The sequence below is a fragment of the Saccoglossus kowalevskii genome, chromosome 9 (genome assembly GCF_978046115.1).
Source record: "Saccoglossus kowalevskii chromosome 9, keSacKowa6.1, whole genome shotgun sequence".
NCBI classification, from domain to species: Eukaryota; Metazoa; Hemichordata; class Enteropneusta; family Harrimaniidae; genus Saccoglossus; species Saccoglossus kowalevskii.
Window position 1 is genome coordinate 10,087,675 of NC_140649.1, and position 144,179 is coordinate 10,231,853.

The 144,179-nt window shown below is 36.5% G+C and overlaps 5 protein-coding genes and 2 long non-coding RNA genes across 7 annotated transcripts; 4 read left to right on the top strand and 3 right to left on the bottom strand.

The window, feature by feature from the left end:
- Positions 1–1,455: 1,455 nt before the first annotated feature.
- Positions 1,456–5,233, bottom strand: LOC102804626 (uncharacterized). Its single transcript, XM_085503726.1, has 2 exons — positions 5,054–5,233; positions 1,456–3,583 (listed from the first exon to the last, which is right to left on the bottom strand). Exons 1-2 carry the CDS (start codon positions 5,227–5,229, stop codon positions 3,094–3,096), a joined length of 666 nt encoding a protein of 221 aa, XP_085359852.1. The 5' UTR covers positions 5,230–5,233; the 3' UTR covers positions 1,456–3,093.
- Positions 5,234–16,378: 11,145 nt separating this feature from the next.
- On the top strand, positions 16,379–34,776 carry LOC100367977 (uncharacterized). The gene is made up of 3 exons (XM_002734485.4): positions 16,379–16,541; positions 29,791–29,984; positions 34,322–34,776. The coding sequence occupies exons 1-3, from the start codon at positions 16,467–16,469 to the stop codon at positions 34,395–34,397; spliced, it is 345 nt and encodes a 114-aa protein (XP_002734531.1). The 5' UTR covers positions 16,379–16,466; the 3' UTR covers positions 34,398–34,776.
- Positions 34,777–46,000: 11,224 nt separating this feature from the next.
- Positions 46,001–47,994, top strand: LOC144351310 (uncharacterized). Its single transcript, XR_013420413.1, has 3 exons — positions 46,001–46,141; positions 46,964–47,176; positions 47,828–47,994. It is a non-coding gene; the product is annotated as an uncharacterized LOC144351310 (long non-coding RNA).
- Positions 47,995–55,382: 7,388 nt separating this feature from the next.
- LOC144351301 (uncharacterized) lies at positions 55,383–60,143 on the top strand. Its single transcript, XM_078009013.2, has 2 exons — positions 55,383–55,777; positions 59,351–60,143. Exons 1-2 carry the CDS (start codon positions 55,433–55,435, stop codon positions 59,876–59,878), a joined length of 873 nt encoding a protein of 290 aa, XP_077865139.1. The 5' UTR covers positions 55,383–55,432; the 3' UTR covers positions 59,879–60,143.
- A 9,797-nt stretch (positions 60,144–69,940) lies between these two features.
- On the bottom strand, positions 69,941–76,673 carry LOC144351302 (uncharacterized). The gene is made up of 2 exons (XM_078009014.1): positions 76,274–76,673; positions 69,941–72,047 (listed from the first exon to the last, which is right to left on the bottom strand). The coding sequence occupies exons 1-2, from the start codon at positions 76,671–76,673 to the stop codon at positions 70,267–70,269; spliced, it is 2,181 nt and encodes a 726-aa protein (XP_077865140.1). The 3' UTR covers positions 69,941–70,266.
- Positions 76,674–98,018: 21,345 nt separating this feature from the next.
- On the bottom strand, positions 98,019–103,767 carry LOC100368420 (NXPE family member 3-like). The gene is made up of 5 exons (XM_002734488.4): positions 103,657–103,767; positions 102,178–102,419; positions 100,201–100,743; positions 99,201–99,247; positions 98,019–98,743 (listed from the first exon to the last, which is right to left on the bottom strand). Exons 1-5 carry the CDS (start codon positions 103,765–103,767, stop codon positions 98,019–98,021), a joined length of 1,668 nt encoding a protein of 555 aa, XP_002734534.1.
- A 19,623-nt stretch (positions 103,768–123,390) lies between these two features.
- On the top strand, positions 123,391–129,408 carry LOC146738302 (uncharacterized). Its single transcript, XR_014930339.1, has 2 exons — positions 123,391–123,588; positions 129,248–129,408. It is a non-coding gene; the product is annotated as an uncharacterized LOC146738302 (long non-coding RNA).
- The last annotated feature ends 14,771 nt before the right edge of the window (positions 129,409–144,179 follow it).

Below are 144,179 nucleotides of genomic sequence, written 5' to 3' on the forward strand. Positions count from 1 at the left end.
CTCTCGCGCGACCACTTAACGTATATTCATTTTGTTTGTACACCCCGGGATAATATAATCCAAATAAAGGACTCCGCATTAACTATGATTAGTATTATAAATCACCACTATTAGAATTAGAAGCTTTAATGACGTCGTAGTTTTACATTATTACATGATAATGTAAACCTCAGTTTGTAAGTAAATTCATTTCAACAAGGAGCTCCGAAATTTAGCTATTTTTTCTCAATTCTAGTGGTGGTGATTAGTAACTATAATGAATTCCCTACATCGACATATTTGGTTCGGGGATGAGTACGATTATGTGTTCGGCTGCGCCTCATGATGTTTGAATACAATCGTTCAAAGCACCCGTAATAATATCAATGTCTTATCAATTACAAACTTGCATTGTGATTTGCATGCCTAGCAAGCAACTATACCCACGCGTTATCCTACAAAACTATTTTCCTGTAACATATCGTAATCGGGCGAAATCGTGGCCATGGTCGTTCAAAGTGACATCTTTAATTTGTTGTGTGGTCGTACGTCATTTAGATTTTTGCAACAGTAACTATGTTTTATTTAACTGTATTATCAACAATTATGTGGCCTTCTTTTCACTCATTTACATCACGAAACTGTCACATGGGGCGACGCCCTCACTGGCGGAGTCCACATGCCGTCATGACAACGCATGCAAAATATTTAGACTATTGGTTGAACGATTAACACTGTCGTTTATAAAAATGGGGGGTTCCAGCGTATTAAGGGAGAAGAGGACAGGGGGCGTATGGTGACGATTGTAGTGGTAATAAATATCTGGCTGTACTATACTGCTGATGTCTTAATGATTGAATGGTGCGTATAAGTGTCGAGCGATCCTAGTGTACCACTCACTGCCTTGCGAGTTACCCATTCCCCGTTACAACCACTTCCCGTATATTCAACCTGACGAACCACCCACCCTTAACAACCCCTGATAGACGAAACCCGCACTGTTTACAAAACCCTTTATCACTAGAGGGCGCGACCTATGGGAAAGCTGTATTGTTATTATACTCGTGGCATCACGAATTATTTAATCCACTCTCATTTGGCTATACTTTTCTTCCCAGAAGTCCTAGCGCATATGAGCTATAAATAGCGTGCGAGTTAAGACCTCTGTAAATCAGAGTGTTTTGGTTCGTGCTAATACTAGCGCGTGACATCATTTATATCAACCGACTCTAAAAAAACAAGTGACATAATTTAGATATTGTTATGGATACTTATCACTTTGGCTTCACGTACCAGAACACTCACAAATATAAATTTTGATAATGATTCCCCAAAACACGCATCAACTTCAAGAACAGCTGCATCAATATCAACTGACCTACAATTGTTAACGAAACATCACATGTAATTTCTTCACATTTAGCGTTAAAACTCGATTACAGATTGTTAATTGTATGTATGGTTAAAATGAAAATATTATATTGTAACTTATACATTCTTTATTAATGATAGTAAAATAACATGTAAAAAAAATATACTAACGCGTCTATGTATCGTCTGTAGCTATGTGTCGACAATAATATTTATTGCAATGATAGTGTTAAATGACATGTCAAAGGTCAAGATGATAAAACAAACATTCTATAGATTAAAAGAGGCGATAAGATAACACACCAAAGGAGATCTACAACATAAGTTGCACGTACCATAAACTGTTGTCATTTATTGATGAGCATGCGCAGTCGTATACACGTGCAGATATGATGGACTAGAGTCCAGACACCGGGGGCAATGTCATCGCCGCGAGCACGCCCATTGGTGTACGCTCATCGTGGCAATGAACACACAAACATTCTCCCTTCGGCGATGACTGTCATGGTGACATTGGGTGCATTCGATTTGCAACGACGATTTGATTAATTTGACTTTACTAAAATGGAGACTCTTATTAAAAAAAACACTAAACATAATGGTGTTTTTTTTTGTTTGGACATTTACATAATTTTTTTGAAAAAAAGAAAAATATTAGTTAGAAATCGTAAGAAAAAAAACAGACATTATTTTATCAGAATATACATGTTTGCATGTTGTCAGCTGAATGCTCAATACTTGTTTTATTGCCCTAGAATCGCATTTCCGCCATCTTCAATCACAGTATCACGTCCAGGGCATGATTACCAAAAAATTAGCGTAGTAAAAGTTTTGTGGTTTTTGCCACAAAATGGCGCTGTGTGGTGGCAGAAATACTTTCGGTGTTCTGGCCGAAAGGATCTCTGGGAAGGAGAATGGACGTACATGCCATTCTATGAAACGGCCTAATTTAGTCGTTCGCCATTTAGAAAACAGTAAATCTCTCAAAATCTTATTTTTTTTTATCTGACGGACGACTGCAGATCAAAACGATATCAACGCTGTTAACAGTTTTCAATTCACCAATTAAAACCCACCTATTACTTCTCAACCAATCATAATGCTCTATCGCAGTACTTTATATACAATACACGATCTGTTTCCGAGTCTGACTCATTTCAAATATCGTTGTTCTCAAACACTGACCACGTTTTACACAAAGGTGAGCTTTCCCAAAAACACATATCTTTAAAAATGATTTGGGGTGGCGGGTTTAAAGTCGGATAAAGCCCTCAAATTCGTTGTATTCTGTATATAAAATTCCCGACCTGCGGCCTCTTCAAATGTCATCTTAGATTGGAATTTCTACACACAAGAGTCCGAATACCCTGGTTATACCCTATACATAAACGTCCCAAAAGCGCCACGTCATTAAAAAGCTGGAGAATTGTCATAACTAAGTGTTGCGCCCTCTAAGGCGAATGTAGAACACGAACAGTGGCGACTTCTACCTACTAGTATATTGCACAATATGTAATGGACCGATACAATTATTCTGTAATTACTAATTCTCACAATATAAGAATTTTTAATATTTAGTACATTATATTATGTTTATACCCCGCAAATTGTTACTAATTTCATGACATAATTGATTGCAAATGCGCATGTGCGGTGAATTAATTACTGCTACGTACTGTTAATTGCCAACTACGTTTTTGACAGTATTTCGAATAGTGTATATAGCGGAGTGTTGAAACAACTTTACAGCTTCGAGATGTACTCATCTTCCGTTTCTATGGTTACACAATAGTCTTTACTTTTTACGTGTATCTGCAATATTGAAACATTCCCGCGATTCAGTTCGTATAAAATTTGATATTCATTTGCCACGATAGTGAACTGTTTGTTATAATGAGTTGTACTGTCGCTGATATTTCGAATGTTAACGTGGAAATTCTGACCATCTTTATTGTCACACAGAACACGTGTCAACTGATGCTGATCCACTACTAGTACGGGTTCCGGTTCCGGTTGCGACTGCGTTGCTATACCATGCGTTGGAGGGACAAGTTTTGACCAGTGATGATCATCTTCCTCTTTAGTATGTTCGTTATGGTTAGTGCCTCTCGTTTCAGGTTCTTTTGTCGTTCCTGTAGACACCTCATCTATGACGATTGCGGGAATTACGAAAGGTATTTTGTTGTGGCACGGTAACGGCATTTCCGGTTCTTTCCTCAGTGGGTCATTGAAACTGAAATGAAATGCGTACATTAACCCTTATAGTCCTTTTTCTGGGGTCTACGGTTAAGTCACAGGGTATTGAAATGAATAATGTGAATTTTTATTAAACAATTAAAAAAATATATTTCATTAGGGTTGAATGTATCCATCCTTAAAATTTAATTCCCAGATTATAAGATCTGTAGAAACCCTCTCACTGACCAGAATAGCGCATTAAATTGCCAGAAGGCCGCACAGCCCTGTCATGTATTTGTAAACATGAATATTAGTTTAAGCATCATAAGAGTTCATGAGAAATCTTATCAAGTAGAAAGCCGAATTTGGAAGGTCCGCCTAAAATAAATTTACCAAGCAAATATGGCCTTGAGTGATCTCAATGATGATAATTACGTCTAATTTGGTGATAAAAAAAAACAGTTTTCAGAGCAGACTAGTTTATTACTCCAACATTTCACGATTTGTTTGCCATACCAACTGATTCTATAATTTTCCATGGTAATTACAAAAATCGGTGTTCTGCGTGTACTTACTAACCGAGAGACGGTGGTATAAAGTCAGGGTTTTTATCACCATGGCAACGAAAGCCCTTTTACATGATTATTTTTCCTGTAGAAGGAAATCAACGCGTTGTTATAACTTCACTTTGTAAATAGAATACTAGAGTATGCTTCAGACTCAACATGTAGGTAGTTTGTTTCTGTCAACTCATTCATTGATAACACCATGGATGTACTAAGAATTCTTAGTACATCCATGATAACACTGAACAATGCATTCCGTGACGTCACACGGACTGTTTTAATGAAAGGTCAATAACCTTGTGTGATTAGCCACGCAGACGTTACGTAACTTTGACCGTAGATGGTTGTAAACAATGTAGAGCCACGTAAGATCAAGGTCAAATGAACACGTGTTACGCTTGACTTCTAGGCGTTTACTGTGAAATATTTTATTTTAGCTGGATTTAATTTTTGCTGAAAAGGCTTTTTGGGCATTTTATATGGAATTTATTTTCACTGATTTTTGATGAGTTGAATGTGAAATATAAGGAAAGAAGTATATTCGCTATTTTTTATTTTCACGGAATCATTCTTTCAGCGAAAATAAAGTATAGTATTTCATCTGATCAGTATACCCACGATAACAGGGCAACAGAACATTTGTTGTTGGAACTAAGAAGAGAAAACTATGGAGTAACATACGAATAAACAAGTATAGAAATGAGTAAATCAACCAGTCACAACACAACCTGACAAAGACTTCTGTCGTCTGGAAATTTAAGTTACACCACGATTTCGTTATACTATGCACGGTGTAACCGTGTACTATGGATAAAAACAAAGCACCATGATTATACTTAAGGACGGCCTGTGGTTTAACCTCAGACTAGTAATACAGTCTGAGGTTTAACCCATGGACGTACAGGGGCACATGTACCTCCGCACACTATTACGTAATAGGGAAAGCAATTCCTACTTACCATTCAAAATAACATGTATGGATTAGAAAGAATGCGCAGAAAAGTAAAAAAAGTCCCAACAAACAAATAACGATCATCGCCCATGTTTCTATGTGGCCTTCCTGTATAAATTCACCATGCATGTACGTATATTGAGCAGTGTCGAACAAATTCCTTAAAGACATGTCGACAGACATGCGTGCGACTCTTCAATCTAAGCACACTGTAATAGTTGGGAAAGTCTCGCGAGATTTAACAGATCTCGGGTTTTACGAGATACTTAGAAACGTGCTATTGCAAAACTGATCGGGATTTGAGATAGAGAATTATACACAACAAGCTCTGTACTTGTATGATGAGTAATTTATATTAATAACATTAATTTCTTTCATAGTGGTAGGTAATGGAGACCTATTACTTTACTTGCGAATGGTGAAAAGCATGGACGTAAGAGTACCGTGGATATAGTGTCATGAATTTGTTTTTGCGTATCTGTTAACCGACTTAATTAGATGATTATTAGCGAATTGCTGTGTTATGTCTGTCATCGTGTAGGCCTATTTGAAGTTTTGGACGGAACTTGGCTCAGTGGTTTGGAACTAATTACAAGATACCGTCGCTATTCTGACATCCGTAGTTATTAATGTAGTGAACGATTAATCAAAAGATATGACGTATTCAGTACTTAGTGTGATTGGCTTTATGATTGAAGGTTACGCCCTAGAGTCTTTTTACTGCATTGTAATTGGTCAGAGTTTGGAAAATGAATAAAGAGAGTTTGAGTTGGTCTTGGCGAAGACTCCACGACAGACGCAGTCCGAGAGAGTCCAGGGGCGAGCCTTGAGGCAGTCCAGTCTTGGGCTAGTCTTGGGTCAGCCTTGGATAGTCTTGGGGACTTTTCCCCAGGGCGCTGTGTCTTATAGAGTGCTCCAAAAGACCGACTAAGACGAGAGCTGAAACGTATTTCGTTGTGTGTGTCTTATTTGACTGTAAAGTTAAAGTGACTTTCCCGATCCCGTACCTCGAGGGGACGAGATAGAGAGACGAGACGAGATTCCCCCCTGACAAGTGTGGAGAACCCCAGAGAGAAGAGATTTCCCCCTGATAATAGTATAGTTTGCAATCAAAGAGACGAGGCTTTTGCATACTAGTATATTGCACCTTAGAAAGCAGAGTTATACAACTATGGACATTCTTTTCATGTAACTCCCCGGTATCATCTAGCGGCATCTGGTGGCTACCACGCTATTTAAAGCTGTGGTAGAATATGCCTACATTTATGCGATTAGTAGCACCAATCAGCGTTGTCCCCACCCATTACAGGAGGTGAAATAATAGTTTGGAACGTTTTACAAAATGGCGGACGAACTTCTTGATGCAGAAATTGAACCCTTTAGCATCAATGTATTTACGAACATCAAAACAAATATTTTGAGTGTGCCGACAAAATACAATCTGTCAGACAAAAATGAGTACACTGATAAAATGAATCGAGACGAAAACAAATCATATTCTAGTCTCGATGTCAGAAATCGGATCGACGTAGTCTAGGTAGGCGCCCTCGCGAGGGCGGCGACGCAGCATGGTGAGGTCACGAATTTGCCAGACTCCCAGACTCCCAGGTCTTGCAACCAGGCTACAAAACAACTAGCCTGTCAAATCACCCCAGAATTAAATAACATGTATGTAATCTGAATACAGCAGTTACAAATATCGATTGGAGAAGCCATTTAGTGTCTATATACATTATATGACAACTGATGACACGTGATGAATTTCACCCAAATAACAAATACCAGCCATTAAATTCAGATTTCAGCCTACTTCTGAATGTAATAAAATCACAGAACAAAACATTTATACACACCACTCAATTAATTCATGGTTTTCTATATTAAGAATTGATGATATATAATGACAAAAAAACAAATGAGAATGTTAGTGTATCCATGACCGCTGGAAGCATAATGGTTCATCTGAACAGGATATTGCCAGGCTAGAAAAAAATAACAAGATTACAACCCTTTACATTGGCACTGGAAAGCTGAAATGTACACATTGTCAGATGAGAATATTGGGGAGTTACTTAAATGTAAACTTCACATTGACACATAACTCAAAAATGTACAAATCTAAGGATGAAAATCACATAAACTAAAAACAACAAAAACACGTAGTCGTTAAATAAAACTATAAATATAAAAAAGACTATAAAAAATACTAATCAAATGATTTAACCAATCAGAACATCGAGATCCGAGGAAAATACTTTGAACAAAACTGTCGATCTGGGAAAACTTTGGCAGAAATCTGAAGCCGGCGCATTGTCAAATGCACTCAACGTCAAGGGAGTGACTCGTGTAGTGTAACACCACATCTGTGACCCTCACCAAATTATAATTTAAGAGTTTTCGCTTTTACTTTTTCATTTTCTGTTTACTATGATATTGTCATTCCAATTGTCTGTACTTATTGTTTATGTTTTTGGCGAAATTAATATTCACATTCAACAGACACATAAGTAAAAATAAAACGCTTAAACACGTGAGTGAGTGAGTAAATTTCCATGCGGTTTGATGATTAAATTGAGAAGTAATTATTTTCAAAAGTTGAGCTGTAACTATCAATTTGGTTGAATCTGTTATAATAGATTTTGTGATATTATGATAACTTGAAACAACGATTAGGACTTATGGGTTGCTTTTGCATGCTAGCAACACAATATTCAATGGAGCTGATCCTAATAAAATGCGATCTACAAAACGCTATCAATCTGCTTTAAAGTGTGTCTTGGCTAGAGATATAATTTATTTCTCTGTTTATATTACTCCCGAGTATTCAACGACATATAACATATTACCTGTTGATAAGGCTATTAACCTCCTAGAATCGACTCGAATTTTTAACAGCCATTACGAGGAGAACGTTACAGTGTTAGAATTGCAAAGAAACATTTTATTGATTTCATTGTGGGTAGAATCTGTTTGCATTGCATGTGCATTGAATCAAAAGTCATAAAGGTGATAATACTTTAAACTACTTTCGGGCCGTAAAGTTGGTACGTTCAGTTTTGAACCCAAGTAAAGTATTGCCTTACATTCACGCATTGCAAATATTCAAGCATTGCAATGAAATGTGGGAAACTTGGCTAAAAAAATAAATATTAAAAGTGGATACCCAGCCATGAACTTGTACACATTTCATTTCACACCTAAAACGTAAATGACAAATAAAGGACGAACAAGACCTTATATCTAAGTGAATGTACTTTTGCTACGTTCACGTTATGGGATCTCGGTACATGCCGAAATTTGCAATCTTTTGTGTTTGCAGAAGAATTACAGCAGTTGCTTCACGTTAGTCGGGACCCACTTGGGACTCACACGGCCCGTGCAGAAATCATGCCTTCATTCGTCGATCTGTTATTTAGCCCAAACATGGAAAATATCCATTTGATGTTAAGGTATTTATTACGAGTCATCCGCACATGGACGGTAAAGAAGATTCGAAAAACAATTATATTTCTTTTTATCACACGAGAATTTTAAGTTGGTTCGAAGCGTTGTGCAGTGTGCAAATGTTCTCAAAATTTCTTAAGCGTAACTTAACCTTTACCAAATTCATGTAAACGCGTTATGCAAGTATTTTATCATGAATAAAATTATATAGCAGCGTGAACATGCATCACATGATTACAAGCCACAGTTTTTACCACAGGTTTTACGCAAGAGTTACACGTAATACGTGATACGTAGTTACGACTTAACTTTCGGGCTCTTGACAACTGAATAACATATAACTTGAATATTGTAGTTCGTGTACGTGTCTCCCGGTTTCTCCGTAATAACTATAATGGTAACACTGGACACGCACCGTGTGCTGACTAGTTGATACCGCATTTTCTTTCACTTGTTTGACATAGTCGTCACGGTTATTGCTTCCCATTTCATTCTCATCCGTCGTCCGTAAGACACACGTGTCATCGATGTCGATTACTGTGATTACAAATTATTGTCAAAAGGTACATTGTGATGGTACGCTAACGACACTCCCGAGCCTTTCAGCTATGAAGTAGCAGAACCTATAATTTAGAGAAAGTTCGATCACGATACGTGACGTAATACGAGGCAGTAAGCCTCGATTTCAAATTCGTGATTACAAGGGTGTCCCAGCTAGATGCATGTATCTTACCGTTGATGGCAGCATATAATAACTACAAGGCGAAAATATAAACCATAGACGAAAACAGTAGCTTACGGACTTAGAATCGAGTCTATGTTCATAATTTTTTAGTACAAATGATATTTTCTTCTTAGAAATTATTGAATATCGGGCCCGACTCAGGTTGCTATGGTCAGACGTGTATAGTTCGCGTCCAGGGATAGAATGCTCCACGTGATCTTTATAATGACGTCATGGGATTCATAGTAATCCACCACTATCCAGGAACACTATGAAAATGTCACAAAAATGACAACAATACTGAAAAATACTGACTCGTTTCGTAGGCATTGAACTCTGACCTCTCGTATCCGGTATCAGAGACTATCACGATTTAGTAGCAGTTTCAATTTTAGAACCCTGACTGAAACGAGTACAATGCGATCGACGTCCATATAATTGTTAATAAGTTCATGGTAGAACAAAGTTATACAAATGTTCATCCCAACCTCCGGCAACTAAGGCTGTTTGTTGTTACTCATGATCACAGCAAATGCTGGCATTCACCTTTCACGAATATTCATTCGCATTTAATGTTTTGAGCTGTGGAATAGAAACAAGACAATATCAAAGTCATTACTGACAAATTGAAAAAAATACTTATCGTCTAAATACCCACATAACAAACGGATGGACATAATCTCGACTTCTATACATCCATGATATACGGTAAGAGGTAAAGGGATATTCAGACCACTACAACACATAGAACACATGCAAACATGAGATATAATCATTATCTCACTAGAAAAGTTACGCTGATGTACGTTGAGCCCGACAAAATGATAACGATCTTATAGTCTTGCTTTCGCACCAGCTGTTTTTACAGGCGCGTAAATATGGCACAACAGTGCTGATCCAAGATTAAGCAATTTTTCGGTTGATCATGAATTTCCGTTTGCTTGCGTACTTTTGTTTAGTTTTGGTTATGATTCCAACGACTGTTTGATTTGTAATCTTGATAGAAATACAAATGCCCACAGGTAAATTCAGCAAATACGTTCTCAATTACTGGGTTACAATGCTTTACTGCCATATTTACACGAGACGTTTTGCTGCTTGAAGGTTCATAGCAGGACATAGTTCATAGTTAGCAGAAGAAATTTGATTATCTCTGCTGCATACCGCCAGTCAATCATACAGATGGAAAGCATTCTGGTAATAATCGGAAAACCATATAAGAGCCAGAGAACAATATATTACGACTTATGTCAGTCAGATGAGAAAGACTGGATAAATAAACGATTACAAAGGTAAATATCTGAATCAATTCGCCGCTTAAAATCGCAAAAGTGATATTTGCACTTGTTTTATAGTTACGACATAACGTATAGTTAATTTAAACAAGGATTTTTTTGAAATCTTTTTGAAGTTATTACAAAAGTGCATTATATGTTTCACAAGAATCTAAATGTAAAATATACCAATAGTAAGTACGTAAATAAATCACTCGCGACAAGGACGAGTAATTCGTGATTAGAATATGGATAAAAGCCAGCAACAACTTTCCGGGAGTGAATAGCGCACAAACAGTAAAACTATTCTTGAACACGTTTTGTCATTTTCTGAATTAAAAATTACATAAAATTCACTGATCAGTTGTCTCTCTTTAAGCAATTATCATGCCTAATATAGGTTATCAGGCCTTGTAAGTACACGCGTCATACTATTATGTAAATTAGGCCGTAGTGTTATGCTAATGAATCACCATGCTGTTCAAACAATTCGTGGGAGAACACTTCTGACCAAAATGATAATTGTTACTTCCTGAATTATTACTTTATGTAAGTAACTTGCAATTATGAATCGACACTGTAGATGAAAGTTATTGTAACCAAAAATATACGATATGAATGGATTCAGGAAAAAACATACCACACTCCTAAACAGATGTAGTTGGATGCAATGTTGACACTAGGTGGCAGTGACATCGTAAAATCTGCTGCTCAAACATTTTTATTTTATTTTAAGCTGTTATTTCTCTCAGAGATTTTACACACGTGTTTGTGTAGCTACTTTGCAAGTATGTAAAATCCGGTTTAGTATCGACTTGATATTTGATATAGAAATGTTCAGCTAGTATCGAATTAGCTCGTGACCTATTCACAGAGAGATAATTGGCGGGTTTCGTGTCACGTGGTCGATTTTTTACGAATACGTCATACGATCTACCGTCTTGTTTGTAGCCAACCGTGTAATAATCACTAAAATTGCCCTCCAAATATATATCTATCACACCATTACACGGAAGGTAAATGTTTGAACAAATTACGTTCGTGTGTACGCATGAGAGTGTCGTGAACACGTTTTGAGCAAGCCGCTGATGTAATCAGGTAGAATATCTAGCGCACTAAAACCCAGTAAATGATCTATTTTGGAATGTACAATTATTGTACATTGTGGTTATTAGTATTAGCTTGCCTTGATTGTGAAATTTTGCTTGATTTGCTAATCAGTTGCATTGCTGTACCTTGTCGCTGTTTCATGATCGGTTCTATTGTTATCATTGCTGCCCCCACCAGTCGAGTGTTATCACTGAAAAACAAGTTGTCCATTACCAAAAAAAATTAGTTTTAACACTATAATCAAACTTCAACCTGTAAGAAAATTGTGACAAAGTTTTACCGTGCCGTTTTCGACATGGGTCCCATACGACGTACACAACGCATGTAAAATACATTGTTTATTTAACTGCTTGACGACTGTGGCTTTTTCGAGGGGGGGGGGGTTAATCACAGTTCACGCTGAACTAAACTCAATCGCACGTGTATGCAGATGATTGTCAGAAGTATATGATTGGCATATCTATTTAAGAAGACTGTGTGATCTATTTTGCAGAAGTTGTGTAATCATTTAGTAGGAAGTACGTGATTTGATTACATACTTTGAGAAAAAAAAGTAGCCGATGTGCGCAAGTCGGTTTATGCTTGCGCCGGCAACCTTGCTAAGTGAAAATAAAACGCTTACGTACGAGTTGTTGACACACTCACAGCAGTACCTCGCAAATTATCAGAAGTGCACGTTATAAACTAGGAGTTATGATTATAGCTTTGGGCAAACCAGAGACAGGCTGATTCACACGATGATGTTACCACTAAAAACGTCAATCACTCGATCATTGAATTATTTACAATGAAACTGCAATCTCTGTAATGACACAGTAACAGGAATTATTTGACGGACTTCTTTAATGTTTTGGGGTTACTGATGCCTATGCATACACAAACTTCAGTGTTTAATACAACGCAGTGAAGAAAACGTACTACTCCATTAGATTGGAATACAACGTAATTGTATTTATTTCTTCAAATACTAAACAAAACATTGCTTTGTGTCTACTGCGTCATGAGTGACGTATAGACGTCGCAGCTGGACTAAGTTTAGATAATTAAAAGTAATCTCACTATCACGAATATATCACGTGTCTTCAGGGACATCACGTGTGCGTAATCTAACATCAAGCTGTAATAAGTGTCTCGTGAAATACAGTAGGAAGTCATAGAATATGTAAGATGTTCATCCACACTGTCATCATGGACAGTTGGTGTTCGCGACATTTCTGTTCTGGTTCTAATCGTACTCTGAGAACGTTCGTTTTTTTCTTCAAAACTAGCATGTATTTATAATTAATGCGAGGAGTCGACAGTGTTATATACATCTGCAAGTATTCTGAACCGAGATGCTTTCAAAGACATGTTACTTATTTATGATACAATTCTCCGACCACAGTCAGTATCCAGGACATTTAGGACTCCACTATTTATATAAATGCAGAAAATGTGTAATCACTACAAATTCTTGAAATTTTGCAGAATGAAATGACAATTTAGCACTATTACAGAAAAGTCCTTTGTCAAAAGTGCGTTAGTTTTGATCTTCAATGGAATGTATTCTTGGCAGATGGTGAATTCTTAAATAAATGGCCTTCAATTGAACAAGCGATTAACAGAGAACAAATGAATCAGAGACTTCATAACTTGTTTCAACAACTACAACTATAACCCCTGGTAATCTGCTATATTACCACGAGAACTAAAGTTTTAACTACCAGACCGCCGCCTATCAACCAGCTATCAACTTGGCTTATAACCTATTCTATTGACCAATAGAACACAATTGACCATACATCTATTAACGCTAAACAAATCAGATGCGTAAATCATCGACCATAAATACAATGAGCCAATTAAAAACACACACAAACGGTTATCAGCAAAATATATTAGGAACTATTTATCATATATCTTCAGATGGAAGAAAAAAACTAGAGATTTTTTGTAATATATTATATAAATATCACATATTAATATTAAAGGGGAAGTCAAGCCAAACAACACAATGACCCACCAAGAAAAAGCTCCACAAATGTAGGAGAATGCAATTTACAGTTTTTTAAAATCACTTTTCACTCTCTAGATATTAAACATTTCATTAGTATTATGTAGTCAGCCATCTTGATTCTTCAGCAAAGGATTATGGGTAAAATATGACATCATACAGTCTGTTGTCAGAAATTGAGAAAATGATTTCATCTATAACATGGGAAATAAAGATGCAAATTAGCTCAAATTTTTGTTATGCATATTACTCTTGTATATGATTATAGTAATGTAAATTAGAATGTTACAAATACACATAAAGTGAAGATATTATTTTCGTTGTGAAATACAGAATGACACTTTTTTGTCCGTTTTTTATGGTCAACAAGTAATATATCACCTATATAAAATACTCAAATCGGTAAATTGTATACAATATAAGGAAATTTGAGCATTTGGTAGAAAAACATAAAAATAAATATTTTCAGTTCTGTTTCCATGACAACTATTTTATAAGCATGTTTGTCACCAGTACATGTATGCTACCATGTTCTAAACTTTCAGCCAATATGAAGTTCAACTTTTGAAGTTATAGATGAAATCATTTTCTCAATTTCTCTATGATGTCATACTTTACCCACAATCCTTTGCTGAATAATCAAGATGGTGGTCTACATAAATTGATGAAAAATTGAATATCTAGAGAATGAGAAGTGATATAAAAAAACTGTAAATTGCATGTTCTTACATTTGCCGAGCTCTTCCATCGAGGAGTATTATGTTGTTAGCCTTGACTTCCACTTTAAAAAGGATAATATGATTTAAAACAAAGTAAAAATATTGAGCATGACAAGTGTAACAATTTAAACGCAATAGGAGATTTTAGAGCATTTGTTGTAAGAATGGAAAGAAAAACTAGACTTTCATAATTTACTCAATCACATAATATTTAATTTTATTAAAAAAAAACATATTAAAAATAAAAAAAGAGAATCTTTATAAATCTAACATGTATAAAGTACTTGGCAGTCAGTGTATGTCGCAATGACCTCTATTGCAAACTTATACAGAATTGATTTGATGGCAAATGTACAATATCTTTTAAGATATATTGATAACAAGTACAGAATCAACAGACTGCTACAATAATGCATGTGACTCACAATTACTCAACGAGTCAAAAGTTAAGTGCTTACTTTATGCCGAAGATTTCGTGATACCCCCCCTCACCCACCAAAGAAAATATGTCATGGGTTGCCCAGCATACATACATGGCACTAAGACTGTACTTATTTAACTAAGTGGAAAAACATAATGGTACATATACGTTATTACACCTAGTTCAATTCATTTAGGCCAGTCTTAATACGAGAAAGTAACACCAACTAACCTAAGAATTTCTCATGACTTTTTTTATTGTCATTCTCGTCATTCCTGCTTTATTTTGTTGATGACCTTTTTACAGGATATATTATGAATTAAATAAATGAATGTTAATAAATACAGGCGATACAAGGATTCAAACTACAGACTCTGAATATGCACATACAATAACCGGTAATTTTACATTTTTCGTCGGACGTCGTGTTAACCGATAGGAAAAGTCGATTAACCATATCTAACTACTGAATTATGTGATACACGTAATTGTCACCCATTTAGTCAACAGATCTTAACACTGCTTGCAGACAAATTACTCGATGAATAATGCAATAGGGCGTTCTAATTCAGTACCCTATTGATGTGTATTTTCGGCGACGAATGCCCAAATTGGTTCTAATTGACGTATCTACCACATTTAATTTCCTGATTGAAATGTCGTTTGCTGTGACGTCATACTTGATTCCGGGTAGGAAAGTGCATTGCCGGGACTGGTTTCCGTGTTATGCATTGAAACACGCACCTACATCAATATCTGCGATGTCCTACAAATTGCAGAACCTGCGTTGTGCCATATCTAGTTTTCAGTCAGTCTTGCCTGTGTTAACGAAAACATCGACAATACGCATACGCGCGTCAGGTAAAAATCAAGTATATATATATATATATATAGACTGATTCACACACGTGTCACGTGCACATTACCATCATTGCATTAATATATGTTAATTAGATTAATTTCATTAAATTAATACTGTATGACGTTAAATTATTCAAATGAGTTTCGTGTTGTTTTTTTCTTGAAGTTAATCAACTGTAATATCATTGATGAAAAAAATAATCGTACTTGATCAATATCTATATTATATATATACTGTATTACTTCAGTTATATGTGTAAAGCGTGACATTAGTGTCACGGCGCTGCTTGTTGGAATTCCGTGTATATAAGTAATGCATTTTACACGCGTTGTATACGTTGCATGGGACCCATATGAAACACGAGGCGAAGCGGTTGCTACGGTGATTCAAATTCAATAGATAAGCATCTAATGATGAATACATCCACAATTTCAATAAGTAACGAACTTAATTTCGTTCTGCTTAACTTCCATCGTCTGCAAGTCAAATATTGATCATCGAAATGTACAAGCAGTAAGTGAATACTAACCACCTTGTTACCGACAACCAGTGTAATTTAGAGATAAAATATTATATGCAAATCAATGACGATCGACGTCATACTGGGTCATGAATATTGATCAACGCATTCATCACAGCGGTAAGCGTTAACGTGTTAAAGAAGATTTGAGAAGCTAGCTGCTTATGCAAATTACTTGTTGTTGTTAATTCCGCCTCTTCGTTCTACTTTGAATCCAATCAATACTACGCCTGTCAAGCTACGCAGCCTCCCACGTCTTCCTATTACTTATAAGTAGCGACCGGCTGTGGGGCGGTCTTTTTTTAACTTCTGTTCATTCCTGCCTAGAGTCTTGACGGAACAGTGCAAACATCATGAACTCACTATGCTGCATCGCTTCGATTATCTGTCTGGTTTTCATAGCACGGCATACCGACGCCATGCCATCGGTAAGTATATGCTCATACTTCTAGGACACTGCCCATTGGACTTCTTTATTTTGTATCATTGCAGTGGACGAATTTGCAATTGTTGAAATTGCACGTCACACAACAATATTTCCACTGGTTGAATGTATAATTGTGAGTCAATATTAACCCAATACAGATATATCTTTCGGGATCCTAACAGTCGGGAAATTTTTCGCATATAGACGATGGTGGTTGTGTTAATTCATGTCTATTCCCAGAATTAAATTTCAATTGATAATTGGCGCTACCTTTCCAAAATCACACGGTTTTATTAATATTGCTGATGATTAGGGTCAATGGCATCTTAAATTCATCTCTACATGCAGTTATTCGATTTCTTAACTACTAATGACCATCAAGTATACACTAGTAGATTGACAATAGTACTTAAATCCCTGCCATTCATGCAACATTTTCACACGATAACCAAGAAACAAACTGCGTTCATTTTTGTCTACATTCGCCTTGTAATTATAAAAGACGAAACCACTGTGACAGTTCAGCGATCGCGACCTAAAACTAATGCACGCGACCCCCGGGACGCGACCTCGTATAAAACCGTGCTTTAATATGGTACTAGTTCAAAGTAATATACAGTGTAGCACAGAACTAAAAATGGTATATATTCATAATAGCTCATAGCTCCGTCTGCCAATGAGATTCGCGCTTTTGGCGGTCGTTATATTTGCAAAATGACTTCTTATCGGTCAATGACTTCATAAAATGAGCTTCAGCACTTGCGGAGACGTTATGATAAATCTACAACAGGTTACTTCACCGTTGAGGTTTGTCGCCGTTTTTTGTCGGAGGATCACATCTAATTTGTGAACAAAAGTAAGACTTTATACTCAACAAGGTATCTAGTATCTCTTGGGCCGAGGTAATTCTATATGAATACTTGTGACCGAGAGACGACTATGTTGGTCGGTCCGGTCGTAGTCGCCACACTACTGCAAACAAAACGTTTTTGGGTTCTCTGTTGACGGGTCACTTCCACCCGAAACATTTTATCCCTTGAGTTTGTTTTGCTGTGATTGTTTTGAGTGCTATTTATCCCACATTTGTTGGGCATTTTATTGTTGTGATATATGTATTTAACTTTCCGTAATTAGTTAACTTCGATCTACTATCAGAGTGTGAACGTGTTCTGAATCTGTTCACAACACAGCACACGCTTCTGTATTAATCTTTGTAGAGACAGTTATCGCCACAGAAAGAAAACAAAACGTATGTACAAGTATTGATTAAAAATTGATTGATTAATTATTTTGCCCATTTCATGAAATAAACAATAATATTCATTCACAGATTGGTACAAAAATGAACATGAACAATTATAACACAAAACTGCAATACCTGATATAATTACATATCCATTAAAAAAGAACTGTCAATTTTAATTAAATAAAATGATGTGTTCTAAAAGCATCGATTTAATATTGGACTACATTACTCATTGTATCTTAAAAGGGGCAAAAGGTAATTCCACAATGCGGAGGACAAACAATATGGCCCGTGTACAAATGTATTTAAATTATAACTAAATCAAAATATACAATATTTCACGAGCATTAAATTGGTGATTCATAATACACAATGCAACAGGATATTGGTCAAGCTGAATATGCAGTCTCTGACAACATCACTCAATAAACTTCGCGCTGTAATATTTTCATTTTGTTACGTGACATTCTGTTATGATTTTTTTATTGAATAAAAGTTCATAATTATTAAAAGAAAAACAGACAAAGGATTTTTCTCTACATTGTCTCCATGAAAGGCGAATGCAATCAGCATGAAATTTACGTAATTACAAAAACTATATAGTAGAATTTAAATAATACCCCAACCTTCACGAATATATGTAAATTAATAATTACGTAATCAAACTTGATATTCCCACCCGGATATGGAATTAAACTCGGTGCGGTATTAAACACGCGTAGAACCATATCATAACAAACTGTGACACAAAAACCGTAATAATGTAATATAATCATTGTGAATGAGTTAAACAAGGTAATCCTATGATCACAGAGAGAGAAAAAACGGAGAAACAAAGCAAAACAAAGCTAAACATACGATAAATCGTGGAATGAAAATTCAACTTGGTTAACAACGCGCATTACGAATTCGCTGTTTAATGTGTTGTAATGTTTAATGTGCGTCTGATCATTACAATATACTGTAAAACATGTTGAAAAAACGACATGCAATTTTAGCGAATGGTGGTAAAATTACGGAATAGCGAAATGTTGATTTAGCAGCGAATCTCTCTTGTCATTGTTGATTTCTTTGTTTGGCGGCTATTTTGAATTTATAATAAAGTCATTAGCGACATTATGAATTAGCGAATTAGTTCACTCGTTAAATTCGCGAAAAAGACATGTTTTACAATATATATATATATATATATATATATATATATATATATATATATATATATATATATATATATATATATATATATATATATATATATATATATATATATATATATATCATTTGCACACATGTACAGGAAGGGCGTGTCTCGGTAAATGCGACCTTGATGCAAAGATTTAACTTTTTAAATAAGTAAAAGCAGAGGTACATTACTTGGGGTTTGCAACTCGCATAGTACTGTATGGTGAGATCATGTCAAGATCCCATTCAAGTCTCTTCTCGTAGATAGCGAGACTGAGGCTACGACTTTCTGACATGACGCATATCAATGTTCAAGGTTTGTAATGAAAAAAATAAACTTTTCTTGTCACAATCGTAGTGAAAAATGTAATACATCGAAAATGTACAGAAAATATAGTTCTCGTAATCCGTCATATCGTGGGCAGCTATTGTGATCCACCTGGACATCCCAGTATCCTAGTTACCTCGGGCATGCGCATTCGCATTTTTTCTGAGTGCCACATAGATCCACTAAGTCTGTTACGGACGCTACACGAATTACAAATATAATTTACAGGAATTACAAGCAGCGGAAATATATTCTACATACTACATACATACAGAATTATAACGTCTTTAAAGTAGTAATCAGTTTGAATTTCATGTTGCCAAGCTTACGGATCTTGTTAACAACCTATGTGGTCAGCCAATGGCATATTTAATAACATGCAAAGGTATCCGGAATGCTGAACCCTGAAAAGAAATCTAACTTGTTAATTATGTATCCAAACTTGATAATGTTTTCCTAGTTTGTAACGATGTTATATTAAATCGGGAATAATTTCCAACACTGTCTATTTCACTTTGCTATTCTATGAAATTATACGCACCTAACTTAATTTACTTCGTCTACATAGCTACATAGATTAAAAGTAAAACACGACATGACGCTATGTAACATAGATTTAAACACTCCATGTATTTTCAGAGTGTTTCATCCACCGATCCGTTTTTATTTAAACTGTGATTCAAAATTCCAATTCATGTCGCGGTTTTCCCTGCCACCCAGTTAATTTTAATATACGACGACTGTGAGAAAAAAAAACTGTCACTAAAGGTACATCTTTGTTCACACTGAGAAGCCTCTGACACGCCAGATGTGGCTGTTGCAAATATGGTTGTCAGCTTCTCCTTCTAATTTAATCTTTATCACACCGGGATAATGAAGTGTCGGCCACCTCATGGTGGTTTCAAAAGTGATCTGATTTCCATCGGCGATCAATGGTATCCTTTGTCCTTCACTTAAGACGTTTGTGATTCAATGCTCTTGTTGATTGGCTGACTGCGATTTATTTGCGATGAGATTGATATCATTTGCAAAATGTCACATGCGATATTGAGCTATCTCCTATTAAAATATATTCATCATTAGTCATGTTGAGTCTTTGACATGGTCTTTTTTCAACTTTCGAATTAAATCATGCAGCTATTTTTAGGTTCCCACATCCCACTATATCTTACTGCGAACATCGACTGGTTTAGTAGTACCATGTTTCCGAACTCTGTTGCCCAGTATACGTCCTGTCGAATCCCTCAAGTTAATATAGTTACAACACAGCTCCAAATTGTGTTTCTCTGTAGATTCAAAGGTTACATATCACATCTATTGTGTTTAAACCTGCTAGAAACCAGGCTTTTTTGTTTCGCAATTGTGGATTCGGTACGTGTATTCAGTAGATGTGGATTAGTATTACACTGCAGTTGCTAGAGTCGCTGCTTGTTCCGTCATTCTGACATGTTCACTTGCTCGCTTTATTGTGTAGTGGGATCTTGTTCGGGATGGTCCACTACTGTCAATGTAATTTTTAGAAACACGTTTCGCATATATATTCCTCTAGATGTGATATGATTTCAATTCTTCCAAATTTGCCATAGTTTCTTAATAATATTTCTTCGAGTAGATATGTATCATCATCATCACCAATGTTATGACGAAAATGTGGCCGGTGTTGTAGAAACGAACGTACACACTAGAAAAATTATGTTATGTATTACTGATATTACACTCGTGTCTTTCAACCATTCACAATTGTAGCCTCTGTTATGATATGATATGATACGGGTTTGCTATTGACATCTGAACAGGGTTATATTACACGAGTCGGACGAAACGGGGTCTGATTTTCAAGGTGTGTTACCCGTTCCTTCCTCGGTTATCTCTTCAGTGTTTTTTACTGCTTTACTAATTGTTTATTCATTCACAGGGAATACAAATAGACATAGGGCCGGATGGAAATCAAGAATGTAGATTGCCTATGAGAATTCATGCCCCTCAACACAATGTTAGTTCTGATTGCGAATACGAAATTGCATGTAGACGTGTGTCATTTAAAACTTCAAACATAGTATTAACAATTCCGTACGAATAATCGCCATGTTATATATACAATTCCATATTGGTGCCGGCGCCTATCGGATATTCCATACAGTTTCCAACGTGCTGTAGGTCGTTGGCCTTGTATACAATAAAAAAGTGTACACAAACATAACAATGGTCATCTCATCTTAGGCATCATTGAAAATAATATTGTCTTTTAATTTGAAAACATGAAATCTATCTTAAATGAAGATAAGGGAATGGAAGAATTTATAAGTGAACTAAATTTGATTTTTTCGGTAAATAAATATTTTTTTCCGTATCACGCCAGAGTGAGTACTAGTATTATAATACAAAAGTGTACGATAGTCGACCATTGCGTGAGAATTAGTTTCAGCGTGATATCAACTAGTTATTGGAATCTATTTAATTAAACTAACACATTGATTTGGTTTCAGTAGTTTATCATTACTCCGTTGTATTTCTTGTAGGATTAGCGTAGCGTGATTGAATCTACAACGTCATCATACTAAACGTATAGATTAAACCATGTACCTAATAGGCGGAAAATTAAACAGGTTAATGTGAAAGTCAAATACGTACCCTTCACGCAATTTATAGATTTAATAATCAAGAGGTGATTTGATTGCCTGCTCCTATTAATACCTAATTATTGTAGAATGAAGTCGACGGGGGCAATATGGAAACTAGAGAAGTACATATGTATTTGGGAATTTCACAAATCTGCCGCCGGTGATGATGTCATGATTCAAAGGGAGCTCTGGGAACTGCACATACCGCAGTTTCAATATTGGCAATATAGAAAATACATTGTTGCTATGACTCATAAATATTATATAAAGGAAATGGGATTCGGTAATCTTAAATACCAAGGATTAATAAAATAATGGTATGCAACTTTTATATCTACGTGTGGTAGTACGCAATAAAGATCTCGCGAACGTATCAAACGTAGCTCTAACCAATGGCGTCAGACAACGCAGATTACGCGTGGTTTGATTGCGTGATCAGAAATGAGCGACATTTATGCCGTATCACCGCACGTAATACAAGTTTTTCGTATGAGCAAAGGTATCAAATAAGAGCCCGAGACGAAAACTGACCAGCTTTCCAAGATTAACATTTATTTAGCATTTCTATTTAGGTACTTTTGTCTTGCGATTTGTGATCATTTACATGTCGCGTGACTTCATCGAATTTCACACAAATTGCTTGCACTCATACAATTACAATTAATCCAGACGATTCGAACAATGGTTCATAAATAAAACGAGTCAAAGTCACGCGGGGCATTGGTCCCGTGTTCCACGGGGGCTAACAATTAAAGGGTCGTAATTTATCAACAATGCTGCGAAATACGACATTATATGTGTGCAGAATATATCCGCGCAATGTCGCACGTTGTTTATGACGTCAGAGATTCCAATTGCGCATGTCCATTTAATCACTGTGAGCTTTCTGTTTTGGTGCAGTGCGTTTTAGCGTAATGGGCAGTGTGTCTGCTTGCAGTGGCGAGACGCATTTGCTTGTTGTGTGTGTAAATATTACCTGTAATTAATATAAAATTTATTTATTTTTCCCCTGGTATACAATCTGACTGGCTGAACCGAACCACTGCTGGCAATCAACGGTTTGTTGAGTCAAAAGTTACACCAACTGACAGCGTGACTCGACTGGGAAACGTTCAATATGTCAGACATTGTCCACTACGAAGGAAGGCTACGCTATACTCCCTTGCAAAGCGCTTTTGTGACGCCACGTACAATGATGGGTAGAAATGTCTATTAAATATACAACTCTGTGTTGTTGTGTAGTCGTTCTACCTTTAGAATATTGCAAAACTCAGTAAAATCGATATTTTGACGGACGACCACAGATCCATCGGCGCTATGAACGGGCGCGACTTTTCCGGTGGAGCGGGACTGATGTGCAAGCAGGGCGCCTGCTCTTGCTATGGTGGCACATATACGAACATGTCATTCTCAGAATTGGTAAACGGAAATCTTATATTAGTCAGGTCGATTGGTACATCCACATGTGCATAACCGGTATGCGCGCGCATGCGAAAAGTCTTCGACTTCTGGGGAAGTGGTCTACTGACGTCATTAAACCCCCCTGTGAATTTGTATTACCTATTACCGAGTTATACATAATAAGAAGAGAGAGACAAAAAATATGTAAAAATTTACACGAACATTTTTTGAAGGAAATCGCGTTGGGCGTAGTTATGTGGAGAAGCTTTCAATTTATGGTATCAGGGTGATCGAACAATGTGTGTGGATTCTTGTTTACCACTTCCCCATACCATTTGTATTCCCTACATAACCATAACCGGTTGGATAAATTTCCAGGCAAAGCTAAGCAAGGCGTGCCACTCATTCCGGCCACACTATCGTCGTAAAACGCCGGCATCCACAAGACATTCGTGGTAAAAGTACGCCTGCATTGTAGTATTCCACTGTTTTCAAATGAACCAATCAGCGTGCCACCTTTTCATTAAAGGGAACCAATCAATGTATTGTAGAAGCAGAATATAAAGCATAATTCTGAGATACGCGCTGATTGGTCATTTGTTTTTCGACGTTTACTCATGAATATTTAAATGTAGTTCGCAAATGTCGTGTCGGTGTATTTGGAGTGCAGCGGGGCAAAATACTCGCTCTCCTCAAAACGATCATTTAGTTAATCTGTAGTTTGTATTATATGCGTCACGTCGAGTACAGTGGAATCGTAACACTGGAGTTCACAAACTAAGCGAGTATTGCACATTATGTGATACCAGTTCGTGATGCGTACTTCCAAAATATAATTAAGTTGATTTCCTCAGCACGTAGATGTACCAACTAATTCGGGATGGTTTGTATGGTGAATGAGACATTTCTTTGCAATGCGTTTCCCACATTCAACGTAGATAAACAATATTTTAATTTAGAAAATAATGATTCGTATTCATGTTCCGGAGCCGGTCGAATGACTTTGTAAATCCAAGATAGTTAACTTCATGTCGTTTCCAACAAAGACGCAATTTTAATTGATTTCGTTTTGATATTCATAGCGGTATAGACTAATTCCGCTGATGAGGTGTATTCAATGGGTCAAATAATTCCCCATTTTTACTTTACGTGACGTCATAGATCGCATGATTATGGAGATATTACGCGGTGCATGAATGATATTTCAACCTTTTGTCGACCCCTGTGAGATATTTTGGTTAATTGTCCCGTGAATGTGCGATTTAAATAGCTTGACTTTCACACTGTTCTCCTGAATACCATGTAAAACGCCGGGGGCATTTAGAGGTTAGTCGGTTACCATGGAAACGAATGAGCAATAGTAACTAAATAGGCTTATGATTAAGTTTTGTCACGTTTCATTGAATTCCACATGCCACAAACACGGGAGATGTGTAGAGATAGCAACTGATGTAGCGAAAACTATTCAACAATTCTCTCATTTATTGTAATTGATGTTTTAAATTGGCACCCACCAGCGGTTTTATTACCCTACGTTCTGTCTACGGACAGTGAACATAGAAGCCCCTTTACCGAATAATTTACGCTTGAAAGGCAAATGGATATTTGTTTTATTGAAGCTCCAGGGAAATTATCGATATAGCTAGTGATAAAGTGTAATGACTTTTTAAATAGGTTTCTTTATCAAAGTCAAAAACATGAGTAAGGTCACTTCCGATAATCAGTGTAAAGCAACAGATGGTCAGGCTGGTGAAATGACATCTCACTTTGTCACTGTTAACTACAAGGGAAGTATGTCAACTGTCATTTCCGGACGCACGTGTTAATAAATGGTATGTGCGTTTTACACCGATCTTTGATCTGGCCGGGTGTTTATTAATGAGAACACCATAATCTTTCGAAGTGCGAGTGCAATTTAAAAGACTATAGGCAAAAATGTTGTAATCGGCTGCTTTGCCATTTCACAACGCTGGACGTGGGTTAATTTTGAATTGTACAATTTGTCATTTGCTCATGAATAATGTCACATGATTTTTGAAATGATCTTTCTAATTCCAAATTTTCCTAAAATCTTTGTCGGAAATCGCGATGGTTCATTGTGCTGCAGTTGATGCTGCGAGCCACAATCCCTTCTTCAGCCAATTTGTTTCGATATTTGAGAAAGGACTCCCTCGTCAACTCTAGACGTTGCACCTTAAGAAAAACCGAACAGTCTTAGCCAAGGTGCAAGGTTGGATTTCCAATAGTGGTTTACACAATATGTTTAGAGTTATGTAGCTAAGACAATGCCGGTTAACAAAATATGCTACAATTATCCGTTGCAAACGCACTTAGTACATGAATACAAGTGTGACCGGTTTCAATTTGCATAAGAACTACCAGAACATTGGGTTACAAGACCAACTTGAAGAGTAGTATAATTTCGCTAACTCCATATTCGGTATTTTATAATCAGATACAGTTTTATTATATGCAGATTAGTTGTCATCACAGTTATTTTCATATGCATATTACTAATAACTATAGTTTTGGTTCATGCATATGTAGATTATAATTCGCATACCCGTTCGCGTTAGGCATTTGTGAACTTAAATTTCATGGTTTAGAATTTCAAATGTGATTACGAATTCAATCTCAATTACTGAGTCGGTTTGCTAACCTCGGTTTGAACCATTGAATTTCGTAATGTTAGTCAGTACCTTAAAACAGTGCTTTACGAAGGATTTGGCTAAGATGGCTACAAAAATAGACGTTTCAAGAATATATTCGTCGTCACGTGATGTGTGCGACAATGACGAGTGTCCATGCAAATGTATCGTTTCCTTGACAACAATGGGGCGAATCTGTGTGTACATTTATTTCGCGTTTTTGTCGGATTACCGTCACGGCGGTATAAGCCGTTAATCGCATCTCGTAGCCGCGATGTTTCGAGTGTAACGGCCACGCTTGTGGTCAGCATCTGGCAAACATTACCTGGCTTTCTTAAGTAAGTGTAGTAGATTTCGTTTTCGCTTTCACGCAAGCATCTTGCTTGCCGTTGTTACATATCGGTAACAACGAATCTGATTGGTTGACAACTTTACTATCGCGTCCAATTAAATACGACCTCCAAAATACACGCTTATCAATAGGATTCTTACGACATGGGTTTGTAGGGTAAACAGATACGAAACCGCGCGGTCGAAAAAAATAGCTCAGTTCACAACATTAATATGTGTAAAAGAAATCGCCGTCGATCGAAGAATATTTTTCAGAAAATAATTTCGTTCCAATTTCCCGTCTAAAATCATCGTAAACAATTTTAATTCAGCCAATGTGTGGAGCTCATTGCTGAAATGTATCGTCCGATTAATGCATAATATTTTAAGACAGTGTAGCAATTTCGACCGACTGATTTGTTTATTCAAACCACGTGATCAAGTGAAAACAGATTTCACAGCACGCGTAATTTAGTTGAATGCCTTCATGCATGACGGCTGCCTTTTCATTTCCTTCCGCCATTACGTGTAAGCTGTGACGTAAAACAACCTGTAATATACACGGGGATGATGACTGTCTCTGTGTATCTGTTCCATGTAAAATGTTGTTTGTGCTAAGAGTTTCAAAACCCAATGACGTATGTCTTTAATTTCCCATCCCCACTGAATATCGCATTACCGTACTTTCCACGACTTTCGATTACACCCCACCCTCATCGACGCACTAATAAAATTAAACACGAAGAGACTTATTTCACCTGTTCGGGGATAATATTGATTTCGAACAAATATGATCAATTACAATGGTTTTTAAAATCATTGTCAATTTGTACAGCTGCCGCGGCAATGGTGGGTATATCTGCAATGTCGACAATGAGAATGCTTTTATGGAGATGGTAACAGCATCACTGTGGACGTCAATATTATTTTGCTTTCTTTGTGTATTCTATGATAACATAGCAAATGTATATGCAATTTCCCGCACGACCCTGCTTCTAAAAACATATGTTTAATCATATCTGTACCAGAGTAACACTTCGCACATTTGTATTTTGTGTAAACATTGTATTTTAAACGCGTCGGACCCACACTGAACACGACACGACCGGCAACCGTGGCTTGTTAAGCCTAGGTTTATTTCCTGGACATTCCATTGTAGTTGCAACAAGCATCGGGTGCTGCTCAACTATGCGTGATAAATTATACTACATGTACGTTGTCTTTGGCCATTTTCACAATTGTCGTATTCGTAATTAGTTTCGTGTTCCACGTACGTTTGAATGTTTGATTTTGTTTGGTCATTTCATACCAAACCACCCCTACCCACCTCGGAGTGTTGGCATCCGTAAATCTGTTTCAATCTTAATAATTAGTCCTGCGAAAACTGAAGACGCGGAGAATAAAACATCGAGAGGGGATCTGTTATAATTGAGGCAATTTGGACGCATTGAGGTATAACATGTCCGTCACGGAATGCCTGACTAATTTACAGCATAGAACGAGCCTCTATTAAGGGATAACACAGCCAGTCCCGTTGGAATAGTATCTACATTTTAAATCATGCGGCCGCAATAAATCGATACATCGCTTTCCGCTGTGACAGTTAAATGATTTCGATTTATACTAATGTTTACTTTAAGTTTGTGTTTGCACACTATTGAAATTGCTAAGGATATTATTCCCATTTTATATGCACTGATATTATAAACATAATATTCCACGTACGTCCCTTTTTTTCAATCTGTTCGTCGCTATCAAAACCTATATAATAAGAATGAATGTTACGAATCCAAACTTCGTTATGCGTCTAGACTCAGTCGTGACTGTGTATCAAACGCATGAAGATGTTACCGTTTTACGTCGATGATTGATGAAGCCTTATTCCACGTTCAAATTGGAAATATAAATCACCCACAGTAATCGGGTGATATGTCGTGATGCCTTGAATGTAAACCATTGCGCTGTGAATACAATCATTTCCGTTGTGATCGACTTTAATTCCCTGCATTTAAAGGTTTTTGTTTTTGCTGATGAGTGCGTTGACCAACGACTCGTGTTGGCGCGAGGTAATGTTTATTACATCGTACGTGCAATAATATGACATTTTGATGGTAATTAGAACTTTAACTTTACAGGTAGTATAATATTATAATATTAATTGTATAGTATGTTGTATACGATTTAACTGACTACTCGTTTTGTGGTTTCTCGTAAACAAACATTTGTCTTCATTGTGTTGTTTATTCAAGGAATCTTGTTTCTTATAACATTGTGTATTCTGGGAATTGTTTCGTAGGATGTCGACGACTCTCCTTGGACCGGCGATCAATGTATTATTCATCACCACGTTTACGAACACATTTGTCACGCGCAGTTTCCAACACTTCGTGTTCTAATTGATTCAGAGATTTGCAAAATAAAGAGACAAATCCATATATTGTATATGAGTTGGTCGGTTGTATATTATACGATGTCTGATCCATAATATTCAAGACATTGCTATGGTTACTATCACAACATCTCCATTTTTTTTATTAAATTATTGTATTTACGTATAAGTATTTGCTTATTTCCAACGAATAACATAACACAGCTCAGTTCCTTTACTGCAAATCGATCACGTAATGGTTTATCGATACAGTTTTATTTTGTTTTCAATTTTTCCACATTTTTATAATTGTTTCTATTATATGAGGTGTTGGAGAAAAAAACGGGTTACCGATCTTTCTGAACAATCTGTAGATTTATTTCATTCTCTTTGTTGGACTCTTCAAAAAAGCACATGAATGAATTCAATACTGCAGTATTTCTGGGTATCCGGTATGAGATGCTTTCAACGATTGGCTCCGTACGTCATAAATAAAAAAAACGATTGCATGAATCACTAGAATAAACACTTTTGAGAAAGTACGGCCGTGGCAAAGTTTATTTATTTTTTGATGCTTTCTTTCGACCTTTCAAAAATCTTCTGATTTTTGTTTTATTTTTATAAAAGAAAGATTATACCAGAAAACCGCTGCAATGCTTGTTTCCAATTTATAAATTGTGTTTCCTGCTACAATTGATTTTGGGGGCAAATAAAGGTTGTGACTGAAACAGTGTTCGATGCAGTACGTTAGAGGGCGTACACCTAACGCCTGCACTCAAATCAGAGTATGTTTTGAGTAAAATTGAAGACATAACATAAAAAAGAATATATTACTTCTTGTAACTTCTGGCAGTTTGACCAAAATTCTTCAACATTATAAATTTATTGAATATCGCATAGCTCCAATTTTGATTTTAACTGTTTATAGTAAAGAGTCTGTCAGAGGTAATATAACATACGATAATCAGCAGATATGCCTATGAAGATTTCGAATGTCGCCTAAATGTTTCGATTTTACCCGACTGAGCAGGTCATAGCGAAGAATCGAGCAATGAGGCGGGGGATGGATTGCAATATAACATAACCTTCCCGGACTTGTAAATTCTCAATTTTAATTTCGTTGCAGTATCTGTACAGTATGATGAATAACTGTAAATACAACTGGGATTGTAACTACGGTGAGACCTGTATTGGAATGGTGTGTGAACCGACAATGAAGCTTCATAGCTGTACAAACGACGAGACGTGCAGACCTTACGATAAGACGTGTGTTAACTGGTACTGCCGTGACGTCAACAACTCATACAGGAATTATATGCCGTGAGTTTATTATAGTATTGGTTGTTCTTTCACTGATGTTTCATACATCTTATCGACCCAGTGAGACCCAACGAGATTTTGCTCGTAAACGGTGATCAAACTTATTTGAAAATAGATGAAATGTTGATCACTTGCAATCCCGAACTTTTCATTGACGTTTTTAGTTAATATTTCTGGACATAATAAGTTTTAAACCAGCTCATATTATTTTGGCTCTTCTTCTATCTCGACCCATCTCTCTATTTCATCTGTTTCATTTTTCACACCATATAAGCCAGCATTCTTTAAGTGATGTGTTTCTTAAGTGACTTGCACGAGTTCACTGAAAACAAATCAATTGTTAGGTGCGAACGAAAAGACCTTACTAATAAATCGCGCCATCTAGCGACAAAGCTAAAATTAAAACACTGTCGATGAGGGCGTCTCAACTCACACACATTCATGTCCCAAAAGCGCTTATTCGCTAGAGGGCGCAGCATATGGAGTGGACTGTACATCCTAATGTGGACGTGTGGTAGGTAATCAGGAGTAAACACACGTGCATACATAATCACAGTTACATAATATTACAGAGACTGAAGTAACGAAGTCTAATTTACCATATGAACATTTGTGGGCTAAACGTCCAAATTTGTTCTTAGTTCGGTAATAAAATCCCTTGGTACCAACACAATCAGCAACCCGGAGAGGGAGGACCTAGCGCCCCTAATTGGCCAGTTCTAATTTTGTCACCAAACATCTACAGATTATTGCAGTGAATTTCAATTTTTCCCGAGAAGTTGTGTTTTTACTAGGCTCAGTTGGCGATCTTATTATCAAATAAACTCAGTGGAGTACAAAAGCAGTAGGGGTGATCTGCTGGAGTTCTCAATCTAAAATGGTCATTCTGAATACCAAAAGTAGGAAATAGGGAACTAGCCATATAGAAATGAACCTAAACAGTTAACAAAAGAACAAAAAAAATCTACACACTTGTAAAGCTGGTCTTGTCATCCCGCCCCTCAATCTGTTAATTCACAAGGACTGTCCATATGCTTGCTTAAAGTGCCTGTGAAATGGCTGCTATTTTCACGCCTAAAATTATCCATTGATACATAAATATTATTAATTTTTATGTTTCTAAGCATAAATAATTTGTTTTAAGTGAAAAAATGTGTTTTAAACTCAGTCTACAGAAACTTTATTTTTGTGTATTTTAAAACGAGGCTCCTCATTAGCTTCTCATTTGCATGCATACAGAAATACCCCTTGTGATGTCAGAAGGGGAAGTCGCTGGGCAGCTTGCATTGCCGATACGTGTAAATAAGGCAAATTTCTTGTGCTGTTTTCTCGTCTTTGACTAAATTGCCACTTATGTACTTGTTCGTCGAGGAAGAATGGACCATAATGAACACATAGTATCAAGTTTGTTGCATGGGGTTGAGTCAGATGCGAAATATGTCCGGTCTGGTGTAGCTAGTCACCGTGGTCGTCACCGTCACCGGAGCACGTTTGTACACTGTCGCTGGACTCCGGCATTGGACAAAATCAAATTTGACGGCTGAATCGTCTTGTTATTTAGCAGGTTACGAGACACTATTGATTTATAAAATAGAGAAATAATTTAAAAAAAAAAAAACGACAAAACACAGTTACTAAATAAATGACTGCCGCGTTGTAATGGGTGAACGCGTCGGGTCATGGGGGGGGGGAACAAGTGCGTGAATGGCGGCGTTTAATTGGATAACAAAAATAATTGAGAGCGACTCACATACAGACAAATTCAGAGTGGATTTAGCGTGATTTTCATGATTATGACATCATATTAAAAAAATACATTGACAGCTCAAGCCCGGATTCTTATTCCGTAAATTATTACGCCGATCAAGCTGCAAGTAAAGGCAACACTTTTAGCCTGCGAAAATGAAAACAGCCTGAGGGCTGCGTAATTTCCTGTTTGTCCGACGCTTCGTTTTCGTGTCATTATCAAAATTACTGCTACCTTTTACATAACACGGGTGGTCTCTATAAAGCGATAATCAGGATCGCAAAAAAAAATCAAATCATTTGAAACACGTACTCTACGTCTCTCTCCCTTCTGAAATCCGTCTCGGTGATCATGGGCTGGTCCGGAATCTATTTTTTCGAAAACGTTTTGTATTGTCGGCGTTTCTCGTTAAAACCTAGTTGTTTTGTCAAAGAATCTGAGGTGAAGTGGACACTGCATATGACGCTGTTAGGAAGAAGTCCACCCCAACCTTTTCTCGTTATTTTCATGGCTTTCGTCCACCGCGATTGGAAACGTGTAAATACTTACACTATGACTATACGCATTACTGCAACCGCCCACAACACAACGTTTAACCATCATAAAAGTTTGTTGTGAAAACAACTTCTAAAAATTCGCTCTCTCAAAAATAAAACAAAATAGACAAAAGAAACGCCGATTAAAAAATGTATATCGTTTAAAAGTACAGTTGTACATTGAATGACACAGTGATATAAAAGTACGGCCCAGGGGTATGGCTTCCTCTCATATTTTTGCATTTGGTGGCGCACTTTCGGCGAGAGTCGGAAATCCGGAAACAGTCGACCGTTTCAGGATAGGTGGGCGTGGCTACAGCACGGGAAATATCTCAAATTTACTTGGATACGAGTAATCATTTTCAGCAAAAAAATCAATAATTGCCCATTTCAGTGGGGCACAGATCTAAAATGGGAAACGTGTGGGTGGGCATTGCACAGGCACTTTAATGTGGTTAGTCCCAAGCTTGTGAACTGCTCTTGTAACAAGCGTAATTACAATTTTCTTTGTTTCTGTGTTTGAGGCGGTAACTGTTCAGGATTAGAGTGCAATATCTACTTGCCACCTCTCATAACCCTCCGAGTACTTCAATGTAATAGTTAAAGACAAAGTTGGTAATTTTGTCGACTTTATAGCGGTTTCTGTCGTACCTTGCCTAATGTAACAATCATTGCTAAGGTAAAAGTAGCACAACATTGCTACACTCTTTTGTATATGTAGCAAACACAGTATGTACCACGTGCACCCCAGATGCCCTCAATATTCCCGATGTCTGTAAAACGGCTACAACGGCTAAACCAAGTTCTCTAGAATCTGGATGCTCCCACACATGTGCCCCCACTACTACAGCATCCCCACATTTAACATCATGCTAAGGAGAATCTGAATTACCTGCTTGCAATGATTGAATAGAGTCAGTCCAAGTCTTATTATATCATTTATCTAAATTGCACTGGTTGTTAGAGACAGTATTACCAGCATAATTCATGTAAATTAATGAAGTAGAGCTGTCAACTTAGCCACAAGAAGAAGCAGTTGACCCACGAACTCATCATGCTCAGTAGCCACACTTCGTCATTGGCAGTTTTGCACTGACGCCCTCTTGGTCAAATTCTGACTCAGTGCTGTCTGATAAAACATTTGCCGAAAGTCTGAGCGTAACCCAGAAAAGAATCTGAATAAAATTCGATGTTGGTATGCTGACAAACACTAAAACAAGCATAGTCGAGTAACAATGACACATGGCAAATTATATACAAAGTTCAATAGAAATTGTAGCGAACGAAAAACGTCCAAAATGCAAAATGGCATTGAGATTAAAAGTATATTACACTTATAAAAACAAAAGCAAAATGGCGGCTGACACAATTTGCTGTTATCGATTTTTTTAGAAAACATCATCATCACCGAGACGAATCTAAAAAAAGTACTTATCCAACATTGGCGGCGTAGAAGTAATCTTGATTTGAGTTTGTCATGACATGCTTTCGAAAGTGACAAATTTATACAATAGTGTGAAACAATGTTTTGTGATGTTCAGTATCTGAAAAATTGTTTTACAATATGATATATCTTGGAAAGTTGTAAACCGTGAAAAAATCTGACACTATTAGCGATTCTCCATGGGCCAAATAATCCGTGAACGGTGAAAATTACAACAAAAAATGATTTCGAAAAGTTATGTAAACAACGTTGCGACTAACTCACTGTTGAGTCTATGTAACTAGCATGTTTTAACTTTAAGAGTTGATTTCCAGCATTGGTTATGAAATAATAAACAATCATTGAAACTCAAGGAACTATATTTTAGGTAGGCTTAATGATGATTTTGTGTAACTTAACTATGATACACGCATCTTCTGATTTATATAGCTCTTAAATAATCTATTATCTTAATTTTTCATCAATGGCGACTTTGTTTAGAAAACGTTTGAAAAGGAAATCGAAAACGGAACAGTCGAGTATTTGCCTTATTAGCGCTCAGGGTCGTGCCAAGATGCACAAAATCAAGTTATTTTTGTTCTTTATTGAAATGTTGTGTTTGTTTTTGCAGGGCAAAGAAAGCTGGGCCAGGCCCCTGGTCGAAATATCTCATCAGTCGTTTGAGCAAGAATAAGCAAAGAAACTAGTCAATGAATCCTATATCGCTTTGATTTGTTTTCATGTGTATTCTATACAGCGCCACCTACGTTTGCAAAAAAGTATTGTATATTTTCTCCACTAGAAGTTTGAAATTTGACAATCTGTAATCAATCATCAAATCACTTTGTTGCCATGGATATGTCTTGATATTGGCTAAGTCTTCATTCAATCTTGTGTATGCAACAATGCATGCATAATATTGAATCATAATTTCAAAGAAACCGCCCTCTAGTGTCTACTATATACAATTATTACGATAGTATATCGATCTACACATGCTGTATCATAAATAATAATAATATTAATAAATCAATAATTTTTTAGATTTGCAATGATTGAGATATTTACATGTAGTTGCATGTTCAGTTATATAAATATACATATATTATACACTCGAAATCAATAGACAATACAAACCAGGCAAATATGAAGGTCAATACTTCTCAGTGCTAGACGAAGTATCATGTTATACCAATAGCACAGTAGACAACAATTAAACGTTAGAGTTACAAATTTGACAAAAGTTCTTCTTTATATTCTGTGTGCTTACTTTTTATCACAGTGTGAATTTGATTTTCTTTCTTAATTCGATAATTAATCATGTGTATTTTAGTTTTTGTATTGTTGTGTTCAAATTTGTAAATAAAATTCAACTCATGCTTAGTTTACCTGAATTCAGTGCGTTCAAGTTTATGCGATGGTTTACGTGTGACGGTGGTTTACGTGTGACTCGTACGAGGTATCGCACTGAACTAGAACCTGTTTGTTACGTAGCTCTTCCAGGAAGTAACGAGCACCTTTCTTGAGGGTAAACATCTCCAAAATATTTATGTGACGTTTGGATTTTTGCAGGGTTCACTCCTCCTAACTTTCCTGTCCATGAGGTGTTCGTTACAGACTTACTGCTGGAGTTGATGACTCAATCTGCACTCCTCATTATATACTGGATAAATGCAGTCATCACTTGAAGATCGGTAGATTTTGTTTGATCAAGGCTACCTTTGACCTGCAATTGCTCGACTTGGAGTACTAATGCCTGATCACTCTTCTCAGTACTTCTGTTGGCAATTCTGTCGACTTTAGGGATTGGTCAGTTTACTTCGGCCTAGGGGGGGGTCGGTGGATCAGTAGGGGGGGGGTTACCCAGTTTTTGATTGTGCGAATAGGGGGGTCACCCTGTTTTTGATATCATGTTTTCCACAATTCACACACGCGCTCATGCATATATTTTTTAAAATGCTATTTCAGAACAAACGATAAAAAAGTTAATCGTACGTTCTTAATAATAACTATTACCTATATTGCCTATAAATTTGTTGATGCAAAAAATGTTATAGACTAAATATTTTGAGGTTAAAGTTGCCAAATAACTAACAGATTATGCAATGCGGCTAGAACCCCAATTATACAGTTAAGTTTTAAACACATCCCAAGTCCATGTGCTGCTGATATCAGATTATTTTATTTAAAGTCTGAAGTCACCATTGTATAAAATATTTACTGGATTTATCCAATTATAACAGGAGACGGAAATACAACACCGTGACAACAATTAGTACAAAGAGCAGTGACAGTTTTTGTTCAGCAAATCAAAAAAGTTAAATTTGTGAAAATGCTGATATATAAATTAAAATAAATGACGAAAAAATAAATAAATAGTTTTTTTTGTTTTTTTAACTTTTAAATATGCATATTTTGCTCTGTAAAATACTAAAATCCAACACAAATTTAAGCAAAAATCAAAGTTTCCTTTGTTTTCATAGAGTAAGTACTCCACAGCTTTGCTTTTATTTACTATCATTAGCAGCATAGATTTCCCTCCTTCCTGCAGCCTTTTCTGTAGTTATTTTTTGGCTTTATGCTTCCCCTCCCCTCCTAAGGTCTATTAAATGCAAATGCTAAAAATTATGTCAAAATTATGGCAAACCATGATATTTTCAATGCACATATAATACATTTTGTAATCATATCAGAGCCAAAACTGTTAATGTTTCTTTGTTTTTTTAGGGGGGTCAGCATGTTTTAAGTTTTAAAATATAATGTTGTGGGGTGGGGGTCACCCACTTTTTTTGTTGATAGGGGGTGGGTCAACTGAGATTTACAGCTGGCAAAATGGAATCTGCTGACCCCCCCTAGGCCGAAGTAACTGACCAATCCCTTATTGTGGCCTCTGTTGCACCATGCCTTAAGTAACAATCATAGCTGGAGGTGGCAGTTCACAATAATTCCGACACAGTGTGTATCACTTCAGTTGCCCACATTTAACGTCATTCTATGTAGATTCTGAATTACCTGCCTGCAAGTCAGTTCAAGTCTTATGGTAATATTTACATTGCACTCATTATCAGTATTACGCTTTGATTATGGTTTGTTCGGGTATCTGACTCTACCAGCTAATGATGAGCAGCTGAAAACTTAACTACAGGAAGAAGAAAAGGTTGACCCATAATCTCCTCACCCTCAGCAGCCGCCCCATTAGTCTAAGGCTGAGTTTTGCACTGACGCCCTCTCCTACAAACGCTGACTCAGTCCTGCCTGACGTAAGAGGGAAACTCCCCCAAAAACAATCTGAATAAACTCCGATGTAGGTGTTTTTATTTTACACATTTTTATTTAACTGAGATATGGTATAAGAAAATCTTGCAATCAATTTCCATAACGAGTGAAAAAATGTTTTATGAGTATCTGAAAAATTGTTTTTCAATTTGTGTCTGGATAGGTTGTCAACCGTGAAAATTGTTGTGTCATATTGGACTCTACCAGCTACCACTAACTCACTGTTAAATCAGTGCAATAAGCGTATTTTAATTTTAAAAGTTCATTTCTCAACCTTTGATATATTAGTTGAAAGTCAAGAAATTGTCTCTTAAATAAACTAATACCTTACTTTTTCATCAATAACTTGGCATTCATAATGCACACACGTGTCGATTCACCTATGGCATTGACACTTATTGAGCTTGAGGTTAATGAATGGGATGAACCATTCAACCCTAGGAAACCTGCAAGTCACTGTATGTGACCTCAGGATGTTGCATTGTCTGCACTGCTCTGCCCCTGCCAGGTGATGGGTTCCTAACTTCATTCCATTCTCCTTGCATCAGAGCACTCTTTTGTGACGGGTCACACTACAATTGGTTGTCGAGTCAAACTTGTTTGTTCTGTATTCATCCAGGAAGTAACGAGCACCCTTCTTGAAGGTCAACATTTCCAGAATGTTTATGTGACGTTTGAGTTTTTGCAGGGTTCACTCCTCCTAATTTACCTGTTATTGAGGTGGGCTCCCGATCCTACTTTCTAGGTGTTATAATTGAAGAATAAATATGTTGGATACGTCCATCCACCACATGAAGATGTATACCAGGTAGACTTTGTTTGTTCCATGCTAATATCAGGGGGGGGGTTCTTCTCTCTGGTGTTCTCGACACTGTCAGGGGGGAATCTCGTCTCGTCTCTCTATCGCGTCCCCTTGAGGTGCGGGATCGGGAAAGTCACTTAAGCTTTACAGTCAAATAAGACACACGCAGCAAAATACGTTTCAACTCTCGTCTTAGTCGGTCAATCGAGCACTCTATAAGACACAGCGCCCTGGGGAGAAGTCCCCAAGACTATCGCAAGGCTGACCCAAGACTCGCCCAAGACTCTACAGGACTCTCCAAGAGTGCGTCTCTCGTGGTGTACTCGCCAAGACCAACTCAAACTCTCTTTATTCATTTTCAAAACCTTAACCAATTACAAAGCAGTATTAAGACTCTAAGGCGTGGCCTTCAATCATACAGCCAATCACACTAAGTACTGAACACGTCATATCTTTTGATTAATCGTTCACTACATTAATAACCACGAATACTAACTGTCAGAAATAGTAGTCCGAATAGCGACGGTTATCTCGTAATTAGTTCCAAATCACTGAGTCGAGTTCCGTCCAGGACCTCGCCTGCCTAAACGATGACAGATATAACACAGCCATTCGCTAATAATCAGCTAATTAAGTCGATTAACAGATACGTGAAAACAATTTCATCATACTAACTTTGTCTCCAGCAGCGACCTGTACCACTGGGCTCGGAGTACTAATGCATGAATGTGGTGCACTTTTGCCTATATTAGCAGCTTTATTATCTGCCAGAGCATATGCTGTAAAAGTTCCCTTGTTATCTCCCCTATCGCATGCTACCACGTGACCCTTCTCCTAGAGAATCGTCGGATTTAGCATCATGATAACAAGCTTCAAAAAGTCTGAAGAAACCTCCAAAGAGTAATCTGAATAAAATCCGATGTATGTTTAGGCTCTATTTAAAAAGGACAATCATACGTCTTTATCGACCCAGATACGATATAAAAAAATAAATTCCGGAAAATAATAACAAAAAACTAGTCTTCAATATAAGCAAAATTAACAATAAAAAATAGAGCTGATCTATTTGGACGACTCTTTCTTTTTTCTCAGTATAAATAGTGTTAGAACGCTGTTTCTTACTAGATTTGTTTTAGATTCATGGGGTTTCTTAGGAGGGTCAGGGGTCGCCTGAATCGCCGCTGTTATCGGGAGACAGTGTCCCATACATGTATCATACAAACTAGATCTAATTCCATAGCACATCAAGCTTACGAACAAACACTTAAACAAGCAGAGTTGGATAACAATGACAGATATAGTACAATATTCAATATGAATTGTAGCGAACATAACCTGCCCAATGTTGCGGTTGAAACAGTGTGCTGTTATTGAACCCTTTAGAAAAGTAGTAAGTAGTTTAAAGAAAGTAATTCAGTTCTCGGAAATAATAGACACTTCTTGGGCTTTTTTAACGACCTATTTTCATTGAGACTAGCATACTTGTCGGTAATTATAGAATTGGTTACTTGGTGCAAAGAGGCCGATTTTTGTTGGCGGCTCGATCGTTTTCGATCTTGGGAAAACTCTGACGAATATATCCCACGAGGTCATTCCGTACTCTAATATCGAATGTTGGTAAGGTAAGTAAACTGAGCTAGTAAAATAAAGTATACACTTGAAATCGGCAGGATCTTCCAATCGGTTTTCGTGGCGAACTTGAAACAGAGTTGAGTTTGTTGTGACATGCTTTCGAAAATAAAAAAAATCACACAATAGCGTGAAACTAGTTTCATGGTGTATCGGAACAATTGTTTTATAATATGATATGTCTGGAAAAGTTGTAAACCATATAAATAATCGTGTTATATCTGACAATACCATCGATTCTCCAGAAAAAAGTAGTAGTGTTTTTGTAAGCAGCCTGGGCCAATTAAACCGCAAATGACGAAAATTACGTAAACCTCGATTTCGAAACAATTGTTTTCATCTAACTATGATACACGCTTTCCCTGATATAAATATAGATCCTAAATAAACTATTATCTTAATGTTTCATCAACGGCGATTTTTTTGGGAAAACGTTTGAAAAGGAAATCGTAGAGGAAACAGTAGGGTAGTTGCCTTTCTGGTGCTCAGGCTCGTGGCAATAAAATAAAGGTGTCTTTTTTGTTCTTTATTGAAAAACCAGTAAACCTTTTGTTTGTTTCTGCGGGACAAAGAAAGCTGGGCTGGGCCTTGGTCATCAATCGTTTGTATTCATGTGATAGCGCCACCTACGTTTGAAAAAAGCAAATTATTGTATATTTTTCTCGTTTAGTCTGACATAACTGATTTAAAAAAACTCATTAAAGCGCGGTAGTCGTCGCGCTGCGCATGTGCGAGATATATGGGTCTCATATAAACAAAGATCGCGACTTTGACTGTTGCGCAGATCAACGAGTACGAACTGACACGTGTCCAAGCTTTATTTTTAGGTAATCACATGTGATTGGAAGGTATCGAAGGAGTCACCGGCGGTAATCAGTGCAAGTCGCGCCCAGGTCAAATCTCATACTTGTGATTTCCATTTGAAGAGCGCATTGGATTGTAGGAAAATCAATGTTTATCAACACAAATGTCGAACATGCGCAGCGCGACGACTACCGCGCTTTAAACCAAATGATTCCTTCGGTTACCTGTAGTCCAATTATTCGCAAGTAATATATTTCCGATGATTGGCGCTCTCTAGAGTGACGGAACGCTTATGAAATGGTGACACGAATGCATTGCAAATCACCGATATCGTTTTGATATATAGCGTTTGGGAGAAATTTGATTTCTACATGACAAGTGACTGCACAAGCAAACACAGTTGTCGGTTAGAGCGGCATTTGTTGGAAATCAAAATCACCGAGCTTGGTGACAATTTCGGATGCGACCTTCAATCTCTCACCCAATCACATGTCTCCCTAATAAGACCAATTAATCACAGACGATGACCTCCGGCTTCTCACCAAATCATACATCTCAATTATGTAACCAATCCCATATGACCGGATGTAAAATGTAGCCAGTCATAGCGTTTCTTAACTGCCATTGATATTTATCGATTTATATAATTCGATCACTTTCTTGACTATATTAGTGTTTCAATAAATCTGTTCAACTATCAAATAGCTGTTGTCGCTTCTGTATCCTGTCATCACCCGAGGATTCTTACATTAACAAATTCATCACCGTGACGTCACATAAGCTCCCTATCACTAGCGGGCGCTATTCATAAGAATGGTATATTCGTCACACATCTGTGAGATTAGTACTAGTGAAAATACCATGACACAATACTCTACTTTGACGATATAATTAATAGCTGCAGTTAAAGTTTCAAGCACCTACCCTCCTCTTCTACAAAGGGGGTTCACTCACGACTTTTTTTTCTGGGGTCTGTCAATCTATTAGCCTAATCCGTATTACACGCATATCAAAAACATGAACGACCTAAACATTTTTCAAAAAATTAAAATCAAAAATCTGACTGCCACCCCCACCCCCCTACCAAAATTACCATGTTCAATTAACGGGAGCTTTATTTAGTGTAACTGGAACTTGGAACTTTATTCAGACACGTCTCTAGTGTTCAGTGGATAGTGTAACCAGGATAATCGGTATACTAAATAACATTGGGTATGTAAGGTATGAATAAACTACAATACAAAGGGGCATGTTATGATTAGATCGTATAATTATTCGACCCATTAGAACGCCCATGTTTATTGACGTGGGTGTTCTGAAAATCAGATTTGTCACGATTCTCATCAAGAGACAAATTAAGCTGTTAAAACTATGGGTTACGCATAATGGATGTAATTGGTCAGGACTGTAGCACACAGGCAATTTTGTTGTTGTTGTTTTCGGTTAATAGTACGTCTGCTGTGAATACAGTAAGGAACAATATTTATTCCTATATATTAGGTGAGCAGGATACGATTGGACATGATACTTAGGAGATGGTACGGAACTAAACGCGAGTGAATAAGACGCGGGGAGCTGGATACGAGTGACCAAGATACAAGTCAGCAAGATACGAGTGAGCAGGATATTAATATGCAGGGTACAAGTGAGTGGGATATGGGTATAAGGGTACAAGTGAACGGGATATGATATGAGTATAAGGGTACAAGTGAGTGGGATACGGGTATAATGGTACAAGTGAACGGGATATGAGTATAAGGGTACAAGTGAACGGGATATGAGTATAAGGGTACAAATGAACGGGATATGAGTATGCAGGCTACAAGTGTGGGAGCTATGAGTATGCAGGGTAGGAGTGAGGTGGTATGAGTATGCAGGGTACGAGTGAGGGGATATAAGTATGCAGGGTACGAGTGACCAAGATATGAGTATACAGAATAGGAGTGAGTGGGATATGAGAATGCAGGGTACGAGTGAGAAAGATATGAGTATACAGGATAGGAGTAAGTTGGATATGGGTATAAGGGTACAAGTGAACGGGATATTAGTATAAGGGTACAAGTGAGTGGGATATGGGTATAATGGTACAAGTGAACGGGATATGAGTATAAGGGTACAAGTGAACGGGATATGAGTATGCATGGTACGAGTGAGCGGCTATGAGTATGCAGGGTACGAGTGAGGGGGTATATGAGTATGCAGGGTACGAGTGAGGGGGACACGAGTATGCAGGGTACGAGTGAGGGGGATATGAGTATGCATGGTACGAGTGAGGTGGATATGAGTATGCAGGGTAGGAGTGAGTGAGTGGGATATGAGTATCCAGGGTACGAGTGAGGTGGATATGAGTATGCAGGGTAGGAGTGAGTGAGTGGGATATGAGTATGCAGGGTAAGAGTGAGGTGGATATGAGTATGCAGGGTAGGAGTGAGTGAGGTGGATATGAGTATGCAGGGTAGGAGTGAGTGAGGGGATATAAGTATGCAGGGTACGAGTGAGGTGGATATGAGTATGCAGGGTACGAGTGAGGTGGATATGAGTATGCAGGGTACGAGTGAGGTGGATATGAGTATGCAGGGTACGAGTGAGGTGGATATGAGTATGCAGGGTACGAGTGAGGGGGATATGAGTATGCAGGGTACGAGTGAGGGGGATATGAGTATGCAGGGTACGAGTGAGGGGGATATGAGTATGCAGGGTACGAGTGAGGGAGATATGAGTATGCAGGGTACGAGTGAGGTGGATATGAGTATGCAGGGTACGAGTGAGGTGGATATGAGTATGCAGGGTACGAGTGAGGGGATATGAGTATGCAGGGTACGAGTAAGGGGGATATGAGTATGCAGGGTACGAGTGAGGTAGATATGAGTATGCAGGGTACGAGTGAGGGGATATGAGTATGCAGGGTACGAGTGAGGTGGATATGAGTATGCAGGGTACGAGTGAGGGGATATGAGTATGCAGGGCACGAGTGAGGTGGATATGGTATGCAGGGTACGAGTGAGGTGGTTATGAGTATGCAGGGTACGAGTGAGGGGATATGAGTATGCAGGGTACGAGTGAGGTGGATATGAGTATGCAGGGTACGAGTGAAGGGATATGAGTATGCAGGGTACGAGTGAGGTGGATATGAGTATGCAGGGTACGAGTGAGGTGGATATGAATATGCAGGGTACGAGTGAGGGGGATATGAGTATGCAGAGTACGAGTGAGGTGGATATGAGTATGCAGGGTACGAGTGAGGGGATATGAGTATGCAGGGTACGAGTGAGGTGGATATGAGTATGCAGGGTACGAGTGAGGGGATATGAGTATGCAGGGTACGAGTGAGGTGAATATGAGTATGCAGGGTACGAGTGAGGTGGATATGAGTATGCAGGGTACGAGTGAGGGGGATATGAGTATGCAGGGTACGAGTGAGGTGGATATGAGTATGCAGGGTACGAGTGAGGTGGATATGAGTTTGCAGGGTACGAGTGAGGGGGATATGAGTATGCAGGGTACGAGTGAGGTGGATATGAGTATGCAGTGTACGAGTGAGGGGGATATGAGTATGCAGTGTACGAGTGAGAGGATATGAGTATGCAGGGTACGAGTGAGGTGGATATGAGTATGCAGTGTACGAGTGAGGGGATATGAGTATGCAGTGTACGAGTGAGAGGATATGAGTATGCAGGGTACGAGTGAGGTGGATATGAGTATGCAGTGTACGAGTGAGAGGATATGAGTATGCAGGGTACGAGTGAGGGGGATATGAGTATGCAGGGTACGAGTGAGGTGGATATGAGTATGCAGTGTACGAGTGAGGGGGATATGAGTATGCAGTGTACGAGTGAGAGGATATGAGTATGCAGGGTACGAGTGAGGTGGATATGAGTATGCAGGGTACGAGTGAGGTGGATATGAGTATGCAGTGTACGAGTGAGGGGGATATGAGTATGCAGTGTACGAGTGAGAGGATATGAGTATGCAGGGTACGAGTGAGGTGGATATGAGTTTGCAGGGTACGAGTGAGGGGATATGAGTATGCAGTGTACGAGTGAGAGGATATGAGTATGCAGGGTACGAGTGAGGTGGATATGAGTATGCAGTGTACGAGTGAGAGGATATGAGTATGCAGGGTACGAGTGAGGGGGATATGAGTATGCAGTGTACGAGTGAGAGGATATGAGTTTGCAGGGTACGAGTGAGGGGGATATGAGTATGCAGTGTACGAGTGAGAGGATATGAGTATGCAGGGTACGAGTGAGGGGGATATGAGTATGCAGGGTACGAGTGAGGTGGATATGAGTATGCAGTGTACGAGTGAGGGGGATATGAGTATGCAGTGTACGAGTGAGAGGATATGAGTATGCAGGGTACGAGTGAGGTGGATATGAGTTTGCAGGGTACGAGTGAGGGGATATGAGTATGCAGTGTACGAGTGAGAGGATATGAGTATGCAGGGTACGAGTGAGGTGGATATGAGTATGCAGTGTACGAGTGAGAGGATATGAGTATGCAGGGTACGAGTGAGGGGGATATGAGTATGCAGTGTACGAGTGAGAGGATATGAGTTTGCAGGGTACGAGTGAGGGGGATATGAGTATGCAGTGTACGAGTGAGAGGATATGAGTATGCAGGGTACGAGTGAGGGGGATATGAGTATGCAGGGTACGAGTGAGGTGGATATGAGTATGCAGTGTACGAGTGAGGGGGATATGAGTATGCAGTGTACGAGTGAGAGGATATGAGTATGCAGGGTACGAGTGAGAGGGTATGAGTATGCAGGGTACGAGTGAGGTGGATATGAGTATACATGGCACGAGTGGGCGGAATATGAGTATGCAGGGTGCGAGTGAGAGGGATATGGGTATTCAGGCCACGAGTGAGCAGTGAACAAGAATGATATAAGCAGTCAGAAAAGCTGGATGAGCAGTCTGAATGAACAGGTCACGAACGAGTAAGACATGGGTGATCGGGATATGAGTAAGTACAGGGAGTAAGCAATATACGGGTGAGCGGAACATGACTGAGCAGCGTGAGTTTAATAATTAAGGCATATGGAGGAATAGGGTCAAGCGTAAACAAGTGTGATTGTGTGCATGGTTACAGTGAGTGTGTTTATATAAATGCACACCTGATGTGGGATGTAACGATCAGTGAACGATGCTTTCAATTCAGTGCTATCAAATTGAGTAAGTAATATTCATATCCGTTCAGTATTGCAAAGCAATCATATCACACTGGCGCCGGAAGTATTACGATCACATTTTATAACTCAACCAAGTCCATTCGAAATATACAATCATACTTACACCACCAATTCCATATTCTCTTATAGATATTTATAATTGCATCTATTTAAAAAAATACTTGACTTTAATGAGTTCAGGGACCAAACTCAATATCCCGATGCCTACTTTTCCGTTGCCAGGGCAACACATAGTTGATGTTTGTTGGAAGGAACCATTTCAAGAAAAGCGCAAGAAAGGGGCCTGCGCCGAATGGTTGATAATGAGTGTGAAGCGGGGGGGGGGGGATTACACAAAATGAACGCGTACATTTGAAAAGTCATGTGGCTTTCCTAGTCACATCAAAAAAACTATTTAAATTCACAATAATCCAATAGTCTCATACGCACCGGATATGTCATGCAGGCATTTGGTCATTTTTTCGACATACACCCAGTGTCCCATCATCGCACAGCAACCCCACAACTGAGATGCAATGTAGACTTGACGACTGTGGATTTAAATTGTTTCCTTTGTAGAAATAAAACTACGCTTGGGTGGACCCATCACTGTATTATAAAATAGCGCTCCCAGCATATATTAAGACATAATATTTATAAGAAGTGCAACCGTGTACCGTCGTCATTTATCAATCCAGCACAAGATGCGTCTGTCGATACTCTGCCTTGTTGTCTCCGTGCTAGCCGGTGTCCACGGTTACACATATGTGAGTATTATTCAATTACTAGCTAAACACATACAGTTTGTATTTCTTTATATATTCTTCGTCACGAAGTTATCACATTACTAAAGACGAACTATGTATATATAGAACAGTGTGCGGATTAAAAAAAAAAACATGACACACATACACATATTTATTAAACAAAGTCGCTTATCCCGAGACCATTTAAGAAATTAAAATGTCAGAATTGTACCGACCGTCTTACACGACTGTTCCATTATCTGGATGAAGATGCGAGGATCGATTATTTGCAAGGAACGGGAAAGTGCCGTCATTATGCGTCTCGAGAGATCAACAACGGATAAATAAAAAAAAATACATCTTCAGTAAAACTAGTAATATATATCAAATAATTTTATGCCTTATATTTTAGGTTAAAGCTAGATATAGAGTACTGGTAACTTCAGTTGATATACTCGCTAATATTCGCAGATCACGGTATTTCACTTCGTGGTGCAATGCGTTCAAGTATCAATCGCACTCAGGAGTGGTGTATTCATAAGCTTATAGCGCGGACGCTGTGGGTTTATGTTCTCATAGGCGCAATCGTATATCATCATGACACGACATTAACACCAAATTCTTCGACGGTTACTCGCGCATAGCACCGAGGGATCTGACCATTAAAGATATTACAAATTGGTTCAGAGATGTTAAAAAAACAAGAATCTGTTGCCATCGTTTATTTATGTAATCCGTTTACAATAATTATTATCGACTTCCAATTGCGGTTTTGATACTAAGAATATTTTTTGTTCCAAAAATTTAAATATATTTTAACAAAAAATATTTCCACCTTTTCAGAATCAGCGCACCTATTGCACCTCAGACAAGGACTGTTCGTATCGCTATATGTGCCAAGGTTTTTATTGCGAGGAACCAAAAATTCAACACATGATTTTCTGTTCAGACGACGAAGACTGTCAGAAAGGTTTATACTGCGTCGACTTTTATTGTCGAAGGAGTGCTTTACTCAGCAATATACTGACAAAGAACAGAGGTTGACGTCATGAACAAGTAGGTATTGCTCATATTACGTAAAATAGCGTTGCGTTTAGGTGCGCGTGCGGTACGGTCTTCATAGCGCACCCGTGTTTGCAAATAAATGTAAATCATTACCAGTCAAAGGATTAATTAATACAATGAGTTTTCACAAAAATATATATAAGTGGTTGTTAACGAATTGTGCGTCGGCCAGAGTCCTCGATTCTAAGACGAAGAAAAAAAAGGAAACAAAAATAACGAGGGGTTGATTTGGGCATAGTCAGATAAAACTTCGGAAACTAGCAAACAATCCGGTAAAAGTGCCCCTCTCTCAGCAGCGTAACAACAACGTACGAAATGGTTTACTAGTAATTCGACCATACAAATAAAACGCACTGTAAGCTCATGGGAATGGCACCTTCAATTAAAAAATAATGTACGCTATATATTCAAATCACATCCATGTCAATATCGTGCCCATATATATATATTATATTATTATTACAGAAAATTAGGTAGCTGTCACTACACTGACAGCTTTATTGGTGTAATTAGTCATGTACATGATATCATTAACGAAGATTGTTTTCAATTCAAACATTCATTTTTAGTGAATATATATATTTTCGAATCATGATGATATATTATTAATATACTTATTGTAATTATTATTGCTCATTCCAGATCGGTAATGTGTTCAGAGTGTGATGTGAACGGAGTGAATGTTCTCAGATGACAGGAATATTGATCGTGATGCCAGCAGTCCTCGTTATGCGTTTATTCGTCCCTGTATACTATCAGTTTGCTTGAACGAATATTATAGTGAAATTAAAATTTGGCACAATAATATAGATGACTGTAAAATTGTGTTGAATTTGTTTTCTTCATAAGCTTTTAGTATCTTTGCAAATGTTGCGTGTAATTTTTTGGGACAGAAGGGGGGGGATATTTTATTCAATATGTAGTTTTTATATTGATTCATCAATCATAACTTGTTATTAATTTTAATTTATACCAATAGTATCTGTGTCTGGTATAGGAAGACACATCAATGCACAGTTGTGACACGTTTAACGAGTTGTTCTTGGTGTTAAAATCTTACATTATATTGTTTCGTCGGGAATTGCATGTTGCTTTGTTTCAGGTAACCATAGAGGAAACAGTTTAATCGTAATCAGGTATTCTCTCCACGTGGTATCTAAACAAGTACTTATGGCAACATATTTGATAGCTGAGATATAAAAGATGACAGTTGCGAAATTGTCGTCTTAATACTTGCTTAGAACATTAGGCTGTAGAAGTTCCCAAGAATATCCCAAATGTTGTTTTTTTTGTGTTTTTTTCGCGAGATTGGTAATTTCTTGGCGTTCGTTCAATTGTGAGTTTTCGGTTTCGCCATGCGTTTCTTTGTATTTGACCGCGAATAATCAGCTAAATTATTATTAAATAGATAACATTTCGATAATTTTTTCATAAATATACAAGAATTTTATTCATGAGAACTGTTATTTCGCGATTAAGTGATCACATAAACTAACATAACTTATTATCCGCAATTGAATTTCGACCAACAACAAATAAAAAATGCAATAACATGTTACATAATGAGACATTTATAAAATTTCTTTTCGTTTTCCCCTGTATGTAGCATATTGAACGCAATATTTTTTTCAGTATGAATCACTTGTGTACGGGGATGGATCTTGGAATGCGAAGTTTATAATTTCCTACTATTTTCTGTTGTTATGTTTAACATTTAGAGATTGGTGTATTTCTATGTTATTTATGATCTAAGACTTACTTCACCAGAAAGATTCATTTCTCAAGCAGATTTGGGAGCAGTCACTTCAAATTCCAATAAATTCATTTTGTAGCTTCGTCTTCCAGATTGCATTGAGTGCAACACACTGTCGGTCACTACGAGTATTTGTTGTCGATAATATATGTGATTATTGTCATTTTGTGATAGTGCGTTTTATTGTAATGTGTTCATTACTAGTTCTGTTAGATTAAACATTTACGGTAACTATATAATGTGACACAAAACATTGAGTTACAACTACATTGTGTAGTTGTGTTTATATCACCATATTTGGGTATCCTCGGGGGCGGAGCTACGTCACGGACGTTCTACGTTGCTAAGACGCGCACCACTGTACCACGTATTTCTACGGGCTTTGTGCGCGCTGCTGTGGAACGCCGGTGGAGCCGGTGAAAACTCGAGAAAACAACACAAACTCAACTTTGAAGTAATCCTGAACAACCAAATTCATATATGTTACACACGTAGGGCTAATCTTATTACACTGTTCAGGGGACTCTCAACAACCATCGCAAAGTACCGTTTTCTGCGAGTTTTTTGTCTTTGTTTTCACCGCGAGGGTGCCAGGCGGTAGAAAATGCCCGGATGTCCGCCCCCGAGGATTGAGTGAAACGAGAGTGATGGGTACGGTGAGTGACTTTGATTTTTCAAATACGGAACCATGAAGGTTTACACGTTATGATGGCGGACTTGTTTTAATGTTGAATCTTACTCAAACGAAAATGCGATAAATTGCACTCCCTGTCTATATCTCCAATATTACTCTCTTGAATGTTATGAAATATACGTAACATATATGATTCGTACTATAATTAACAATTCCATTGACGACAACAAACAGAGCTGTTTTACATGCATGTGTCAACTGCTCCAAAATTGAAATCAAATAGTAAATGACATCATCACAAATGTAAAAAGCCCCCGAAATGAACTACACTATTATTGGAAGTGTGAAAATGTCTAAGCTTAGTTTAGTCATTTTCACTCGCCAGAAATAAGAATATTCGTTCTTTTTTCTTCACCTCGCTTTTAAACACTCAAATGCTCGTATTTGTGGCTCTAGATTATCTGATAAACGTGAAGATAAAAAAATGACGTGAGTGCGGGTCAAACTACCGCCCTTTTCTCGCTGTTCATAAACAAACGACTCAATATTAAAATTTACAGACCCACCAAGTTCCAGTTTATTAGTTGACAAATTTGCAATATTAATAAGTGTACTCCTTGTGTTTCAACAAGAAAATCGATAAAACTATTCAATTCAACAGTATTCGTGTCACATAATTTAAAATTCACGGTGATAATAATAAGGTCTCGGATAGTTGACAAATGATTACCTGAAGGCGACGATATTACCCTTGTGGCCTTGAATCATGAAAAACACGACTTATCATTTACTCCCCAGCTACTAGTGCGGGCATGTCTAATTGATCGCATTCATCAGTTATTCAAAAATCAATCTATTTAGCATCCTTTTCGTATGCTGTCAGTACATTCATATTTCACAATAATCACTCACTGGAGTGAGGTAAATTATATTAATTTACTAAGAAGTCGCAGTGTACAATTGTTTTTATACGAACAATTATTTTGCGAAATTATGCAATCTATCATTTGGAATGCAAATGAACCTGGGTATGCGAGAAGTTATCTCTATCATCACTTGGTTGCCTGGCGACTCATAAATTGATAAATGGCATTTATCATTCAAATCACATAATACACTGAGTCATACGATGGTTATACTTTTACTTGATGAGGTCGTTGAACCCATGCAACCCACATATTCCAATAACAATAATTTCGAATGCGGGATCTCGTCGCCGTAACCTTAATTTCATTTCCTCCAAACAAATTGCTCACCGTTATTAGTAATCGCTACCATGTTTTACTCAATTCTAGGTTGCTAGATTTATTATATTACTTTTCTACTGACAGCTACATTGTTTTCAGAGACATAGCGATTCTCTTCGAGGTGAATAGCCATTTATGCTAAATGTATATAAAATGTAGCTCTGTAAAAGAGTTGGTCTTATTCGTCAGCGATTGACATGTATCGACACTGTTCAATATTGCCACGTTCTCCAGAACAAAAAAGTGCCATGCATTTGGTCTCCGCTTCTAAGATGTAATTATTTTTTTAATCAGAGGAACTTAGTCACTCGTGTAAAAGTAATTGATTTGCACACAATCGCTCCGTTCTGTTGAGCGCGGTTAAATAATCAGCAACAAATTCAATCTGCGACATAGTCATTTTTCCGACATCAGTGGATTCCATGCGAAGTATATTAACGGAATGTAAAATTCTTTATTTGTTTACAAAATATCTGAAAGCGGACTGTGCAGAGAGACTGTGACGCCTTGACACAACAAAGTAGGTTAGCTCCACGATATAGCACTGCCAGAGAGTGAATTGTGGTGTATGCAATCACTCGAAGATAAGCATTATGATGACGAAGAATGTCCACTCCCTGCCTTCTGTCGCTGTACTACTGTGACTTGGTCCCGGCCCCGGCCCCAGTCCCAGGTGAGCCTCTATATGTGCCGCATTATAGTAATAATAAACACCGTTGAGGGGCTCGAAATCCAGAGTTATTTTGGGACCAGAATTGTAATTGCATATTACAGAGTATGACATGGAAGGAGTGTGTACAAATATTTTGCTGAGCATGCAATTTTTTTTATTATACTAAACTGGTCACCAAATTTAACAACTGAATGAGCGTAGGCAAGCCTCAATAGGTTTCGATTGTATACAGCGCCACCAGTGGCTGTTCCCGGCTAAATGCGTCTAGTCTAGTGATGTTTACAATGGCTACCAATATAATGATACCGTAACAAGGTTACCAAGCGACCACGCTAGCTATACTAGCACAGGCTGCAGGAAAATACTTTAAGAAATATAAACAATAGGATATATTAAAAGTATATATCGTTCCTTCACTTTCTCGCCCTTTTTATTTTAAGAGTACTGGAGACTCACATACCAACAAAGCCTCCAATTCAATGAGTGTCTAATCTTTACAAATCGAGCTTAACTTAAAGGGTCTGTTTAAATTCATTTTCTGTAGTTCATTTTTCATTAATCATCTGTAATCTCGACATTTAACGGTGTATACATTGCGTTTATGGTCACTAGTAAACACTTAGCAATGGGTATGCGAGGCACCCAAGGGGTTATTCAATGATGTTTGAAAGTGGACATTGGTTAAGTTCTTTTTTGATATTTCCAGGAATTATTGCTATGTTGATATATTGTTTGATATGCGACAATGATATGTCTATTTGGTCTTGATTTTGTACTAGTGTATATATGATAAGATGTGTTTTTTTCTTGTATGTTTGTTTCAAGGTTATTTTTTTCGTTTCAAGGGATGGGTTTTGTGGATAACCGGTCTCCAGGACCATGATTTTCACTAAACGTTTGTGTCTTGCATGCATATCCGTATAAAGAAAGCACTCCGTCGGATATATTGGTTAGGAGAACGAAATCTCACAGATTTGCAAAATGCAACTTTGAGGAAGGTGTTTCCCATTAATTGAGACGCGACGCTGGCCTCGATTTGACTATGTCGGCGGTTGCACTGTTAACTTTGTGCAAGCCACTATAGACTTCGGTCAACACCTAGAAACCGAGTTCAGTATTATCGTGAATGTCGTTATTCGTATGAACTGAGCTAGCAGCAAAAGAAAATTTCCACTTGGGTGATTCTGCACGTTCCAGCCTCATTAAGTAGTTCGAAACACAAAGTTCATGCTCTGACAAAAGCCTCCTATTATAATCCCAGACATAGCATCGGACGCTTATCGCCTCTAATAATGGCGTATTGGTGTAGAGCATATGAAATAACACTCAATTATCTTGTTTACACGGCAGTGTTTTATAGGAAGCGTTGGTCCTTTGATCGAACTAGCAAAAAGGTGTTCAACTACGACAAGTGCTGTCTCATACACCTAGAATTCATACCTAGAGTTAAAACGATTGCGACGTATTCAATGTGTGCAAAATAAATGGATTCGTTACGTTAACTGATATGCACCCAGTTCTTGTCATATAAACGTGCTGTATTCTAAAAACTCCAAATTCTGACGATTTGCGCCCTCATTGTCAGCTAAAACTGAGAATCGGTATACTGGTACACTGCAGTGTTTGAAATTCTGTTTGTCCTCAGTTTCGTGGAGTTCAAAAAAACGATAGCGGTTATAATAAACGGCGCCATTCACGCCAAAACTGCCAAATGCTGCTAGTTTAAATCCACAGATGCCGTGTTTAACTGTCTGACTAGAATGTTTGTACGTAGTCACGTGCAACCGTTTACAAGACGCCAACACAATGACAGCATACAACACCTAACACTTAACGGAGTATAATACTGGTATTAGCTTGACCATTTTCACTCATACAACGTCAAAGGAGCCAAATCTATTGTCATAAACACGAATCGCACAGAATACGTACAACAATGAACTAGATGGTAACCATGCGTAGCTTTGACCTCAAGTTAACCCTTCTTCAATTTCATGGTGGATCTCCTCAAGGTAGATAAGTGTCATTTGAAAACACGGTGACACACGACAAGTGCATGAGTGTGGACGTGGCACGGGTCGACTACAACGAGAATTAATTATATAGTATTTAACCTTATGTTATTACTCAGTACTGCACAACTAAAAAATAAACATATTAGCCATGATGGGGTAGCGTAGTTCTCGAACTACGAATTGCATATCACGATGCGAGAAATCTCACCCGACAACTATACAGTTTAGCTGTCATTCTAAAGATCTCAGAGAACCGTTAAAATTCGATAAAACAAAATACTTATCAAATAACAATAAAGGTGATACTGTTTATTTAATATGATATTGTGATATTGTTATATTGTTTACTATTAATTTAATTTGCTAATAATTGAAAATATGCTATAAAAATTGAGTTGGAAAAAGACAACCAAACACACGCACACGCACACACACGCACACACACACACACACACACACACACACACATCTCAGAATCTCAGAGAGCAACAGAACAACAGTCAAGTAATATTCCCCCTCAGTCTGGTGTTCGAGACGCGCTTCCCCTGGCTGGATACAGTGCATTTTTAGTCCAGTGTAGCTTCGCTGGCTGTCGTTTATATTGTACGTGTTATTTACCATCACGAACTATGTTTGGAGTGACTATCAACATTGTAGATTGTAATACACTGCGTCCCATTGTCTCACCCAATAAAAACACCGTCACCGAGATAAGAACACATTACATTCCGTTTACGTATAGTATCATAGTCAGTAAGTCAAACCGCGCGCGGGTTTTCGGTGCAGAAATGCAAATCCGATGACAATCGAAAACAATTTTCAATTATAAAACTGAAGAAAAAAACAAACATTTCAAAACTGTTCTATTCTATCTAGCTGCGTTTGCACACACGACATTCAAAGGCGCTACGTGATGTCCTAGGTGAAATGGCTTGTTTTCACCGGCCGCCACAAACAGTTTGCTGGTACCATTATCTGTTATTTAGACACTCTCAATTATATAATACTGTATGTTCATGACGTCACGGTCACGGCTCAGGTGCGGCGGTGTACTCATCTGCATTTGGGGCAACAGTGCTTCTCAGGCGGTTAAACAATTTTCGCCAAAAAGGGCCTAAATTTTGCGAAAATTGCCAAAGATCGTGAAAATGGGGTCAAAAGAGCGGTACGCCACTCGCATACTTCAACTATGAGAGTATGAAGCTTATCGATTGGAAGTCCGTAACATGTCATTGTCTATCGCGCATACCTGTGTCATAGATATCGATGCAGTTATTGTCTTACTTGTGTAACTGTCGTCGTGAAAGTCAATTATGGGCGATTAAATGTCCGTAAACAACAATAAAGCGTGTAGATGGCAATGTCAACAGATTCGGTTAAACAAAAGTATACTAGTATTGTGTAGAACCACCACCTTATGGTGTTGATTTTTTTTGTTCAGCTCTTGAATCCTATACATAATCAAATTTACACGACAGAGCGAAATAAGACCCTTTCTTTTATTCAACTGTACCCGGGAGGTTTCATTTGGAGCGAGACTACTAATGCAACCAGCGCATAGTTCACCCACTATCCACAGTGTTGACAGTATATCTGAACCCGTACGCTACCGACTCAGAGCCACCGGCAATTTATTTATTTGTTTAGCGAAAAACAGTTCGAGTTCAAAGTGTGCGTGTAGAGCGTGATTTGGAAACATTATAATCGTCAAAAACATTGTATAGTCAGTCGCTTTCTAGTGCGAGATAACTTGAGCGACGGTAACGACCTTGACTTATGTGCACTGCTGTGGCCACAATTACAGTCAATGCCGATGATATTTCATGAAAGACGTCGACATTGTATAGTTCCTCGGCTGACACCGTCTATTACAATCGCGTGAACGTATTTTGTATATAAGTACGTTTCTGCCGCTGTTTGATACGATGGAGACGTTAGCTACTCGGATCCAGGACATTGAAACGGACAAGTGTTACAAGAACGAACTAATCAAAGAAGTGGAAGAAAAAATAGGCGTCATTCCACCGACCTTACTCAAAGCGTTAAAGGTAGACGATGGTGTACCCGAAGTGAAAGGGTTTGTAATTGGGGGTGATGATGACGATACGCGCGATTTTAAAACTCACGCCACAACGGACTGCTTGGCGACGGCTTATAACGAAAGCGGGGACGAAATTGGTCCGTGTACTATGTTGAATGCAATGAACGAGCAAGTGGACGGAGACAATATGGGCATGGATGGAAAACTTAGAAAGCTGAAGGCAGATATCGTAAGTGATACATTGCGTCAGTTGTTGATATACAATTTTGAACACAGGTATTTTACATGTCAGTGAACTCTTATTAGCGAGTATGTTCATTACAGGAAATACTACGTGATAGAGATGTTAATGAGAGGAAATTGGCAATACACTCAATTTCTGCTGAAAGTTCTATGATAAGAATTTTCAGATTAAATAAATCATTCACGTCTGATTAGAACATATTTCTGAAATATGACTGTTTCGCATATTTCTGTACAGTTTATCCAAATGCATATTTATCCACCCCCTCTCCAGAGGGACTGTACTTCATCAAATTCCATCATTGGTTTAAATAGGAATTAATACTGAACATAGTAATATGAGTAGTCTTGTTCAAACATGGTTATCATTGTTATCCCATAACTCGTCCGGCAAAGCCCCCCCCCCCCAGACCTCACACAAAACACAATTACATAGAAAAACACAAGTGAAATCCGTTGACATATTTTTTTACATACAAAGGAATTCCGACGTGCCGATACACTGGAACGAAATCTAATATTTATATTTATAATTTCTAAAACTATCAAAACAAAAAGTATAGATAAAACAGACAAAATGTTGTAGCACTCAAGAGGTTAATCTAGTCTTACGGAGACTTTAACTAGTTGTTCAATAATAACAACAGTGTCATTCCGCATCGATGAGTACGTAAGTAAAGACATTGTGTATATACGCTGTTCCAGGGGCCAATTTACTTGTTTTTGGTGCACGCCATTCTGCTCCAGGACGACATCTTGTAGGCTCGTTCCACGGAAGCCCAGACTGGTGTTGTGATAGTCTATTTGCTGGAGGTCAAATAAACGAATGAACTTCATTCGTCGATTGTTGGTCTCGTCCTGCAGCAGATAGATTACTAGTATCCCCAAAACGGTAGACATTCGTCCCAATTCGATTCGTCTCATTGGTTGACTCGTCTCAAAATCGTTTTGTTTCACAAGATTATCTGTCCCAAAGTCAGTTCGTCTTATTTATTGGATTAGCCTGACACTAACGTTCAATATGTGCAACAAGATCCGAACAACAAACTGCATCTATTCGTTTGTTTGCACCCCGTGGACTGGATCCCAGTCGATTTTTGTATCACATTCCACCATACGTTAACCAATCAATTGTCAAATCAAGTTATTCATACTTCAAGATTATTAATTAATTAATTAATTAATTAATTAATTAATATGCTGAAAATGGTAAACATTGCCGGTAAAAGTTGTTTATTTATGAATATCGTGAAACACAGTAAATATTGTTGTAAGGACATGTGCTTTCCGATTGTATTTTATATGCATCAAGAATGACCGTCTTGTTATCAATATATAAAGGAAGTTACCCTGTACTAGATATTAAGGCTAACCAAAAAACAATGGGACGAAAGTCCATTAGGATGAATGTGAATTGGGACGAATCGACTTGTGAGACGAATGTGAATTGGAATGAATTGACTGTACACATCCACAAGTTGCACCAACTGACAACGCACTTTTTTTACCAGATTTCGTGTTACAAAAAGTCAATATCTACTATGTGAACGAGGATTACCACAATGGCGTATTTGATAACGTTCTGGGTTAACACCCGCAAATTACCTGTTAGTGTTAGATCAATATCACCCGCCCTACAAAGATATGACACTGGTTGTTGAGAACATTGTCAGCCCATTTACTGTCGATGAACTCCCCCTAGATACCTAAAAAGGAACTCGGTAAAAGAATTTATTTATCTCACCAAATGGCTATTTCTGTGTTTTTTTTAGTTTTAATAGTTCCACATGACTACACATAGCCATGCTTCCTACACGCCACATAATACGGCGCGCTGTGGTACTCCCAAGCTCACTGCTCCATAAATCCAAACACTCACCTTGTGTTAAAGTATGTCTGGATCTAGGGAAGCATATCGAAGGTGATGATACACGCACGTTTGGGCTTCTTGGTGAGCACATCGAAGCTAATACTGATACACATGTCCGGGCATCGGTAAATATATATACGACAATAATAACCTTAGCCTTCAGTCGGCAAACACATCACAGTCAATAACAATACATATTGGCATTGGTTACCATTACGAAACTAAAGCTATTTATATTTCTATCGTGACAATGGTGTAATTGCAACCTTGGTGCGTAGAAATAATAATAACATTTATAAAATAACGATATACTATTTATATTATACTGTAAAATGGATAATTTTCACTGGGTTTAAATTTCGCAGATTTAGCATTTCATACATATTCAGAAGGTTCTAAATTCACGGTTTTACCATTTAAATAATGTGTTCTATGCTAAATTTTACATATTCACTGGGTTTAAATTTAGCGCATTTTGCTGTCAGCGAAATAAGCAAAATTAAAACCCAGTGAATAATACTAAAACCCTTTTACAGTATTTTGTGATGGTTGCGTTCTTGGCGAGGGGAGGGGGTTGTGGTGATATTATACCTATCGTTTATTATTCAGAATATAGCGAATCGATCAAAATAGATTTATTATTGCTGAAAGACAAAAACATCGTAAAATATCAAAACAGCGAACAACATCCCGTCGCTAGAGGGCGTGTCGTACTATAATGGAGTATTTCGCGTCTGATAATTCTTTAGCAGGTAAAATTCATTCTAGGATTATGACACATCTTGCTATCTTTCAACAAAGCGATAATCACCTTCAACCAGTATTTGGTAATACGAGCGTCGTTTTAGGGTGCTTATTTCCGCCATTGGCGTGCGAAACTATGCACACGTCTCGCTTCACAGAAAACGAATTCTTGAATGATTATTGAACCAGTTCATTTCAATACGTTGGTGTTAATTTCAAGTCAACAACAAAGTGTGCAGTTCAAGTTCACATGTGAACATGTAAATGCTTTTCCGCTGTGCGTGTGAGAGACATGCTATGCCTCAAGCAAAGTACAATAGGACGCGAAGTTTTATAAAGTGGCATTGATTGGGGTGTTCGCGTCTAGGTGACAGAACTGGAACATATACGAACGACGTAGCAGCTTCTTTGCATCCATGGCAACATATTTATATATAGTGACTCAAATCTTATAATAAAATCATAACTTTGAATATATTTTTGTGTTTTGTTTTTGTTTATTCAACAAATAAATTTACATAGACAAGTACAAAAAAAATAAACAAAAACAGCCACTGCTGTTCGCCAACAGCTACTTAGAAAATACAAACTAGTCCGCTAAGTATTGCGCTAGTGGTTCCCATCGGTTTCTGAATAGGGCATATTTGTCATTGAATCTGTCAAGACGTTTTTCTAAATTAAACACTTTTTTTTTTTAATTTTACAAATGTCTTGTCTATAATCATATATATTGTTTTGCAATGATTATAATGTAATTCAAAATATTCTGAAGGTTAGAGGATCCAGTAATGATAATATCATTTGTCAACTGTAAATGCATGTTACTAGTTTTGTTCCACCATTCAAAGATATTCAATGATATTACTTGACAACAATAACTTATATATTCCCACAACAACGACGGCAATCATCGCATTCTCAACTTTTTTACATTTCTCTCCGTAGATGGCGCTTCGAGAGATGGATGTCAAACTCATGTACCAACTCCTAGCAATTAACGACGGGATTGAAGAGCTCAAGTGGGTCCACGAGAGTTTCGATATATCGGCGAGCAAGGACTCTGTGTATAGTTCAAGGGACAGAATATACTGCTCACGCGAGATCCTGCACGAGAAGTGGGTGGAGATGCGAAGTCTCGCGTCAATCAGCTCCGAGTCGTTATTTGATACAAGTTTCCAGTTGAATGTCACCAGCGGGGGCGTGGGTCGATTTCCATCAAACAATCTCAATGTTTCGGCCACAGGCAGCAAATACGCAAGGATGAGGTCCAGTGATTATCTTTCACCCCCAACAAATTTACTGATGGGTCGGCGGTGTTCCAGTGGTGAACACATGCGACCAACCACAGCACTGGCTGCTGTACTTCCAAGACGGTCAAGTGTATGTACAGGACCACGTCCTATTACTGCCTTGCCCTTGAAAGAGACACTAAGTGAAGCACACATTACCAACACCGATTTCACAGACCTGTGATGTTTCATTGCACCATCTTCACGTATAAACAGCGCCCTCTAACGACAATGGTGTCTGTTGCGCTGAAATAATGTATATCGAGACCTCTGTCTATCAATTTTCCTGAAACTTTGTCTTTTTAATTGACTTCAAATCGAAACAATAACGACGCCCTTTTATCAACACATGTCTTAGCTGTTCCTTGTTGCTAGATGACAATATTTATTTGAAAAGTGTTTTACTCCAAGCAGAGTTTTTTTTTTTTAAACAGCTCAGGAATGCGTGAATATTATAATTAATAAAGCATATCTATTACTTGATAGTAGAAAATTAATTAAACAATAATGTGTGCCAGAGTACGTAGGGGTGCGTACCCTAGGTACATGTACGTATTCGTGTCGTTGCCATCCCATGAATGTTTTCAAACCATCAAGATAGTGGTATTGGCAACTGTCCACAGCCTGTGTAATAGTTGAACGCTACGGAAGGCCGGTGTTTTGATGAATACTTTGAGGCCAAATAAAGCTTGGAGGCGTAGCGAGCGAACGAACATGGCTAGAAAGCTTGCGGGCCGGCTAGTGACATTTACCGAGGGGTCGCCGCAAAGGAAATACAAGTCACGTCGACCTTTCTTCGATCACAATAGTAGTTTCTAAATTAATACACGCTGCTCGGACTGATAAATATGATATATAGAAGATAATATTTGGTGATCGTAGTCCTAAATAACTATTAAAAATAGCTAGACGTTTCGAACAATGGCTCTTTATCGATAGCATAGAAGAAAATGTTAAAACGTTTTAACATTTTCTTCTATGCTATCGATAAAGAGCCATTGAATAAATCAACCCCGCTTAACCTTAGTTCATCCACAGTCAGTCCGGTGTTGAGGGACTGTTGTTCATCACACGATCGGGCGACCTAGTCGGGGGGCCACCAGGAGAGCGGAATCTAGAATTGCGCGTACTAGGTGGAGCGCCGCGACCGAACGCGCTTTAGTATACAGTGTATTTTGTCCTCACAAAATTGTAGGATTTCGATATTGAAATCCGTTGTTATTTGCAATTATTTGATGCAGATTTAAGAATTAAATACTTGTTATCTCACAATTGCTTTTCTTTATAAATATCTTCTCCTTTATTCGTTTCCTAAAGCAACATTGTATTCATATTCATGGTACTTCATTTGATACTTAAATAATGGAATACATCATTGTCTTGAATAATCTGCAGTCAATGACGTCATGAAATTCACTGGTATCGATAATGCTATAATATAATTATAAATAACCTCAGTAATGCGTGGTACGTGTTGTAAGTACGTGATTACAATTAAAGTGGCGGTAGCTGTAACACGTGACCGATTTCAATGAAACAGTGACTACTTGGCAGCAACCTTCAGTTGCATTGCATTTTACGTGACATTAATCTAGATATGCGCAGGCCGAGTGAGTTGTTGAGACTCGCGGCAGGCGCGACTAAAACTAGCGCGAAATCGCTACAAATTTCTAGATTTCTTCACAAGCGTATCGTACCCCGTTGACAAGCTATTACCGTTAATTCGAGAGGAAGGTAGACCTGTACTGCGCGAATCTGATTGACTGTCGTAATCATGAGTTTAATTAATATGTAAATTTGCATTTCAGCAGCTTTGGACATTTAAATAATAGCACATGTTTGTGATGGCAATGTCACAACAATGGATGGTGGCCATGAGCAACAGCCTGAGGGCAGACGACAAATCGTGATATTGACCATGTTATTTATGTAATCACATCGCACAGACATCTGCCATGCACAATTATACCTACCATACATCTCTCACACCCGCTCTCCCACAAAATAACAATACTATTTGAAGAATGCAGTATTTTATTTCGTGTATTATAACAAGTGACACATTAGGGACGACGTCAAAAGATCGATGTCGGGTAAAAAACTCATTTGCTTTAGTTTTGGGGGTGGGGTTTGTGGGGATTGGGGGGGGGGTGACCTAAAAAAAGTTTACATCCAACAAAAACGATTTTATTTTTAACGAAGTCAAAACAATCTTGGAGTATTGGTAGTTTTTCTATCCAATCATGGACAAAAATAACAGAAAATAACAAAAAAATATCCAACACGAAACAATGGTTTGATCCGAGTGTAAATATGTACTTCAAATGTCAGGACATGGACCTAGAACTAACTGCTATGCCATACTACTGTCCGATTATCAATTTGTATTTAATGGTGAATGTAGTCTGACGCCATGATCAATATTTATCAATTAAGTTTCAGTGGGGTGGTTGGGAAAAACTAAAGGAATTAAGTTTTTTTATCCTACATTGTACTTTTGGTATTGACCCTTACTCAACAGCATACATAGTACATTTTCTAGTAACCGTGTTTAAGTAGTATGAATCACTCAATCTATCGAGGATGAAATTATTGAAATGAATTGGGAAATTTTCAAACGTAAGTTATTTCACCACACGCCAGATAAAAATGTCAGAGTGCCGTAGAAGTGACTGCCACTCAGCATATAGTTTCAATCAGCGCAGTAGTTTCAGTGACGTCATCCATCATGCAACATACCATGTAATATCAATTTTTATTCAATGTCATGACTGGATCTCAACGAATCACAACGTGCGCTACAACAGTGAAGTGTGATAAACCCGGATGGAGGTAGGCACACGATTATACCTACATGTAATGCGCGCGTCTGATTGGCTGTCATGGTCATGATTATATACCTTATATATGAAATATGTTTTTGAAATTCAGTCCCTCGTCCTATTGGCTATTATCGCCGCTTTTTCGTCGCCGGAGTGATATACATCACAGATTTTTGTTCATCGGGCATTTGCTTGAGAAGCAAATATATTGAGACACCGGTTGCATCATTCAACGTTTCTACATTTGTAGTTCTCATTTTCTGCGTATGAAATCGTATCGCTGCTGTCGGCAACAAAGGCCAACATAATTCTGCGGATTTCTACGGCTCTCTAGACACTGGCAACGAACTTTTAAGCTTTATATTTTTACTTATTTGACGTTTTTTTTTTTTTTTCGTCGCATTTGTATTCAAAATGTATGATGCCCGACGATACCATACAACATTAATGACGAAATTCAAATTACAATATTAATCGTACAGGATACGATATACTGCAAAGTGATATAACAAACCCATTAAACCGTTGTTAATTTGTCAGTAGTCAAATTAGTAAGAGAATGATACATGGACCCAATCATGATGGTATACATGAACATGTAAATACAAAAGAAATGAATAAAATAAGCTTGCAACAAACAAAAATTCCTGAAGCCGCCAATATTCCAAATTGAGACAATTGAGAACTTTTATTTATTAGGATTGCTGCATGAAGTTATAGGGATAGGAACAATGCGTAGCGGTAATTATTGCATGGAAGGCAATGTTTTTTTTTGTTCAGGTTATGTAATTAATTTGTTACTAACAATTGACGGATATTTTTTGAGTGTACATTTATGTACTAAAATATATACATCCATTACCATCATTAAACCTTCAAATCCAAAATGGTGGTTGGAATTAGTTGTTAAGCCAGTTAGTTATAAAACGTTCGTAAAGTTGTAAATAAATATTTTGATAACTATCACTAACCATGAAAGACGCCCATAGCGAAATGTCTTGTGTGAGGTTATTACGAGGAAACCTCAAAGTATGCACGAAGACAGTTCAGTGGAAGTATCGACCGACGCGCGGTGGAGGTCGATGCGAAGGAGTACTGTCCGAGTGCATACTTTGAGGTATCTTCGTAATAACCTTATTATTATATATGTTTTCGTCCCAATGATACATCATGGGAATGCCGAAATCCAAAAAGTTTAGAACATAATCAGCGAACTTCTTTTCGTTGAGTCCGGTCAAAACCTGGTGGCAACCATGTTTGTTTTTATTATTCCATATGTGGAATTCGTATTTCCTAAACCCCGTAAAATACCGCAAAATTATGGCACGCTGTAACTTATGACGTTACGGTGACAGATGTATAATAATATGGCATAATATCTTTAAAGGCTGGTGACATAAGCTGAAATAATTATATACCGTGCCAAACAGTCATTGATACTACAACAATTGTTACACTTTTAATATAAATCCGAGGCCAAGCCTGAAGGTTAGTTATAATTAAACATGATAAAATAATCTAGTGACGTAATGTTTACTAGGCTGAGGACGCACGGCCTGCACGTACACAGCAGAATAATCAGTGTAACAATTAGACGCGATTACAACCACACATAGCATTCAATAAACAGTTTAAATAAACTATTTAAGCATATGGAGGGTCTATGATTTAAGTAACTCGTGCAATTGACACTTACCCGCTCTTTAGCGTCATGTCATGGGGCGTGTCAGGATGTCAGGGTGCATCCTCGTTCTCGGAGTTGCGGAACGTTTCAGTAATTACCTTTTTGGACACATCGACACTGACTCATTCACCTTGAACTGACGGAGAAACATTATTCACGAAGGACTTTGTTACCGGAATGGGGAATGAATATATTTAACCATGATCAAGAATTGAATTTCAGTAAAAAAAAGAAAATTCTATTTCAAAAATATCTCAAGAATACACTTTACAAGTCACCAATAAAATAGTAGAAGTATGCTTAGCTGTATTGGTTTACTATTATTGCAGAAAATCATGAATGAATTTACCAGAGATCGGATGGCCTTGTACCTCACTCTGTTTTTGTTTTGTGTTGCTGATGTGTTTTAGTTGCCACGCCGGACACAAATACCTGTGCTATAAATTAAACAAACCAACAGTTTCATGACGATACGGATCTCAGCAACTGACGTCATTCAACCTTGCAGTCTGCAACTAACAACGATTATATACAATTGCGGCCTATGTTAAGTTTACCTAAAATTTTGCACACCTGAGATTTATTGAAATCGATACATACAATCGAAAAAACTAAACTTCAAGCATTCCACATTTAAAGTTACATAAAATACAATACTGAATATAAAATATAATAAACTGATGCCTAGTTTTTTTTTTCTATGGAACGCCATCACTGTCCTAAGCGCACAGGGGTCTTGCATACACGTCATTATATGTTGCGTTCACGTCATTATAAGATGAGTTGCTGGTTTTATTGTACGACGCGTTCACGTTATTTTACCCATCATTCCTGAATCCACTTGTGCCATACCTATTTATAGCGATTCCGCAGCTGTATCTCAAGTTGTCTGTTCTGAGTGGCGCAGCTATTGAAGCCGCAATGTATATGGCCCTGAGCCCCTGATACAACGCTTCAAGGACGGGCGGGTGCATGTGCCGACTATAACATGTTTAACTGGATGGTCTAGGTGTTTACCAAGCTGGGTGACCAGGTGCGTTCGAGGGAAGGTGACAGTGTTTGCCCAATAACAGAAGTGAAACACAAGCGAGCGCTATTGGTCACGCTAGTGCTAGTGGACTCGGATTTGCTTAATTGAAAATTAGGGAGAGTCTGATAATTGGTGGAAAAATGTTCTATGCAAACACAGAGAAAACAAAATTATTAGCTACCTTCAAGTGAAAATGGATCGTCCTGAAATGGGTCACTTGTATTTGGGCGGATTTTATTGTTAATTTCAGACGCCGTAAAACATCTGAATTAAGTTTACGGTCATCCATCAATTGTACCTCTTCACACTAGTTTGTATTTTATCTGTCTTGCCGCAACCAGTGTGTATTATCTTAAAAAGTCGAGCAGTCCATATCGATCAGGACAGCGATACGAGGACCACCGCCCTTTAACATCAACCACTGCAGAACAAAACACTTTGCAATACAGAGCTCAATACCACCAATATTAATAGATGTACAAGTGATTAACATAAAATTAAAAAAAAAAAAAAAACATTTCATCAATGTTCAATTGAATGGTAAACGCCTTGACTAATTAATGAGTTTGTTATTCTGTTGTTATTTTGCTTGGACGGCTCTAATGTAAATTGAACATAAACAAAATTAAACCCCAAGTGAACATATATAATGGCGTGGACGCATTATGTAATAACACCAGCTCATCGTATAATATCGTAAACGTAACGTATAATAACACCAACACATAATACAATGACGTGACCACGTCGTATAATGACACAAACGCATCGTGTACTAACGTAGACGCATGGTGTAATTGCACCACCAATTATATGTTAATATCAACACAATGTATGCAATATATAAAGATGTTTGCACACATTGTATTATTGGTGACACAACTATTCATATGGTTAAAAGGTTGAAGTATATCCCGGCGTGACGCAGACATATTTAAATGTATATATCATGTTTAGATACAGGACGTTGGGGAGGAGTGTTCAGATATTTGTAATTTAATTTATGCATATTGCGGTCAAGGATACGTGATGTAAATTGGACCCGATTAACAAATCTCAAATGCGCTGTTTATTAAACACGTTTGTTTGATGCAATTCTCTGATACGCATGCGCACTAAGTGTATTGGTACGTACAATAATTATCACTGCACATGCGTACTAGAGTTTTCATCGAACGAATATTATACAGTGTGTCAAATTTTAGTTTATGATAAATCATAATGATATTATTACATCTTTAAATAATTTTAAAAATCCCATTTTATTCCAACTTTAAAAAAAGCAAACATGCGTCGCAATGAATTTAGTAATATGCATTCTAAAACTATAAATATAATTACAAAAGAAAACGAAAATTACAACAAGCAACTCGGCATTCACGATCACGACTCAGTCATGCGTGCAATTGTTGGCAGACACGCTACAAAGCACGCCATACGGAATGTCCTCCCTAAAGACAGCTTGAAATAGCGTGACTAATATATAAATAAAATATATAAATAATATATATAGAAAATGTAGTTTGGAAGCGTATTCATTATGAGCAGACATTGCTCAAAACGTCTGGATATTACTATCTTGAAAGATTACGCCCTCTGCTAAAACGTTTTTTACTACGTAACCCATTAGAAAGAAAACATTCACGTAATTGGAGGTGAATAATTGGACAAAATACGTTTCATGGTTTTTATATACTCGGATAAAATGTGTAATTAATCTGAATGGCGTATGAGAATAAATGACTGAGCTAATAATGGAATTTACCTGAGTGTCTCAGCTGATAGGAAAAATCTATCGATCACTCCGCCAAATATACAGTATGATATTCTCTGCATATGAACTTGGCCGGCATGATTGACAGGGGAATCCAGAAAAACAGCGTTTGTACAAACGTTTCATTAAACTGGTCCAACAGTGAATTCATTTTACTAATAAGAATGAATTTTTACAATTTCTGGTTCTGGCGCAAAAATGTAGTAATTTCGCGTCACACCAGAACCAGTGATTATGCAAATTCTTTCTTTTAAAATGTTAATATGAATCACGTTGTTCATGTTGCCTAGCTAATGAGTTGTAATGAATAATTACCCAGAATTCACTACGACTTGTTTCATTGGACATTGATTTCCTTATTTTTTTTTCACTGGCTTACGATTTTGGATTCTATTAGATTCTAAATGTGTATTTGTTTTTCAAAAGGACATTTTGCAATCTGTGATCAGAAAGTCAAATTTACCCCGATGACTGGTGGAACACAACTTATAGCGATGCTAAAAATTCTGTGAATCTTTGGGGGAATATATAAGTACTCGCCCTCATCACCTGGTAGCTAATATGCATATTTCCTGGTTTCAATCTTTCAAAAACACAGTCAAGTGGTGGAGATTTCCTATAAGTTACCTATAAGAATTATACAGCCTTGTTATTATAAACTACTAGTAAGTTTGGTTGACTGTTGACAAACTACCCCTGCAAAACATCAAGCTATATTCAGCAATTTGTAGAAGTAAGATAACAAATTTGGAAAAAAATAACGTTTTCAGAATACGCAAAGCATATCCATAGATGGCTGTGTACTGGTGACATTTACCAAATTTGTACCAACCAATATATGTCAGTACAAACATATAGGATTGTGGGTAATTACAGGCACTGTATGAGAGTTTCTCTGTCAATCATGGCGGCTTATTTGTAAATGACCGTTTCGTTTTCGTAAATTTCGTTTCTATATACAGAATATATTCTGATTGGTGGAAACGGACCTGTGATGTTAAAACCATGAATAAAGAGCGTGTCATTTTATAACCTTATGATATTGCTGGTACGAATAGACCGTTTTTAACCGTTCAGCGCAAGATCTCGCGTTATGCGTGAAATCGAACATATAACAACAACAACAACAAAACGAAAACAGGTCGCATAAAAGTCGTAGTTGCGTCAAAATATGGCGTGAGATTCGACGAACTCATGAGTATTTTGGAGATACTTCCACGATTAATAAGAGATGCTGAATTGTTCTGGTTACGGACATCGAATTGCGAAAACATCTAGTTACAAAAATTACCACGCCCATATTTCAGAAATCACGCCGAAATTGTAACTCGATGTTCAATTAACAGTTTAGTTAGAACTTCGAGTTTTGGGCAACATAGAATTTCGTTTTGTTTTGTTTAACGTTGTGTTTTTCCCGTAATTTGAAGTTCGGTTATCTGTTATTTAAAGTTTCAGTTACTAAATGTGGACGGTTAACATAAACAAACGGGAAATCGCCCAATTGAGTCATTGACTTTCAGCGCGACCGAATGTTGGAGATCGTTTCGCCAAAATAAAAAAGAGAGAAAATAAAAAAAAGAAGAATTTGAACATGTGTGTGTAATTTGTATTTAATGTACTACAAATGAGACGAAAGTTTTTAGTGCATCTTCTAGGCATGGTGTGTTATACGTAGAATGTTTTAGCAAACGACAAGACTCGTGCGCATGAAAATATTATTCCGATACTAGTCACAAACCAGCATGTCAACTTAAACACGCCTCATTCTGACTGATTTTGGCGTCATCCTCATTTTTTTGTAGAACTTCTTAGCCAAAGTTTGCGATCTTCCATTAATTGTCTAGTGCGCCACTGCCAATAGTTACTGGATGAATAGTGAATGCAATCATTTTGTAAATTATATGAACAGAAGTTGCTGCAAGCGTTGATTATAAGTTGATCAAGTCAAAACTTGTTCGATGTTTTTGATCATTAAAAATCCAGGCATTTTATGTGTTTGTTGTATTTAAGTTGCTGTCTGCTCCAGTGAGGCATTTCGAGGTCTGAAATTTAACTAAAGTGACCGCCAGTTGTCATTTCAAGTTGTCAAAAGCAATTATTTGGTTGTAAAACTAAAAACATTATGTTAGTTTAGGTTTATTTAAGTTGCAGGGATGTAGAAATTATGAGGTTATCGATTTCAGAGGGGGTGGGTTGAAAATGACACATATACTCGGTATTTCGGTAACACTGTGACGAAAAGTTTTTTTAAGCTAACTTGTTCTTGAAGATATGTGTGTTAATTTTTTCCAAAGAAAGCCTTAACACATATTTGACAGTTTTTCAAAATAGACAGACAGTGATAACACAACCGTACATAATACTGTTAACTCGAACGATTAACTACAGGGTTTGACACGGATGATGTTTTCAATGCCATAGACCGTCGCACTTAGTTCTTGCGTTTTGTGTGCGTACACGTGCACGTGCGCAGTGACAGGTTGGCAAGAACCGGTTGTTCGTTCCGTAGATAAAATAAAGGCGTTGTTCGCTGTTTGTATTATTGAATATTTATGTACGTGTTCGTGTTAAACACACAACTTATAGCCAATGTTGTCGACGGAGGTTGTGAGCCATTGTTGATCAGTGAGCAACATACATTTAAACAATAATATAAACATATGACGTCACAGCGCGGCGGCCCAGTGAAGATAGAAGCCATTCTCCTTCCCAGAAGTCAGTGTGGCCAGAACACCGAAAGTATCTCTGTCACCAGAGAGACTGCCCTGTCTGCAACAGAACTCCGCACAGTTCGATACGCGTTACTTATCATCACTGCACAAAGCAGATTTACATATGACTCATTTGCATATTCGAATATGTTCGAACTACAAGACCCTGTGCCTGAGATATTGGATAGAGGCACCTAAATTGTCAGTCAGGACACGGCAAATGAGTTCGTCTTGACAACGTTACTAACTAGTAGTTTTATTGACACTAACGCATACATATATGCAATAACAACATGAGCAAACAACGCCAGTGAGAACGGCAAGTTCTTGCCAACCAGTCACTGCGCATGCGCATGCACACGCGCACGCGCAAAACGTAAACAAGTGCGACGGCCTATATTTAGAGTGGTTTTAACTACACGTGCGAGAACGCAGGTAGTGTTTGTTCCGAGGTCAACGAGTAGTCGTTGGCCACAACGCCTCTAAGTTCTATTGTTACAGTACAACTTTGCCCTGCATTCATTGTGCCTTTTGTTCTATATGCGGGCTACTCACGTCTCCTCTCCTCTCCGACAATATTTCAAACAGAAATTACACGTTATGCAGCTGTTTGCACACGAGTGGAAATACTGCGTGACGTGCAATTTGGACATCAATTTATGCGCTACCCGTTTGACCTTCTGCTGTGCTAGTGAAAAGCAGGCAGACAGAAGCACCAACCCGAAGCATGTATATATGATGAACAATATTAATTTTCCCTCTTTTATGCCCTCTGTCCCATCTTCGTGTCTCAAATTTATCATGAGATCACCGAATCCAATCGTAGTGAGGGTGGTCACACAGAAATAGAACGAATTGATGAAATCCCATTCTTGTCCTTTCTCCCATTCTATAAACAACAACGTGCCACCTAACGTATACACTAAATATATGGATGCAAGTAACCCCAATGCTTTTTCCTGGGGATTGTTGCTGTCGCCGTCGATAGTGAACACACTGGCAGACCTCTCACGATAAATAAAATCATGTGTTATACTTGAATCATCGCCAGATTCTCTTTCATTTTCAAAACTAATTCTCTTCTGATGAACGCTCTCTGCCGCTTTGTTTGTCAAACAGAGTGTCTTGGAATTGAGGATATGGTTGCAGTTGTCGCAACGGACTAAGTCAGAGTTCTTGATACAAGGCTCTAACGTCCGTGCACACTGCGTGTTTGTTATTCCGTCATTTGAATCTGCGTCCGATGACTCGATTAATTCCGTTGTTGATCCCGTCTTCAAAGCGGTTATGCTGTTATTAGTGGCACTAATTTGTGTCGTTTGTATTGCACTGCTTATTGAACTTCGACTGAATGAGCTATGTAAGCTAACAGAAGGAGAGAGATGTTTAGAGGCATGACTATCCAACAGCACATCGACAGGTGCCAAACTCTCAGAGGTGTCTGGTGTATCAGTTTCAGCATGGTTACCATTGTTGTTTTTCTGTGAGGATGTTGCGTCGAGAGATGTTTGCTCACAATTGTTCTTTTCACGGCGGCATGTTAAACTGCCGGGTGTTGATAAGTAATTGGCTTCTCTTGTATCATTTAATTTGTCTGATGGATTGGTGTACGTGTTCTCATCATATGCGTGACAACCAGCGCAAAACTCGTTCGCTGTACACGCAGCTGGCGTGCTTGTCTGATCTGGAGGTATCCCTATGGAATTACTGCCATTGTCATCAGCTTTGCTGTTGCTACCATCTGGTGGTGAACTTTGACCCAACACGTGAGTAGATTGCTCCGTAAAACTGGACACGTTGCTTTTATTTGTTGCGTTTCGTTGAAGTTCATTTCCCACGTGATCAAGTTCATCACCGCTTGGCAACTGATCGGGAAGATTTTCCTGCAAGGTATTTTCTATGTTTGGGCCATCCATCTCTATAACAGTGCTAGTGTTGTCCTGGTGTAAAAAATCAGACTCAAATATGCTGATACTTCTCCTCCGTAGCTCATCGGCAATCAACCCATCCACGAGTTGCTTACTCGTGTCAGTTTCCTCCATTTCAGTTTGATCACCGGTGTAATATTTATTTAAATGACTCTCCAACTTAGCTAAATCAATGTCTTCTCTTAAAGACGAACGTGATCTACGCCGGGCGTGGATACTGTGGCTCATACGCCGTGTAGTTTTCTTTGCTATACGGCGAACACTCTTGAACTTGTCCCTTGTTATTGCGGCTACCACGACTCCAAAATTCGACAGAAACAGGAGAAACAACGGAATTCCAAGGATTGAATAGAATGTCAGAAAAAGCCTCCCGGCTTTTGACGCCGGAGTCACGGTTCCATATCCTATGAATAAACAAAGACATATGTTAATACTAGTAGTTACACGAATCAGTTTTATCTGCACAATTTCAAAGTAAATTAGTAAATTCTGTGATCGCTTTAACTTAACAACAGTCGAGTCTCAGCGAAAGCTTCTCGGCAGTTATTATAAATAAATGCCTAAATATTTTTTTTTAAATCGTTTTACATTACTTTTAAAGTCAATTTTCAATACATACAATTAGTCTTTTTCCTCAGGCTATTTTACACTAATTCGAAAAAAAGGAACAGAAAGTGTCTTTAAACGTTTGCATTCCAACAATTAGTTACCAAATAAATAAATAAAGTAATTAATTTGGTGGGAAACAAAACTGTACTTGTAACGTTTTTTTTATTTATACTACATAATGAAAACAACAAATAAATTTACTACACACATGAAATTGACAGATCGTGGAGGAGATTATATACTAGTAATAATTATTTTTATTTCAGTCGAATTTTACTCTATATATGGAAAATTGTTCTTGCCAAATTTAACTCGGTTGACATTTCATAGTGATCATAAGACTTCCAAATTTGAAGATGATATCATTGTTTGAATTGCTATTGTAATCATAAAAAGAAGTCGCTTTTAAAGTGAAATTTCACCGATAATTTGAAAAAAAAATACATAAACACATACCAAAACCGAACTTGGCCATGATTCCAAACTGGTGAATACAAGAACTAAATTTGAGAAAGATTACATAACAAGTGTTTGAATTAACCACATGTAAATAGTTGTATGACGGAGTCGACGATTATATCAAATGACCGCCGCCACAAATGCAAATTACGTACCCTCACTACTACTTCCGCCCTATTGTAATGATTATATGAAAATACATTCATTATATTGACATCAGCTTGTAATTTAGTTTTGAAAAGAAACAAAAAATCGAGTTTTGAATAGTTCATTCACTCTAAGAGTGTTTTTCTAACAATTGCATCCTACACTATTGCGGGTATAATCTTATAATACGTCACGAGGACACATACCGAACGGTGTTTACAAGATACAATCAACAACAGTGTACACAACAAACTTAACAATTAGACAAAGAGTACAAAGGGAACAATTACTGACGTCGATAGACTGTAAAATTACGGACTATACCTCGATAAACGGTACAATTACGGACTATACCTCGATAAACGGTACAATTACGGACTATACCTCGATAAACGGTACAATTACGGATTATACGTCGATAAACGGTACAATTACGGATTATACGTCGATAAACGGTACAATTACGGATTATACCTCGATAAACGGTACAATTACGGATTATACGTCGATAAACGGTACAATTACGGATTATACGTCTATAAACGGTACAATTACGGATTATACCTCGATAAACGGTACAATTACGGATTATACGTCGATAAACGGTACAATTACGGATTATACGTCGATAAACGGCATAATTACGGATTATACGTCGTTAAACGGTACAATTACGGATTATACCTCGATAAACGGTACAATTACGGATTATACGTCGATAAACGATACAATTACGGATTATACGTCTATAAACGGTACAATTACGGATTATACCTCGATAAACGGTACAATTACGGATTATACCTCGATAAACGGTACGATTACGGATTATACGTCGTTAAACGGCACAATTACGGATTATACGTCGTTAAACGGCACAATTACTGATTATACGTCGATAAACGGTACAATTACTGATTATACGTAGATAATCGGTACAATTACTGACTATACCTCGATAAACTGTACAATTACTGAATATACCTCGATAAACTGTACAATAACTGATTATACCTCGATAAACGGTACAATTACTGATTATACCTCGATAAACGGTACAATTACTGATTATACCTCGATAAACTGTACAATTACTGATTATACCTCGATAAACTGTACAATAACTGATTATACCTCGATAAACGGTACAATTACTGATTATACCTCGATAAACGGTACAATAACTGATTATACGTCGATAAACGGTGCAATTACTGATTATACGTCGATAAACGGTACAATTACGGACTATACGTCGATAAACGTTACGATTACCGATTATACGTCGATAAACGGTACAATTACGGATTATACCTCGATAAACGACACAATTACGGAATATACCACGATAAACGGTACAATTATTTATTATACCTCGATAAACGATACAATTAGTGATTATACCTCGACAAAACGGTAACAGATTATAACACCGTGACGACAAACGGTACAATTACTGATTATACCACGTGGAACCATATATGACAACCTCGTATCACCGCGCCATTTATTCGTGATTGTGTATGTTGTCTTGTTGTCTCGCGACTCGTCAAAATACCATGGGTTAATATTGGTATCACTGTTCTACAAAATCAAAAACTACACTTTTCTACTGAATTTTAAATAAAAAATAATTCCTTTTTTGTTATAAAATTGGGCGAGAAATCAAAACACCCCTGTCTTCTCGTTCTTAACGTCGCGATCTCTGCATTTAATGTGTTTGGTTGAAGTGGAACTTCCAAAACATCAAGGTCTTTTACTGAGAAGAATGAGAAGACAAAGTTATTTTGGTTTTGGCGGGCAAGCGAGCTTTGAAAAGTATACCCCTTCCTCTGTGAAATTCAGAAGTGCGTATCGCTCAACCAGACAAGTGCCCCGGGTTGAGGTGGCAAATACCACGAGAAACAGACAAGTTATGTGGAATATCTGAATAATATAATGACACAATGTTTCTTTCATATTTTACGTTAATGTTATTATCCATATTTACTAACAATACTAATAAATACAGAATTATGAGGTAAAAACGATAGTGAAATATTCAGTTATTATAAAAACAAACAAACTTGAGCTAACTTTGTGAGGGCGACCGAGCAGCACCCATGACGGATTCGAGCATCACGATGTGATGTGAAGCCAACTCACGGCCACAATTACACATTTTGTTTTTGCTTTGACCAGCTTCAAAACGAGAAACCCAGTTAGGATTGTTTGAACTGTTCCGGAAATGACGTCACTTTTAGATCAGTTCGCAAAATGTAATAGGCAATATAGTGTGTGTGATATAATGCCGTTTGAAATAAGATGCCAGCATTGAACTCAACATCACTGACGGTCGAGACAATATCACGCATTACGCTTTTTCCCACCGGAGGAAATTGCATATTTTTTTCTCAAGCATGAGTTGAGACAAACCATGCATCAATTCAAAAGCGTTGTGCAATAATGAATTACCAGACATTTTTGTATGCAAGTTACCCTGAGAATCCTTTGCTGAGCAGCACAAGATCTCTCAATGCATCAGCATTTTGATATAAAAACACCTGTCCTCCGGCCGCATTCACGCAGCATAGCGTGTTTGTTTAGTCGTTTGCCCTCGTGCCCAGTCATAATGTACGGGGTGTAATAGTTCTGCAATTGCTATCACCTCTCGTTTATCACTATGTTGTTTGCGGCGGTGACATGTTAACAGCCAAGACAAAAATACAATGTGGACAAGAATGGCGGTAGGCGTCCAACCAAGTATCGAAAGAGTAAATTCGTTGTTTATCCTCTAATTGCGGACCCAATGAATATGACGAAGAGTGATTGATAAGATATATTCTCTGGCACGGTTAAGCTCATGCATGTACCGTTGGCCCCGAAATGATACGGGGCAAGCATAGATATTACTTTATGCGTTATCCGTCGGGTGTATGGTGTATTCTACGATCGGGCTGGTTACCCAATCTAACAACTTGAAACTACCACGTTGATCGAACAGAATACCGCGCGTTGTTGTTAGATATTAGGTGTTTCCCGCAATTCACGGATATTCGTGATTATCAAATATGTCAAATTGTGGCACTAAATGGTGGTTTCGCTGCGATCTATTGAAAGTAAGCCTCAAAGACCCGTTGGATTCGTTCGGTTACATCAATAAAATATGCAAATTTAATAAATTTTATTATAATCCTGTTAACCACGTATCCAACCGATAGCGACTGTGACGCGACAACGCGTAGTTCGTTACGTCACTTCAATTGTCACGTAATCAAATAAAGAGTCTGGTTGTTGACCTTGATATATTTGTTTACAAATAGTTGTGTACATCGCACTCTGTCTTTAATATACAGCGGCATTCAAGTTTTTGAGAAATAACAAAAATGTTATTACTAGCTATTAGAATTAAATTGTAATGTAGTATATAACAAACCTATTGTGGTTATGGCCGTCATGCACAGAAACAGTCCCGTTAGAAAGCCCCATTGTTCCACGTCTGGAAGGAATGTTGGCCCACAATATTGCTCCGCTCTGAATACTGTGATAATCGATGCAACCTCCCCGGCCCACGTACTATAGTTTGTTGCGTTAATTTGCCATATTAAGAGCGCCGTATTTTCCGGGGTATCAAGTACACTATTAGACTTGCTCGGTCCTCCGAATTCTAACTTCACAAACACAGCCGCGCCAAAACACATGTACCCGATAACGGCGAGGATAAGTAGAAAGTTCCCTTGGAAACTCTTTGATAATATTCCCCTGCCAAAACGACAAGTACACGTACAACGCGACTTTTTCTCTGTGTAGATGCCGTCCATGTCCACATCTGGCATCGTTTTACAGTTACATCACATTAACAATACGATACTATGGATAGATGCAGTTTCACTTTCAACTAAATTGTCACATTTGGATATCACAACAAACAATTCTAACTAGTAATCCTATAAGATCGGCGGGTGTCATCACGTAGTCAATACAAGAGATCACGTTCATCGATGTGTTATTAACAAAATAAACATCCACGCTATGCCAACCCATCTATTGACAAGCACTTTGCATATGTAAGAACAATCTATTTATAATTAGCAATTATAAATAAACGTAATCTGTTTTTAGCAACTGTCACATTATACGGGTACCACTCGGCTCCTCCCATTCAAATGATACAGTTTGGGAAACTTAACGTCAACTGGGAACCAGTCATACACGTCGGATTATTGGAATAATGCACTAACCTATAACAATTCATTAACTGTAAGTTTGTGATTCTATAAAAGAATATTTATATTTACATATCTGTCTGTTATTATTGGGTATTCTCGTAATAATCGCATTATCATTATACAATATGTATATTGTCAACGTTAAAGAGGTGTCACATTTCACCGACACGTAGTCTTCGGGTGATGAACCACAATGACAATGTTTGAAACTTGCAAATTGTATGATAATCGTCATAGTACTTAGGAACTAGAGCGCTAAGAACGGCCCATCAATATCAAATTATCCAATTAAATGACACCAACATAACCAAAAAAAAAACCACAGAGCGTTCCAAAAGTGGGAGAACCATTCCTTGTGATTACGATAGTTTACTGCCTGAGTGCACACTAGGAGGATTCTTCTCCTAATCGCATTAATTATTATTACACATCTCTCTGGGAATTGAAAACTAATTAGCGAGGAGATTGTCAAATAAGGTTACGTTATTTTTTTTTAATCAACAATGTTAGATCGCCGGTCTGCTGCTTAATGTAGGACCCCCATCGATAGCACAATACTAGTATCGCGTACTCCATTGTTGATCGTTCTATTGCGTGCGAAACGCTATGTCGTAACCCGAACCTCAATTAGTTACCACATCCGATGTGTTCTATTGTCAAAACATCCTGTGAATTCAGACTATTTTCATGTGTGTATACTTAATTACGATTTGCCGACGTATATTGGTTAGGGCTTTGATGGTGCATTACGGGCATACTAACTTGAATCTAAGAGTTTTTGTGCGAGACATCCACCCTCAGATGTCGACGCGTTATTAATTTAAACCTACACCGACCAATGAGTCATGATTATAACACACCCCCACGTGATTTATATGGAACGCGTTTTCCAAGAATCACCTCACCATCGGAAGTCTTGATCGAACATGTTATCAACGTGTAATCGTTACATGTTGTGCATGCTTGTTTGCTTCCCAGGTTGTGTGTACAATTTGTTTGGTAGTATTAATGATTAGCTTCGGCCAATATCAAGAATTATTGTCCTCATGTGGCCGAAACCGAAGAACAGCCACTTTATGTCGTGCTTGAGAACAATTTATTTCACCATGAAAAAACACCGAACAGCAGTGAATAAAACACGCAAGGTAATTATATTGCAGTATATCACCGGTTGAGGTTATATTCAGAATTCGACACCCACGTTCTGTCAATAGAAACCGACACGTACGCGGCATTATTATGAGTTTATTATTATTGGTTGCCTTCTGCTGTTCGCTTGTCAACGCCCAGTTTTTGCATTTTTCACCACGAGCTCCCATGTACTCGACCATAATGGAGAGGCTCCGTTTTGGGGTCGTGGCATTATTATATAAAGGAATTCGTGTGTGTATTCAATGATTTTAGTGTGTTCATGCGTACGCAGCAAGTCGGTATCTACTCCTGTCATATTGTAACGTCCATGCATGATGTCACTTGATGTACGAGATGACGTCATCTGTTATTCTTACACCTACATACGAATAGAACACATTTGATATACGACATGACGAGGTCCTGTTATTTCTACACCCACGACTAGTACAAATAGTATGAGTAACGAACTACTATTATAACTAGATGGTTACTCATTCGAGTATTGAACCCCAAAACAGTGACCAGCTGCTGGGACAATTTGCTCTAAAGTGTTCAAATTTTGTGTTAATCAATGTGTTTTACACGCGTTGTAGCCGTCAAACGGGACCCATGAACGCGACGTGGCGCATGGACCGTTGCGTTTCATAATAATAATAATAATAATTTTATTAATACTTATACATTCCCCGGAGGGATTGGCAATAATTACAAACGTTTAAAAGAATATAAAGATAAACACTAAGCTAATACATTACAAAAAAAAATAATATTAAAACTGAACTTTTATACTATAAAACGATAGAAAACAAAATGCGGATAGAAAGATAGAAAACTGTGACAGACATTTGTCACTGGGGTTGCTGTCTTATTTCAAAACACTTCTTTAGGTACCTTGCTACAGAGAGTGTTAGACCACTGTTGTTTAGCAATTCTATGAATTGTGTCTTTGGTGGAAAATTCTTGATTTTGGCTTTTGTATAACTTTTGCATGACATCATTAAGTGATACTCATCTTTTACTTGATTTTGATCATAAAGGTTGCATAATCAGTTGGAAAGGGGTATTCCTTTGTGTCTGCCAGTCTCAATTTTCAAGTTATTGTCACTGAGGCGGAATTTTGTGAAATTTTCGCGCACCTCAATATTTTGCCTTTTGTGTTGATCGATTGTCGTTATGTAATTCACTTTTCCAAGTTGATATGAATGATGTTTGTATATTTTTATTAATTTGCCCTAATTACCTTGCTGTTAAAATTTTATTGCTGTCTACCAGGTTAGACTGATTGATGTTATTCAAAAGGGAGTCAATATTAGTGTACCATTTACTACAAATATTGTCTTTGTTTTCTTGGAAAGCTTGTTTCAATAATGGATTTGCCGAGTTCTTTACACGATTAAAATAAATATACTAGTATATACAGATGAAAATATTATCATTAGTTTTCCGATAAAACCTCCAATTGGTAACGTCCAAGTTTACTGTATAAACCCATTGTTGTGGTGTTTTTGGATGTCCCCAAGAGAAACCGAACCTAATTTACATGTAAATCTTCAATTGGTGATTTTAGTGTAATCTCATCTCTCCATACATCACTACCATATGAATTGGTCTGATTAGTTTATGCTTTTTTAGACCTTCCTTGAATTTCCCATTAGCACTCGAGATTAATTAAATGTTTTACGGTATTTAATTCACAACCCTCAAAGAAGAAAATATCATTCTCTAGAAGTCTGTTTGATCTGTTAAAGATCATAATTTTTGGTATTTCTGTAATCCTGATTATGTTTCAGAACGTATTACCAGATCGTCAGCATACATTAAACACTTAACAGGTGTATTGTGCAGTTTTGTTGGGTCACGTGTAGGTTTATTAAAAACATCAGGTAGATCGTTCGTGAATATATTGAATAGGATTGGTCTTAAGTTACAGCTCTGTTTTATTCCCACCCTTGAAGTGAAGTTAATGCTTCTTTGCTTTTAACCTTATATTTTATCTTACGATACATATTTTTGATAGATTTTCCCCAATATTACCCTTTGAAAGGCCGTTTTTAAGTCAACGCTAAAGCACGCATATATTTTATTTGTATTATTATTGTTTTCTATTTTATTGTTTTCTTTGTTTATTTTTATTTAATGTGCTACTGTGATAAAGATATTTAATAATTATTAAAGATATTATCTGCTGTGCATCGATCGTTTCGGAATCCTAATTGCTTGTTTGAAAGTATGTTCTTCTCTCTCTAAGAATGTGGTTAATTTAATGTTTAGAATGCTTTTAAATAATTTGCCAAGGCAACTTGAAATGGCAATGCTTCTATAGTTTGCATTGATTGATTAGATTTGGAACCGGATTTGTGGATTAGTATTAAAAAAGTAAGGTTCCAAGGATCTGAGAAGTGATTTGAAATGAACAACTATATTAAAAAGCTTATGTATGGCCTTCAGTAAGATGGCTTGGCTGGCTGTGTTTTAGCATTTAATTGTATGTTTTATCTTGACTCGAAGTTTTATTATTTTCAACAGGTTAATTTCTTTTAACATTTCGCCTGTTAGAATTGAACTGTTCAAAATTACAGGACCTGTGTTCTTCTTTGTTCCTTAATTCAGTAGTTAAATCATCACTGTGTAGCATTTGCGCTAAATAACTTTTTTAAAGTATGAAAGCCATTCAACGGTTTTATATTCTTGTTACACTCGCTTTGCGGTTCTTTATTATTCATTTCACGCAATGTTTTCCAGATTTTAGAAGGATTTTCTTTTGAAGTTTTAAGTTGGTTAGTAGTAAAGTCTTTTCTTTTTGTTTTTTCTTTTATTTAATAGTTTTTTTGAACAGTTTTCTTGTTTGGAAGAAACGTTCACGTATATTTTGAGTCTTGGGGAAACTCTTCCAGCAAATTTGAAAGGCTTCTCATCTTTTATCTGATGGGCTATCTCGATAAAATCATTTTTTTCAAACGTGATGGCGAACCATTGAATGTACGCCACGGTATATCATGTTGTGTGTTTTTTTTTCACACATTTAAACCTCGACGCATCATGAAACGGACGAACAACTAACAAGTTAAAAAATAATTAATCAAAAAGATGATTCATATATTCATTTGACCACTCTGTCTAACAAGTTGCTCTAATCCTTAGCTGTTTCAAATTATTGATTACTGGTCCTGTACAACTTAAATTAATGGAGAAAGAGAGAGAGAGGGGGGGGGGTCACTAGACTTGTTTTTGAGTAGTCCAATTCACTACTATTTTAGGCGCAAATACAAGTCTCGTAGTTGTTTTGCTCTAAGATCTATATATACAGTAAAGTATCATTTGCAATTTATATCAGCAAATTTTCAGACATACTAACACGGGATGATCGACTGGTTTGAGAGAATTTAGACAACTACTTAAAAAAATGTGTCAGGATAGTCTTTTTCAATGCTTTTAAAACCTCTGTCAATAAATAAATAAACAGATGAAAGTCACTGGCAGCTGATGTACAAGTGATAATAAAATATATGCGATCAATTTACTGATATTCACTATACTTGGGACAGTCATCTTGAATACGGCTTGAAACTAAATAATAGAGATAAGTTGAGAAACTCTTCTTTCAGTTTTCAGGATAAAATACCAAACTTTCACTGCCAAATGATCTGTTTTGGGCAACATTAGGCCTACCGCTAACGAAATTCGACCAATTTCATCGTTTTTGTGTTAAAAAATCCCTTACATACAAACACCTAATAACACGAAGAACCTAGAGCACTTTTCCTGGAATTTGTGAAACCGAAAGAAATTAGCTTCAGTCCAAATGTTTGCAATGTGTTTACTGTAAATAAAGCAAAATGCTAAATATTATTTGCACAAATATGCAATGATTTTAAGCTTTGTTGTTTTGAACGTTATAACACTAATTTTAGACGAATGTACATCAACATCTAGCTCAGTTCAAGGGTGAATCACGACCTTCTGGTGCACATTTACTACTACCATTGTTTTGTACAAATGAAATTAAACATAATTAAAATATGTCCTCATATTTGAAAAAGGCGACCATTTTGTATTTATTTTGAGAACAAGGTTGGTTGTATACCGCCATGATTTAATTCAATGCTATTTAATTTTATTTACTTTAAATGATTTTATCTCATTTGTTAAACCGTTTTAAACCAAACATAGATACAACACAACAAAGTAAGTTTCCTGGGCCCAACACCATAAAGTAACCTCTTCCAATCACATTTGCTTAGACACGACACTACAAAATAAACCTCCCCAAACGCAATTCCAGGGGTATAACCGCGCAAATCCAAATGACTAGGCACAAAGTAATGTTTTCGCCACAGCGGGCGCACAACTCATCCATTTCAAGATGGGCCTTCAATATTAATAATTTTATAGGATGCAGTATGTTATGATCCTATTTCCTCTGAATTTATTACCGTTCTAATATTCAACTCAAGTATCACATACTGCGTATATGATATTTCAATATACCCCTTACCGATATACCCCTTACCGATATACCCCTTACCGATATATCCTCATCGATATACCCCTTACCGATATATCCTCATCGATATACCCCTTACCGATATATCCTAATCGATATACCCCTCATCGATATACCCCTTACCGATATATCCCTTACTGATATACCCCATACCAATATACCTCTTACTGATATACCCCTTACTGATTTACCGCTTTCCGATATACCCCTTACTGATATATTCCTTACTGAGATACCGCTTACTGATATACTTCTTACCAATACATTCCTACATAATATACCCTTTACTGATATACCGCTTACCGATATACCCCTTACTGATATAGTTTTTACCAATACATCCCTACATAATATACCCCTTACCAATATACCTTTTACTAATATACTAAGAATATCAATAACTGATAGAGATTATCGTGTCTGACAGCCATCGATAGGTATGGATGACATTATGTCACGTGCCCGTTACTTGAACTGCTTGTGTCAACTTCAACCAATGATACGTCAAAAAGCAAGTATTAACGCCTGCTTCAATCTTTAATTGTCGATGCACAGTCTTCCCAAAATAAAGGAACTATGATAGAAGCCAGCATGAAAACTCAAAATCTCACGAATTACTCGTTGGTGGCGTGTTTGCATGTCTCGAGGTACACATGTTTGAACACCAGTTGGCGGTATATGAATCTTAGACAAAGCATAATGGTGGCTAGTTATTTAAAAGTTATACAAACTTGGGGAAGCCAGATTATTATTTAAATTATAAAACTCATCTTTATTGTAATTTGACCAATACGTCGTGTAAAAGAATACAAGCTTGTGAAAAACAAAAGTTGAATTTTTAATCAAAGTACGAACACTTGAACTAGTGGATGTCTGTTGATGTGTTCATTTTTACTGTCCTGTTCATTTTTTAGTATTTCTTGTATAAAATATGGTGTTTTTGCACTGAACATGTGTGATTGGTTGTATTTTGTTGAATTCGCTGGTTAGAAAAGGGGTGTTTGTTTTTGTTGCAAATCCAAAGTGTGATTATTGGTCATCTCGTAACAAATAAGGGACTCGTCCGGGAAATGAAAAAAAAAACTGCTAGTATCTTAAAACAGGTAAATTGTGGAGTGTTGAACAAAAGCATAATTTATACATTAGAGTGATAACATATATGATATTCTATTGTGAATTCAAGAATCGGCCAAACCATGGAAGAAATGTCAGGAGTCTGGGCTTTCACAGGTTAAAATTGATAATAAAGATCAGCTGATAACTGTAGCCCAGTGTTATAATATATCTGTTGATATAAATTAAAAAAATAAAAAAAAATGTAAAATTTGAGAGATGGTGGTTGATTACTTGATAACACATTTAGTAGTGTAGAGAGTGGAGAAATATATTTAGAATTAACTAAAATGAAACTGCAGTTAAAGATGAGAGAGAATTAAGCTGGAGAAAAAAAAACAGTCACAGCCATGGAAACAAAATAGCAACAGACAGACAGAAAGAACAAGATCAGCGTGAACAAGAATATGAAATGAAACACTTAGGCGATTAGCTGCAGAGCATGGGGTACCTCGTGAGATAGTAGGAAGTTATTTTGATATAGCAAAGCACATTAAACTAGTACCTAAATTTAATGAAAAAGAAGTAGATTTTGAGAAAGTTGTGGAAACTATGAAGTGGCCTGAGGATATGTGGGATTTGTTAATACAAAGTAATTTATTAGGTAGGGCAGCTGAGGTGTATTCTTCACTGCCAAATGTGAAATACATGAATGCACAGACATCGCAAATTCAAACTCACGTAGAGCTCGCCCAAGAGACAGAAATACTATTTGATAGATGGATAAATTCTAACGAAGTGAGTGAGAGTTACGATAAGTTAAGACAGCTCTAACTACAGGTTTTCAAGAAATGTATTTCCATGGATATTAGAACTTGCTTGGATGAACAGAAAGCACATGATTTAAACAAAGCTGCAATGTGGACTGATGATTATGCTATCACTCTCAAGAAAGCTGCGGTAAAACCACAGTATCAAGCTAAGAGGTGTGTTTATAGCAAACCTAAACCAAATTGTTGGTCTAATAATAATAATAGTAACAATATAAATAGTAGTTCTTATAATGTAGTTAATGTAGGTACGAGGAGTCCTGTGCTGATGGGGTAAGGGCTCCTGTTTCTCTTTACTGCAAGAAGCCAGGTCATGTTCTCACACCCATCATGTTATCTATGGGTATGAGATTCTTAAGAAAAAAAATACGTTAGCAGTTTGTCCAACACTTTAGCTGTTGTTGCTAGAAATAGGTGTGATACTCAGTCTGTAACTAAACCAAAGTTCTTTAGTGGTAGAAGTGCTGTTGACAGCATAGGTGACTGATTGTTTTATGTCTGAGGGTCAGATTTCTTTGATTCTTCTACCAGCCAATTTGCGAAGATATTGCGAGATACAGGTGCACAGCACAGTCGGTGTTGTTGGAAGGCGTACTGCCATTGTCTGAAGAAATATCTCAGAGGGCAAACTTTCTACTTAGAGGTTTTGAGGGTAGTTATAAATCAGTACCATTGCATCGTATTAATTTGCAGTGCAATTGTGTAAATGGTTCTTCCTGTAGAGGGTATTGCGATATGGTGTTACTAGGTAATGACTGAGCAGGAGAGTGGATGTGATGCCTTGTGTGACTGATGTACCAGTGTTGAATACTGATGAAAAGGCAGCAGAGGAGTTTCCATCAGGTGTAGTAACCAGAACCATGGCAAAGAAATATTTTTTGTGAACTAGAGACTATTTGCAATGACAACACACAATACTACAGGGAATACGTCAGTGTGATGTACACTGCAGGTTCATAGGTAATAGGATTACACACATATGCTACTCATTTCGATCAAATTTAAGGATTTGTGCGTACTAACATGAATATTATTAGTAAAATGTGCGTGTCGCGTGCTTAAGATGTGACTGTATCTCGTTTCGGTTAGATTTGCTCCACTCTCAAAGTATTTTCTGATAAATAGTTGATATATTGCAACATAACTTTGTAGTTCTGTAGTCAACCAACCACTTTGATACAGTATATGCTCATTGATATGCAAGTGAAAATAAAATCATTAAATAGATTAAATTTGACAGAAATATATTGAAACAATTACAACATTATTATATTGATAAGATTAAAAAGTTGGTATAGGGAAAGATATTCACACTTATCAGACCATAGTTTCATAAATTATCACCTAACAATTACTCGGTTCTGTCTTTACGACTTGTACAATGAAATTAATTATTTCTCTAATGAAAACTGTGACCTCTTCATTTTCATCCAAGGCTGCGTAAAAAAACCCACAGAGTATGTATCATTTGCATAATCAATATCACGACCTGCAGTGCTTTTTCCCAGTTTCGTGTTTTCCATGACTGCCATGAAGAATAACAACATGCACAAACTTTTCTTTTTCGATATTTATATTATGTAGCATCATCCTGTATAATATTTAATATATATAAATTTTGTGTAGATAACTGAAATCACTCTTTTTGTTATAGACGAATATTATTATCAGCATAAAGTTTAGGTATTAAAAGTAAAATTGCTTTCACTTCCATTTATATATAACATTCAACTATAATAATTCAACTATATTTAGGACTATGTTTTCAAACTTGTAGATATATTGCTCTAAAACATGACATCTGCCACGCATTTTGTCACCACCGTCTAAACTCACCAAATATTTTCTCAATCAAGACATAGCATATAAGTATATTATATTAGGCAACTCACCCGTGGAATAGCCTGTGTAAAGGAGACAGTGTCATGAAATGATTGGTGTATTTTGACTAATATGTCATGTCATGGCATTGAAAATTCAATGTCAAGTTTTTCAAAAAAAAAAAAACATCACAGTGCCTATTGTGTGATGGTAATAAATCTGACGTGTTCTCACCTTGTTGTCATTGTTGATGTTAGTCCAACTCAACCATTATAGTTATTCACTCCATTCCAACTCGATTATATATACTGTATTGTAGTGAAACGACACGTTTAGAGCTGCATGGCTGTTGATGGGGAAATTTAATTTACATTTAATAAACACTCAAAACTACAATAATCAAATATCCCTTATATGATGGCAATTCTGTGTAATAATTTTCTATACTTCATACTATGCAATAACTCTGGCAATCAGATTGGTCCATGTAATCAGATTGAACATTTGACATCATAGCAGAATATCGGAGACTACTCAAACATCTTATGGTGTTGGCGTTTAAGACAAGGTTTCTAGAACATTCGAGAATTATAATAATTAGAATATTTCTAACAAAATATGATGCCAGCTAAAACGCGTGTGTGATAAACACTGTATATATTTGCACGCGCAAATTTAGGGGTGCCAGGCGCCCCTTCAGCCCGCAAAATAAATGAAAAATCAAATGACAAACTCAACCCACGTCAATGGGAGCGTGACCCCTTACCGGATTTCTAAATCCGCCAGTGTATTTGAGTCATGATTTTACATTTTCTTAACCTCAACTTCTCCGTGCACAGATTTTCTTTTTCACGTTTTGTGGCGATTATTCGAACTATGAAATTGTCGTTGTTTGAGTCAACTCAACAATTATTAATTATGATACCAGCATGACAACAATGTAGCGATGACCTTAAAATTAATATCCGAAAAATACTTTATTTTAACTCGAATTAATTTGTTTTTGTGTATGGAGTTTATTTTCAAGAATTTTCGATGAGTTGAATGTAAAACATGGGGAAAACGGTAAATTCGCTAGAATGTATTTTCATGTGTCATTCCTTCAGGTAAAATAAATTATTTTACAGTATATTTATTAATCGCAATAGTTATGTCTTGTATATTATGTGTCGACTTAATTAAAAGTGTATTAATGCACTGTTGTATCTTGACTAAAGCAAGTCTTATCTCTTATACATTATCAACAAATGTTGTACACACAATAGCATGTATTTCTGCTTTAATTACTCAGTTATAAAGATACCTTACCTATGTATAGCTTTAAAATTTAAAAATGACTAAATATAACAATAAAATTCGAAAATCAATGAGAAGAAAAAAGACCGATAATCACATATGAACATAACGAATTGATAATCGACTTATGGTTATGAAAACAAAATTTTGATTACAGTGAGATACATTTCGAGATACAGTGAACAAATGATAGTTACATATGCATTTTTTAATCAATTTAATGACAGTCGACTGAACGAGAAAAGGAAAAATACCGAATGCAAAGAGACGATATTTACATACAAGTATTTCGAATAAACTATTAATAATCGGCTGAAGAGAAAACGAAAACGTAGAATAAGATCATAGGTAGGTGTAATTTAACTTAAATAAAGTAGAAGTAGTGGGTAAGTGACCGTTACGACTGTGAAAGAGTCCAACAGTTTAAGCTGCTCATCGTTAACTGTAGCAGCGTTTATACAATTTTGATCGACGAAAGCCTGGATAGTGTGCTTGAGTAAATGGTATTTGAATTCATTGTGACGCGGTTGCCAACTCATAGTTTGAAGCACAAGAGTACATCTGTGAGGTCGAGATTTTTTTGTCTGTTGTACCGCGTGATGTGAATGGCTACCTTTGCAGTTGTCAATATGTAGCACAGTAGACGATGGCAGTTGATAACACGTTATTGTCTTGGCGGACCCAATATATACCATGGTAGAGGAATGTTCTCCTCGTCTATTAAGTGTTGTATAACGGGTTTAATAGTTTTTAATAGAGTGTTCACTCTCTGGCATTCCAGGAAGATATGAATGTCAGTTTCGTTACAAAATTGGCATTTATCGGAGTCTGAGATACGGGAGTTGTACAAGAAGCCGCCCGTTGGGTAAGCACCGTGTAGTAGCCGCCATTGGAAGTCGTTGTCCTTTTGGGGCAAAAGGGCAATATAGCAGTCACCGAAGTTTGGGCGGTATTCGGGAGGTATTGCCAGTATATCTCTCCATATGTTGTCGCACTCTGTATTTTGACTGGAAAGGTATTGTATATATGTCATGGTTTTGTAGGGTGGACAAGCTGACAAGTATATCCCTGTCATCATCTCTGTAGACAATCTCAATGTAGCAGTTAGTGTCACATGTTTCTATTAAGTTAGGATTGTGTCCATCACTGATGAGAGATTTCTAAGCTGTAGGGATTGCTTGTTTGATGACCTTCATGGCAATATTCAACACCTTTTTAGAATAGATGTGAACTATTTCGTGTACAGTATCGATATCGAGCCACCTATTGTTGTCTACTAATTGGCCATTTTTTTTAATACCAGCCTCCCGAAAATGCATTAGGTTTAGAGGCGTGTGTTGTATTGGATGCAGAAAAAGCGGATTGTGAAACAGTGGTTCACGGCACACGCTTTAATAAGTGGAGGGTCTGCCTTTTCTAAAAGTGGGCAACGAAGACCAAACTTTTTGTAGGTCACGGTAGAACATTGGAATTTCAAGATTATTTCTTGGAGGGGCAGACGTCCACGCAAAAATAATCTTAAAAATAGCTTCTGTAGGCGACTAATAAGATCATCGGGCAGACATAGATAGATATATAAATCTGTGTAGCAGTTTAGTGACTGATTGATAATCAATGTGCGCGCTCTATAAGACAGGTTTGGTGCATATTTTTCCCACCATTCAAGTTTTGTTTTAACTTTATCCAGTGTGCCTTCCCATATTTTGTCAAAGAATAACGAGCTATTTCCAATGTAAGTGCCAAGAATTTTGAGACCCTCGTTATTTCAGTTGAGGTTGAGTGGTTTGTCAGTGCGACTTTTCCATCTGCCCTGCCATAGAACCTGTGATTTAAAGTAGTTTATGCGTGCATTGTTTGCACCTTCATAGAGTTTCAGCCATTTATCAAGTTTGATAAAGTCACCATCATAAGTCAGGAAGAAGCTGATATCATCCGCATAGGTCGTTTGTACACTCGCTTCCCTCCAGAGCCGTGTATTTCGAGACCTTGCCTTTGACTTTGTGATCGTGTTTTGTGTAGAAGTGTATCAATTACGATCGTATATAGTTGCCCAGATAAAGAACAGCCTTGAAGGATTCTACGCATTGTAGGTAATAGGATTGTACACATGCTACTGTACAGCGGTAACATTAAAGGATTTGTGCGTATTAGCATAAATGTTATTAGTAAAATGTGCGTGTCGCGTGGTTAGGATTATCATTTAGGTAGACTTTTGCTACTCTGAAAGTGTTGCTGTTAACTACACACAAAATCACAAACAATGTAGTTAATACTGGAGTCGCATAATAGCATCGTTTCCTGTATAAGGAGTATGACTAGCGTTTCATTGAGTTTTGTGTGGCAAATAATTCGAGTAGTCGTTATGGCAACATCACTGATAAATCGGGCAAGTACAGGTAACATGTGGCCGCACTCACAACACAATTGAGCCTTCATTTGCAAACAAACACATGGTTCAATGCTTGATGTCAAATAATTGAACAAGTGGTGGTAAAACAAGAGAATAAATGTCTCGACAAAAATTTGCGAGTAAATACCTGTCGTTTAATTAATTTAGTTAAGTATTTCTGTGTCCGGATTAGTTGTATGCGAAATCGAAATCGAAAACGATGACTCTGGATCTGATGAGTATGATTCTAGTGGGATTCGAACTCTAGGCGTTTTTTTTCATTTCCTACGTATACGCGGCCTCTTCGCAGTTTTATTGTGATATTGTGAGTGTCAAATGGTGTATTCTTCGCTGGTCAAGCCATCACCCAGTTTCATCTATGTTCAGCCATGTTTCAACAAAGTGCTTGACCCCCGGCGTGACTATATGATTGTTCTGTTAAACTGTTATTACCATTATATTGACACGTGATTAATTCCACCTTATTGGCAATGTCTTAAGTATCTTTATTGTAATTCGTATTTCCCGAAAAAACGACACCAATTGAAGAGCATTTATTTTGTGACGTCACCAATTCGTGTGTAAGGAAAGCTTCTGGTACTACACGTTTCGTAAACGTTTCTTCTGAAATGGCTGAACGTTTTCGATATTTTTGTCAAATAATTTGTTAAACATTTTCATAATCACCCAAAGGAACATCCTGTTGTCATACCAATTATCATATGAATTATAACAATTCATTTAAAGTTATTTCATTAAATAATTATTCAATTCGGTGTCTTATAAATGTTGTTGACTTATTGCCAAGATCTTATCTATAAACAAATTACCGCCCGTGTTCCTACAAATAGTATATTGGTACCAATGTGTATTATTACATAATGTTTCTTGATTAATGTTGCAATTATATATTTGGTTTATTGGACAATTCCGTATCATATCCAATGAGCAAAATTTAGCTTTGCAAAATATCATGTGTTCACCAACATTTCAGTGGATATTTACCTACCGCTTGTTTGTAACTACTCTGCAACAGCAGACTATTCGCAAACAGTCAAGAGTAACATTTTATTTGTATACTGTTGTTGATGATTCAGAAAAGCTTTGTGTTTCTCCAATGTTCATGGTCAACCTTGTTGTCAGTCAAGACTTCGTATGGGAAACGCAGTCATAAATTTACGCAAATTTTAAATCGTTTTTTATTTTTTATTTTGGTCAATATTCTATTTTACTAATCGAGGAAAAGAAACAAAGGGAAGATGACAGTGCTTCAACTGGCTGTAAGTAGGAAACTGAAGCATAAATTCAGAATCTGTTTTGTGTACATTGTCACGAAAACACTCTTGAATACAGGAATGGAAATTCCAATTTCAATTGTTCTTTAATCAAGATTCCCTCGTTGATCAAATTACAAATCTACAGTACAGCAAGGAGTAGGTAATGTGTATGTGAGCCGAACTTTTCAAATACAAATTCTGGCACAGTTTCGTCAGATAAACACCTGTAGACTTCTTCCTTTGACCATTGTTTACTGCGACATACAAGTGGAATAAATTCAGGATTTTCCCAATATTCATCAGATAATGGCACTGGTATATCTGAACCACATGGCTGCAATGGACGAGGAGATACTTCTGTGTCTAAAAATAACAATGTAAAAAATTGCTTTATACTATTCTAACACAACAGTAGACATATGGGAGTACCCTAGTGGACAGAAAGTATGAAGGGAATGTGAAATGGAAACTGTGCTTTACACACAGTACATTTGTTACATATTATTATGTCATATTCATCTATTTGCCTACAAAGAAATAAACTGTTCGTTCTACCACCATACACTGGGAGAAGCCATTTCAAGAGGTAATACCATATTTCGGTTTACTACTCTGAAAATAAGATGATTTGCTATTTGCTTTCTACTCAAACAATCTTGTATGTTATATTACATAATGTGTCTACACATAACAATATTAATAATTATAGTCAAACACATGAAAGAGACTAGGTTCAAACTCTTGCACCCCTGGACATCGTTCTAACTGGGACTGTATCTGCTAATATACACACACACACAAATCTTATATATTCTCCCATTTACTCGCCTTGTATTACTACTGGTGTTGCCTGCAACCATGCCGTTTGCGATATCCTACAAATAAAACATGTTTTGCAAATTATGTGTAAATTATATTCATTTATTACTAGTGTGGTGAGGCAAGTTTTTTTCTAATATGTGACAATTGAACACAAATACCCCACAAGTAGAAACGGATTCAATTAAATTAATACCTTATTCTATCACATTCAATGCATACGATCATTATCCCTAACAAGTTTCATTATGGAGTTATATTACTATTTTTATGTTTATATTATATATGCTTGGTCAGTCTACCAGGTTAGGTTTAATTCCATTTTCATCATGTTAATACTGATATAGCTGTGTGTGTTCTAGCTGTGTGTTTGATTTAATAATTCATAATGTCAGATGTATTGAATGAGAGCGGAGATTTCTGTTTGAAATTTAAATTACTACACGAGTTCAATAAATCTGATATTTTAGGTTCAACTCATCAAAGATCACTGAAAATCAACTGCATACAAAGCTCTCCGAAAGTCTTTTTAGCAAAAATGTATTCCCGCGAAAATAAAACATTTTCCAGTAGTTATTTGTAAACCCAATTCTAAATATACGTTTTTCTTTTGTGATGTGTTGGTAAGATAATTAATAATTGTGGAGCCAATTTAAAACTGTTTCAAAATTCGTAAAAAAATGCCGTAAGACGTAACATGTTTGTGCTAAAAATTTGAGGTTTAAAATCACGACTCGAATATATACGGCTTTATATTACATACGCGTTTTAGTGCACATTTGAATCTATCAGTAATATTCGAAATAATATAATAGTGAATAATAATTCAAGAAATAGTGTCTAAACGCACTAACATTGTAAATTATGGACGTAGTCTGTGTTTAACCCAAGCCTTGGTTATTGTAGTTTTGAGTATTAATGTAATGTATTGAATTCTGATCTGAAAATATATATATGATTTGCCTTCTACTCCAACAATCTTATTATTTGTTTTACATAATTCTTCTATACATAATAACGCAGGACAGACAAATACTAGGTTCCAATTCTTGTACATCTAGACATCACACAAACTGGCATTATATCTGCTGAAATAGTTGTAGTTCTGCTGACAGTCAACCAATCTGATACAGCTTGTTTTCTTACAAAATACACCTAGTTATAATATACATGCCAACGGTCGAAACAAGCAACGAGCAAGTGAAATAGTGGCATGTGACTCGAATACAGTACATGGCAGTTTGTTCCACAGTCTACACTAAATAAGGACACTACAAAATATCACGCCTTGAATCTTCTAGAATGTGTGATTAACTCTAGTGCAGTTTTCCTTAATAGTGTAGAAAGCGTTTAAAATATCACACTGTCACAGTGTAACCCCTGCATATTGCATTGAGAGGGCCTCAATTTTTACCATTAGCTTCCGCACGCAATCTCAACACTTCAAGTTCATGCTGTCTTATTTTCTCTGCCTCTATTGCCTCATGTTTCAACTTTTCAACCTCACGTTCTCTGCCTCTTTCCTCACGTTCAATTATTACGTTTGGCTGCTCTATCATCCCTCTCCTCACGCCCTGCTCTCACAAATTGAGACAGCACTTCTCCTCATCAGTTTGCCTCATACTCAAAGGCTCTACCTAACTCTTTATATTCATTAACAACACTCATGCTGAAAAGGTGTAGTTCAAGTTCTAGTAGTATTAAATACAGCAATGAACAATCTGGTCTGAAAACACCGCGTTCTCTAGACCTGAGAAGTTACGAAACAGTCAATTTAGTCAGGGGATTATTGACAATAGAATCTCAAATCAGAATCACAATCCGAATCAGAATCGCAATCCCACTTTTGACACCAAAATGTCACAGTGTAAGGCCTGCTCATTGCAATTGAGAGGGCCACCCACAGAACTCACGCTGGACAGGGGGGTTCTGTCACTGCTAGAATGGGGTAGACAAGACACTAGTACTAGAAATGAAATACAAAATATCGAGTTAAAGCTGCTGGCTTTAATACCTCTCAAAATAATTACAAGAACTAAAGCTCAGAAAAATACAATGAATAAAGTCACTAAAATTGATTGCGTAAAGGAGATTGCGTAGGGAAGCGTCCATTGGTGATAACTCACAGTTCCAGGATGTAGAAATGGATGACAGCAAATGGCTTCTGCAACACAACAATGAAGAAATACAGGAGTCTTACTCGCAGAGGAACGCTGTTATTTTGGAGGGCACCACTGAAAGTAGAAGATCGCAGAGCAGTTCATGCCAGTCTCACAGAACGATGGTTGAAGCCTGTGTCACTTATCTTACAATATCGTGGCAGCAACACACAGGATACTATGTTGAAATGACGGACCCCAAACTGTCTTCAGTCTGTCCATTTATAGGCATAACTGGCCCAGATTCAGGGGTTTCCACATGAGGCAAACAGAAAGTGATCTTGCTATCAGCTGCGTCACGTAGGCAACTCAGTAGATCATAAACATCCTTTGCGATTCAAATAACAGCACACCTGGTAGATCCCAATTCTTCTTCCAAAATTGTAAAACCCCTTTGATATGTAAATCACAAGCACACCTGGTAGATTCCAACTGCCTTTCCAAAGTTGAAAACAAGTATGACGTGTCAATCACCTTTATGACAGTTATCACACGGCAATGCACACCGTTTCTTCCCATGAGTCAATGCACACTTTTTTCTAGGATTTGAGGTATGACAAAAATAAAAAATAAAGGATGCTGACACACACAATCCCCCAAAGCCAACAACAACTCATTAAAAATGCATGATTGTCTCAGCCAATCAGAAAGCACTTCAATTCTTAATGTAACATAATACATGCACAGAATGAACTAGATCAAAATAAGTTTATCTTAACACCCCTTCTTAAACTTAAGTTGGCTCTAAGTTCAAAATATTCAACTTTGCCCTTGATACTGGTTTAGTAAATGCATCGGTTACATTCCTACTGGTTTTCATATTGCAAAATTCAACATTGTCATTTTGAACTTCAGATCTCAAAAAATGATACTTGATGACAAAGTGCCTTGACTTTTTATAACACAGCGAGTTTTAGCTAAAATCTATGGCACTCTGACTGGCTGTCCACTCATGCCAGAATGCAACTGTTTTAAATACACTGTTTTTGCCATTGGCACTGGTCAATGCAATATATTCTGCTTCACATGTAGGCAAGGCAATACACCGCTGTTTAAAGCTTTTCCATGAAATAAGTGGCCCACTTTTTCTGTCCAGTCACAATCACATTATCCAAATTAATTTGGTTCGTGATCTGAGCGGCTGTACCTCAAACCAAAATGTTTTGTTCACTTTAAGTACCTCAATACATGTTTAGTCATACAGAAATCTTTCTGCGAAGACTTAATATATAAATAATATATAACAATGGGCTAACAATAAATGACATAGTCTGGCTTAGTTGCAGTCATCAAATACATTAAACTGCCAACTATTTAATGCCCATGTATAGCTTTACAGACTACCGTATCACATGGGAATATGGCTTGAGCTTACAATCACTCATGTCAAATCTGTTTGGCAAATTTCCAACGTATTTTGTTTCTTTGTTTTAATGTCTTCATAGCAATCAAATTCTTAACCAAGAAACCAAAGCAAAACACCTAAATCCTTCATTTTGAACCATTGACTCAGTGACCGTTTTATGTCCAATATGACCTTTTCACTGCTGTATAATGTCATCAACTCAAAAATCATGACCACTTTACAAACATCAGTACATTTTGTATACACACAGTAATTTGTTCACAGTCCTCACTTATCAAAAATGCATGTGACAAACGGTACACTCCTGGTGTGGCGAGTATGAAAACTCTTGACTATTTTATTTTTGTTCATTAAAGACCTGAATTTCTGAAAATTCAGTACCATTGTCACATCTTAACAACCTACTTAGACCATAGGGTGCACTATCAGCCAAATATTATCACTCTGCAACATTATCACTCTTACGTATAAGAAAGTATACAAAAACAGAACCTGAATTATCATTACTAAAACAAATGCCATATTTGAATCCATCTTTAGCAACACGTTCAATTGGTCCCGCTAGATCACAGTGGACAAACGCCATTGGCCTTGTAGCCCGTTTATCAGCTTCTCTATTAAATGCAGCTGTCACACCTGGAATCTAGCTTGTCAGTTTTTTTAAACCCATCAACTACATGTTCTAATTAAATAATATCATTGACATTACAGTGTCCCACAATCTGTTGCCAGTCTTGTAATATTTCGGAGAGAGATGTACAGGGAATTTTATTTTAAAAATATAACCTAACATCTTTCTCCACATCAATTGTACCATCTCTGGCTTTCATATTGGAACCATTTATATACAAATTTAATTAAACATATCCTTCTGTACATGCAGTGTTTTCACTAGAATAACACCCTGAGCTCGACATTTACATCATACGATACAACGTAGACATTGCCCCTGTCACAAACTACGACTGCAATAACATGATTATTTTTGTATCAAAATCTCTATGAAAATTCACAAATTTTGCTCTATCATTTACATTGTGTGTAGTTGCCCCACGATCCATCAACTTGCTGTGTTATTTTGCTACAGATTTACAATATTTGTCAGTGCAAAATTAAACCAAAATGAGTGTTCGTTTTCGTCATTGCTGTTTTTGTCACGTGGCTGTGGACACCACTTCTCCGGCTGTGCGCAGCACTCAAGTACCTTGTGCCCAATCTTGCCACATAACATTTTACTCCCGCTTTTAAAGAAGACTGATGGGCCCGTTCTGCTCTGTTTGGGAATTTCTGGCTTTGCGTGACAATCATCACGCCATGTTGCACGGGCAAATGTTACCGTTGCTGGCTGCATTTTTCGTTTTATTCCTAGCTCTTTAATGATACGTTGAATGTTAAAAATTGTTGCTGCTTCTCTGTTCGAGTAATGACTGCAACAACAGTTTTGAACTGAGGGAGGACCTCGGCGTATGCATCCTTGTTTCTTCTGGCATTTGGTTATTTGGTTATTTTGCCAAATTTTTACAGACGCATATGCCCATGGAATATCACCCCCAAAAGTCCATACTTCGCTGCGTTCTTCTTTAAATCCCTGTTAATCCTAGCCATTCATTATTGGTGCCATTGTTACAGGTAAGCAATGTATTTCATTTTGTATTTACTTCAGCATTGTATTTCATGTTTATCGATGGGAAAATCACATTTCAAGGTTGTTGTCAAAACATATAAATGGCGTCTATGTAAATTTCAGTTGTTCGTTCTTCAAGATTCTTCTGTAGATAAAGTTAACACCTTACTTCTGTACAGAATATTTGTAATGTGAGCCATGTAAACAAGTTTAGGTTTAACTAAGTTGAGACACGCTAGGCATTATCATAATGAATATAATTATTTAACGCACAATTTAGGACTAGTTTGACATTTGAATACAAATGTGACACTTGACTTTTAATGTCAATGCATATGTTGACACTTATATTACATAGTTTCCAAAAGTAGGCGCTGTCTTATAAGCAATATTGAATGTAAGCAAATGCACATGTAAATGTTAGCCTCAAAGAGATATGTCATAATCTAAACAAACTGTCCATTCTCTAAAAGCACTTATGTACATCATTGGTTTAAACTGCCATATTTGAACTAGTTAAATTAGTTAAAAACAATCCTAAAGCTAAGTTTATACCAGCAGGTATATGAAACATTAAATTTCACAACTGTGAAATATGTAAAATAGCATTATATGAAATCATATTTGGTTTATACTCAATATTTTAACAAGTAGTAATAAATCTTCCGCCACAAATTCTCTTATGCGCCAACCATTTCCGGACAAATGTATGATAACATGAGATGTATTTCTTGGCTTATCACAACTGGTGGCATGTGAACTGTATTTGTTTCAAATGAAGACAACACCATATCCCATATATCAAGAAACAAAACACCAATTCCGGCGAATACATATCTAATAATTCTGTTCTGATCAAAAAATACCCAATTACTACTGTGGATAGATTGCTCTCTGAACACATGTTCCCGTGGGTGTGACAGTTTAATCATTACTTTAGAATTTGGACATCTTTTTAACAATCTTTCCACGGCCAACTTGGCACGAAATAGACGTTCTATGTAGGACTGAGTTGACCACATGCCGTAGTGGAAACCAAAGTTCAACATCACAATAGGAACTTTAGACTGACATTCATTGTATGTGATATTGTCAATCAAGTCACTTTCAAATACAAATTCTGGTACAGTTTCGTCAATTTGTCCAGCTCTAGGCGCCATGAAATGAAACCTCATATTATATGCATGTTCGTATCTCATGAGTCTAACAATTTGCTTCACTGTAGAGTCTCCACTCGCTATGATAGTCTTGTCAGATAAACACCTGTGGACTTCTTCTTTTGACCACTGTTTACTATGACATACAAGTGGAATAAATAATTCACGAGTTTCCCAATATCCGTCAGATAATGGCACTGGTATATCTGAACCACATTGCTGCAATGGACGAGGATATACTTCTGCGTCTAAAGAATAACAATGTGAAGAGTTATTTCTTTATATTATTCCAATGTAGTACACAACAGTAGACATATGGGAGTAAGTAATCATTAGTGAAGGTCATTTGCAAACAATTAGTAGGTATACATTTTCATTCCCACTGTTTTTTTTGCGAGAATGCATCATGATTATCAAATGTACAGTACCCTAGTGGACAGAAAGTATGAAGGGAATGTGAAATGGAAACTGTGCTTTACACACAGTTCATTTGTTACATATTATTATGTCATATTCATCTATTTGCCTACAATGAGATACAGGAGAAGTAATTTCAAGAATTTTACTACCCATTTTCTGTATACAGAACTCCGATATTATAATGATTTGTTAATATCATTATTATCATTATAATAACATTACTGTTTTTTTTCTATTACATAATATACATAAACACAAGTCTTATATATGCTTCTATTTACTCGCCTTGTATTAATACTGGTGTTGCCGGCAACCATGCCATTTGCGATATCCTAAAATTAAAAACAGTTTTGTACATTAAACACTAATAAGAACACTTTAGAACCTAGGCTAAATTTCATTGGTTCATTGGATAACATCACGCTTTGAGTCTTCTTCCAGAATATGTGATTAAAACCAAATCAGTTTCACAGCCACATGTAAGGGCTGGTATTTTCAGTGTATTCCAGTGAATGTTACACTCAGGAATGGCTATCATAAGATTCAGCTCCCAATTATGTCATGATTCACAAGATTCACAAGATTCGATTCGAGTATAACTTGAAATCGTTGACCAACACACCATGAATTTATACCAGTTTTAATCTGTATTGCTGTATGGAACACTTGACAGCATGAATGTCTTCCTAGACCTTGTGACATGTACCAACGTTTAGTCTTGGATGGGCTAATGATACTATCCCTTTCATCAGACATACAATAAATTGTTATTTTATGTTGCACTCCGTTAACCAGAATTTGGTATCACTGCTTTGTTAACCACAGTAGTCATGCACTATCACATATGATGACACCCTCAAAACAAACACACATCGAAACAGCGAAGGAAACAGGTCAACAACACCCCCCCCCCCCAAAAATAACGAAATTGAAATTGGCGTTATTAGCAGTACAGTAGAGTGCATGTCTGACTGTGAAAATATAGTTTAGGAGTGTGTAGTTAAATCAAAATATATATCAAGATTATCGCATAAGTGCAAAAGGAAAAAACGTATTTGTAGTTCACCAGATGTTTTCTATGAATATGTTAGTCATTTTAAAACTATACTAACCACGTAGCTTTGTGCGATGCCACGATTTGTAGTTCATACCATTGGCTGAATAATTATTGTCACCTATACACCAGTGTGGTCGTCACTCTGATGATAAATATATTTCTAACGAATTTTGACAATCGTAAATAAATGTAATGTATAAATGTACTGCCAGTCAGTTACATACTTACGATTCAAATAAATCAGCAGCACCTTGCATCTGATCTGCTGTGATTTTATTCATTTGTTGAACACTCCTACCGATGATATTCAACTGAGAACATTCCAATGTACTGGGTCTATCACAGACAAGCACTGTCTTACCCATGGAATTTGCATTCATATATTCACACTTATCAGACCATAGTCCTTCACTTATCATTGAACAATTGCTTGACTCGGTTGTAACTCCATCTGTAAAATTTCCAGCAATTCCTTGTAACTTTTCTTTTGTCTTTACTACTTGTCTAATGAAATTAATAATTTCTCTAGTGAAAGCGAGTTGAACTGTGACCTCTGCTTTACCAGCCCAGGCTGCGTAGAAATACACTGAGTATGTCCCGTTTGCATAATCAATAACACGACCTGCAGTGCTTTTTCCCAGTTTCGTGTTTTGCATGACTGCCATGAAGAAATCACCTCCTCTGTTTCTTCTACGATTGTTTTTGTCTCGAGCTTCAATAACAACATGCACAAACTCTCCTTTCTGGACATTTGTATTATGGAGCATCACCCTATAATAAATTTGAATATATATCTGTATCTGGTTCATGTATGATTCATGTATGATTACATGAACCAGATACGTATATGCCTCATAACTACAACATATTTTGCAAAAGATGGTTGAACAGAACAAATGACTGGCTGAATCTGGTCGGAAAAAAACGAAACAATGAACGACAGATAAACAAATCCTCAAATACCAATAGATATGTAAGACTGAAGTAAATGCCAAATATACTGCAAGTCACAAATAGTGTCAGTTAAGAAACCATACATATTTACACACATTCTGCATAGAAAACTAAAATAATCATTCTTGTTATAGTCAGGTAGAGCGACAAAACGTTATTATCAAAATCAAAATAAAGTCTAGGTATTAAAAATAATGTTGTTTTCACGTCCGTTTAGATATAACATTTAGCTATTCAGCTACATTTAGGACCAATTTCTGTAGATATATTGCTCTAAAACATGACATCTGCCAGTAAGAAAACACATTTTGTCACCACTGGAATACCAATGTTTGTACCATGCAAACTCGCCTAATATGTTCTCAATCAGGACATGTCATCTACAACATGTTATGTACTTAAACAATGGAGATCTATATTTGCTAGATATGAACACGAATTGTGTACGTCAAGGGATTTCGTATACAAAATGTCAAATAGACAACCCGGAAAAACACCATCAAAGTGCACGACCAAAAAAAAGGAAAACGACCGAGATGATATTAGCCAGGATTGGGTGGTGCAAATGGTGTCTTGGATAGTCAGTTTATTTTTGAAATGACCATTTAGAGATACACTTTGCTCTAATTTTACGAATATACCCCGAGATATAAAAGATATATAACAGTTAGAAATGCCATACTAAATATCGCTCTTATGAAATATAGCTTCCCGATACTGAAAAAAGTTAATACTTCAACATTCATAATTGTATAGAAGAATTCGATAAACCAAGTTCTGTAAAGCGCATACACTTCCTGAGTAATGTCTGTTGCGAGGTTATGTTTTCTATGCAAATCGTATTTTTGAATTGAAAAGACGTATGAAAAATTAGGCTTGTAAATTTTTGCAAATGATATATGTGCATACAAATAATGTTACATATGTTCTAGCACTTGTTCTATTTAATACTTATTTTCTTGTCATCTGAGTTATGCTTATTTACTTTGCAATTACTAAACAACCTTGTGATTACACCTTCTACATATTAAAATATTAAGCTTGAAATTTAAGCAACTCAGCTGTGTATTAGATTGTGTACAACATGTGGGACAGAGTCCTAAAATGATGCTACTTGGTGTTTCTTGCCTAGGATGTTATGACGTTGCAAATTCAATGTCACGTTCGTCAAAGGCAGGAACATCGGAGTGTAGATAGTTAGCTCATATAATCACCATGTCTGTTGTGTAAATTTGAATACATTTTTCTCACCTTGTTGTCATGGTTGATGTTAGTCCTAACGAACCATTTCCAATATCAAAAGGTGTTTCAGTATTTTTATTCTCAGCATATCCATGCCTCTGTTGCCAATTCAACTCATCTACTATAGTTATCCACTCCATTCCAAATCGATTATATCTACTGTATGGTAATGGATCGATATCTTTGGAGCTTTCTGACTGTAGATGAGGAGAAGGTGCCTCAATGTCCGGTTTTATCAAAACTGAAGATTGCTGCTTGTCAAAAAATATTAGGTTCAATTAATTTTCGAATTCACGCGTGTCAAATGTGTACTGAGTTTAGTCATTCAGATTCACAGATCAACGTACATTACACTACATACATTTCAAAAGTACAATAATCAAGTATCCCATATATCATGGCAGTTCAGTGTAATAAAGAAGTGTAAAAAATATCTATATTTTCATACTATGTGATAATGATCCGGCATCTGATTGCTCCTTGCAAGCAAATTGAACTTTTGACACCATGATTGAGTATCAGAGACTATGCCAGTATCTTAAATGATAGTAATTTTAAACAATGCTTTTTGAATTATTATTGAGAATAATATTAATTCGTATATTCCTGATAGATTCAGATGTCGACTAAAACGCGCGTGTGATATAAATATTTAAGTTTTGATTTCAACTTCAACACAATTTGAAATAGTCATTGTTTGAATTGACTCAAACATTATTAATTATGTAACTAACACATTCCCGAAACAGTACATTTAACGGTGGCTTTAAAAATAACTACTGACAAATATTTTATTTTTACTATAATTAAGTTTTGCTAAAAAAAATATACTTAAAATATAAATATTGTGGGTGTTTTTAAATAAAAAACAGGTATATTTGCTAGGTTTTAATTTTACTGAATTACAATAACGTATTATACAGTATATTCATTAATCGCAGTAGAATAAATTAGAATATAATTAAATTAACGGCTGTATGAACGTTTTTATATTATGCAAATGATCCCGAGCGCTGTACTATGTTTTACGTACTATAATTCGCTTTAATAAGTGTATCAATTTGTATCTATATCTTTTATAGTACCAGCATTTTGTGTATCATCCCGACATTGCTGCATGGTTTACATCTCACATACACATGTTTATAATACAGTTATTTATCGACGATGACCATGTAGCGATATGCATATTTGTGATTGCCATGTTATCTTCCGCACGTAACTTTTATCTTAATTCAAATAATGCGATACAACACATATGGATTTTACACTGTTAAAAGTATAGAAATGTATCGTAAATAGGCGACAGTTTAATTTGTTTCATGTAATTATTTACGTTTTTGTTGTGGCGGCATTGACAAAACTCTCATTATAGTCTCCCGGTAATTGCAATATCAATAGGCAGATCTGTTAGCAACACAAAACAACGGTTTCTGTATATGTGTCAGTTTTCGATCATCAACACATATAGTATGTAAAACTACTCACCAATTGCATTACGAAGACAACTATTACAGTCACAATTAATAGAAATATTACTTTTCTGAATAAATCCAGTTTCAATCCAGCTCTCTTTACTGTCATTTCCTTTATATCCATGATTGTATGTATGGTGGGTAACCAGGGACAGATATAATGTGAATGCTGTGTTGTATCTTGACTGAATTATGGATTTGTGCGTATTAGCATGAATATTAATGCAAATGTATGTGTCACGTGGATAAGATAAGATTTGATTGTCATAGATAACATTTTACTATACCCTCAAACTATTTGATTTATAGTAACAAAACCACAAACAATATAATTGATATAGAGAACTGGAGTCGTGTATCTGGCGTCCTTTCCTATACTACGAGTATTGACTAGTTGTTTCGTGTGGCAGCTGATGCCGGTAGTCATCCTTGGAATATGCATATCCATATAGTGAAGCCATTATTCTCAAATAGAGTTTAAACTATGAATTACATTTCCACTGACACACAGGCGTGCATGTAACAGGTTGTCACACTCATAATCTGCTACAAAGGGTTCAATTCCTGGTTTCAAGATGCAAACTCAACAATGGATAGCCAACCCATACTTGTCACTAATATTGTTGGTACCCTCCAAATAAACCACAAGTTTTCCGTTTGTGTATATCTTCTCCTAACCAACCCTATAATAACTCAACGAAACATTTTATCAGAGCAATTGGAATGAAAGTTTTAGAATAATTAGCTGGTTATGAGATATTTACGAGGATACCTCAACGTATTCACGAAGACAGTTCAGCTGGAGTATCGACCGACGCGCAGCAGAGGTCGATGTGCGGCGAACTGTCTTCGAGCATATTTTGAGGTATCCTCATAAACAACATATTATTAGACATCTTTCCCTTCCAAGGATCCACCATGGGAATGCCGAAATCAAAAATGGTCAGAACAGAATCAGCGAGTCCGGCCAAACACTGGTGGCAGCCATATTTGTTTTTATTATTACAGGACGCTTATTCGTGTATCAATTCCATATTTAGAATTCGCATTTTCTCATATAGTAGGATGAAAATACCCGTAAAATACGCTGCAACTGTTACTCGCTGATACAGTGACATATGTATAGTAATGTCCGATAAATGACGATCTTGACCTTTGACTATGGCGATTGCGTTGTTGATGCAGTACTGTTCGATAAATGCCTGGGTGGAGTGGTTAAGTAGGTGGTTGAGTCGGCGGTTGCTTACACGTAGTATGAAACAAAGCAGTGAATCAGTAAGGTCAAGCTCCTTTAGTTTATTGTAACGTGTAATATGGGTCGCTACTTCAGCGGTTGTTAACAACTGCCACGGGGACAAGCGCACCCGGACAACTAATGTAAGCAGATGTTTATTAACGTTCTTTTTCTAACGTAACTGGGTTCTGAATAATCTCAGGTTAATTATCATTAAATCGCCATTATGAACATTCTTTATCTAACATAACTGGGTTCTGAATAATCTCAGAATAATTATCATTAAATCAACATTATTAAAGTTTGTTTTCTAACGTAACTGGGTACTGAATAATCTCAGATTAATTAACAGTAAATCGTCGTTATGAACGTTCTTTATCTAACGTAACTGAGTACTGAATAATCTCAGGTTAATTATCATTAAATCGTCGTTATTAATGTTCTTTTTCTCTCATAACTTGGTGCTGAATAATCTCAGATTAATTATCATTAAGTCGTCGATACTAATGTTCTTTTTGTCTCATAACCGAGTACTGAATAATCTCAGATTAATTATCATTAAATCACCATTATTAACGTTCTTTATCTATCGTAACTGGGTAATGAATAATCTCAGATTAATTATCATTAAATCACCATTATTAACGTTCTTTATCTATCGTAACTGCGTACTGAATAATCTCAGATTAATTATCATTAAATCTCCATTATTAACGTTCTTTATCTATCGTAACTGGGTACTGAATAATCTCAGATTAATTATCATTAAATCACCATTATTAACGTTCTTTTTCTAACGTAACTGAGTACTGAATAATCTCAGGTTAATTATTATTAAATCGCCATTATTAACGTTCTTTTTCTAACGTAACTGAGTACTGAATAATCGCAGGTTAACTATCATTAAATCGCCATTATTAACGTTCTTTATCTAACGTAACTGAGTACTGAATAATCTCAGATTAATTATAATTAAATCGTCGTTATTAACGTTCTTAATCTAACGTAACTGGATACTGAATAATCTCAGATTAATTATCATTAAATCGTCGTTATAACGTTCTTTTTCTAACGTAACAGAGTACTGAATAATCGAAGGTTAATTATCATTAAATCGCCATTATTAACGTTCTTTATCTAACGTAACTGGATACTGAATAATCTCAGATTAATTATCATTAAATCGTCATTATTAACGTTCTTTTTCTAACGTAACTGAGTACTGAATAATATCAGATTAATTATCATTAAATCGTCGTTAGAACGTTCTTTTTCTAACGTAACTGAGTACTGAATAATCTCAGATTAAATATCATTAAATCGTCGTTAGAACGTTCTTTTTCTAACGTAACTGAGTACTGAATAATTGCAGGTTAATTATCATTAAATCGTCATTATTAACGTTCTTTATCTAACGTGACGGAGTACTGAATAATCTCAGATTAAATATCATTAAATCGTCGTTAGAACGTTCTTTTTCTAACGTAACTGAGTACTGAATAATCTCAGGTTAATTATCATTAAATCGCCATTATGAACATTCTTTATCTAACGTAACTGGGTTCTGAATAATCTCAGAATAATTATCATTAAATCAACATTATTAAAGTTTGTTTTCTAACGTAACTGGGTACTGAATAATCTCAGATTAATTATCATTAAATCATCATTATTAACGTTCTTTATCTAACGTAACTGGGTTCTGAATAATCTCAGAATATTATCATTAAATCAACATTATTAAAGTTTGTTTTCTAACGTAACTGGGTACTGAATAAACTCAGATTAATTAACAGTAAATCGTCGTTATGAACGTTCTTTATCTAACGTAACTGAGTACTGAGTAATCGCAGGTTAATTATCATTAAATCGTCGTTATAACGTTCTTTTTCTAACGTAACTGAGTACTGAATAATCTCAGATTAATTATCATTAAATCGTCATTATTAACGTTCTTTTTCTAACGTAACTGAGTACTGAATAATCTCAGATTAATTATCATTAAGTCGTCGTTATTAATGTTCTTTTTCTCTCATAACTGGGTACTGAATAATCTCTGGTTAATTATCATTAAATTGCCATTGTTAACGTTCTTTTTCTAACGTAACTGGGTACTAGAAGTAATTAATTCTTTTAAAAGAATCCTCTCCTTAGTAAATAGCGCCCTCACTCAACAATAATTAGAATGAGTGGTTAGTTGGTCGAAAGTTTGATGAGTCAGGTGCACCTATTGGCTAAGTTTGTTGTACATAGATTCAAATGAGTATAGGAACCATTAATGGTGTAGGGCGTATTGGGAGGAGTGGATGATTCCTGTTTGTAATGACTGGTTGTAATGTGCTATATCGTTGCTTTCAGGATGCAGCCTGATATTTGTTGCTTTTTTGATTGTTCAATTATGGCTAAAATTTGTGTGGTGGGTGGGTTTATTGAGTCATTGTTTAGACACCTTGCAGCTTGAAATGGTATGGTCCAAATCAAAATTCGATATTGGGGTGTTGTCTAAAAACATGGCATCAAAATGATTTTTGTTTATTTACGGTTGTAGATCCTGAGAACTAGCCACTGAATATAATGTGGGGAATAAATGGTATTCTTTATTAATTATTGCTGGCAATATTCCAGTATGAATTGGGAGCAAACGGTGACACCAAATCTAGTCGTTATATTGTTATGCTTCCAAAATATTTTTTTCAAATGTCTTGAAACAGATTCAAATATGGATTTTAAAATATTAAGATTATATAGTGTTCAACACATTAATTTGTAAATGGTAACTTTATTCTAAATAATTCAGTGAAAATATTATAAAATAAAATAAATTAAATAGAAATATTATGTGTATTTTTGTATGTGGAAACTTGGCTGGTCCACTCAAAGATATAAAGAAGTGAGGTCTGCAGTTCTTTTTATTTTTATTTTTTTATTTGTGAAAGAAAAGGATATTTTACAGACTTCAAACAATATAACACTCGCAGTACAAGGCTAGTTCACAAAAAAATATCTCTTCTCTTGCTTGAGTGTGAAAGTACATGGTTTAGTGACTGTCTCTTATGTTTTTAAATATTAGAATTTCTTTTATTTGGGAAGGTTTTTCTATAAATATATATATATATATATATATATATATATATATATCAGTAATTTTAATGAAAAAAAAGTACATTTATCTTAGTAATAGTGACACCTGTTGTTTAGTGTGATGAACCCCCACGGTTGGGTACAGGAGCATAGAAGTTTTTAATTAAAATTGTTTTCCATAAGAAAAATGAAACCATCATACATGGCCTTATAAACAGCCTTTTACTTCATAGTGGGGTGGGTGGAGTAAAGCTGTGATTATTTTTATTACTTTCTGACCATCTAGTTTGCCATTTACCATGTCCATATAAACTAAAGCTCCAGCCAATATCAGATTTGACTACTTGTTTCAAGCTATGGCACTTGGAAATGAGTGTTGTGACATGTGGCAAATGTCCAACTGTCTTGGTTAATAAGATTGGCTATATTTCAACTAGAAACAGGTAAACCAGTATACCTGTATGTACGAAGCCAGTGATCGTTATTCAAGCCAAAGAAACTGCATCTATTTATATAAATACACATGGACAGAGAATATTTTCTTGGAGCACTAAATGTGACAATTGCCCTACTGTCTGTGATAAATATACCACACCAGCTACATAATGCCCGACGAGGAGTTGGGTAGGTAGTGAAGAAAAACATTGACTGAAGCCTGGCAGAGGACTGAATTGTTGTCAACAGCAACAAACATACTGGGAAAGTCAAAGACAGTGAAAAAACAAACAAAAAAAAAACACACAGGCATATAAATACTAACTTTCTAGGATCTTTATTGACTCCAAGTAATCCAGAGTAGAACGAGATGAATCAACGCTATACTCCGCCATCTTTATTTTAATATTAGATGCAACCATTATTCTGTAGGGGACAACGGGTCATAACTTGAGGGGAGTTAACACCCATGATTTTTAAAATGCCTTGATCAATAAGAGTCTAAGTTACAGGGAACATTATTTTCATTTTTCAGTGGACCAATAAATGCATTTGACAGGAAAATAGAAAAACTCTACCACAACAGCAATTAGAACAGCTTGCTGCATTATAAGTATCACTTCCCTGTCAAATTAGTGGTTCATGCTTATTTGAATCTGAACATAACAGGCCAATTCTATCACACCTTGCTAGGCTTGAACTTCCATCCAATCAGAGCATTCCAAATGAACATGATTCTCCACAAAACTAGAGGGCGCTCTGACCAAAAAATTGCCATGATCTAAATAAAAAGAACTGATATATATAATATATATACGTGGACAGAGAAATTAAGACACGACTACATGAGTAAAGTTCACTCTACAGTACTGTTTCGTAAGGTACATGGAGTACCTCACTCATCAGGAGTTAAGACTTTATTAAATAAACCATCGAAACAGACTACGTTATAAGCGTTACAGATTTGCACAACAATGGAGTAAGTTTACAATATTAAGACTAGTTGTTTCATAACGATCTACAGGAAGAAAAAGCTCATTTTTTATATTTACACTACAGTAATGTGGTTGGAAAATTATAATATATTTCTCTCTACTGCATAAGTTGAAACATTTGCTTGAAGTATTATTTGGTGCAGCATGCGATAACACTCCATTTAATGTCATAATCGATGTTATTATCTTTTAATGATCAAACGTATTTACTGAGTTCTGTTGCGTTTCTTAATGATTGGTTGCGTAGCGATGCAGTGTGGTTTCTTTACCGGGTTTTACATGTATTTCCTGTAAGTTCCACATATGTTTCACACATTTTGTTGTCTTGCCGTCTGATATTAGCTTGGTAAACCAAGGCCGATTGTAAACAATTTCCGTCTAAGGGACATGCAGATTTCTTACGGCAGTTACATAATCTGTTAATCTCGGTACTGGGTGTATTGGTGTTGGCCGCTGCAAGTTGTTGTGTGTTTGTTATTCGTAGAGCTGTAGCTCAATTTGACGGTGTTACGGCTGAAGATTTTCCTGAGTTTGTTTCCCTTTTGGAAACGCTTATGAACATGGGTAAGGAATCTTCTCACGACGCTTTTAGTGACATTTTTACTGAAGGGGGCTTAGACCAGAGGATGTTTTACGGGGTCTGCTTGCCCTTTTTCTTCCGGTGGGGGGTTCGAATTTGAGGTGATAATCATATCCACTTTGATTTAAAGCTGTCTGGTAGGGTGGCGCGGCTAGATCAAAGTGTTTTTCGTCTGATGAAAAATATGACAATCGTTTGTTGATTCCTGCCGGTATATTCTTTGTGATGGAGGGTGGGTGGTTGCTCTCTCTATGTACGTATAGTGGGTGGCTGTTGGGTTTAATATATGGATTGTAAGAGCCGTCAGTTAGGTTGAATGTGACGTCCAGGAAGTTGACAATAATTTTCTTAGCTTCGATTGTGACTTTCAGATCGTGTAGTTTGAATATACGACAGATGGCTTTTTTAGTTTTTCAGTTTCTTTGGATGTGTTGTCTACAGCGGCTAAGCCATCATCTCTGTACAGGCCGATCATTTTTCCGCATATATGTAGCTGTGACAATAAAAAGCATCCAACTAATTCACACGTCTCTGCGCCGTCGAAACTTCCCATAGTTACGTCGAATGAGCTGGAGCTTTTCTTCTGCCAGTAGTGGCCATTATGTGATAACAGGGACATTTTTGAATGTAGAATAATATTTATTTCTTCTTCCGAAATATGGTCGTATGAAGTAGCGAAGTGTAACGCTTTGAGAACAAAATCTAGGTTAATGGATGGGTAGAATTCTACTATATCAAAACAGATAAAACGATCTTTCTCTTTGTGTTCCATGTTGTTGAACCATTCTATTACAGATGCGGTGTTTTTCCATTGGTTTGTTCTTGTTTCTGTAATAATTTTCTTATTGATTCTGTCTAAAATGTGTTTACTTACTTTGCCGATTTCTGGTTTGGTGGGGTTGATCAATCTGCACGCAGGATTATTTGCAAAGTTTGGTTTGTGGTCTTTCAAGGTGATGAAAGCCTCTGTATTTGCGGTGACGTCGACGCGGTCATCGATGTTTAATTTCACTGCAATATTCTTATCTTCTTGTCTAATTTTTCTGGCTGTATCTTCTGTGGTTTTTTTTGCAAGACTTAGTTATATTTTTCTCCAGTAGTTTGTTGTACGTAGTTGGTTCGTTTGATAGGTTAGATTTGGAACCGTTGTTTTTTTTTGGGTTTCATTTTTTTTTCAAACTTAATAAAATGTTCTTCGTGTAAAAAGGTGTTTGTATGCAAGGAATTTTCAACACAAAAACGATGAATTCGGCCGCATTTTGTTAGCTTAATGTTGTCCAAAAGGACTGTTTGGATATGAAAGTTCAGTATTGATTTCCGGATTTGTACCTTTCTTTAAAATCATAATCAACATGTCCCCATATAGTAAATATTTTTATTTAATTATCACTTTTTACGTCAGCTGACTGTAAGTACGCCAATCGTCTTATATTACTTGTAAACAGTTGCTTGGAGACTCGCCCTGGTCGTCAATACATTGTAGATATTTTTTCCTTCAATTACCATTTTTTCACTCAAACTTTTAATAGACTGTCCATTATTATGTTTCAGTTCGGTGTATCGATGTCATTCAATTCATTTCTGCATTACGGGATGACTCTTGTCTTTGGTTTAACATGCTTCGAACTTTGTCTGTGCTCATGTTATAACTAAACGCTAGACCAATTGCGGGGGTTGTATCTTCAGCTTTCTCATTCATAGTCAGTAATGCTATAATCACTAATACCATTCTTACACATAGGAGAAAAGTATTTGACTTGAAACCTACATACTGCTGAAATAGTTGCCTCCAATTACATATCAGGGGACACAAATGATGTATATTATTACATACGACATTATTTTCGGAATTAAACAGCGACAATTTTGTTCTCGTTTACCAGCAGTGTGAAGTAAGTCTGATTTGTTGCAAACATTTGACCAAGAAATTAGCTTCAGTCCAAATGTTTGTAATGTGTTTACAGTAAATGAAGCAAAATACTAAATATTATTTGCATAAATATTACGATTCTAAGTTTTGTTGTATTGAATGTTATAATACTAATTTTATACGAATGTAAAGCAACGTCAGGCCCAGTTCAAGGGTGAATCACGGCCTTCTAGTGTATGTTTACTACTACCATTGTTTTGTACAAGAGAAATTAAACATATTTGAAAAAGGCGACTATTTTCTATTTATTTTGAGAACAAGGTTGGTTGTATACCGCCATGATGCATGTTTTTTGGCGTTTAATTCAATGCTATTTAATTTTATTTACTTTAAATGATTTTATCTCATTTGTTATACCGTTTTAAACCAAACATAGATACAACACAACAAAGTAATCTTCCTGGCCCGAATTTCCTGGGCCCAACACCATAAAGTAACTGTTTCCAATCACATTTGCTTAGACACGACACTACAAAATAAACCTCCCCAAACGGAATTCCAGGGGTATAACCTCTCAAATCAAAATGATTAGGCATAACACAAAGTAAACATTCCTAAAAAACAATTATTACCTTGCCGCATCACTACTAAGTATACCTTCCCAAACCCGATTACAGTGGTAGAACCTCACAAATCCAAATGACTAGGCACAATATCACAAAGTAAGCCCTCACAAGAAATTTTGTTTTCGCCACAGCGGGCGCACAACTCATCCATTTCAAGATGGGCCTTCAATATTAATTTTATAGGATGCAGTATGTTATAATCCTATTTCCTCTGAATTTATTACCGTTCTAATATTCAACTCAAGTATCACATACTGCGTATATAATATTTCAATATACCCCTTACCGATATACCCCTTACTGATATAGTTCTTACCAATACATTCCTACATAATATACCCCTTACTGATATACCGCTTACTGATATAGCTCTTACCAATACATTCCTACATAATATACCCCTTACCGATATACCGCTTACTGATATAGTTCTTACCAATACATTCCTACATACTATACCCCTTACTGATATACCCCTTACTGAGATACCGCTTACTGAGATACCGCTTACTGATATACCGTTTACTAATATACTGACTAACTGATAAAGATTATCGTGTCTGACAGACATCGTGTGGATGACATTTTGTCACGTGCCCGTTACTTGAACTGCTTGTGCCAGCTTCAACCAAAGATACGTCGAAAAGCAAGTATTAACGCCTGCTCAGTCAATCTTTATTTGTCGATGCTCAGTTCTCTCACAAGAAGGGATTATGATAGATGCCAGCATGACCAAGTATTTCCAGAGATTTTGAGTGTTGTTTGTCCGTTGGTGGCGATTTTGCATGTCTCGACGTACACATGTTTGAACACCAGGTGGCTCTATAGGAATCCTAGACACATCATAAGGGTGGCCACTTTATTCCCTTTGGCTAATTATTCAAAATTTATTATTTAAAAAAAATATTATTTAAAATACGAAACTCATCTTTATTGTACTTTGACCAATTTTAACATGTTTAATAAGTTGCATTATAAAGAATTCACAATATCAATGTTACTATGGAAATAAGTTTGAGTACACCCCTCCCTTCGTTTTATTTACATCATGTTTTTATGTGTTTTTTCACGTGGATGGAATGATTTAAATAGCTCATAATACGTGTATCATAACCATATTTTTTCCCTTGGTGATATTAAAACTGCAAAGGTAACACTGTTTGGGTGTTAGTGATTGATGACCTGAGTATTCATTCGCCGTATAGTGTAGCACCCGCAAAATATGAACATGTCCACAGCTCGCCTCTCTGCCTCGTACATTCCACGAAATTCACAACGCTAAATCGTTGCAACTGAATTACTCATGTACTAAGTGTACAAATTTGCAAGATCAAAAATACCAGACCATTATACCCGAGTGAATGTATTTTTAGGGGATGAGGAAGCTGTTATTGTGATTGTTTATGAATTACAAGAGATAAACTAAACTTATACTGTAAACCGTCGTACTGGCGTTAAGGGGTCCCAAACCCTGTATTACCTCACACGCGTAATTGATAGTATCCTAATTGAAGAACAAACCAAAGTCCCTCTATCAATAAGAGAGGGACTGTGGACAAACTGAAATAATGCACATTTTCCCATTAGTGGCACCCTCTAGAGGCGATGGGACACTTCTGTGCCGTCAAAACAATAATCCGAATCATGACGTAGCAGTTTTTTTTCAATTGATGGACATAGATATCGGCAATATTGGAGTTGACGATAACATGTTTCTAAAGTCGTAGTTGAATGGATCATTTATTTGTGGATCTGACAAATATAAATAAGTATAAATTATTCAGAAACCGTGGTGGAAGAGCCTCACCAATTCTAAGATAGGTAGGTCAGGTGTGACTGATGTATAAGCAGGCATGCGTAGTTGGTTGTGGTTGTGTTTGTGTGTGAAGCATGCACACGTTTTAACCTGAGGATCCAAGACGTTTGAACACTTGATAGAATAAAACACCCAATTTTTTGTGTACTAGAAAACTGGGCTGAGGGACTACTGATGGTCACTCCGAGGGGTTCCTCGACTGTTGAACAGGCAGAAAATTGGTGTGTATTATTTAGTGATGATATTATTTGCGACGATATTGTTTTGTCCAATTACTGCATGTACTGCATTTTTGAAATCATTATAAAGCTTATAACCATCTGTGAAACCATCTGTACCCATTTCTGTCACGAGATGGCGCTAGTCCGTTAAATCTTGTTTTGCTGGAATCGTGCCTGCTCGCTAAGTGTGGTAGGGCAGTGTTCATACCCACGGGAGAGATATAGTCCCTTAATTCACTGCCTTGTATCACTTTGAGGAAATGTAAGCTTGGAGACATTCTTAATCAAATCCATGTGTTATCATTGACGCATGTATGTTTATTTCTATTCTAGTAGTCCAAACAGAAGTAATTTAACATAGCTTAAAGCACAAGTGCCAAGGCAGTGTGCGTGTTCTCACACGTGACCGGGGAGACCATGCACAACAGCCGGGTGCAGAACATTGACGCTCTCGAAAATACATTTGAAATTACCGAGATTGAACCGTGATCGCTGAGAGACAACATCTGTTGAACCCAATAGAATCCAACGAATCAATTGATCGAGGTGTGACTTTTTGGGTGACAACTCATGTCACTCTAGGCTATTCTGACCTGTATGTATTGCCCAAAGAAATATGCGAGACAGCGCGGTACTGTTAATACTACGTTTGAACGACATCCACTCATTAGGCGTGGATTACAGCTACAGCGACCTAACTGTTGCGGCTCTGAGTGAAACCTAGACTGTTGGTGGGTAAAAAGTCATTGCTTTGTAGCCTCCTCTGTTTCTGATTTATATTCACTTAACCGAAAACTTTTACCAATGTATCGTAAATAGGCGATTTTATTAGTTTGTCTGATGTAATTACTTGGGGTTTTTGTGTTGTCTCGGTATTGACAAAACTCTCATTGCATTCTTCCGGTAATAACTTATATGTAATAAACTACTTACCAAGTGCATTAGAACGATACCAATTACAATCCCACCTAATAGAAATATCACTTGTCTGAATAAATCCAGTTTCGATCCAGTTCTTTTTACTGTCATCTCCTTTATACTCATGGTTGTATGTCACAGTACACTGTATTGTAATCAGATCATGGATAACCAGGAATAAATATCCGGGAATGCAATGTTGTATCTTGACTAAAGCATGTCTCTGTCATCTGTTAGACTGTAGTTGACAACACACAATACTACAGGGAATACGTCAGTGTGATGTACACTGCAGGTTCATAGGTAATAGGATTACACACATATGCTACTCATTTCGAAAAAAATAAGGATTTGTGCGTACTAGAATGAATATTATTAGTAAAATGTGCGTGTCGCGTGCTTAAGATGTGACTGTATCTCGTTTAGGTTAGATTTGCTTCACTTTCAAAGTATTTCTGTAGTCAACCAACCACTTTGATGCAGTATATGCTCTTTGATATGCAAGTGAAAATAAAATTATTAAATAGATTAAATTTGACAGAAATATATTGAACCAAAATTATAACATTATTATATTTATAACATTAGAAACTTGATATACGGTAAAACAACTTAAATTATGGTGAGATACTTAAAAAAACAAACAACTTAATTGACAATCTAAATCGTATTAGATATATGTTTGGGCAAACACATTTTATAGCAAACTTGCATAGAACGATATTCAAGAACATTAACTGAGTGTAGAAAAAACTATCCTTACTCATTTCAATGGCCAGATATATTGCAGCAACACATTCAGCATTCAATGTTTCTATTCCAACTCGACTACAGCAAATTCAATTTGCCGATACAGGTTCATATTAGTAGACAGCTCCACCATGTAACGAGCTTTGGTAATTTATAATTGTTGTGTTTTATCAACGCCAATTATTCAGAGTGATTAAAATAGTATTAAGTTATTTGGATTTATGTTTCTTATGTGTTGGAATTCATGTTACATGGAAGAGAACAACTTGAGAATTTTTTATACACCAGTTTGGTCACTGTGATGATAAATAAATTCCTATTGAATTTACAGTCAGTTACATACTTACGATTCAAATAAATCAGCAGCACCTTGCATCTGATCTGCTGTGATTTTATTCATTTGTTGAACACTCCTAATGACATTCAACTGTGAACATTTCAATGTACTGGGTCTATCACAGACAAGCACCGTCTTACCCATGGAATTTGCATTCATATATTCACACTTATTAGACCATGGTTCATAAATTATCACCTAACAATTACTTGACTCGTTTTGTCTTTACGACTTGTACAATGAAATTGATCATTTCTCTAATGAATACTGTGACCTCTTCATTTTCATCCCAGGCTGCGTAAAAAGACACAGAATATGTATCAATTTTTCCCAGTTTCGTGTTTTCCATGACTGCCATGAAGAATAACATGCACAATAACAACATGCACAAACTTTTCTTTTTCGATATTTATATTTTGTAGCATCATCCTGTATAAAATTTAATATATATAAATTTTGTGTAGATAACTGAAATCACTCTTTTTGTTATAGACGAATATTATTATCAGCATAAAGTTTAGGTATTAAAAGTAAAATTGTTTTCACTTCCATTTATATATAACATTCAGCTATAATAATAATTCACTATATTTAGGACTGTTTTCAAACCTGTAGATATATTACTCTAAAACATGACATCTGCCACGCATTGTGTCACCACCATCTATACTCACCAAATATTTTCTCAAGACATATCATATAAGTATATTATATTAGGCAACTCACCCGTGGAATAGCCTGTGTAAAAGGAGACAGTGTCATGAAATGATTGGTGTATTTTGACTAATATGTCATGTCATGGCATTGAACATTCAATGTCAAGTTCTTCAGAAGAAAGAACATCACAGTATAACCAGATTTATAGCTTCTACAATCGCAGTGCCTATTGTGTGATGGTGATAAATCTGAAGTTTTCTCACCTTGTTGTCATGATTGATGGTAGTCCTAACGAACCATTTCCAATATCAAAAAGAGTTTCAGTATATTATTTTCAGCATATATTTTCAACTCAACCATTATAGTTATCCACTCCATTCCAAATCGATTATATATACTGTATTGTAATGAATCGACACGTTTAGAGTTGCATGGCTGTAGATGGGGAAATTTACTCGTTATTCTTAGATGCATCGTCATGTGATATTCAAAGATTGGTTGTATACATTTTCGGTTTTATCGAAGCTGTTTAATATTGAGATTCACGCGTGTCAAACGTTTACTGTGTTTAGTCACTATTCAAATTTACGGATCAACGTACATTACACCACATACATTTCAAAACACTCAAAACTACAATAATTAAATTTCCTATATATGATGGAAGTTCAGTGTAATAATTGTCTTTATTACATATGTACTGCAGTTTATTTTGATTCGTCCCTGATATCAAAATCGGTATTTCCACACCTCGTATGCAAATGAGTCTGAGAGCAAACAAAGTAGTCCCCCCAGGAGTACTGTTTTTTCGAAACATAGCAGAAATAAATAATATTAAGTAGTACGATATTTTTTTCTTAGGATACATGAATATACTTGCCTAGTGAAATGAAATTTGAACAAGAGTAATGGTAGTTTTAGGCAGTCACTTATTTTGACAAAAAAAAATTGCATATCACCCATACAATAATGTTTTCGGTATTTTCACGGTCGATATGCAAATGAACATGGCATTTCCATTGGCTACCGAACTATTTTTATTTTGTAAACACATTTTCGTCTGCTATTTTTGTCCGGTTCAAATCGTTCAGCAACATTTTTAGCATTTTAGGTGTACATCTCGTGGAATACTACGATTGAGAGAACTTAATGTATGTTGACCACCTGGAAACTGAGTTTTATAAACCTTGAAAGGCTCTTGGAAGATCCAACCGCCGTAAAATCAGCCGCTATCATGAACATCGAGATACCAGCCCGGGGGGTCACTCTATATGCTGTTACTACCCAATGAGCGTTCCAAATTTAGCGGGAAAGCAGGGTGTTTTTCACTTTCTAAAGCGGGCCCGCGCGGGAAGCAAATAGGCCCCCTTTAAAATGCTAATGTCTGCAATAGGCCCCCAGAAATAAACTCACAGGGTTGCTGCGCCCGCTGTAGGCCCCCTCTTGCAACAATCACTCCCATTCACCGCGCTAGGCCCCGAATTGGCGGACCCATAGCCCTGACTAGGTCGCAAACGTCCGCCTGAACTTTTCCACCGGGACTTCCCCGCCACTTACAACAGGAGCATACGGCGGCTTATTGTAATCGAAGAAACGAAACGGAACGGGATAACACACATAATAAAAATTAAACTATATTCAGTGAAAATGGGTTTTATACGCTCAATATTTACAAAATTTTGCTGAATATAATATTTAAGCAATAAACCACCACCTGGGACGAAACTTTACCAGTATTTTTATTTATTTATTTGTAATTAGGAGCTGCAATAAAATTATTGGAAAAAGCACATACTGTATAAATGAAAAAGGAAACTTTTGCACTTAAAGTAAATACAGAAAATAAATCTAACTTATATAATTTCTTCTATAATGCATGACATCAATAAGAAATCTGTTCACAAATCTATCAATATATTTACCTTTCAGTCGTGTATTTAACACCCTAAAACATTTTTTTAAAACAACGGGATTTTAATTATTAAAAGGTTTGTTTCGCTAATTACAGATAATCAGAAATCTGCAATCACGCGACGAGACAAGGGTCTTACAGATACAATAATCAAAACTATCGAACACAACTTGAGCAGCATTTTTACGTTTCAGTCGTGTATAAAACAATTATCTATAATTAGCGAAACTAACCATTCACTAATTAAAATCCCGTTATTTTCGGCAAATGTTTTATCTAGTTATATACACTACTGAAAGGTAAATGTACTGCTCAAGTGTCGTCCGACAGTTGTGTATATGGTACGTGTCAGACCCTTGTTTCGCTGATTACAGATTTTCGATTATCTGTAATTAGCGAAACGAGCCATATGCGTATTAAATGCTATTATTTTCGGCAAATATGTTGTAAATATTGTGCGTATAAAACCCATTTTCACTGATTACAGTTTAATTTTCATTATGTGTGTTATCCCGTTTAGTTTCGTCGATTACAATAAACCGCATACAGAAAGTCATTCCCGAGTCATCCACACTTTCGAAACTCCTTTCACGCCTCTGCCTCATTCGCATTGAGCTCCTGCTTTTTTCTGGGTTTTCTGCCCTGTATTCATGCCAAAGTCACTCGGAGCTGAACATAAAATTGTGTAATGGTATCTGACGGAATAAGAATCCTGGCAAAGTTGTGTGCATTGTGTATTAAACTATCAAATAAATGATCATATTCACAATCATGTCATCAATGGTTCTCATCTTTCTTCATCAAACAACGAATGACACCAGCAGGAGTTGCATACAAATTAACTTGTTTGAGATGACCACACTCCACTTGAGTGCAAAAAATGGCAGAGAATCCTCGCAATAGCGAGTAGGATGTTCTCAGTATATGTCTGAAATAGGGGGTGTATTTTTATTCTTTATGGACTGGATACGGCTTTTGCAGCCCGAGGTCGTGCGGCGGAAGCGCCCGAGTTTCCACGGGCGCGTAAGCCGTACGATCGAATTTAGGGGGTGCCGGGCGCCCCCTCCAGCCCGCTAAATAAATGAAAAATCAATTGACAAACCCAACCCACGTCAATAGGAGCGTCACCCCATACCGGATGTAGTAGACTTTTATTGGGCAAAACAGAAAAAGCTTGATAAAAATATTAATAATGATTAATGACTAACAATTTTTACATGTTGCAGCCCTTGCAACACTCTGTCTAAAAATTATGATAACACTAATGTCAACATTAATTACGTCACGCGACTGCTAAATAAACAAAATCGATTGTTCTGCTATTTTTACTGTTACTAGAAAACGAAAACAGTTAGCTAACACATTTTTATGAGAAAAGGAAGACTACAATGTTCTTAACAATAATGTAAAAGAGATAGTTTCTGAATTGTTCTTTTACAAAGTGGTGGAGAAGAATTCTGTAATAAATTAGAGTGCTCTGTTTTCACAGGTAAATTAGTGATAAAATATTACTGATACTTGAAAAAGATTTTATATTTTCAACTCAACCATTATAGTTATCCACCCCATTTAAAATCGATTATATATACTGTATTGTAATGAATCGACACGTTTAGAGCTGCATGGCTGTAGATAGGGGAAATTTACCTCTGTGTTTATACTATTGTAGTTATTCATGGATGCATCGTCATGTGATATTCAAAGATTGGTTGTATACATTTTTGGTTTTATCAAAACTGATTAATATTCAGATTCACGCGTGTCAAATATGTACTGTGTTTAGTCATTATTCAGATCCACGGATCAGCGTACATTACACCACATACATTTCATAAACACTCAAAACTACAAAAAACACATATCCCATATATGATGGCAGTTCCGTGTAAAAATGTTCTATACTTCATACTATGTAATAACTCTGGCAATCATATCAGATAGAACTTTTGACATTATAACAGAGTATCTTATGGTGTTGGCGTTTAAGGAAAGATTTCTTGAACATTTGAAAATTATAATAATTAGAATATTTTTAAAAAATCTGATGCCAGCTAAAACGCGCGTGTGATAAATACTGTATATATGTGAATTTAAGGGGTGCCAGACAAAATAAATGAAAAATCAATTGACAAACCCAACCCACGTCAATAGGAGCGTCACCCCATACCGGATTTCTGGATCCGCCAGTGTATTTGAGTCATGATTTTAAATTTTGTTAACTTCAACTTCTCCACGCACAGATTTTCTTTTTCACGTTTTGTGACGATTTCTCGAACTATGAAACTGTCGTTGTTTGAGCCGACTAAAAAATTATTAATTATGATACCAGCACGACAACAATGTAGCGATGACCTTAAAATTAATTACCGAAAAATACTTTATTTTAATTCAAATTAATTGTCGATGGGTCGAATGTAAAACATGGGGAAAAATGTGAATTCGCTGGAATTTTCATGTGTCATCCCTTCAGGAAAAATAAATTATTTTACAGTATATTTATTAATCGCAATGGTTATGTCTTGCATATTATGTGTCGATTTAATTAAACATGTATTAATGCACTGTTGTATCTTGACTAAAGCAAGTCTTATCTCTTATACATTATCAACAAATATTGTACACACAATACTATTTGCACATATCCAAAGGAGATATTTACAGTGTGTAATAAACTTCTTATTTGGATAGTGTGAAGACACCGTATAATACTATTTCAGTCAACAACCAACCAATGATCAGACGTGTAGTTCACGATAGAATAACTCTTTATTAATACCGGGTTAATTAAAGCATCGTCTCGCAATAATTATAGCATTAGACAACCTAAATACAAGATTACTTGCCCTTAAATAGGCCATGGCTCGTAAATCATAAGGAGGTTGGCTTTCATTCGGGAGAGCCAATGATATATTTCTAAATAGTATATTCTAACTGTCCATTGCCATACATGGCTTTGTGACTTCAAGTAAACCCTGGTTAATCAACTTGACTCTTATGAGAGATTCATGATTTTCTGTACGAAGTCCAAGTATTCTGAAATAAACAGAACCCCATACGTTTCCTGGCCTTTATCCTCTGGGAGTGTCAAGTTCCTCTCATTAAACTGTGTGTGACAAACGCCCACGCATGGACTTGAACTTAACACTATTCAGCCATGACAAATATGACACAGTGTAATATGTATTGTAGGTATTAGAATTGTACACATGCTACTGTACTACGGTAACATTAAAGGATTTGTGCGTACTAACATAAATATTAATGGTATAATGTGCGTGTCGAGTGGTTAGGATTATCATTTGGGTAGGATTTCGCTACTTTCAAAGTTTTGATGTGAACTACACACAAAATCACAAACAATGTATTTAATATAGAAAACTGGAGTCGTATAATAGCATCGTTTTCTGTACCAGGAGTATGACTAGTGTTTCATCACTGGCAGTTTTGTGTGGAGATAATTCAAGTAGTCGATATGGCAACATCACTGATAAATCGGGCAAGTTCATTTTCCTCAAGTACAGGTAACAGGTTGCCGCACTCACAATCTGCTACACGACAATTGAGCCTTCGTTTGAAAACAAACACACGGTTCAATGCTTGATGTCAAATAATTGAACAAGTGGTGGTAACACAAGAAAATAAATGTCTCGACAACAATTTGCGACTAAATACCTGTCCTTTAATTAATGTAATTAAGTATTTCAATATTCAGATTAGTTGCACGCGAAAGCGAAAACGATGACTCTGGCTCCAATGAGTGTAATTTTCGTGGGATTCAAACTCTTGGCGCTTGTATTAGGCGGTTTTTATCACGCCGTATATGCGACCACATCGCAGTTTTATTGTGATATTGTGAGTGTCAAATGGTGTATTCTTCGCTGGTCAAGCCATCACCCAGTTTCATCTATATTCAGCCATGTTTCAACAAAGTGCTTGACCCCCGGCGTGACTATATGATTGTTCTGTTAAACTTTTATTACCATTATATTGACACGTGATTAGTTCCACCTTATTGGCAATGTCTTAAGTATCTTTATTGCAATTCGTCTTTACCGAAAAAACGACACTAATTGAAGAGCATTTATCTTGTAACGTCACCAATTCGTGGCTTCTGGTATCACACGTTTGTTAGGAGTTCAAATGACCCTTACGTTCAAAAGTCTCCCCTGTATATTTTTTTATATCTTAATTACTCACTAATTTATGACTCTTACATTCATATTTTAGCAGGAAGTTGTTTAACTTTATATTATCAACAGATACTGTTGGCGTTTCCTTATTTTTGCGAGACTATTTATTATTAATAACTCTTTTTCGTCGGAAACCCCGTTCTACTTCTTCAAACGTGCGAAAAAACCCGTCGATAATTGACTACTAGCCTGAGGAGTATGAAAATGGCATCATGGGAAAACTTTAAATTTGTCTACCGGAAATCAATGGCCGTTCTGTTGCTCTTGAACCGTCCCACGAATCTTCCACATAGATTGCTATTTTACATCACTGCGACTAAAAGGTGGGTAGTTATTGCATTCGATTTGTTAACAAACATGTACAAATACTAAATAATGGGAGGTGGGTGTTTCATGATTGTAATCGCTTCGTGGACAGTTGTCGCTGACGCTGGTTTCAGTGCCAGAGACAGAGTGCTCGTTTACTAGTGCAGTGCAGTGATGTGATGGTGTGAGCTGCAGTCCGGGTGCTATGAATTGGGAGATACAATGTAATCAGCAATCATAGCTAGCATATAAATTGTTCATGTTGCTTCTAAAATATGCCCGTACTATTCGAAAATATTGGGTACGTTCAGTGAAGTGAGTGACTCAGGCCGACAAACAGCTTGTCGCAGTTTAGTCGGTCGCCACTTATCCTGATCATGGAGGTAAAAAACATCCGTGTTCTGATAGACAATCTGCATGGTGCCGTCTCCAGTGTTTTTGTAATTTTGGTAATGCGTTTTGAGAAATCTGATTTTTTAAAATATGCCTGTGCGTTGTACAGCTCCGAACACGATAGCTGCAGTTCTGTAGCTCGCTTGGTTTCGCTGTCTGTTATTTTGTTCGTCGTGGTGTTAACGCGAAACCAGGGAGCTACAGTTCCATCCTATGCGAGTTACCATATTTTACTGACCTGAAATCAGGTCGGGCCGTAACAGCCGTTTTTTTCATTATTTTCGCCTCAAGTTTCTACTTTTCTACTGTCGATGGGTCTCGAAACTATTTCAATTATTTTGAGGGCGATGGTCCGAAATTGGTCGTTTTCACGACGAAAACTGCGTGAAATGGGAAAACTGTGGCGCCTTGTGACGTCACGATAACTTATTCAAGATGGCGGCAAACGAGGGGATTTCGCTCTAGTTTTCCGCGGTTTTAATGTAATTATTGATCCGGTGGTGACAATATATAGTGTGTGTGCTAATTTGCATATCTGAATATTATTTGCCTATATTAATGTTTGTGGAAAAAGTCGTATCTGCTGTTTCTATGTTGATCTTCTCCAAACTTGGTATGGTTAGTGTACTTATGGTTCCGGTTCTGACAACATATTGTGTGTGCTAATTTGCATACGTTTGCATATATTAATGCTTATAGACCAAATTGTGTCTGGCATTTCTATGCTGACTTTTTGACTCCCGTGTGCGAAGCACAAAAGTGAGTCTTTGCAGTTACCCTGTCTGTCTGTATGTCACTTTTTTTTGTTCCACCGTTATCTCAAGAACCACTAATCAAATTTTGGTGAAACTTGGTACATGTGAATATTAATTACCTAATTTGCATGATAATTAGCTGATTTTAAGCTGTTCTATGACTGTTCCACTGATTTTTGAAGAACCACTCATTGGATCATTGGATGATCTGAACTAATACGCAGATTTGATTAGTTTTGGGTAAAAATCTGTTAATATTATTAATTACCTAATTTACATAATGATTAATCAATTTTCGGCTTTACCACTGATATCTCAAGTACTAATCATAACATTTCAATAAAACTTGGTACATAGGTGTTATAATGACACTGCACATACCCGATAGTTTTTAGGGTAATATCAGTACATATTAATTACCTAATTTGCATAATTAATTAATTTTCAGCTTTTGATATTTCGAGTAGTAATGATCACGTTTCAATGAAACTTGGTACATAGTTACTTGAGAACTGTGCAGAGACCGAATTAGTTTTTCGGTAAATATTTGTGCATATTAATCACCTTATTAGCATAATTGGTTAATTTTCAGCTTTTCACCTGATATCTCAAGTACTAATCATCACATTTCAATGAGACTTGCGACAGATATTCTAGGACTATGCAGATACCTGATTAATTTTGGGATAAATAAGTGTGCCTATTAATTACCTAATTTGCATAATTAGTTAATTTGTTGCTGTTCTATGATGTCTAAAAACCACTCATTGGATTTCAATGAAACTTTTAAAGAGTACCCATCACATTTCAATGAACCTAAGACTATGCACCATATTAGTTTTTGGTAAATATTTATGCTTCTTAATCACCTAATTAACATAATTAATACTGATATCTCAAGTATTGATCATCACATTTGAATAAATCTTGGTACATAAATGCTCTAGGACAATAGACAGTCTGATTAATTTTGGGTTAAAATCTGTTCATATTAATTCTCTAATTAGCATAATAATTAATATTTTTTTGGTTCTAATCACTTTTCAATGAAACTTGGTACATTGTGCAGACTTTATTAGTTTTACACTTAAAGCTGTTCATATTAGTTACCTTATTTGCATAATTAGTTTTCAGCTATTCCATCAATATCTCAAGTATAAGTAATTTTGAATTAATTTTTAATGTGTCTCCAAAACTCTCAGCACACAGGAGTTCTTTCTAAGCTTTCTTTGATTCCAAACTGTATTGACTGTCATGCTTATTTTTAAAACTGTTGCTCTCAATTTACAAATTCTCTCCATTCACACTAAAGCTTTTCAGTGTTTAACTTTAATTGCAAGAACAAAGAGTTCACAAATTTCTAGCAACTACATACAGATGTGTTCAGTGTAATTAACCAGATTTAAAAATAGCATACACTGCCTTATAGTCACTGTAATATCTGTGTAAGGTACCCAAAGCTGTAACTGCCAGTGAATGATTCCAATTTTCCATGAACAGCTTGCGAATCAACCATCTCTGATGGTTTTCTTGTTTTATTTACATATTAAGACATTTGAACAAAGTGAATAAATAGCATTTTATCTAATTGGAAACTGTACATGTATAACTAACCGGATGCAACACATACATGTGCGATCAGAAGGGGATTTAAATTTTGAGCAGTCTGTATGAAAAGGGGGGATGATTTTTAGCATCGCAGTCGACTTTGTCGAGCGGAGCTTATCATACGAGTGATTGTCCGTCTTCGTCCATGTTTTACTTTTTCGACTTCTTCTTGAAAACTACAAGCCTGAATGTGTTGATACTTGGTGTATATGTACCTTGGGTAGATCCCTCTCAGATTTGTTCATTTTGTATTGATATCTTCAATTTTCTAATTTTGATGAATAATTTTGCCATTTTTGGTAAAAAGTGATATTTTCGACTTCTTGTTAAAAACCACAAGTCTAATTGCTTTGATATTACATATATAGGTACTACATATGGACCTCTCTCTACATGTGGATTTGTTCATTTTGTAATGATATCTTTAATTCTCTAACTTTGGTGAATATTTTTATCATTTTTACTAAAAGTGATATTTTCGACTTCTTGTTAAAAACCACAATCATGTATGGTGAAAAATTATATTTTTGAATTCTTGTTGAAAACAAGTCCCATTGCATCGATACTTTGCATATTGTTCATTTTCTAATGATATCTTCTGTTCTTTAATTGAAATGTGCATTGCTAACAGCGGAGCTATCTCAACCAAAAGGCTGCTTGTTAAAAACTTCTATCTGAAAAGGGGTTTAGTTTTCTCACTTACAAATGTATTACTACAGCTGCTAACAATATTGTATAATTTTATCTTACCACTTTGTTGTAAATTCATATTTTACCCCATTTATGCATTTTATCGTTTTTTCGGACTGCTATGTTTTTAGTCCCCGTTCGGATGAAGTCCGAAAGCGGGGACTTATAATTCGGTCTCCGTATGTGCGTCCGTGTGTCCAGAGTCATATTTCAGAATCCTGTGGACTGATCCCGTTCATTCTTTGTATGTGCCTAGTACCTTATGTGGGGCATATGCATATGCCGTGGTTTCGTGATTCGATTCAAAAATGGCCAACTGGCAGCCATCTTGTTTTCTGAAAATGTTGTATTTTGGACATGCTTTGTCAGTTGTCATTCAAACTTGGTACATAGATTATACATATTAGGATACATGTCCATGACGATTTATTTCGCAATTGGATCAAAGATTGTCGACTGGCAGGCATCTTGTTTTTTTATGCTGTATCTTGGACGTGCTCTGTCAGTTTTCATTCAAATTTCGCACATACATGTACTTTATACATGTTAGGATGTATTGTCCATGACAATTTGTTTCAAAATCTGGTAAAGGATGGCCGATTGACAGCCATCTGACTTTTTGGCCTTACTACTATATTTCCACAATTTATGTACCATTTTCATTCGTATTTGGCATACATCATACATATCAGTGTGTTTCATAATCAGATCATAGATGGCCGAATAACGACTGTTTTCATTTTTGGCCATATTACTACTTCACGGAACACGTGTTTTGATGTAAAATAAACAATCTGTTGTATACGCCACTTGGAATTCAATTTTCAAGGACACGCTCGCGACAACCCCTCTGCTTTAATATGACGAGCACAAAGAGAACTTTGAAACATTTAACGGGGACTGTGTCATTTTCAATGACTTATTTTTAATTGTAATTTTATCATATTATTTCGTAGTCATTTTATTTTATACCCTATTTATGAATTTCTTTATTGTGTTCTTGTCATTTTTGCAAAGGATTGTTCAATTTTATGTAAAATTTTCTATCTATATGCTGTGCATGAAAAACCATTTATGGATGTACTGTTTTAAATGACAAATTACAATTACAAATTTTGACCTCAAAACAAATCGATTTGTCCATGGTGTCAGCGATTATTTCCCCCAGCACATTCATCATCCCTATCCAACCACATCTGGTGTTACTGGTAACTTCACTGTCCCTTGCATGTGTTTAACCATTACACAGCATAATTTTCAATACGCCACTATTAAACATCTGAACTCTGCCCCCCCCCAACCCTAAAAAGCATGGGCAGTAGAAGCATTTTCAAACAAGAGCTGAAGAAAATGCTTCTCAGTCAGTGATATTTATCTATGTACATAGAGCATATTCATTTTAAAAGTAAAAGTATGCAAATTTGAATACTCTTATTAAATCATTTTAATATCATTCATTCATTGTGATGATTGATTATACTATTTACTGGTTGATCTCATTTATTTAATTCATTACTTTTGTTTGTTTACTGTGACTTTTATGACGACTTAATTTTTTTTATTTAATATTAAGGGCTATGGACTAGACTAGTCCAAATGGACTATTTCCTTGGTCCCCACCAGTATTATACAATTTTGTCCCGTACATGAACATGTAAATATTTTGTTTGTATACTGGTGAAATAAATAAATATAAATATAAATCTAGAACCAGTGATCATATTCAGACAAAACTCGGCAATCGGATAGTATGGGACAAACGAAGGGTTTTGTTACAAATCTGTGCATACTTAATCAGGAAAATTTGCATTATAATGAATTCTTCTGGTGCTAATATCTCAAAACAAAATCGTCACATACAACCCAGAACACTAAAAAATATATTTCTAATAACCGGATGAAATCACAGATAATTTAAGGCACTTATATAAGATCTAACTAGTTGTTGGTGTCAATCTGTGCATAATTAATTCACTTTAACTTATAACTTTTTTGTATGAATAAATTCTTGTTCCAATTGTACCTTGATAACTAATCTTAACATTTAAGTAGTAGATATGCAGTAACCGTATGTCAACAAGCTATTCTGATATCTGCATTAGGAGCATATATATTGCACGTCTTATATTATATATTTACTTCTCAAGAAAGCTGGCACAAAATAAAATGTTGTAGTACATTTCTGTACGGTTTAAATTAAGGTTTATTGTACTTTTCTTTTTATTCACAGGATAAATGCAGTACACCAATTAACTAAAGAGTTGTAATGAAGACCAGATTGGTGGAAATTTGTCAGACCCTCCTGAACCTTGCATACATGCAACCTGATATTATTGTTTTGTTTTGCAAATGTGTGTTTAATATTAACTTGAATAAATGATTCTCAAATGATACACTTTAGGTGTTTGTTTTGTTTCCCCGTCTACTTCACGAATAGTTCAATAATTTATAAAACATGATGTTCAAAAGTTCCCTCAATGAATGTCTACTAATATTAATTAAAAATAAATGCAAGTTCAAAAGTATCCTATTTACATTCAAAAGTATACTCGTAATATCGTAATGTTATTTTTTAAGAAGATTTCAATAAATGTCTACTAATATTAATTATAAATAAATGGAAGTTCAAAAGTATCCTATTTACATTCAAAAGTATACTGGTAATATCTTAGTTAGGTAATAAAAGATTTCAATAAATGTCTACTAATATTAGTCATAAATAAGTTTACATTGAAATTCTTATTTTTCAACGAAGTTAAAAAGCATCAGTTTTTTGGCGTTCTAAAACCTCGTAATATCGCAAGTTTAACAAATCTTAGAAATGGTATTGAGACCAGAAATAAAAATCTTGTACTGAAGCTCAAAAAATTACAGTTGTACCAAATATGTCAAAACTCAAGATTGTTCTAGTTAGCTCATTGATATACTTAAAATAAAATATTCATATATGTTTTTCATGCATAGTTTATCTCTAGAAAATGGGGGAAACATTTATCATTCACCATTTTTCATGAAATTAAACAATCATTAGTATTCTAATTTGCATATTCAGATAATTACCACTAGTAATACGGATGCAGACTGCATCAATGTATGTGCCTGTCATATTTCGTCCAAATCTGTCGAGTTGTTGAGATAATCCATATTTAGTAATGTGCAAATGAGGCAATTTACATATGCAAATTATCTCTAAAAGTAGGGGCCATAGAAATGATGTCAATGTATATCCCTACCAAATTTAGTTCAAATCTGTTGAGTGTTGATGAATGAATCCAAACTTAGTGAAAAAATGCAAATTGGCTAATTTACATATGTAAATTACCCGATAGTAATATTGCCTGCAAATAACATCAATGAGCACCCGTATCAAATTTGGTTCAAATCCGTTGAGTTTTCATGAGATAATCCCAATTTATTAAAGAATGAATATGGAAATTGTCTAATTTACATATTTAACATTAACAGATTTTGTATAAGTATTCTTATTTCTTTTCAAATGTCTTCAAATTTCATTTATCTTCCTTTTAGACAACCTCAGAAAGTGAAGTTTATGTGTAAAACGCCTGCATTTGTGGTGAGCAGGCAGTAACATGAATTAAATATGCTATCAGACAGTACCTATGCAGTACCACCTAAGCTTCTGTTCATTGGGACATGGGACCTTTTTGAACGCAAGGACTGTTTGAACTCCTAACACGTTTCCTAAACGTTTCTTCTGAAATGGCTAAACGTTTTCGATATTTTTGTCAAATAATTTGTCGAACATTTTCATGATCACCCAAAGGAACATTCTTTTGTCATATAAATTATCATTTGAATTATAAACAATCCATTTAAAAACATTTCATTAAATAATTATTCAATTTGGTGTCGTATTGCCAAGATTGTAGCTATAAAAAAGTACCGCCCATGTTTCTACAAATAGTATATTGGTACCAGTGATGCATTATTACATAATGTTTCTTGATTAATGTTGTAATTGTATATTTGTTTTTTGACAATTCCGTATCATATCCGTCAAGGTGTTTTTATGTGTCAAATCTGATAAATTAATCGTATCATAAGCATGCAACAATGTCGGAATGAATACCGAATGCTAGTACGATAACAGCTGGCAATACAAATTAAAACACTCTTAATTTCATATGAAATTCTGCTTACAGCTCCAAGGGGATTTGGATTATAACATGATCTAAATCCTGTAAATCAAACAATAAATTCATGAACACAGTAGTGGACTGAATTATTCTTCATGTAAATATATTTACTTTCTTGCACGACATAAATTGGTGACAAGTTTCATTATGGAATTATATTACTATTTTTATGTTTATATTATATGTGCTTGGTCAGTCTACCAGGTTATGTTTAATTCCATTTTCATCATGTTAATACTGATATAGCTGTGTGTGTTCTAGCCGTGTGTTTGATTTAATAATTCATAATGTCAGATGTATTGAATGAGAGCGGAGATTTTCGTTTGAAATTTCAATTACTACACGAGTTCAAGAAATATGATATTTTTGGTTCAACTCACTGAAAATCAACTGCATACAGACAAATACGGGACAGACAAATACTAGGTATCTACACTAAATAAGGACACTACAAAATATCACGCCTTGAATCTTCTAGAATATATGATTAAATCTATTGCAGTTTTCCTTACTAGTGTAGAAAACGTTTAAAATATCACACTGTCACAGTGTAAGACTTGCTTATTGCATTGAGAGGGCCTCCAATTTGACCATTAGCTTCCGCACGCAATCTCAATACTTCAAGTTCATACTGTCTTATTTTCTCCATTGTCTCATGTTTCAACTTTTCAACCTCACATTCTCTGCCTCTTTCTTCACGTTCAATTATTACGTTTGGCTGCTCTATCATCCCTCTCCTCACGCTCTGCTCTCACAAATTGAGACAACTCTTCCCCCTCATACCCCAAGACTCTACCTAACGCTTTATATTCATTAACAACACTCATGCTGAAAAGGTGTAGTTCAAGTTCCAGTAGTATTAAATACAGCAATGAACAATCTGGTCTGGGGGTTCTTTCACTGCCAGAATGGGGTAGACAAGACAATAGTACTGGAAATGAAATACACATACACCAAAATATCGAGTTAAACCTCCTGGCTTTAATACCTCTCAAAATAATTACAAGAAATAAAGCACAGAAAAATGAGTAAAATCACTAAAATAGGAGATTGCTTAGGGAAGTGTGCATTGGTGATAACTCACAGTTCCAGATGTATTGATGGACGTCAATGGCTTCTGCAACACAGCAACGAAGAAATACAGGAGTCTGGCTTGCAGAGGAACGCTGGTATTCTGGAGGGCACCGCTGAAAGCAGGAGATAGCAGAGCAGTTCATACAAGTCTCACAGTATGATGGTTGTAGCCTGTATCACTTGTCAAACAATGTTGTAGCAGAACACACAGGAAAGCAAGTTGAAATGACGGACACCAAGTTGAAATGATCGACCCAAACTGTTTTTAGTCTGTCCAATTTATAGGCAGTGACACCACCTGGGTTTCCACATGAGCCAATCAGAATGTAATCACGTAGTCACGTAGGCAACTCAGTAAATCATAAACATCCTTTGTTATTCAAATAACAGCACACCTGGTAGATTCCAATTCTCCTTCCAAAGTTGTAAACATCCTTTGTTATGTAAATTACCATGCACACTTTGGGTTTGAAGTAATATGACAAAACATGAAATAAAGGATGCTGACAATTTGCAATGTGTGTAGTTGCCCGACGATCTACCAATTTACTGTGTTATTTTGCTACAGATTTACAATATTTGTCAGAAAAAAATTATCATCATTGCTGTTTTTTGGCTTCATCTTTTTTCATCACTCTTTTGACACGTGGCCGTGGACACCACTTCTGCCCAATCACTTGTGTCCAATCTTGCCACATAACACTTCACTCCCGTTTTTAAAGAAGACTGATAAGCCCGTTCTGCTCTGTTTGCGTGACAATCATCACGCCATGTTGCACGGGCAAGTGTTCCCGTTGCTGGCTGCATGTTTTATTCGTAGCTCTTTAATGATACGTTGAATGTTTAAAATGTTTGCTGCTTCTCTCTACGAGTAATGACTGCAACAACAGTGTTGAACTGAGGGAGAACCTCGGCGTATGCATCCTTGTTTTATTCTGGCATCTGGTTATTTGGTTATTTTGCCAATTTTTTACAGACGCATATGCCAATGGAATATCACCTCCAAAATATCATACTTCGCTGCATTCTTCTTTAAATCCCTGTTAATCCTAGCCATTCATTATTGGTGCCATTGTTACAGGTAAGCAATGTATTTCATTTTGTATTTACTTCAGCATTGTATTTCATGTTTATCGATGGGAAAATCACATTTCAAGATTGTTGTCAAAACATATAAATGGCGTCTATGGAAATTTCAGTTCTTCGTTTTTCAGGATTCTTCTATTGACAAGATTAACACCTTACTTCTGTACAGTAGATTTGTAATGTGAACGATGTAAATAAGTTCAGGTTTAACTAAGTTGAGACCCCCTAGGCATTATCATAATGAATATAATTATTTAATGCACAATTTAGGACGAGTTTGACATTTGAATACAAATGTTTACAATAATATTACAGAGTTTCCAAAAGTAGGTGCTGTCTTATAAGCAATATTAAATGTAATTATCAAATGCACATTCTATCTTCAAAGAGTTACGTCATTATCTAAACAAACTGTCAATTCTCTTAAAGCATTGTTTTTAACTGCCATACTTGAACTAGTTAAATTAGTTAAAAACAATCATAAAGCTAAGTTTATACCAGTGGGTATATCAAACATTAAATTTCACAACTGTCAAAAACATATTTGATTTATACTCAATATTTTAACAAGTAGCAATACATCTTCCGCCACGAATTCTCTTATGCGCCAACCATTTCCGGACAAATGTATGATAACATGAGATGTACTTCTTGGCTTATCACAACTGGTGGCATGTGAACCGTATTTATTTCAAATGAAGACAACACCATATCCCATATATCAAGAAACAAAACACCAATTCCGGCGAATACATATCTAATAATTCTGTTCTGATCATAAAATACCCAATTACTTCTGTGAACAGATTGCCTTTTGAATACATGTTGCCGTGGGTGTGACAGTTTAATCATTACTTTAGAATTTGGACATCTTTTTAACAATCTTTCCACGGCCAACTTGGCACGAAATAGACGTTCTATGTAGGACTGAGTTGACCACATGCTGTAGTGAAAACCAAAGTCCAACATCACAATAGGAACTTTAGACTGACATTCATTGTATATGATATTGTCAATCAAGTCACTTTCAAATACAAATTCTGGCACAGTTTCGTCAATTTGTCCAGCTCTAGGCGCCATGAAATGAAACCTCATATAATATGCATGTTCGTATCTCATGAGTCTAACAATTTGCTGCACTGTAGAGTCTCCACTCGCTATTATAGTCTTGTCAGATAAACACCTGTGGACTTCTTCTTTTGACCACTGTTTACTGTGACATACAAGTGGAATAAATAATTCACGAGTTTCCCAATATCCGTCAGATAATGGCACTGGTATATCTGAACCACATCGCTGCAATGGACGAGGAGATACTTCTGCGTCTAAAGAATAACAATGTGAAGAGTTATTTCTTTATATTATTCCAATGTAGTACACAACAGTAGACATATGGGAGTAAGTAATCATTAGTGTAGGTCATTTGCAAACAATTAGGGACGACGTCAAAAGGTCGATGTCGGATAAAAACTTATTTGCTTTTGTTTGGGGGTGAGGGGTTTTGACCTCAAAAAGTTTCCATCCTACAAAAACGATATTATTAGTCAAAAATAACAGAATGAAAAAACACACATCCAAGACGAGAAAATGGCTTGGTCCGAGTGTAATTATGTGCGTTAAATGAGGTCAATTTCAGGGTATGGACCTAGAGCATGTGCAGAACCCAGAAAAGTAGTTTGCGCATGCGTATATTCCTTCATTATTACAACCAAGTCCTATGCCATACTACTGTCCGATTATCAGTTTGTATTTAATGGTGAATGTAGTCTGACGTCATGATCAATATTTATAAATTAAGTTTCAGTGGGGGTGGGGCGTTTGGGGAAAAACTAAAGGAATTAAGTTTTTTATCCGACATCGTCCCTTAGTAGGTATACATTTTCCTTTCCATTGTTTTTTGCGAGAATGCAGCATGATTATCAAATGTAGAGTACCCTAGTGGACAGAAAGTATGAAGGGAATGTGAAATGGAAACTGTGCTTTACACACAGTTCATTTGTTACATATTATTATGTCATATTCATATATTTGCCTACAATGAGATACAAGAGAAGCAATTTCAAGAATTTTCTATTTTCTGTGTACAGAACTCTGATAATCTAATGATTTGTTATTTGCCAACTACATTATTGTTTTTTTCTATAACTTAATTATTCTATGCGTCAAATAAGAAAACGCGGAACAGACTCTTGCACCCCTGGGCATCGTTCTAACTGGGACTGTATCTGCCAATATACATACAAACACAAATCTTATATATGCTTCTATGTACTCGCCTTGTATTACTACTGGTGTTGCCTGCAACCATGCCATTTGCGATATCCTACAAATAAAACAAGTTTTGTACATTAAACACTAATAAGAACACTTTAGAACATGGGCTAAATTTCATTGGATAACATCTTCTTTCAGAATCTGTGATTGAATCCAGTGTAATTTTACAGCCACATGTAAGAGCTGGTATTTTCAGTGTATTCCAGGGAATGTTGCACTCAGGAATTGCTATCATAAGATTTAGCTCCTAATTATGTCGTGATTCACACCTAAGATTCGATTCGAGTATAACTTGAAATCGTTGACCAACAAACCATGAATTTATACTAGTTTTAATCTGTATTGTTTGACAGCATGAATGTCTTCCTTGTGGCATGTACCAACGTTTAGTCCTGGGTGGGATAATGATACTATACCTTACAGGAGAAATACAATACATTGTTATGTTATGAACCACTCTGAATTACGTATCACTACTTTCTTAACCTCAGTAGTAATGCGCTATCAGATATGATGACACCCTTAAAACAAACACACATCGACAAAACAGGTCAACAACACCCTCCAAATGACGCTATCAGAAATTGACGTTATTAGTAGTACTGTAGAGTGCATGTCTGGCTGTGAAATATAGTGTAGGAGTGTGTAGTTAATGTGAAAAATCAAAATATATATCAAGATTATCGCATAAGTGCAAAGGAAGACTCATATTTGAAGTTCACCCGATGTTTTCGTTGATCATGTTAGTCATTTTTAATACTATGCTAACCACAGATGGCTTTGTTGCGATGACACGATTTGTAGTACATAGCATTTGCTGAATTATTTTTGTCACCTATACACCAGTTTGGTAACTCTGATGATAAATACATTTCTATTGAATTTTGACAATCGTAAATAAATATAATGTATAATTTTACTGTCATTCAATCATACTTACGATTCAAATAAATCAGCAGCACCTTGCATCTGATCTGTTGTGATTTTCTTCATTTTGTGAACACTTCCACTGATGATATTCAACTGAGAACATTTCAATTTACTGGGTCTATCACATACAAGCACTGTCTTACCCATGGAATTTGCATTCATATATTCACACTTATCAGACCATAGTCCTTCACTTATCATTGAACATTTACTTGACTCGGTTGTAACTCCATCTGTAAAATTTCCAGCAATTCCTTGCAATTTTTCTTTAGTCTTTACTACTTGTCTAATGAAATTAATAATTTCTCTAGTGAAAGCGAGTTGAACTGTGACCTCTGCTTTACCAGCCCAGGCTGCGTAGAAATACACTGAGTATGTCCCGTTTGCATAATCAATAACACGACCTGCCGTGCTTTTCCCCAGTTTCGTGTTTTGCATGACTGCCATGAAGAAATCACCTCCTCTGTTTCTTTTACGATTGTTTTTATCGCGAGCTTCAATAACAACATGCACAAACTCTCCTTTCTGAATATTTGTATTATGGAGCATCACCCTATAATAAATGTATTACATGAATCAGATAATTATATGCCCCATAACTACAACTTGCATTTACATATTTTGCAAAAGATGGTTGAACAGAACAAATGACTGGCCGAATCTGGTTGAAACAAGGCAAACCATGTACGACAGATAAACAAATTCTCAAATACCAATAGATATGTAAGACTGAAGTAAATGCCAATTATACTGCAAGTCACAAATGGTGTCAGTTAAGATTTTGATTTTAACAGGTAACGTTTATTCCAGGAATATATCAGCATGCGTTAAAAGTAGTTAAAAAATGTTAAATAATATGTATGAAAAAGTTGCGATTTTCACATATAGTAAATAATTAAAGCTTAAACAGAGCCGGCTGTTTATATCGTGGATACTAATGCATTGTCAACTACTTTACATAGAGTTTCATTTTTATCCTAAAATGTATCAAAATGTTGCATATTGGTATTCAAGTAAGACACGTCTCTTGGTTCTACCGTGAAAAACATCGAGTATATTACTGTTGCATCCATTCTTAAATTTATCAAAGTGCGTGGTATGGGTGACTATTTTAGCTGTGGTAAAGAGATAATTAATTAACTGAAAATCTGACTTTCTTCCTTTCATGTAAGGTGGACCCAACACATACCACGTGAGAGGATAGATATGCTATGTTTTGAGCTAATTTAAATATAGTTCTGAGTAGCTGAGTAAGACGTGGACATTCTAGGAACATGTCAGGTACGTTTTTACAAAAGCGGCATTCATTTGAACCATTGTCAGTGTAACCTGAAACTTTCATGAATGTGCCCGTAGAAATGGCGCCTTTCAGAAACCGCCATTGTAAATCACCTTCTTTTTTGGGAACTGGAAAATCATAAATACGTTTGAAATTGGGCATAATTTTAGTTGGGATACTTAAAATGTCTCTCCAGACAGTGTCTATAGTCTTGTTATAAGAAATAAGTGTTTTGATTACAAGTTAGTATATAGCCTTTTTTTCGAATTTGTATAGACAGACTGAGTGCTCAACAATAGTATGTCATTGTCAGACTTGACGTGAAGTGTGTACGCATACCTAGAGGTGTCTGGTAGCGGTGGTTCATCAGTTTCTTCATAAAAGTACTCTATAAAAGGTAGGTCCGGGAGACTGGATATAATTCCTTTGTGTAGAGAATATTTTTTTTTGAGAATACGATAGGAGTGTATTGGTACCATTGATGCGAGCTCGTCTGCAGTTTTCCAACGACGAAATTTCGTTGTAATCAGTCACCGATTCTGGTTAATCCAGCGTGAGCAAAGTGATCAAACATGAATGGTTGTTCAGTATCAAGATGTGAAATAAGCGGGTTATTATAAATTGGTTCATGTAGGTATTCATGAATTTCAGTGGGTATGTTTGTCCGCCTAAACTCAACTGCGTTACAGGCTGTGAGAATTTCACTGTAAAAAGAAGGAGCGCAGTAGTAACTATCAGGGCTTTCAAAACGTGTAGCAAAGAGATGTTTACTGTAGTTAAGGTTGTTGAATTGTCTGAGATAGTAGTCTGTGAACTGAAAGCTAGGATGGTCCAGACCGGAGTAAAGGTATCGCTGTATATATTGTAGTCTGAATGATTTAATGCGAGAGTCAATATGTATGAGACATTGTCCGCCCTCTATTGGTGGTTGATAGAGAACTTCGCGCGCCACCCAGTGTTTGCCTTGCCACACGAAGTCGTTGAATTTTGTTTGAAGTGAGTCAACAATGTGTTTTGGAGTGACATACTGGGGTAACACAATTTTGAGGCGCACAGATGATTGACGACTAACACACGACTCCGGTAGGATAATGCTTTGATATCAGTCCAGTTGTTGTCGCTGAAAGCTTTGGTATTTCCGATGTGTGTACCTAATATTTGCAATCCTTGATTATTCCATTTTAAACCAAGGTCTTAGACCAGCTGTCTGGTCGATTTTTCCATGATCCGGTCAACAGTCCTTCAGATTTGTTCATATTAATTTTTGCGTTTGGGGCATTTTGATAGATCTGTAACCAGTGAAGTAGTTTTTTCAAAATCATTCTTTTTTGTGATAAAGAAGTTAACGTCATCAGCGTAGGCAGATAAGTTACAGTTTCTTTTACTAGAGCCAGGTAGTCTGAGTCTATTAATACCACTTTTCATGCGGATTTTGTTTAAAAGTGGTTCAAAGAATATGGTATAAAGTTGTCCGAAAAGGGAGCATCCTTGTCGTATACCGTGTTCAAATTTGAGGGGGGAGGTGAGTGACTGGTTGACATTAATTATACATTCTGATGCAGTGTAAATAGTTGTGATATACTTTATGAATATATCTACAAAACCAAAGGCGTGTAACGTGTTAAATAGGTACTGGTGGTGTATGCGATCGAACGCTTTTTCTTGGTCCAGTGAGACTACAGCAAGTGGGATATTGTGTTGATTTGCATAAAAAACGGCGTTGTGAACGAGGTTAATATTGCCCGAGATATTTCTTCCGGGGACTGAGTAACTTTGATCGACGTGAATGATTTCATTTAAGACGGTGCGAAGATGGATTGATAGTGTTTTAGTGAGAATTTTGTAGTTAGTACAGAGTAGGAAGATGGGTCTCTATTTTTTTATCAAATTATTGTTCCATTTTTTGGTATGAGGGTCAGCAGAGCACGGCGACAGGAAAGCGATAGTTTACCTTGATCCATAACAACCGTAAAGACATCTTGGTAGTCGTGTCCAATAATTGGCCACATTGCTTAATGCAATACCTGGTGACGTGTTAATATTAAGGTTCTTTACTGCAGTTGTTAGCTCATCATAAGAAAACTGTTTGTCGATGGCGTTTTTTTGTTGCTACTAACTTTTGGTAAGTCTTGTAAAAGTTCTTGCTGAGGTGACTCGCATATTGTATTGGGAGTATAAAGTTTAGTGTAGAAAGATTTTGTTACATTTCTTATTTAAGCTGGGTCGTCTGTAATGGTTCCATTAGCTGATTCAAGTTGTGACATGGATTTTTCAAGGTTAAAAAATATTACGTGGTTGCTGCATCGCTTGCATTAAGTTATTTAAAACGTGATCGCACAATGGCGCCCTGTAACTGCAGTTTAATTAGTTTCTCAAAAAGCGACTTTTTTCCATGATAGTTGTTTGCGTACTGTTATTTATTTCATTACAATTTTCAAGTGTAATAAGTTCTTTTTCAAGAGACAGTTTGGTTTCTTTTAGTTTTCGATTCCGCTCTTTGCTTTATTGTTGGGAGAAAAATTTAATTTTAAGCTTACCGATGTTCCACCAGGTTTGGATGGACGAAAAATTGTCGCCATTGTTCCCATAAAATTTTGATAAATTCGCAATAGTTTTCGTCTTCAAGAATCTGAATGTTGAAGCACCAGATCGGGCTTGTTGATCTGCGAATGACGTGTGCGATTTTGACTCTAACGGGGGAGTGATCCGAATTGATTCCCGTTTCATGGACAGCGTAAATAATCCGGGTTGCCAGGTTCTTAGATATGAAAATGGAGTCAATACGTGCGGCCTTGTCGTTGTTCTCCCACGTCGTTGTCATGGAGACGAGACCAGGTGTCAACGAGTTTGTTTGTTTTAGTAGTTGCAGACAGTTCTTTGGCACTAATTGGGTCGGGTTCAGAGCGGCTACGACGATCGTGTGGGGCGTCAAAAGTGCAGTTAAAGTCACCGCCGAGTATAAGTGGATCAGCGTGATAGGTAAGGTATTGTTTTAAAGTTTTAAAATTATTTCTCCGCTCAAGTGGGAAGGGTGATGCATAAATGTTGATCAAGTTGTAGCATTTGTCATTTATTTTGGCTTTGACATGTAGAATTCGCCCGAGATGACATGGTTTATTTCTATGATGTCGGCACTGGATTTCTTTCTTGTTAAAGAGAATTGCAACGCTTCCCGACTTAAGCTTTACAGTCAAATAGACGCACACAACAAAATACGTTTCAATAGCCAGTCTTTAGCCACATCGAGAAGGCCTCGAGGCAAACTGTCTTGTCAGAGACTCTGCCCCGGACTGACCAAGACGCTCGCCTCGTGGAGTTCGCTCTCTCTCTCTCTCTGTGACTTAGACTGGACTGGACAAGGACTTAGACTGTTTATTACAAATCAAAACTTAACCAATTACAAAGCAGTTAAAAGACTCTAAGGCGTGGCCTTTACACATACAGCCAATCACACAAAATTCTGGACACGTCATATCTTTTGATTAATCGTTCACTATATTACTAACTGCAAATACCAATTGCCAGAAATAGTGGTCTGGATGACGACGGTTATATCGTAATTAGTTCCAAATCACTGAGTCAAGTTCCGTCCAGAACCTCGCATGAGCCTAAATGATGACAGATATAACACAGCCATTCACTATAGTAATCAGCTAAAAAGGTCGGTCAACAGGCACGCAAAAACTAATTCATGATAGTTCTGAGAAATTCAAAGATTTCATAACGTTTCGAGGAGTCACCTCCACCACGGATATTAAAAGATGTAATGGTGAGAAATGACATAATAAGTATAGTTAATAGTGGTATGTACTCAATTATCACGCGTTCTGTGCGGAAACGTGTGATAAACGCGGTTTTATTATACTTAGAAAGTTTTACCGAGAGTTTTGCGAAGAAGGAGATCGTACCCTGTCTTCGACGATTGGTGTTTCACGTTCCGAGACGGTAGGTAGGTCTTTGTCATTAGCATCGGTATTTGCGTTGATTATTCCATCTGTGATAGATTTGGTGTTTTGGATAGCTGTATTTGATTTTTTTATATCAGTCTCATTGTTATCAGTATTTTCATTGATTGCATCATTTGACACTGTGGTGTTGGATGCAGTCGTTTCCATGTCATCCATTGTTTCATTGATTTTAGCGGTGATTTCAGGAGTTACATCATCAGTATTTTCATTTGTTGATTGATTGCAGACATTGGTTTCCATGGCAGTCGATGTTGACGTCCGGATCGTGTTGATTTTGATTATGTTGAGTATTTTGAAGTAGGCAGTTACGTCGAATATGACCTGTTTTGTGACAATTAAAGCATTGTATTTCATTGGTTGAAATATATATGGGATAAGTGCGATCTTGATGTTTCACTTGTATCAAGCCATTAATGTTCTTCTGTGTTAGAACCATGAATACTTGTCGTCGAAAGGACTTTACATGTTTTAAGTTTTCCTGTTTGCATCCAAGGGGTATGAAGCGGAACGATGGAGTCCAGTACCTTTCCATATTCAGATAAATGCATATTTATTGTATTGTGGTCAATAAAAGGTGGTACGTTGGACAATATAACTTTGGTAGCTGGTTTTATCATTGGTTCAGGTTGGATTAGCATATCATTGACAGTGACGATTCCGGATAGGCAAACTTCATTAACAATATCTGTATTCTTCAGAAATACAACAACTGACCTGTTCATCTGAGAGGCTGTTATGGTATTTTCAGGGCCAACCATCTCTGCAATACTTTCAACATAATCATTCACTGTGATTCCATCTTCTGTTTACCAGATCTATTGCATTCTTCATTGTCATGTTGAAGGTGTCTTTGTTTGCCATGGCGGCCATGTTGGCTCGTTGGAGTGTGAGCCGACCCAAGACAAGAAGTCCGCGAAAATCACGCCAATCCCCGCAGCTATTTTGTTATAGTTCAATAAATAATATTCCGAACTACCTTGCACAAGAGTATGTCCGCGAAGTCTTCAGTAAAACAATATAACAGGAGCAGTATTCGCAATTCTGTGGGAGCTACTGAAAAGTACGTCCTCTCCTCAAGAAACAAGAAGAAAAATGCCAATGCCAATGTTTGTACCATGCAAACTCGCCTAATATGTTCTCAATCAGAACATGTCATCTACAACATGTTATGTACTTAAACAATGGAGATCATTTGCTAGATATGAACCCGGAAATACACCATCAAAGTGCACGTTCAAAAAAAAATACGGAAAACGACCGAGATGATATTAGCCAGGATTGGGTGGCGCAAATGGTGTCATGGATAGTCGGTTCATTTCTGAAATGATCATTTAGAGATACACTCTGCTCTAATTTTACGAATATATCCCGAGATGTATTCAACAAATGTTAGTAATGCCATACTAAATATTGCCCTGATGAAATATAGCTTCCCGATACTGATAATACTTCAACATCCATAATTGTATAACAAAATTCGTTAAACCAAGTTCTGTAAAGCGCATATACTGCGTGAGTAATGTCTGTTGCAAGGTTATGTTTTGAAAAAAAAAAACGTATGAAAACTTAGACTTGTAAGTTGTTGCAAATGATACATTTGCATACAAATAATGTTACATATGTTCTAGCACTTGTTCTATTTAACACTTATTTTCTTGTCATCTAAGTTATGCTTATTTACTTTGCAATTACCAAACAACCTTGTGATTACAACTTCTAAACATAAAAATATTAAGCTGGAAATTTAAGCAACTCATCTGTGAAATAGATTGTGTACAACATGTGATCTGTGTAGAGTCCTAAAATGATACTACTTACTAGTTTCTTGCCTAGGATGTTATGACGTTGCAAATGTCAAGTTCGTCAAAGGCATTAGAGTGTAGATAATTAGCTCATATACTCACCATGTCTGTTGTGTAAATATGAATACATTTTTCTCACCTTGTTGTCATGGTTGATGTTAGTCCTAACGAACCATTTCCAATATCAAAAGGTGTTTCAGTATTTTTATTCTCAGCATATCCATGCCTCTGTTGCCAATTCAACTCATCTACTATAGTTATCCACTCCATTCCAAATCGATTATATCTACTGTATGGTAATGGATCGATATCTTTGGATCTTTCCGACTGTAGATGAGGAGAAGGTGCCTTAGTATCCGGTTTTATCAAAACTGAGGATTGCTGCTTGTCAAAAAATATTAGGTTCAATTAATATTCAAATTAACATGTGTCAAATGTGTACTGTGTTTAGGCATTCAGATTCACGGATCAGAGTACATTACATTACATACATTTCACAAACACTCAAAAGTACAATAATCAAGTATCCCATATATCATGGCAGTTCAGTGTAATAAAGAAGTGTACAAATTGTCTATATTTTCATACTATG

Excerpts from the sequence above, each read along its gene's own strand:
- LOC102804626 (XM_085503726.1), bottom strand. The coding sequence starts at position 5,229 with ATGTCTGTCGACATGTCTTTAAGGAATTTGTTCGACACTGCTCAATAT. Across the intron at positions 3,584-5,053 it reads CATACATGTTATTTTGAATG|TTTCAATGACCCACTGAGGA; the intron begins GTAAGTAGGAAT and ends ATTTCATTTCAG.
- LOC144351302 (XM_078009014.1), bottom strand. The coding sequence starts at position 76,673 with ATGCCAGATGTGGACATGGACGGCATCTACACAGAGAAAAAGTCGCGT. Across the intron at positions 72,048-76,273 it reads GACGGCCATAACCACAATAG|GATATGGAACCGTGACTCCG; the intron begins GTTTGTTATATA and ends GTTTATTCATAG.
- LOC144351301 (XM_078009013.2), top strand. The coding sequence starts at position 55,433 with ATGGAGACGTTAGCTACTCGGATCCAGGACATTGAAACGGACAAGTGT. Across the intron at positions 55,778-59,350 it reads GAAAGCTGAAGGCAGATATC|ATGGCGCTTCGAGAGATGGA; the intron begins GTAAGTGATACA and ends TTCTCTCCGTAG.
- LOC100368420 (XM_002734488.4), bottom strand. The coding sequence starts at position 103,767 with ATGGATATAAAGGAAATGACAGTAAAGAGAGCTGGATTGAAACTGGAT. Across the intron at positions 102,420-103,656 it reads TTGTCTTCGTAATGCAATTG|CAATCTTCAGTTTTGATAAA; the intron begins GTGAGTAGTTTT and ends TTTGACAAGCAG. Across the intron at positions 98,744-99,200 it reads AACACCAGTATTAATACAAG|ACGCAGAAGTATATCCTCGT; the intron begins GCGAGTAAATAG and ends GTTATTCTTTAG.
- LOC100367977 (XM_002734485.4), top strand. The coding sequence starts at position 16,467 with ATGAACTCACTATGCTGCATCGCTTCGATTATCTGTCTGGTTTTCATA. Across the intron at positions 16,542-29,790 it reads ATACCGACGCCATGCCATCG|TATCTGTACAGTATGATGAA; the intron begins GTAAGTATATGC and ends ATTTCGTTGCAG. Across the intron at positions 29,985-34,321 it reads TCATACAGGAATTATATGCC|GGCAAAGAAAGCTGGGCCAG; the intron begins GTGAGTTTATTA and ends TTGTTTTTGCAG.